This window comes from Podarcis erhardii (assembly GCF_964252035.2).
Source record: "Podarcis erhardii genome assembly, chromosome: 7".
NCBI lineage: Eukaryota > Metazoa > Chordata > Lepidosauria > Squamata > Lacertidae > Podarcis > Podarcis erhardii.
In genome coordinates this window covers 63581233-63682276 of record NC_138511.1, presented here as the reverse complement: position 1 = coordinate 63682276, position 101044 = coordinate 63581233, and the positions used below count along the sequence as shown (strand labels likewise).

The following is a 101044-nucleotide window of genomic DNA, read 5'->3' as shown; positions in this document are numbered from 1 at the left end:
GGAAGTTGTAGGCACCCCACAAAGAATCCTGGGAGCTGTATTCTTTAAGGGTGTTGGGGATTTTAGCTCTGTGGGGGATAAACTATAGTTCCCAGAATCTGGGGGTGCGCACAAAAATGTGCTTTAAATGTATTGTGTGTTATGTGCAGCCATATTCTAGCAACATCTGGAAGACCACAGGCTCCCTAAACCTGCCCCAGGAGTGGAGCTCCTGTTCAGGTTTCAAGATTCAAATTAATTTGGAAGTGGAGCCTTGTCATCCCATTCAGGTTTGGTGGGTGGTGTCAGAGTTTCAGGAGCAGAGAAAGGGAAAAAGAATAACCGTTATTTCCCCCCACCCTCTGGACTTTCCTTGCTTTGCTTAATAGCCCTAGCAGACTTCCAGATTAGTCTTTCTCTTGCAGTCTTTGGCTCAGCTGCCATCCACCCTGTGGACCTCACAGGTGCTTCTTGGGCTGCTTTTGTTTTAATTACAAACTTAACATACTTCTAGGGAGTCTCCAGAACATGTATATGACATTCATTTAATTTAAAGTGACTGTTTTCCATCCAAAACTGATAGACAGTCAACTACCTGAGTCAGCTATTAGAGGGAATATGACTGCAGTGGCTTTATGGGACCTCAATTACTTGCTGGAGAGCAACAGAATGAAAGGATTATTGTCGCTTTTGGGGCTTACCAGAAGCATCTGGTTGGCCACTGGATGAAACAAAATGCTGGACTAGATGGACCTTTGATCTGATCCAGCAATAAGGCACTTCTTCTTTTCTTAAGCTCATCTAAGAAAGCAGTCATGGCCACCCATACAGTAGGATCAGCCAACTAAGGCAGGCCTCTATATCAACCTCTTCTATTCTTAGCATTTAAATGAGACTGCAGGGTTGGACCAGGCTGTTTTGCTGCTTGAGGCAAAACTGCAGCTCCCTTGGCTGCCAAAGGCACCCCCCGCCACGTGGGAATTTGGGGGGGGGGGGTGTGTCAGGTATAAATAGAAGATTCCTGTATTCAAGCAGCAGTCTCTCCCTAACTCATGAACAGTCAACATTTCATCCGGCTGCAGCGGAGGAGGGAAGGGTTGAGAACCAGCAGTTTTTGTTGCCTCCTTTCCTGGAACTTGCTTATCCTAGCTGGTCATTCCAACAACCAGTAACTAAGAACCTGAACATGCAATTGATGGGCACGTCATCTCATGAAGCCATATTTGAATTGGGGACTCCATTCAGAGAAATTTATTGTGGAATTCAATGTTGTGCTATGGTGAATGTGTGGAATTCAATGTCAGGCAGTGCTGGATTAAACCCTGTGGAGGCCCCATGGCAGTCGAAATCTCAAGGTGGGGGGGGGGCAGAGCTCACAAATTATCTCCTAATACATTTTTGATTTTACCAACCAACAATTTTAATAAACCAATTTTATTTCAAGATCAAATCAATCTTATTTTGATCCGTTGTCGCAAGGCCCCTAAAAGGCATGGGGCCCATAGGCCGGTGCCTACTCTGCCTATTTGATAATCTGCCCCTGTAGACATTTTCATGTTATGGTGAATGTCCTACCAGTGCAAGCATTTCAGCTATCCAAATGGAATGGCCCCTCTGCCCCTTCTGCGCATTGTTCTGGGGGTTATCCCAAGCGCCACCGAGCCAATTTCAGGGGGCACAGTGGAAGGCAGCTTTATTGTGTAAGAATAAGCCCTTGTGCAGAGCTTGCGCTGAAGAGACTCATTAGGTGAATCCTGCCCAATGTATCTGCAACAAGCACATATTTAAAAGCATGCAGTAGCATGGCAGCCAAGCTCCTTGTTTCCTTCTGCAAAAAGTCATAGATGCATATCAAGCATTTGTGATAGAAAGGTTAGTGGCCCAACAAAACACCTGTTCAGCCACACCTTCTACAGAATGGCATTGGCTCATGCCCACTTGGCTGTTCCTCATCTAACCTCTTGCCATATGGTTTCCTGCGGCCCTCTCTGTCCATCATTTCCTGTCTGTGGTGGTTGCGGCTGGAACATTGACCTCTTTTCCCACAGCTGTTAAAATCCTTGTTTGTTGCCAGGCAGAGAGAACAACTGGGGAATGACTCAGAGAGACCTGGGTTGATGGAAGTGAAGGGCCATTTAGTCCTGGTTGCAACAGTGGTTGCCAGCCAGATGCCTTTGGGATGCCCACAAGCTGGGCATGAAGCAACAAGCCCCTCTGCCCCCACTGTTTGATCCCACAAGCATCAGAAACGAACTAAACCCGAACCCACAATTCCATTTGGTCCTCGTGCTAACAGTCATTGGTAAAGCTATTTAAGCATGAATTTTGTCTGCAGGGCCACTCCATCTTCTCTGCATAAAAACAAGGTCTATCAGTTTTTGGCTCCTGCTTTACTTGCAATCTTTCCATGGCAGCTGGTAATTAGAAGAAATGGTGCTGAATTTGCTTTTTCTCTCCTCCCTCCCAGTGCTTAATTTTTTTATACTGTTCTCTCTTACACACCCCTTGCTACTCATCAATCCAGATGCAGATCACCAGCAATGTATTCTGGCCTGCAAGATATAAGACAATGCCCCACTCCTTCTTTTCACCTGTTTCTACAAGTGCAGAAATGTTGTACTTGAGGGATACGATATATGGTTGGTGGGCAGAGTTTGTAGAAATGGAGAATCTGTTAAGTTCCAGGTGTTGTTGGACTCCCAACTCCCATCATCCTCAGCCAGTGTGGCTGGTGATTAGTGACGATAGGTGTTGTCCAACAACATTTGGAAGGTAACAGTTTCCCATCCCTGACTTAGTAGATCATTTGTTGTATATAGACCTCTCTTAGTATCACACACAATATATTTATTATTATTATTATTATTATTATTATTATTATTATTATTATTATTATCATTAGCAGCAGCAGCAGTAGTATTTTCCATTTAAATTTCAATGTTCTTTACACTCATATAGTAAAAACCACTAAAGATAGGTTTAAGATCAATAAGCACAACTGTATAAATGTATTGTTGTGAGTTTTTTGGGGGGTTAGTCTGAATGATGCCTGAGTGCTTTCTAATTTCTGGGGTCCTGGATCCAGCAATGGTTAAAACCTAATGGAGGATTCCATCACTGAACTAGCCAGTCAAACCTTAAGTACTGGTTGTTAGTACAGTGGTACCTCGTTTTTCGAATGTAATCCATTCTGGAAGACTGTCTTACTTCCGAAACATTCAAAAACTGAAGCATGCATTTCTGGAAGCATTTACGTCCAGAAAACTTGATACGGAAACTGTGTGGCACGTTCGGCATCTGAAAACATTCGAAAACCGAAGTAGTTACTTCCAGGTTTGTGGCGTTCGAAAGCCGAAATGTTCAACTTCCAAGACGTTTGGAAACTGAGGTACCACTGTATAAAAAAGGAAGTTGCTGTGTGCCAGAGGGCAAATGGGGTTGCTCTCCTCCCTCACCTGACTGATAATGAGAAGCAGTGGCGTAGCGTGGGGGGTGCAGGGGGGGCCGGCGGCACCGGGCGCAACATCTGGGGGGGCGCACGCTCGTACTCGAGTGCTAAAATCCACAGGTTAGGCTGCGCAAATTACTTGCCTTGCCCCAGGTGCTGACAACCCACGCTACGCCACTGATGAGAAGGGCAATAGCCAGTGTGTGTGTGAACTCAGCTAGAAGCAGGAAGCAACTAGAGAAGCAGAGTCATGCTTGATTTCTGCTTGATTCCAAGGCTGTGATGATGGGAGATGCAAGACCTTTTGGAGTGTTAATGCTGTGAGCCCCTGCATCTTAGGCTCAGGTTGTATAAGTGTGTAAATAAACCATATGATAATAACACCACAGTCTCCGCTGTCCCTCATTCCAAGGAAATTAAACCCTGGGTAAGCGCTTGGAACCCCTGGAATCTCACCCCACTCAGAGGTTGGGGTGGCATGTACAGTATATTTTCCCTCCAGACTGCAAGGTCATGGCTCCCTATTTCCATCCTTTAGCCAAGGTTGCTAGACAAGAATACCCATCATCCCTGGCTGAGGCTGATGGGAGTTTATAGTCCAGTGACATCAGGTTCTCCACCCCAGTGCTAGAAATATGAGAACCAAGATTGACATTGTTACCATTTGCATTCATTCACATGATATCCCAAAATCTAAATTTGTAACAGAAATGTTCCTTTGGTTGAACAGCTCAGGCTTTGAAAAGTTTATTTTTCTTACCTTGAGTTGCCAAGAAATGGGGCCGTTGAAGCAGGGTGTAGGCTTTGATCTAACATGTTATTTCAAAATATATATATATATAATTGTCCATGACATGGCACAGGAGAACTCAGTGAAGAAATGCAATATTTTGTAGCAGTGCAGTTGAAAGGTAACACGGAGTCTCACCTGCAAATTTCCGTGCTGTTCAGTGAAAAGGAAAGAAAGTTAGCTCTGAGAGATCTGAACTGAAAGGTCTCTGAAGGATATCACTATTAGATTTCTCCTTTTTACTGCTACGTTTTTGTTTTGTTTTGTTTGCTTAGCAGCAGGTTGGATTCACCAAAGTAATTTAGCTAATGTGAAATATGGAAGCTGGAAGAATTTGATCTTTGCAAAGTTGTATATGAAATGACCTAACGTGCACCTCTTGAACTAAATGTGTGGATCAGAATTTCAGCATGTATGCATCTATGGTATGTATAGAATTTAATCAGTATGGTGTGGTGATCAAAGTGTTGTAGTAGAGCTGAGGAGAGCCAGATACAAATTCCCACTCAGCCATTAATCTCCCTTGGTGACCTTGGGTGTGTCACACTGGCTAACATTCTTTATAGGACCACTGTAAGGATAAAATGGGGAGGGGGCAGGAGATGCATGCTGCCCTGAGTGGAATAAATGTAACATAGTTCCATTTTCTCCATGCACTCAAATTAAGCTGTTCCAGGTTGGGGGGAGGGGGTCACCAGTTTCAGCCTCATATACAAATCTCCAAAGTTAGAAGACTGATGTTCACACAGGCTAATCTATTTGTACAGAAGCTGTTCCAAGCCCTTAATGACTTTCCGTTGTTCAGCTGTTCTGATGAAATGTGAAGGGGGATAACAACAGGAGCGCGCGCACACACACCTCTGCCCTTTTACTCCAAATTCTGCCACTTTTTAGTGATTCATTAATACCACTTGCCTTTTCAAAAGCCAAGCACTAACATTTCCCGGTTCTGGCAGCCAGACTTAGCCAGGCCTTTGGCTGTTGGCCTAGGTACACAATGAGGCTGACACAATCTGCACCCTGTCACACGGCGTATGGCTCATTCCAGCCGGCGATTTATGGCGTGTCAGGGCGCTAGCGCAGGTGGAACTGTTTGGTAGATAGAACATGTGCAGAGGTGTGGAGCCCCCTGGGGTTGTCTCCACAGGAGTCACACAAACCCTTCCTTTTCGAAAGAGGGGTTTCATGGCTAATCCCGAAAGGTTCTGCAAAGGGGGCCTGGGGGTCTTGGAAAGGAGCACAGGTCCCAAGCAAAGGGGAAATGCTAACCCAGACAGAAGCTGAACACATTTCACCGGCTGCTCTTGGTATTCAGTCTTGTTACGATATGCAGTTTCCATTTCACTTTAATGAAGGTCTTACAGGAATGCCACATAGCCTCATGGGTGGAATGAAAGGTGTAGCTGGAAGAGGCCAGGGGGACATAGCTGGCTTTGCCAGGTCTCAAGCTTTGGCCCCCAAACTCTGCTTTCCATTGTTAGGACCTCCAAATGACAAGTTAAATCTGAAGGGCTCTCATTTAGGATGGTCACTTTTGCATTGCCAGAGAAGAGGAAGTGCATCACCAAATTTGCAAATGTTGGCTTATATGTACTGATGCACATTTAAAAATAATTACTATAATTTAAATAGAAATTCAATATCTCTCACCATGGTGGGGATGACATGAGGTGACCAGTCTTCAGTCTTCTATTCAGGTGATAACTAGCAACTTCAAGGCCCCTGGTCTCTCTTCTCATGGTTCTCTCTCTTTAATCAGGACTTGCAACTGGACAGCTGTTCAAACAGAGGATCATCCTCTGTGAATTAGGGCACATGGCTACCCTACCCATTCAGTATGTCTGGATTCCACAGACTGTCAAACCATGTTTGTGTGTTTGTGCAGGAAAAGCGTGACGGATCTCAGGCCCAGGGCAAAATGTGGCCATCCAGACCTCCTGATCTGGCCCAAGTTGTGCTTCTCACCAGGTCACGCTTCAGACTCATGCATAGATCAGAATGTAGATCTGCAGATTAAGCTGCATAATTGATTAATGGATCCACACATGTGTGTGGACTGCACTTACAAGGAGGTCTGAGGGCTACCTCTTCAACATTTTACAGATGATTACTGTAGTTAGTACTTCCTCTGTAGTAATGGGGTTAGGGCAGGGGTAGGCAACCTAAAGTCCGTGGGACAGATGCCGCCCAACTGCCTTCTCAATCCGGCCCGCAGATGGTCCGGGAATCAGCGTGTTTTTACATGAATAGAATGTGTCCTTTTATTTAAAATGCATCTCTGGGTTATTTGTGGGGCATAGGAATTCGTTCATTTTTTCTCTCCAAAATATAGTCCGGCCCACCACATGGTCTGAGGGATGGTGGACGGGCCCATGGCTGAAAAAGGTTGATGACCCCTGGGTTAGGGTTTTAAAATGCTCCCAGGAAACAACTGTATGTCATAATGCGCAGTCGCTTCCTGGGGAATTGCATGTGGGGGAGGGAGGGGCAGGGGAGGGTGCCTGCTCTTTGCCTTGAGAGTCTGTGACAGTGAGAAAGAGCTGAGAACTGTATTGCAACATTCAGAGACATAGAAAATCCAAATCCAATTGACACATAGTTTAGTTTCCATATTATTCTAGGAAGTATGGATCAAGGAGCTTATCTCAGAATTCATAAAGATCAAATCTGTTAAGCATCTTTATTTGGTTGATCTCAAAATTCATGGCTTGGGGCCAGATTTCAACCACAGACTTTACAGCTCATGCTCTATGAAGATGGTTTGTCCCCAGCATCTACTGCTCAAAGAAATGCTGCCCCCAGATGTGGAGGTTTCATGCTCCTGAATCATCCCTTGGGATTCTAGCAGTTATAAAAGACATTTGGAATCAAGCACATCTGATTCTCAGCTGCCTAGGCACCCTTCCTCCTGTTGACCACGTAATACTTTGGTGTTACCACCCATCCACTCCCATCACAGACAAACTTCGTCCTGTTTTGATCTTTATTGTCTCTTTGTAATACTTGGGGAAGATACAAAGGCCTGAATTAGTTGTCTTTTGTGTTGCTCTCAAGGGTGTATTGCTCACCAGGAATGCTGATTACATCCCCAAAGTCGGCTGCTCCCACTCTGCTGCATTCCCTGTCTGGGGAGATCAGAGCCAGCAGGCACGAAAGCAGCAGGCCTTCCATAACCCACAAGCAGTGGCAAAGCTCACGTCCCAACATCATGGCTAGCGAGGGACTCTGCAGAGGCCGCGTGCCTTTCGCCATTTGTTTCTGATAAAGAGCACATGGGATCATTTAGCCACTCGCTGAACGGAGCTCCGGGCACAGCCTCCCTCGTCTGCAATAAAGCTACTTGTTAGAAGAGACATTTAATTTACTTAATGCGTTTGGGTTTTTGTTTTGTTCCTCTGCAGTGGTTGGGCTGCTTTAAACCCACAAATGTAGAATTCCAAAGGATGGGAACAGAGGGGAAAGCTGGCAGATGCAATAACCTGCTTTTGCAAAGCTCCAAAAGATGGATACGGGAGGGAGAGGGAGAAAACGGAGGGAGTTGGCAATGATTTGCAGCCAACCCTTCACTGGGGAGAAGGGTGTAGATAATCCTGTTGGATGCAAGGCAAGGCTAAGAGAAGTATGGAAGAAACCTGACCGAATTTTATAGACCTCTTTACATACTCCTGTTTCTTTTAATACATTCCCTCTTCTGCACTAACCTCCTGCCTTGATATTTGTGGAAAGCTCCGTTTGTGGTAGAAATACAAGCCACAAGGCAAAACTAAGACTTACCGTATTTTTTGCACCATAACACTCACTTTTTTCCTCCTAGAAAGTAAGGGGAAATGTCTGTGCGTGTTATGGAGCAAATGCCTACGGGTCGCGGGGGGGCGTATCTGCTGCAGTCGTGAGCAGAGGATCCATGGTTCCCCTTCCTTCCCTCCTCCGTGGCTCGCTTTGAAACAGCAAAGCGGGAGAAGAGCCGCTGAGTGGGGAGGAGAGAGGGACAGAGAGCCTGCTTCTTTAAAGGAGCAAAGCGGGAGAGGAGAGGAGCCTTCTCCCCTTATACCCCTCTTCTTCATTATTAGCAGCAACCTTCTCCACCCACCCCACGCATGCTCCTTGTCCCTTGAGTGCTTTTCCTTCCCTCCCCACTTAAAACGTGGTTACAAAGCATGGATCCACATGGATCCTCAGGATTTTTGCATTGGGCTACTCCAAACTCACTGTCAGATCACATGTCTGTGGCCACAGCATGAACCACAAAAATCATACATCCACTGTTTCGTTTAGATTTTTTTTTCTTGTTTTCCTCCTCTAAAAACTACGTGCGTGTTATGGTCGGGTGCGTGTTATAGAGCGAAAAATACGGTACACCTTGCATATCACTCATGAAGGACTCGTCCAGATTTCTTTTTGTGCCACATTTCTAGGCACAGGTCTGGGCTTTAAAGCTGTGTGTCTGAGAGTTGGGGGTTTTTTGTGTGCTTTCCCCAGGAAAACCTACATTTTATCACTGAATTGGAGCAAATGACAAATTGTTTTCAGTGGACTGACCGTTGCTCTTTCAGCAGCAAAGTTTGCTGGGAAAGCACCAGGACATGAAACCCACAATTTAAACTGCAGACCTATGCATGGAAAGTGAGGTGGAAAAGGAAGTCTGGATGAGACTGAAGTGGAATAACGCTACATTCCTAGGCTAGGGATGGATCAAAGAGAAATTCAATTTTGTTTGCATTTTCATGAGAAACGACCTAATTCATACTTTCTGAACAAATATATGAACCAAAACTCTGCCATCCCTCAAAATTTGCAGCTCTAGGACAGATTATTTCTTCTTCTTTTTTTGGGGGGGGGGAGGGGATTGCAGGGGCAGGAGAAGCAGAGAACATTCCCCTTGCACAAGCAAAAATACTTGTGCGGAATGATACACTGCTTTGGATATGACTCCATTACTATGAAGAAGAAGAAGAGTTTGGATTTGATATCCCGCTTTATCACTACCCGAAGGAGTCTCAAAGCGGCTAACATTCTCCTTTCCCTTCCTCCCCCACAACAAACACTCTGTGACGTGAGTGAGGCTGAGAGACTTCAGAGAAGTGTGACTGGCCCAAGGTCACCCAGCAGCTGCATGTGGAGGAGCAGAGACGTGAACCCGGTTCACCAGATTACGAGACTACCGCTCTTAACCACTACACCACACTGGCTCTGATTGAATCTGATGATTGAATTAGAACCATAACAAATCTCACCATAGTGAGACTTTGCCCAGATGACCAGTACACCTGCTCTGGTTGCCATCCAGATGCTTACTGTTGGTGGGCAACCTCAAGGGCCCTCCCCCCCTTAGGGTCATTTATATTGAAACCACACTTGGATGGGCAGCCCTTCATATAGAGAACTGTCCTCTGTAAAGAAGGGTGCATGGCCACCCTATGCAAGTGACTTACAACATTCCAATCAAAACTATTGTTGTTGTTGTTGTTGTTGTTTAGTTGTGTCCGACTCTTTGTGACCCCATGGACCAGAGCACGCCAGGCACTCCTGTCTTCCACTGCCTCCCGCAGTTTGGTCAAACTCATGCTGGTAGCTTCGAGAAAACTGTCCAACCATCTCGTCCTCTGTCGTCCCCTTCTCCTTGTGCCCTCCATCTTTCCCAATATCAGGGTCAGGGTCTTTTCCAGGAAGTCTTCTCTTCTCATGAGGTGGCCAAAGTCTTGGAGCCTCAGCTTCAGGATCTGCCCTTCCAGTGAGCACTCAGGGCTGATTTCCTTAAGTATGGAGAGGTTTGATCTTCTTGCAGTCCATGGGACTCTCAAGAGTCTCCTCCAGCACCATAATTCAAAAGCATCAATTCTTTGGCGATCAGCCTTCTTTATGGTCCACCTCTCACTTCCATACATCACTACTGGGGAAACCATAGCTTAAACTATATGGGCCTTTGTTGGCAAGGTGATGTCTCTGCTTTTTAAGATGTTGTCTAGGTTTGTCATTGCTTTTCTCCCAAGAAGCAGGCGTCTTTTAATTTCGTGACCGCTGTCACCATCTGCAGTGATCATGGAGCCCAAAAAGTAAAAACTATTATTATGTATTGCTTTTAAATACCACCTTGTCCTCCAAGGAGCTTAAGGTGGCATTCATGGTTCTCCCCGCCATTTAATCTCCACAACAACCCGGTGAGGTAGTTTAGGCTGAGAGACAGTGACTGGCTTAAGGTCATCCAGGGGCCTTCATGGCTGAGTTGGGATTTGAACCCTGGTTTCCCGGAAGCATGTAAGCAATGGTCCAAAACAATCGAAACAAAGCCCTGCCACCTCCTCCTCCGTTTAGCTGAATTATGCCTCTCTACAGAGCCTTCTAAAAATGGCTAAGAGGACTGTCACAAAAGGTAAGGGGGCCTAGACTCCTTGGAACTCAGGCACTGCCAGGTTTCCTTACAAGAGCCCTGAAAGGTATGCCAGAATTAGTGCTGTCATCACTCAGCAGTAAAGCATCTGCTCTGAAGGCAGAAGGTTCCAGGTTTGATTCCCAGCATTTCAGCACAGGGGTGGAGAAACCCGTCTGAAACGCTGGAGAACTGCTGCCAGTCAGTGTAGATTTAGATGGCCAAAGACTTGTCTGACCCAGCTTCCTATGTTGCTTCCTAGCATTCCTTTATGACACAGAGGGGGCCTGGCAAACAGCAGCTACTTTGAGGCCACCTAGTGAATTTGTGGATGAGGTAGGATTCAGTCCAGGGCTTTCCAGCTCATACTTCGCGACTGTGCTGGATCAGTTTTGCAGAGCCCCTGCTCCTCTAAATCCTGGCCCCAAGCTGTCATTGCTACCAGCCTCTGGCCTCAGCCCCAGCATAGAATTCAGAGGCTGCTGGAGACCCGAGGCTTTAGGGAGATTGTTTCCAGGGCAGCGCTGGGATGAAACCATCTCCCGGAAACTGAAATGCCACAGACGCCAGGCCAGCAAGGGCCAGAACTGCAAAAGGTCCAGAGCACAGGGAGGAGACTGCTGGCACCCACTCTGTTTCCCCCATCCAAGAAAGAACAGGAGCCCTCCCTCCTCTGTTCTGATAAGGCGGGTGGGAAGGCCTCCAAGCCAAGCAACAAGACCAGCCAGCAGGAAGCAGGGCTGGTGATTTAGGAGGTGGCTCCAGAGTGCAGCCAAACAGTTGAAACAGCTTTTATTGCTCCATCCTGCAGGGTTGATGGAGTTGATTTGCTGGAGGGTCTTCAAAAAGCTTCTGCAGCCCAGGTAGTAGTGTGTTTAGCTGCACACCTCAGCTCAGCAAACAAATTCTAGTTGTATCAGGGTCAGCAAGGAGTCCCAATGGTAAAATTAGTTTGACTGCCTTGCTTCAGCTCCAAAAGTTACTAGGACTTTGGTTCCAATATAGAAAATATAATTAGAGCTTTTGCAGCCTTAAAACACACACACATCCTGAGAGTCCTTGAGTGGAGGAGGCACCCCCTCCCCCAGCAAGCCTGTTAGGTTTGGAAAGAGATTCATAACACAAACCACAAATGAAGGCCATTTGATGATGGTATTGCTGTCCACACTGCATCCATCCATCCTATAAGGAGAGCTGGACATCTTTTTGTACTGTCTCATAATGCGCACATCATGGAAAGAGAAGTCTATTTCAAACAATTTGCAACTTACAGATGATAGATAACAACTCCCAATATCCCTGACCATTGGTATGCTGACTATCAATGATGATGATGAGAAATATAGTTTAACAATATCCAGAGAGCTGCAATTTCCCCATCTCAATGGTTTAGGTAAAAGCAGGGTTCAGTTCAGCAGGGTAAAATACTTTTTTAAAGAAAAAGACATGGAAGGAAACGTATTTCCTTCCCATAGCCTCTAAACCACAGCTAGCATGGGGCCCTACAGATGTAATCATCCATACCCATTGGCTGCTCTGGCTGGGGCTGATGGGAGTTGGGGTCCAACAACTTTTGGAAGACCACAGCCTCCCCAGCTCTGCCTCCAGCCTTTCACCTATTTTACTTCAACAAGTGAAACATGGCTTAACATCTTCTACATCACAGTTTCAAAACAGTAAATATACCTCCTTCATTTTACTACCAAATAGGTCAGCACAGGATTGCAGGGTAAAGTTGCTTCCCAAGCTATGTCCAGGGAGTTTTTTTAAGATTATCTTAATTCAAAATACAGTAAGTTAGTTTTGTGATTCACTGTCTTACGAGATACAGCTGCATAGATAACTGTTTTTGAGCTGGCCAACCCTGAAGGCTTCTTAGTGAAAAGCCAGCCAAGTGGGTCACTTCCAGACAGCCTTTTGATTGAGCATTCATTCCATTTTGTTTGTGGGGAGGTCATAAGACATCTCATCAAGCAATTGCTACCCCCACGCCACTTTTGGTGTCACTTCCCTTTCCAAATGCTTTATTAATTTTGCAAAAAAACAGTCGACAAAAACAATCCAAGATCAATACAAATAGCAAAAAGAAAAGAAAAAAATTAAATTCATACATAACAGATTCCATTATGACTTCCGATCACCCCAACGTGTTTCCTGGGTTACGTTGTCAACCGCACACTTTCCATTGTCTCTCATAAATTCTCTCAAACTGTCTTGGTTTTTAAAAATTTCCTACTGCCGTGCAGGGGTCAATCAAAACCTGCCAGAGAATTCAGGTGTTTATAATGCTTTTTTAGGTATACAGTACTCTGTAAATGTCCCCGTTACTGTCCTTACTGTAAAAGGTGTCATGTATTATTATTAGGGAGCACAGGTTTGCTGCACAAGAGACCAAATCCACTGGTATGCCGCTGAATCCCACCTGCAAAACAGTGACAGTCTGCAAGGCCTCGTAGAGGGCACGCCAGTACAGACAAGTTGTTCTATCCTTAACTTAGCTTCATCTTGCTGCACAGATGTTCTAATGGCACCCCCTTGTGTCGCCAATACTTCATAGCAATTAATATTTCAAAATGGGAGTGATACATTTTTTTACTCCAGAATACTCCAGCCAAGGTGTGGGGAGACACTTAATCCTATTGATTTGAAAATGGTAGCACACACCCAGGAGCAAAAAAAGCATTCCAAAGGGGCACCGCTCTTTGGAGAAGAGATGGGGAAATGTGATGCCCTGCAGATTCTGAGGGTCTACAATTCCCATCATCCCAAACCCTGGCTAACCTTGCAGGGGCTGATGGGAGTTGGGAGTCCAACAGCTTCTGGAGGGGCTCAGGTTCCGCAGCCGTGCTCTGGAGCATCTCCACACATCAAAGAATGGTGTGTGGAGATTGTAAAGCTTTCAAGGATGGAAGCAGCCCATCACGCAGCACAGCTACAGGAACTAAACTGTAGAATGAGCAGAATGAAGAGAGGAACCTTCCCCCCACCCAGTACAGATATGCAAGCTGAGCACAGGAGAGCAAGCAAGCAAGCACATAAGCTGCACTGCTAATCTGTTAAAGCAGCATCAGTCCAAAGCCATGCAGTCCTGGAGCCCCTCCCTTTTATAGCGCCTCATTGTCAATTAGCTGCAAAACTCAGACTTCTGTCTCCTTTAGCATTTACAATTATCCTCTCCAAATTAAGCAGATGGGGTGCATTTGGTAACAATTAGCCACCAGCCATCAATGCTTTCAGCCATCAGTACTCATTAAAGAAACATCTTCAGCTACAAGAACTTGGCAAAGGTGTCACCTCTTCATGTTGCTATAACAATATATTGTTGCAATACAAAGAGCAAACCGCACTACAAGTCAACAGGCAGCATTCAACAAAGCCGCTTTTTGTAAATGCTTTGAGGTTTGGCTTTTGTTTTTTTTTAACTATCAAACAATATATAAATTTGATGAAATAAAAATGTGTAGGATACAAGCTAGTTGCTATTCTTCTCTTTAAGTGTGTGTGTGTGTGTGTGTGTGTGTGTGTGTGTGTGTCACCTAGAGGCTAACGGAGGTCAGATTTTGTTGTTTAAATCTACGAAGCCAAAATTAAATTCCTAGACTTGAAAAAAACCTCTATAACTGCACTGGAAGGTCTATTTAACTCAGCCAAACAAAAATCAACAGCTTGGAAATTCAAGCTGGAAAATAAATAATCTAAATTAGAAACACACCCCAGTTTTTGTTTTATATTAATTACTGAGACAGGCTAAGGGTGGGGTGAATTCCATTTCACTTTCAGATCTGGCTTTTGTAAAAATGTATTATGCAAACTGCAATGATTAGAAGGAACACAGCATCAGACTGCTGAAGTCAGGCTCAATCAATCAACTCAGCACCTGCTTTGGAAATTAAATGTTCGTGGGCTGCTTCTGATGTTACATTGTCCTAAAAGGTGACTTATGACCTTTTGTCGCTTAGGGTGGAAAATCCATATAGCTCCCATTCTCTTCAAACAAGTTTAGGTCTATTCTATGGGCAAGTTCTCTTGGGCAAGCCTCATTAAGATAAGTAGAACTCTTGAGGGACTCTAGTTCTCTTCAGCAGGTTTTATTCCTCTCTCATGAGAGAACCTGGAGCTATCCAGTGAAGTGAACATTGGGAATTTCAAGATAGGCAAAATAAATTACTTCTTCACAGTGCAAATGGTTAAACAACCATGGTGATGGCCACCAACTTGGAAGGCTTTAAAAGGAATTAAACCAATTTTGGGGCTATAAGGCTGTCTGTAGCTGCTACTCTTAATGGCTAAATTGCCTCCAGTATCAGAGGGGACCATGAGCACTATTGCACTTGTGCCCCACTTGTGGACTTCCAAGCAGGGGTATCTGGTTGGCCAATGTAAGAATAGGATACTGGAGTAGATATGGCCATGGTATGATCCTGCAAGGCTCTTCTTCTATGAAGATTGTTCCAGAGGATTGTGCCCCACACTGAATCAATCTGGCTGCCCCCCATCGGTGTGCTACTCTTGATGGTTCCCACAATCCACGTCCTGAAGCAATCACTGAATGTCATCTTATGGGATTGGTTTTCTAACACTTTCCCAAAATAATGTTTTGGGAAGCAGACAGAAAATAACCTCAGATATACAACTTTACTGTGTGGGAATGGTTAAAGGCAAGATTGAGAAGATCAGATAATGGATGCAGGGCTCATTGGAAGTCACATTTTATACCCAATCAGTTTGGTTCTAAAAGACACTATGGAAAGCCCTGCTGGGAAGCTGTTGTGGAGATGAAATCGAGAAGGCAAGATCCAGGTACACCACTTTGAGCTCTGTGGAGGAAAAGTGGGATATAAGTGCAGTAATAAATAGATAAGAATCTATTGCACACCTCTGAGCTCTATGGCATAGAGCTCTTCTATTCACACAGCAAATGCTGAGGAGCAACTGCATACCCACAGCTGCTGCATGAAATGTGAGCCAGCTGAGGGAGAGAAGACATCTGCCACACGTTCATTGTGTGATCCTGGGCAAATCACTCTCCCTGGGCTTAGCTGTTTGCTGTGAAACTGGCATAGCAACCACCTTCTCCATGAGGCTGCCGTAAAAGCATTATTCAGCTGGAAAATGTAACCGATTTTAAGCTTCTGTGACCTCATGCTAGAAAACTGAATCTTACAGTGGAGAGAAAGCAGACATTTGGAAACACATATAACTTCTGTTCTGAGCCTTTTGTTCTTAGAAACAAGAAATATTACTTAACTAGGGTGCTCTCCATCCTCCTTTATAGAGAGCAGCAACCTACCTAAAAAACTGTCTGAGGAAGCCTGGGATAGCACTTTGTGACTTTAACACTATCTTCTGTAAGAGGACTGAACATGCACACACAAATAGTGTGCCTATAGCCCAAGAAGATATTTTCTACAGAACAACCTCTTTGCAAGTACCCAAGGCTGCTTAACTTTAGAGGCAGGCTCTCCATGGTGATACCTTTAAATAACCAGAAACATCAAATGGCAGAAATACATAAAGAAATTGAACCCACCCTTACAGACAACTAATGTCCATTGTCTTGATGTGCTTTGGAGGCAGCGGAGAAACACAGAAGATCTGGTCATGACTTAAGAGATCCAGTGTGAGCATGTTATGGCCGCAAGGATGCAAGCTGAGAAACAACCTCAAAAATTACCTGACATTAGAATGCAAGCTTATTCTTATTCTTATCCATCTTGACAGTAACTTCTTGGGATACCAATGAAAACTTTGTTAAGGGGTAAACTAATGTGAATCTGACACTTTTCTAAAATTACTCTGTCCCCTAAATGCCACAGGAAGAAAGCCAAAATGGACGAGTGGTTAGAATGTCTGGCTAGGGCTGGGGAGACACAGGTTCAAATTTCTTAACCTTGAAGCCCACCAGGTTGGCTTTGGACTTGTCCCCAACTCCCTCAGACCAAACAAACACCCAGAGTTTTTATAAGATTAGAATAGGAGCAGACAGGAGAAGAGAAACTCACAGGATGGGCAGGACAAACGTGATAAAGTAAAGAATGAGTCTGCTGCCATGCTCCGCAATCCAATGGCAGGACAGCTAAGAAGATAGTTAACGGTTTATTTAACATAACACCTTTAAAATGTTGCTTTCAAAAGCTTTACAAATGGAACACACGTGAATGACCCCTTATACAACAAAAATGTTTTAATTATATACACCTTATACCCATTCACCCAACAGCCATCACTCAGTGCAGCTCTGTTTTAAAACAAGGTTCAAAGTATCGCCGAAGGAACAGTGTCAAAATGCTTCCTCCAACTGTAGGAATGAATTTTTCAGAAATAGGAATATTGAATTTTCATTGAAATAGACACAAAATTTTAACACTAGGTGGACCAACATTTGATAGATATTTATCACAATGCAAAAAAGGATGGAAGGCTTTCCCTTTACCAGCCCAACAAATGTAGCAAAAGTTAGTCCAAGGTAGAACAGGAGTTCCTCTCTCCTCTCAGAGGCAGCTTTGGGGAGTGGGGTACTAGGCAAATATCATCAACTAGGCAAATATCATCAACATAAATCATTAGGCCATTGACAAAGGCCTCACAGTCCTGGAGATGCAGTACTTCAAGTTCCATTATCGCATGTGTTGGTAAAGCAACTTTGTTCCATACCACCTTCCCCAAGATTGAGTCACTGTCTAGTTACAGCTGATCCTGCAGTGTTTTAAGATGCTGTCCAACCAGTGAGTACACAAACTGTAAAATCCACTGTCCGCATACCTCCACTCAATTTCTCTTAATATTTTGCACTCAGAACTCCTTATACTGCAGACTGTAAATGTCAGTTTGTGCCAAATACATTATGTAATTCCAAATAACAGGTATTACTAATGGGTACATTGTGCCTCTTCAAGAAAGATAGAAGTTTCTATTTTTAACCTAGAAGATCTCTAGAAGATACTCAAACCAATGATGACTTCTGCATTTTAGTGAAGACATGGCAGTTATCCTGCCCGGTGGAAATTTTAGACCTTCATGGCATACACAGATAGGACAGCCAAACATCGCTACTGGCTTAAAACTTGGGCCACATATTTAGTACCTATATGCTTTCTGGCATTCATTTTCCCTATAAAACAATCCTAGAGTATTCTCCCTTGCAAGGATCCATTGCACACAGACCTTAGCATATTGATCTACACATGCAAGATGGGCTATCCGTCTTGACAAACATTCTTTCAAAAAGAATGTATGCTTGACCTTCCACCACTGACCTGGCATATGAACCAGTTGCAACACCTCAGAACCCCTCCTGACTGGATCTTTCAGAATACAAGGTTGCATTTTACTACCCTTTAGTAAATTATATAAATCAAACTACTGGAAGGAAGGAACCTTCAGATTATTATAGTTTAGAAGCTCTTTCTACATTACTTAAATATACAGACCTGCTCTTGGTGGGTTGCAACTTTTGCCTAGCCAGTTATGTACAAGACCAAGAAGACTGAGGAGATACTCAATGCATCCAGACTATACAGATTCTGTCCTGCTAACACAGGAAGCTGTTACAAAGTATCCTTCAAGGTCTGAAATGAACCAGAAAGGATTATGACTATCCCTCCATCTTCTTCTCTGGCAATGGGGAGAGGGAAGATGCTCACCGAGAGTGTGTTCATACTAAGTCCCTACCAATGGAGATGTTTAAATGGAGATTGCTCTTGTTTTGTGATAGATGTTATTTAAATTGGCCAGTTTTCATTATCTGCAAAACTAAGCCATTTTGTTTCACCTGGAACCCCAAACTTCTTTCAAATTATATGCTATGTTCTGTGCTATCAAAAAATGGCTGTCTGCTTTCTGTAGACAAACAAGAGTTCTGGCCCCTATCCCTAACAAGCAGGAAAGAGGGGGCGCGATGTGGATGCTCTTCACATGCTGCAAGACAATCTGCAGCTGGCAGATTGGCACCAATTCTGGCACCAAGGTTCTAGGGGACACAGTTGTGATGTACTGTATATTTGCACAGAGCCAAACATGGAAACTAGAAATGGGTGTCTATGTTTCTGATGAGTATGAAAAGTGTCCTATGAGCCCTACAAGGGCCTGTAATACAAATCTGTGGAATTAAAGCAGAAGAATTCAAACAGTTGCTTCCTAAGAAAATAAAGGAGATCATCTTAATTAACCAGTCAGAGCATCTGAAAGCACAGAGGGCACTATATTCCCATAAATCCCAGGTAGGGCTGGCTTATCCTCTCAGTCCAGTATGGAGGATGCTCTGGGACTCACTCCTCTCCAACAGGAAGATTATCTTCAATCCGTCTGATAAATTTCATCCTTATTTCAGTGACTCCATCTCCTTTTAATGTGTCCTGGACAAATTTGACATCCACGGCCATCTGAACCTGTGATATGGGAGAGAAAAATAAAAATACTTTTGAGATACTTATCTAGGACAGTCCCCCAAATTGCTTAGCCTCTTTCAATCTTGTTGCATGTACAGAGGTTAAGAAGCTCTACCCCATTATTCTACCAAAAGGTTATCCCCGCCCTTTACTAACCTTACCTAAGATTTACAGCAGCAAAAAAACCCACCTCTCTAGCCCAGAAGGCTCTTACATTCCCCAGTTAACCACAATTCTAGCCAATGTTCTGTTAACAAAGATCGCAAAGTACAGGCAAACTCCCACACCCCATAGAACTGAAGTATTAGACTCTTAATCATAGGGCTGTCGGTTGGAGCTCAGTGCTGGGCAAAAAAGATGCCTGCATTGTAAGGAGTTGGGCCAGATGACTCTCATGGTCTCTTCCAACAATACAACTCTTTGATTATAATAATAATAATAATAATAATAATAATAATAATAATAATAATAATAATAATAATAAATTTTATTTATATCCCGCCCTCCCCAGCCGAAGCCGGGCTCACTGTATATTCTATATACAGTGGTACCTTGGGTTACAGACGCTTCAGGTTACAGACTCCACTAACCCAGAAATAGTACCTTGGGTTAAGAACTTTGCTTCAGGATGAGAACAGAAATCGCACGGTGGCAGTGCGGCAGCAGCGGGAGGCCCCATTAGCTAAAGTGGTACCTCAGGTTAAAAACAATTTCAGGTTAAGAATGGACCTCCAGAACAAATTAAGTTCTTAACCCGAGGTACCACTGTGCCATCCTGACCACCCTCTCTTCTGCTTCCAGGCAACTGGAATTTAGTACAGACAACTCCATTAATTTAACTCGGAAAACTATGAATTTGCAGACCAATGGCCACATGTATTCTACATATCTACCAGAAAGAACAGAATATCTTGTTTATTTCATTTATATCCAACCTCAAAGTGACATTCATAATATATTCTTTGTATGAATGAATGAACTGATTTATTTCAGTCACTGACCACAGTGACTATTATTTGTATAATTATATTTTATTATACACACACAATTTATATTCCATGCATTGTCACAGCACCCTGGAACAGGTTGCAATCAATAAATGTCAGTTATAAGTTAAAAACACAATACACAATCCTTCACTCTCACCCTGACTGTTATTATATGGCAGTTCACTACTTTGAGAATCAAAGTTTTTGTTAAAATAAAAGGATAAAGCTGCAAGGATTGCCAGGAAGAACCCAAACATATAACGCTTAATAAAACATTCTGAAACTAGGACAGCACTGGAATGTATTTTGATTTATCAGGTGACGCTGGCATGTGAGTGGCCTTGAACAGCCCTCTATTCCTTCTCATTTGATTATCCTCCATGGTCTATGACACTAGTGATTCTCTCCCCTTTATGGTTCCCAAATAGGTGAATAAATATAGTTGTAAATCTGAATCTGGATTGTAATGAGATACAGACACCAGCCTCCCCCACCAATTTTCTATGCATTCCATCACTGAGAAAGTATGTCTAACCACTGCTGCAATTAGTATCCCCCTTTCCTCACCATTTCCAGGGCTCCTCGCAGCACACCACATAATAGGTTAGAGTAAATGAGAGATGAATGGTTGTCAGGAAGCTCCACAAAGTCCACCAGTGGGTTGTTTTCCAGGATAAGGGAGAATTCATCACCCGCTGGACTCCAGTTTGTGATGCTCGGGGTGATACCCAAGTACATTTTAAATGCCACCTGCCAAACAAGACAAGCACAAAGGACTAGGCTTACACAGCACAATATTTAGCATGAAACTCTTTTATGGATAACTAAAGATCTGGCCAAAGAATCAGAAGCAATTCTGTTACATAACATAATTGATGCAAACCTTTTATTACACATCAGACCAGGCTTCCCCAACCTTGCGCTCTCCAGATGTTTGGGACTATAATTCCATTCAGACCCAGCCAACATGGCTGTGCTAGCTGTGGCTAATGGAAGGTATAGTTCAAAATATCTGAAGGGCACCAGTTTGGGGAAGGCTGCATTAGACAGGTAATGAAAATTAGATCAGAAGCAGTAGAAAGCATTTGCCCACGCCAGATCCAATATATCCTCTCCTAGAAAACAGTGTGGTCCAGCAACATTTGATCCTAGATAGTGTTTTTAGACAGATTTAAGAAAGAAGGCATATGTTGCTGCCATTAAAAGGTACAGCATGATGCCATTATGAAACGTGTTATGTGGCAGGAAAATTGTGTCCTTAGACATCTATATCCCCACAATGGAAACCTTGTAATAGGCTAGTATATTGGAAACAGAGGGGAATAATCAAAGACAGGCATCACCTTAGCTATTACATCTGCAGTTTCTCGGAAGTCATGGCATCTCCCGACATTGGATCGGGCCAGGAAATCTTCAACGAGTCGAACGCCTATGTTGTAGCCCCTGTCAAGGCAGCCAAAGAGCAGCATGCTATAAAACTGACAGTGTAATAGAGTCCAACTTGAGTCTAACATTATAGGGATAGAAAGTAGAAGGGAGAAAGTCTGTTCCCTCCCTTTTCTTCAAAAACTCCAGTGAATTCAGAAAAATAAGATTCATTCTGCCTAGAGATGTAAAAATTCTGGAAATTTTGAAACTGTGGAAAAAACCCTGCCCTCCTCCCCGGGCTTTTTTGGGGAAACAATTATCCAGGGTGAAACAGGAAAGAATGTCTCTCCCCGCCTCTGAATTTTCCCAGCTTTTTTCTGGGTCTTCACATCTCTGATTCTGCCAAGTGGATGTCCCACAGAAAGAGATCATCCAGTACCCCTAGCTACTGATATTTTGTAAAGATTCCACTCTGCCTCCACTGGTTTACTTACATTTTGTCAAGCTGCTTGTTGACATCTTCATCATTCTCATAGTCCTTGCACAGCTGAGTGACCAAAGCGCCATAAGTCAGAGTGAAGAGCTCCGAACTCTAGACAAATTCAAAATGCATTTAATTTAGACCAAGATAGAACAATCTACACATGTTTAGGGACTTGCCACAAAGAACAGTTGGGATTGGCATGGAGAAATGAAATGGGCAAGGAAGCTTCAGCATCATAGGAACACACTAAGCACTGAATTCTGCTAGTGTCTCCACCTTCAAATTTAAAACACATTTGTCTTGGGGGTGGGGGCTACTAACGTGATCAGAAGTTTGACAATCTTCAGCTGCTCATCAAAAACAGTTATTCCATCTTCTGCATTTGTAACGTAACATTCTGCTTAAGAGCTCAAAGGAACAACAAAGCCTCCTTGGTGTTAGGATGGATGTGCAGTAGAGATGTGCATAGCATCAACAAAACAAAGGAAAGAACAAACTATAATGTCTCCCTCACATTTCCCCAAGCATGAAGTAAGTAAAATATACAACCAAATTAAATCCTTTGATTATCGGAATTGTAGTTACACAAATACCTTCCTGTTAAAAACTGAAACCTGTCAGGATTATTAAAAAGTCTGTGAAGTAAGTGTCAGCTATATAAAGTATGGTCTGCTTTAGGTTCTATTAAGGTTTCATTTTATACAGCAAAATGTCTAGTCTCAGATTAAGAAACCTATCACCTACCATGAGATGCATAGATGCGGAAGGTGAAATGAATGGCAAATACCAATACTACAGAATGAAAGCAGCAGGCAAGCAGAAAGGGAGAAAAAAAGAGACAATGTCAGAGTTCAGTGAGACAACACAGATCACACCACGTTCTCACAAGCTCAACACAAAGTCAAAGTGCAGAAGAAAGAGTCAAGTCAAATTTGGAATTAAGGTACGTTAGATGTTATTTAGGATTCAAACATGCTATTTCTACCTAGCAGCAACTGATGAAGCCAGCCGTCAAGACATCTCTCAGAAGGCTAAGAGATGCTGGTTTTGCTTGGTTTTAAAAAGGCAGAAAAGGCCAACCGTCTTACAACCCCAGATTCATCTTTGAAATAAGAAGGGTCTGTTTTAGAAAGTAACAGGACTTGAAAAGTGAAAATCAGAAGACTCAGCCAGTTCATGTATGGGGAAGGAACTTAACAAGCAAAAAAGAGAATTAACAGGTTAGTAAACGCATTGGCAAGGCAGCTGAACAGAACAGTTTATGAAGAATGCCTGGCTGCTACCAATCCAAGGTATAGTCATTAAATTATTTAAATTTTGAGCATTTCCTAGAGTTGTGGAGTTGGAAGGAACTCCAAGGGTCATCTAGTCTAATCTCCTTCAAGGCACCTATCACTAGGTAGTAAAAAGAAGAAATTTAAGTTGGTGCATATATAAATTCACCATTTTGGATCAATTGTTCAATAATAATCTTACAAAAAAAACCCAAGGACATTCACGAAAAACAACTTGGAAGTTTATGGTCCAAGCCGGGTGGATAAAAATCAATGGTTTAAAAATAAATAAATTAAAAATGGATTTTTTAAGATTTAAATCGGATTTTTAAAATAAAATTCTTTTGGAGAAAAAATATATCTAAATATATTTTTCTATTTAACTTACATTATAGTCCAAAGGCTATTAATCAGGAAATAAGGATTTGTTTTAAGTTTTTCATGTGTGCTAAAACTCAGTCTAAGTTTTTTTTTTAAAAAAAAATGTTAAACCACATCAGTTAACAAACATGGATACATATGCTATAATGTTATTGTTCTACTTAAATAAATTGTTGAAATTGTTATTAAGGAAATGATTATTTTTCTCCTTCCAATAAAGTACAGCAGAAAAGTTGTCCAATTATAAACAGTTAAATTATTAAACCTCACAATAATTTCATAATTATCTGTCTATGTATTTCTAATAGTATAACCAAATCAGTAATTTTTGACATAACTGTAAAAACTACTCTGAAAATTTATTATTCAAAAAATGACACCTTCATCTGGTTGTAAATATTAAGCTTATACCAGCAAGATTGAATCACTCTGTAAAAAAAATGATTTAAATCAAGTCTTACTGATTAGTGATTTAAATCGATTTGATATAAATCAAATCCACTCCTGTTCCAAATGTGCAAAAACCTCTTCCAACAGCATTATTAAAAGACTACCTGATAAAAACAGACTGCCTAAGTTGTGAAGCTGGTTGGCCACTGCAATTAACTGGAAAACAGTAAAAAGTTGCAGTTTACACATGCTTCAATGGCACCTGCGTTAATCCTGTCAAGTGTCATAATCCCATTACTGTTGTGGAGGAAAAGCAGCACTTAGGCCCTTAAGTACACCTAAGGCAGTGATGGCCAAACTTGGCCAGCCAGATGTTTGGGGACTATAATTCCCATCATCCCTGACCACTGGTCCTCTAAGCTAGGGATGATGGGAACTGTAGTCCCAAAACAGCTGGAGGGCCAAGTATGGCCATCACTGACCTAAGGTCAAGAGAGGAGTTAATAAAGTAAGCATTGCATCTTAAGCACCAAAGGACAGCAATGGCTACAAATGAAATGTATTAGCATTAAGCTATATTAGCATTAAGCAAATTAAAATAGCTTCTGTATGTGTTTGCCAACTATTCGCAGCTCTACTGGATAATTTTAAAGGGCCACAATCCTGCTACAGTTTTAGAATATTGGATATTCGCAGGGTTAGAGCACGATGAAAAGAAAAAAAAGACCAAAAAAATCCAGCAGTGATCCCCCCCCCCGAACATTCTTTGGAGATTTGTCACAATATCATAATTTAAGGTTTTGTAGCAATATCCCCATTTTTGTTGAACTGCTATCACAGAACCAGGTTAGAAACAGACATAAGAATGAAACGTGAGAAAGGCACCAAGACCAACACACACACACACAAAATTAAAACATTTAGCACATAACACAACATATTTCTATATAATCTAAAGCAGCATTCACCAACATGGCATGCTCCAAATGTTTTAGAATGCAACTCTCATCAGCCCCAGTGAGCATGGCCTGCTTATTAACATGAAGAACATGAGTTTGCAGCACTAGCTCACTACAGCTTAAAAATCAGGTAACAAATCAGCATGATTGCCCATTCACGTAATTTTCAGAGATCCTGCATAAACGTAAGGGCCACTTCACACAATGTAGATAAAGCATCCTTTATTTCCATCAGGGCTGACAGTAAGGGCTCGTCCACACTTCTGCTTGCCCCGTGCCTTAGAAAGCACAGATCCGAGCATTTTTTCTGCTTGTCCCATACTTTATAGCCATGGGTATGAGTGGCTTTGCCTTTGCCCTGCCACAGTCACATGGAAAACCCGTTTAGCGATAAATCAAAGCAAACATCAATCCAGAGAAAACTCTATTGATGTTTGCTCCAAATCAGTGGTAAACAGCAGGTTGTGCTGGGGGGAAGCATTGAAGCAAATGGAAGTGTGGGTGTGCCCTAAGTGTTCTGTTTAAAAGTATGTTTTGAAGAAGACCAAATTTAGCTCTTCAGCAGAGGGATCCTAAAACTGAAGACTAGGAGACTTCACTTTTGGATATTACGTGCCCTCCAGCAACTAGGTAATGTTACCTATTTCAGATTCTACTGACTCCTTATCTAGTACAACCCCCTAAAATTAATTTAATGGACCTGCACATAAAGCAAAGAACAATACAAACACAAACAATTTAATATCCCAAGTGCCTGACAAACCAACAAGATGATGGGATGGGTTACTTGGAGATCTACTCTTTCTCCAAGGAATCCATTACATCTTGTTGGCCAAAATGGAGAATAACTCATGCCACATGGAAAAGCTCCACTGCACATCACTATGAAGATGATCACTGCTACAGAGTAGGATCCAAAATGAGCTCTAATTTATACTTAACCAGTTCCAGTTCAAGCCTTCCTACACCACGTTCTAGAGGCCTATTCAACTCCCATTTCTTTGCTCCCATCTACCTAGTGAGCCATGGTCTGCAGCAGAGGGCACTTAAGAGCAGTTGTGTCACCTGCCCAAGTAATCTTGAAATTCCAAAGAGCAACCAAGATGTTGGCAGGAGCACTAGCCATGCTTGGTGGAACCTGCCCAAGGGGATTTAAGAATGTATCACGACCCATCAACCTCTAGGGATGGACCATTTAAACAGCCCCTCCCATCTATAGAGAGAAAAACACCACCATAGTAAGCCTAAAGCTCTGGCTGAAACTGTGTAAGACAAGACATTTAAAGGAAAGCCCCCCCACTATCTTCCTGCCCAGATGAAAGCACCAGATCCAAAGATCTCCAGCATGAGAATCAGGTGGATTATATGCTGGGACAGCTCAAGAACTGTCATGGCATTCATGAAGTCCAGAGTCACTGAACATCTAGTCTCAGCCCACTTCTGTCAGCTTAGATAGGGAGATGGTTAGTCAGTGGGATGGATGGCAAGCATGAACAGAATCTCTGATCTGTCTCAATTGCTCAAACATTCAAATCCACTGCCAGAAGATTGCCTATGAAATGATGCGGCCTTCAGACTGAAAAAGTGCCCATGACCTACCCATCTTCACAAAAAGTCTAGTAGAGGGAGATGGAATTCTTAGAAATCACTGCAACCCTCCTCCATTAACCCTAAGTGGCTGCTACATTAAAAATCCAGGTGGACAAAGCTAAGAAAGTTCAGCTCCACCAAGCTCATCTACGCACATCTCATTAATACAGATCAGTAACGCAGGGATTCTTGTCTATGGTTAAATGAAGGATAGTTTATGCTTTCTCTGTGTCTTCATAACCATTATCTCAATAATTCTTTCAACAACCCTATAATGTAGGTAGGTCAGTATTATACACACACTCTCCATATTTTTATGTTGTGAACTGCTCTGTAATCTCCAGGTGAAGGGCAGTATATGAATTTAATGAAGAAAAATAATAATACAGTTGGGGAAGTAAAGAAATAGTGGCTTGCCAATGGGTTTATAATCAAGATACTGACTTTACAGGATTAAGGCATAGACAGCCGAGATTAGTAAACTCTTCACTCCATTATCATGGAAATCCTTACACCAACCCTATCAGGTAGGTCAGTAGCATAATTTACCCTATATGGGAAGATGGGAAGATTAAAAAGCACTATTTGTCTGTGACCAGCTCAGTAACCCATGATTGAGGTGAAATTTGAACAGGGGGCTTCTCAGTTCACAAGGTTTGGCACAGCCCCATAGACATAATACTTTACTGCCCTGGAAGATTAAGGACAGACAAAAACACAGCCCACAGTTAAACTATAGAATTCACTCCCACAAGAGGCAGTGACGGCCACCAGTTTGGATGGCTTCAGAAGACAATTATGGAGGATACGGCTATCAATAGCTACTAGCCACTTTTGTATGCTATTTGTATAGTGTGATAATGTACTTTCAAAATGAGGGTGTTTAACAAAAAAAAGCAATCTCCAATTAGTGCATATCCCCAGATGCTTGTAAGCATTTATTAAGAAACCACTACACTGCCCTTGACCTAAAAAATGTCAGAGGCATTTACAACAAAATAAGGCGGTATAAAACATAGTATGAAATAATATTTAAAACATTCATAATGAAAATTACATAATTATCAACTTAAATTTTGAAGTGATTTGATCCATTAGCTCTGAAAAGCCTGATAAAAATGAGACTTTCTTTTTTTTAACCTGGTGTCTGAGTGACATCTAAATGACCAAATTTTGCGGATGATGGGAGGCCCAATCAGGTTGCTGCCATTGCCAGGAGGCTGAGGTTGAGGGCCACCAAGAGACTGTGTACTCTCTGGTCTCCCAGACAGAGGAACATGATGGGAAACGGGGAGACCAGCCTGGCTCCATCCACGGGAGGGCAAAGCTGCAGCTACTCCAACCCTGACTTTCCTCTTCCCTGTTCATACAGGGGTGTCCTTTTTGCATGGTGGTGTTTAAATCGTGAGCCTACAAGCAGGGCCTCCTCCCTTGCAATTCAATCTATTCCTACAGTTCAAATCTGCAGGTGTTATTGTAAGGGAACAACAACAACAATAATAGCAGCTGCCTGTCTTGGGGTAACTGAAGTGAGCAAACCCGCTCTTTCGGGATAGTTTTATTCGGACTTTATCCTCCTTCGTGCCTTCGACAGAGGTAAGCTAATAAAAGGAGGAATGAAGGAACAAACATGGCCCTATTCAGGGTGGAAGGAAAATGCCCGAAGTAGAAGTTAAGCCTCTCCGCTAAGCCTCCGAGCTGTCCATGGCTGAGGCGTCTCCCTCCCGCCCCTCAGGGCTCCCTTCCTCCTCATGAGACCTGCCGCCGCCCCCTCGATTCCCCCCACCGCCATTACCATTTTCTTGCTTTCCGCGCCCCCGCGGCTGCCCTGCCGCGCCATTCTGTCTCCTCCGCTGTCGTCGGTCTCCTCAGCCCGGCGGTTGGCGAAAAAAGGGGTCGCGGCGATCGGTACGACAATCCTCAGAGGGGGAAGGAAACCGCCCGGCCTTGACTTTTAAGTCGACGCCGCTCCTCCCACCCTGGGAACAGAACTACTACCCCCAAGGTGCACCGCGCGGACGCCCTGTTCCCGTTTCTCTCGCGCGGCATGCCGGAAAGCTAGAGGCTTCGCGCAAAACTACTGTATTCTGTATTAGACGGTTGCGTGTGGCAAACGGCGGTTTGATTCCCTACCCAGCATGCTTTGGAGAAGGCCCGGGAGGCGACGCTGTACTACAGCTCCCAGCATGCTCCTGTAGCCGCTTTGCAAAATGCCATAGAGCCGTGTTCGGTTACCAATGTGAAGCGGAGCAGTAGAAAAACGGGACGCGTAGAGCGGCTCCACATTTCGCAGACGTAAGAAAAGATGTAGAGTGAACCATGTTTATTTTCTCGACGGGTCATTTGCGGGTTAAATGGGAGAATCAGTGTTTTTGTTCCTGGGGGCAGAACAAAGGTCACAGTCATAGACATCAATAGAGAAAGATAAGATTTTAGCATCCCTGTGATCGGACAGCAGAGTATCCACCTAGAAATAAAAGGAGGAGGAAATAATTTTCTAGGTAGAGCAAAAATGTGATTTTGGAATAGTTGTTGGGGGTTTTTTAGGAATATTTTTTTTTAAAAAAATTAAATCCTAAAATACTACCATTATTGATAACACCATCACAACATGGTGATGATTTCACCACTCTTAGAAATAACTTCACTGATACAATGTGATACTAATCACATTGATTAGTATTCACTGATACTAACCTGTGACTTAAATATTAAATAAATATGAGTGGGTGGGGACTTAAAGCATTGAGAAGGAAGTGTCCTGCTTATGTTGATTCCCATGCCAAATAAAATACTTAATGCATTCAAGACCAACAACAACCATGAAACAAGGACAGTTTGCTGCCCTTTTCATAATACCCAACACCAGGTGATGACCTCATTCTGTCTAATGTGGAGATGGGAAACCTGTGGCCCTCCAGATATGGCTGGATCACAACTCCCATTACCCCTTGTCTTGTTTGTTTAGTTGTGTTTGACTCCTTGTGACCCCATGAACCAGAGCACTCCAGGCACTTCTGTCTTCCACTGCCTCCCGCAGTTTGGTCAAACTCATGCTGGTAGCTTCGAGAACACTATCCTCTGTCGTCCCCTTCTCCTTGTGCCCTCCATCTTTACCAACATCAGGGTCTTTTCCAGGGAGTCTTCTCTTCTGATGAGGTGGCCAAAGTATTGAAGCCTCAGCTTCAGGATCTGTCCTTCCAGTGAGCACTCAGGGCTGATTTCCTTAAGAATGGATACTGGGAAAACCATGGCTTTAACTATACGGACCTTTGTTGGCAAGGTGATGTCTCTGCTTTTTAAGATGCTGTCTAGGTTTGTCATTGCCTTTCTCCCAAGAAGCAGGCGTCTTTTAATTTCGTAACTGCTGTCACCATCTGCAGTGATCATGGAGCCCAAGAAAGTAAAATCTCTTACTGCCTCCATTTCTTCCCCTTCTATTTACCAGGAGGTGATGGGACCAGTGGCCATGATCTTTGTTTTTTTGATGTTGAGCTTCAGACCTTATTTTGCGCTCTCTTCTTTCACTCTCATTAAAAGGTTCTTTAAATCCTCCTCACTTTATGCCATTAAGGTTGTGTCATCTACATATCTGAGGTTGTTGATATTTCTTCCGGCAATCTTAATTCGGGCTTGGGATTCATCAAGTCCAGCATTTCACATGATGAATTCTGCATATAAGTTAAATAAGCAGGGAGACAATATACAGCCTTGTCATACTCCTTTCCCCATTTTTGAACCAAGCAGTTTTTCCATATCCAGTTCTAACTGTAGCTTCTTGTCCCACATAGAGATTTCTCAGGAGACAGATGAGGTGATCAGGCACTTCCATTTCTTTAAGAACTTGCCATAGTTTGCTGTGGTCGACACATTCAAATGCTTTTGCATAGTCAATGAAGCAGAAGTAGATGTTTTTCTGGAACTCTCTAGCTTTCTCCATAATCCAGCGCATGTTTTCAATTTGGTCTCTGGTTCCTCTGCCCCTTCGGAATCCAGCTTGCACTTCTGGGAGTTCTCGGTCCACATACTGCTTAAGCCTGCCTTGTAGAATTTTAAGCATAACCTTGCTAATGTGTGAAATGAGTGCAACTGTGCAGTAGTTGGAGTAGTTGGCACTGCCCTTCTTTGGGATTGAGATTGTAGTGAAGTTGGGAAATCTTGGTGTGTCGGGTGCTGGTTCACGTGGGAGTGAGGCATTGTGGGAAAGATAAAACTGTGGCTTTCTGGGTGTTACGGCAAAAATCCAGGTGCGGAATTACCCTTGCCACCCGGCTCGTCGGACGGAGTCCGCGGGTCCTAGCGGAGAAATGAGCTCAGCCGGAGACAGGAGCAATAAACGGAGATCCAAAGTTTATTGCGCAACAGGTTCAAAATGGCATTGAACCCCGATAATGGGGCGACATAAACTTTTAAAAGTTCCCTCCAAGTCCCAGAATACAGTGCAGAAGACGTCACGAATGCATCACAGAAAGGTGGGGTTACACAGATCAGCACTTCAGTACAGTGGGTGGGGGGTTTACACAGATCAGCAGTTCAGTAATGTAGGGGTAGCATGGATCAGCAGTTCCGTAACGTAGAAGTAGCATGGATCAGCAGTTCCGTAACGTAGAAGTAGCATGGATCAGCAGTTCCGTAATGTAGGGGTAGCGGAAAGAAAGAAATATGCATAAACGTTTCCTGAGTACAGGTGATGGCAAGACAATGGCGGAGATATGCATCGCCCATCACCTGGCATTGCCCGGAGAAAGGGCTTGACGGAATGATTTGATCAGATTAGGGTCTTCCTGGGTACGTGACCTGCCGCTCAGGGGATTATGGCAGTGAGGCGGCAGCATGGAGTCCAGAGGGGAGAGAGTAGAATGATGTCAAAACGGAGAAAATCGGAGCTTTGGCTGATTTTATATCATTTTCCGGAGGTTTCGGCCGCCTCGCCGGCCAAGTGTATATTGTATATTGGAAACGGAAACAAATGGATACATTGTAACCTGACTTTGACAGTTTTACGAGGTTGCTGGAGGTCGCTGGTTTCGGTTCCATTGTTCTCGCAGCGGGGAGCCGTCATCAGCTCGTCAGGAGGTTAAATGAGGCGTGCAAGAGCTCTCTGGGCTAGCTGCTGCAGGGGAATGCACGCTCTTGATTGGCTGAGGCGCAGCCATTATAGTCAATGGAGGATGTAGTTCGACACGGTCAACCCGTGAATAAAATAGGGCGAAGGAAAAGCATAGAAAAGAAGGGCTTATTTCGCCCGTATATGAAAGGAAGAATATTGTTTCATAAGGTCAAGGGGTAGAGTGTGGTGCAGGGGTATAGTGTGGTGCTTGTGCGACAGTGTGGGGGTTTCAGGAACTGGGCACCGTCGAGGTCATCGCCTCGGGCCCGCTTTCCAGAGGAGGAGGAGGAGGAGAGGAAAGGTACCCCCCCCCCTCCTTCCGTATCAGTCCCCCATTCGGAGATAGATTTGCATTAAAGTTCTGTAAGAACTTGCAAATCCTTTCTCCGCACCCTATACCCCTGTGATTTCGTACTCCCCTTCCCCCAGGTGTCTCATTTGCACATATTCGGGGAAGACGGGGGCGCTGTGAGAACGAGAGTAGGCTCGGAGAGTAAGAGGGGTGGATGGAGCAGGACAGCGGAGAAGAGAGCAGCAAGGAGAGACACAGTGTATAGCACAGCAGAGCACAGAGATGCAAAGGACAATAATAAGGGCAGTAAGCAATATCACCTTAAGCAGCTGCCGGAGCCATCCGAGCTTGGGTAACCATCCCCATAAGTCTATGTCGGACAGTCCTTCATGTCGTATCTCATCCAGCTTTCCTGCCAGTTCGTGAATATTGTTTAGATGTCCGGTGATATTCAGAGTCTGATCAGTCACGTATGTACAGCACTCAGTGCCTATTAGGGCACATGTCCCTCCTTGACTGGACAGGAGAAAGTCCGTCGCAATCCTGGTCTGTAAACTAAGTTGTCTCACCTCTGACAGCTCTGACATCAAAGAATCTGTGATTTGGGTTGCCTCTTGCATGAACTTTAGAAGGATGTCAGTAAGCCGGAGGATGTCCACATGATTAGAGCCGGCCCCATAGGCAGGGAAGAGTGCTCGACCGACAGTCTCCCCATTAGCAGCGACATCGGACAGATCTGACAGCTCCTTCTGTTCTCTCTTATTCCTCTGTCTTCCAGGGGGTAGGTGTGGGACTACCCTTATACCGGGGACAATGTACCCGACAAAGCAGGAACCAGACATATGTGGGCTCACCCAGGTGTATGCGCGATGGCCACATATCCAGAATAGGCCGCTGAGGTAGGATTCCATCCGTCCGGACGCAAAGGCAAGCAACAGCATGGAGTCAGCGGGCTGAGGCTGCCAGGTTGGAGGGTGTCCGATAACGGCAGTCCAAGCAAGGGTGAGATTTGGGAATGTGTGGGATCCGGTCATATCAGTAACGGTGACATGGCCGGTGGGTAAGAGTTCTATGTTGGAGGTGCAGGTGCTGGACCCAATGAAAGTCCCTTCTCCGGTGAAAATGCGACACAGGGGTCCCTTTGTAGGGCCAGTAAGGTAGAGGTATTGGTGGGTCAGGTTCAGGGCAGTCAAGTTCCAAGAAGCGACGTCTCCGGACCGGAACTGTTCAGTGGTCACAGGTACCGGAACAAGGGGAAGACTTTGCTGGAGGTGGCTGGGTGCGTGTGCACATATCCAGCACTCCGGATAAGGTGCTTCTTTAGCCACCTGGCCAAGAAGTTTGATGTAAGAGTTCTGTTCCCAAGAGGATAGGAGATCCTCCCCCGGAAGGGCGGGATCTATGCCGAGCTGGCGAGGTGCCGTGCCGACTGGATGAAGTGGGTCGGTGGTATTGAGGAGTCGCCTGTCCTTGGCTATGCCCCCGCACCTCAGAGGACCAACGTTATCCCAAGTGGGAGAGCGTGAGGGATGCGCCGGATGATACCACCCTTCTAAATACTCTGCCCCTCTCCAGTCGTGGGTGACCCCAAGGTTCCAGAGACAGCAAAATCCTCTCAGGCAAAGTCCTTGTAGTTGGGGTTTTCGGGGTTTTGGGGTCATGAGGAGGCATTGGAATCCGAAAATGAAGTTATCAGAGGGGTTTGTCGAGTCGGTGTAAGATGAAACGGCCCCTCCGTTTTCGACTTCGGTCCAATTTGGGTTCCTCAGGAGTTCGCCGTTGCCATAAAGGAAATGAGTTCCGTTCCTACAGGTGAGGCGGTAGTAGGAATGGTCAAGGGTAACTGCTGCTGACCCAATTCGATGTACATATCTGTCTCGGATGAAAAGTTCCCAGTAATCGTTGTCAGTTAACCGGGGTACCAAGGAATGGCGTAACAATGTCCGGGACTCTGGGAGGCAAAAGTCAAAGTCCCCCATTCGTGCGGGATTTAACTTCCCACCGGTTTCGACTCTATGGTAGTCCATAAAATGGTAATCCGTATTTAATCCGGTGCAATGATCCATGGGTGTAGCTGGAGATCGGGCCAAAGTTCCATAAACGATAGAGATGAAATAGAGGTTCATAATCAAAGTGCGGGAATGGCGAGGCATTGTCAAAGGGGAAGAGTTATCAAAAGCGCGTCGTCAAGAGGACTGTCGAGCTGTCAAAGGAGCTGTCAAAGGCGTGCTGTCAAAGGAGCTGTCAAAGGCGCGCTGTCAAAGGAGCTGTCAAAGGCGCGCTGTCAAAGGAGCTGTCAAAGGCGCGCTGTCAAAGGAGCTGTCAAAGGCGCGCTGTCAAAGGAGCTGTCAAAGGCGCGCTGTCAAAGGAGCTGTCAAAGGCGTTTCAAGCGCAGTTTGATAGTGTTGGGATCTGGGACGATCTCGGATGTCCAATTGGGTGGAACTGTGTCTGGTCCGGTCTGTTGGGCCCGATTTTGGCCCCGATCTGGTCCGGTCTGTTGGGCCCGATTCTGGCCCCGATCTGGTCCGGTCTGTTGGGCCCGATTCTGGCCCCGATCTGGTCCGGTCTGTTGGGCCCGATTCTGGCCCCGATCTGGTCCGGTCTGTTGGGCCCGATTCTGGCCCCGATCTGGTCCGGTCTGTTGGTCGTCGTCGTCGTCGATGTATGAAGTTGGTGGAGTGGGAGGGGTCGAAAAGGTGAAGTCGTCGCCGACGTCTTCCTCCGTCTCCGTGGGGGGTGGCGATGACTTACACCTGGTGTGATGTAACCATGAGTGTTTCTCACCTACTTTCACGGCGGTTGGCGATGTCAGGAGGATTTGGTAGGGGCCTTCCCACGCTGGTTGAAGGGGTGCCTTCTGATAGACCTTGACAAGGATCCAATCGCCTGGTTCGAAGGAGTGGGCTTGGACGTCGATGGGCAGGTTTTGTCCTTCGATGGCCGCGTAGTGGTGGAGACGTTGTAGCTGTGTCTGGAGCTGAATAACATAGTTAGTGAGCTCTGCTTCTCCTAGTTCAAGTTCTGAGAGTGGAAATAAAGTGTTGTAAATGGGAGGAGGTCTCCCAAATAAAAGTTCATATGGAGATAGTTTCAATGGTCCAGTTGGGGCACTCCGTATATTGTGGAGAACTAGTGGAAGTGCGTTTACCCATTTCAGTCCAGTGAGTTTGCATAGCTTTCCTAATTGTGTTTTAACTTCCTGGTTCATGCGCTCTACTTGGCCTGAAGACTGTGGGTGATAAGGTGTATGAAGGTCCCATTTTATTTGTAGGGCTTTGGCCACCAGTTGTACTATTTGAGCTGTGAAATGGGTTCCTCGGTCGCTGTCTAGTCGACGGGGTACCCCAAATCGAGGGATAATGTCCTGTAGGAGGGCCCTGGCCACTACAGAGGCGGTGGGTTTCTTGCAGGGAAATCCCTCTACCCAGGAGGAGAGTTTATCGACTATGATCAAGGCGTGTTTGAAACCCTGACAGTGTGGTAAGTCGATAAAATCTAATTGCAGACTTTCGAAAGGGACGAATGCCCATAGCCTGGCTCCTGGCGGTGCTCTGGGTTGTCGTTTGGGGTTAAAGGAGCTGCAGGTAACACAGTTCTTTGACGCGGTCGTGGCTGCGACTGCAAGTCCGGGAGCGTACCAGGATCTTTTAACATGTTCTATCAGTCTCCCTTTTCCCCAGTGTGTACGTTGATGGAGGACCCTCACTAATTTTGGAACCCAGGCCTTTGGAAGGACAGTTCTGCCATCAGGGAGAACCCAAACGTCATTTTGTTCGATTGCGCCCACAGAGCGCCAGAGAGTCTTTTCTTCTTCGGGGGCTTCTTTGTAAATTTGTGTGGGATCTATGTTGAGCGGGATTTGTAAGGCTTGGAATTCTGACTCGTTGTTAGGGGGGCGGAGTGCGGCTGATTGGGCTGCTCTATCAGCTCGCCTGTTACCCCTCGAGATAGGGTCTTTACCACGGGTGTGAGCCTTACAATGGACCACTGCGATTGCGGTAGGTAGGTGGATAGCAGTCAGTAGTCTCTCTACCAAGGCGGAATGTGAAATTTTAGAACCCGCAGCGGTTAGGAAGCCTCTTTGTAACCATATCTGCCCAGTTGTATGGACTAGTCCGAAATAGTATTTACTGTCGGTGTAGATTGTAGTTCGCTTGCCTTCACTGATTTCACAGGCACGTATGAGTGCTATTAACTCTGCAGCTTGGGCACTGTATTGCGGGTTTATCGGATTAGATTCTACCACTTCAAAGTCCGTGACTACAGCGTATCCTGTTTTCCTTTCCCCTTCCACAACCTTTGAACTACCGTCTGTATAGAGTATTAAGTCTGGGTTCTCTAAGGGTAGGTGATCTAGGTCTTCTCTGGGTTTCTCGGCTTGGCGAACTATGGTCGCGCAGTCATGGTGTGGGGTTCCATCCTCGGGAAGAGGAAGAAGGGTGGCTGGATTGAGGGAGTTAACTCTCTTTATAGTGACGTTTGATGGTGTTAGTAGAAGAGCTTCATACTTATTTAGTCGAGAGTTTGAAAAATGATGACAGCCTCTCAGAGTTAATAGGGTGGAGACGGAGTGGGGCACATGGACGGTGATTTCATGTCCCAGGACTGTTTCCTGAGCCTTTTCAAGGAGGATCGCGGCGGCGGCTATGGCTCTTAGGCAGCTTACTGCCCCTTTTGCGGTGGTGTCTAATTGGAGACTATAGTATGCTACGGGTCTTTCTTGGTCTCGGAAAGGCTGGGTCAATACCCCTGAGGCTACCCCCATTTGCTCATGGATAAACAAGTTAAATGGGATCCTGTAGTCGGGTAAGCCTAGGGCAGGGGCGGACCTCAACTCTCGTTTTAATCGTTCAAAAGATTTGTATGCCTCTTCTTCCCAGACTAGGGTGTCTGGATGATCTTGGCGGGTCATTGCGGATAGTGGTTTTGTTATTTCGCTATAACCCGCGATCCAGGCTCTGCAGAAGCCAGCCATTCCTAAAAATCCTCGAAGTTGTCGTTTAGTTTTTGGAAGGGGAATTTTTGTGACTGCTTCGATCCTATCGGTTGCTAAGCTTCGGGTGCCTACTCCTAGGATATGCCCGAGGTACTTAACTTCTTGTTTGCAGTATTGCAACTTTTTTGGTGATACTTTATGTCCCTTTCTGGCTAATTCCGAAAGGAGATGCTTGGTGTCTTTTTTACATGCTTCCTCACTGGTGGAACAAAGGAGGAGGTCATCTACGTAAAGCAAGAGGGCGGAGCTTGCTGGGAGATGGATATCCTGTAAATCCTGGTGTAAGGTGGCCGAAAATATTGCAGGTGATTCTACATATCCCTGGGGTAATCTTGTCCAAGTTAATTGACTGGGTCCCCAGGTAAAAGCGAAAAGGAATTGGCTAGCTGGGTCCAGAGGAATACTAAAGAAAGCGGAACACAGGTCTGCAGCAGTGTACCATTTGGTTTCTGCTGGAATGGCGTTCAAGAGGGAGTTTGGGTTGCCCACTACTGGATGGCGGGGTATCACGAATTGGTTCACCAGCCTCAAGTCCTGTACAAAACGGTATCGAACTGGGGCGCCCTCTGTCGATGGTTTCTTTACTGGGAGTACCGGAGTATTACATGGGGATGCACAGGGGATCAAGATACCTTTCTCTAGGAAGTCTTCTATCATAGGAGTTAGTCCCTCGATGGCTTCCTTGGGCAATGGATATTGTTTAGTACATGGGAAAGGCAAATCAGTTCTGTAGGTGATTTTTACTGGGGCTGCCGACAATAGGAGACCTACTGAGGTTGACTCAGTGCCCCATAGAGAGGAGGGCAAGTCACTTTCCAGTTCGGGAGGGAGTTCCGGAAATTGTCTGTCAGTTTTTACTTCTTCAATTATCCCTTGGAAAGCGGGAATGGATTCTTCTGGCATGTATAAGTAGATGCCCTCTTCGGAGCATTTGATGGTTGCATTTAATTTACAAAGTAGGTCCCTTCCTAAGAGGTTTACTGGGCTGCTCGTTAAAAGGAAGGTATGTTCAGCCAGTAGGGGTCCGAGGGTGACTTTGGTTGGACGTGATAATGGACAAGTACGGGGTATCCCATCTAGACCCATGACTTTCCTTGTCTCCAAACTTGGTTCCAAGTGGCTATCAGTTAAGGTGGAGTAGGTAGCTCCGGTGTCTAATAGACACTGGTATGGATGGCCGTCTATTTCAATAGTACAAAATGGTTCTTCGGAGGACAACGTTAGAATTGGGCAGATTGTTTGGGTTTGATTGGGATCCCCTTCTAATTGTCAATAATTCTCTTGGTCATCTGGAGGGGGTTGGTTAGGGGGGTGTAGGGGAGGTGTTGTAGCGTTCGTCCACGGGTGTGTGGATGTAGCGATTGCGGGCATTTGGGTCCTTGGTCCCGGTAGGGGTCTTTGGTTTTGAGTAGGGGCATTTGAAGGCGGCGGTTGTTTGTAGGGGGCAGGAGCCGCCTGAGGGTTATAGGCGACGGGCGGTGGGTTCCCATATCTATGGGTTGCGTTAGGATGCGGTGTAGCGTAAACCGTGTTATTAAGGTAGGGGCAAAACCTTCTAATGTGTCCCTCTTCTTGACAATAAAAGCATCCGCTGGTAGTAGGTCCCCAGGGTCTATGGGGATTGGAAGACCCTCCTCCTCGTGTTCCCTTTCCTCGGGCGAAACCCCTGCCCCTGTTAGAGTTTAATTCCATGCTGAGGGCAAGGACTCGTTCAACTTCAGGTTTGGGATCTTTTTTCTTCCTCTCGTCTCGTGAGTTATATATTGATTTAGCGATGGAGAGGATTTCGCTGATGCTCTTTCCATCGTATCCTATTTGCAAGTTTAGGGCTTTCCTAATATCAGGGCAAGCTTGATCTTTAAAGAAGCCTTTCACTATTACTTCGTGCTGCGAGTTCTCTGGATCTATTCCTCCCCAGGTCTTTATGGCGGACACCAATCTCGTATAATAATCAGACGGGTGTTCATTTGCCCCTTGAAGCACGGTCTGGACTTTCGTCCAATTGACGGTGCGTTGTCCGGCGGCCTTAATGCCGTCCAAAATCGCCTTTTTAAACAAATTTAGGCACCATATCCCATTTGTAGTGTTGTAGTCCCATGTTGGTTCGGTGCGGAGGCATTGGGCCGTGAGTGCTTCTAGACCTGCCGGGCGACCTGTCTGGTAATCTGGGAGTTCAATCGCTTCGCCAGCTTTGGTTAAAATGTCCGCTTTCTCGGCTTCATTGAAAAGCGCGTTCAAAAGAACATGAACGTCTGGCCAGGTCGGTTTATGGGTCGAAAATATCGCGCTGACCTGGCGGTGACATTTATCCGGGTCGTCTCTTAATGATGGCATTTGATTCGACCAGGTTACTAAATCCGCCGTGTAGAATGGTTGGTGGGTATATACCATTCGGGGGGGTCCGTCTGGCTGCAACGGCGGGATTGGCAAAGCCCTTAAGGGCATCTGGACGGCTGTAGAGTCCGGTTGCCTGGACGTTCCCGGGGCCCCTTCAGGTCTGTCTAAGGGGTTTGAGCCTTCTAGGGTAGCATTTTGTATTTCTCTGGTTAAAGAATTGATGTTTTCTGAGATGGCGTTCTGTATCTCTCTTGCTCGTGCTAAGGGGCTAGTGTTTTCTGCGGTAGCACTTTGTACCTCCCTGGTTCTTGTTAGGGAGTTTAGGTTTTCTGAGGTGGCATTTTGCATCCCTCTGGTTCGTTGTCTGGTCATTATTTGGTTCGCTCCCCCCCGCGCTCCTTGTTCCCCTGTCTCTTCACTGCTATCGTTACCATCCTGGTCATTGCCCTGACCGTTGCTTGGGGCGGATGGAGCGGTTTGTCTGTAGTAGAAGGGAATGAGCGCTTGTTCCACAGAATCATCTATAGGGTGACCTTCGTAAGGGGGCGGCAGGGACGGCCTTCCATGATTTAAGATAGGCAGTTGGTAGGTCGTAGCTCCCTTTGTAACTTGGAGCAATCCTCTGACTGTTTCAAAGGCGGCTAGGTATTCTAGTTGACGGGGTTTTTCTTCTATCAAATAGTTTCTTAGGTATCTCAGGCGGCCTTCATTAAAAGAGCCACTTGTTGGCCAACGCAACTCGGGCTTCGCGGAGGCTGTTCCGGCCGGCCAGGTTTCCCTACATAGATCTTCTAATTTCTGCCTCGATAGCAAGTTGTGCCCGGGAATAGACTTCCAATAAGAGATGACAAACTCAAGAGGGGAGTCGGGGTCTCTCTGGGATTCAGATGGCTTCCTTGAAGCCATCCTCCCGGGGCGAGCCCGCTCTAGTTTGGAAGCTTGGGTACCCATTTTATCCACGCGTGTCTGGGTAAGGAAAGGAGAAGGGAGGTCGTTAGGGGTTGCTTAGGGGTAAGAGGATTTTCAATAAGGGGTTTTGAGAGCTCTTTCTACCTATTCCTTATTTCTTTCTTTCCTATTTTCAATTCCTGGGGTTCCTTTTCCACTCTGCCGAGTCCCGCCCAATCCTCCCTGGGCTATGCCTCCTGGCAACCTCCTACCTATCGTCAATCTCAGGAAGAGGGGGCCCTACTGAACGCCCGCGTAGTGCGGTGCCAGATCGGGTGGTCCCTTGATAGAGTTTCGAACGGAAAATCCCCCTTGCTTTCGGAAGCGGGCTCACGCACGATTCACGTGTTACGTGGCTCGACCGGTGCGGCTGGGATTGATACAGACAGCAAGACCCCTTCCTGCCCCCTCCGTAAGGGCGCTCGGGAAGTTCGGAAAAGAATTCCAGCCCCTTGCTCTCAACTAGGATGTCCGTTGCGGGGAGTCGGCTATCTTTTCAAGCCGGGTCTCTCCGTCTTATTTTCGGACCCTAATTGGTGCGGCTGGCTGGAGAGTTTGGGAGAAGAAGGAGATAGAGCTCAGAACCCCCCTTTTGGGTCGAGCGGTGGTCCACGTTACCTCTTGCCGAACGGACCAAGAGAAGAAGGGTGAGAGAGATCGATAGAGAAGAGGGCAGAGAATTCAGTTGCCAGGAGATTCCAACCCCCTTATCCACCAGTGCACTGGGTTTCTCTACTATACTCACGAGTCTTCAACGTTGATCCCGGGATCGATGAATATGCCGGCTGGATTCCTTTTGCTCCCCGGCTGAACCCCTGGGGCGTTTGATTACCGCCCGGAAGATGGCCGAGGGTCCTAAGGATCTTCCCAGGCAAATGGCCTGGTGCCGGCTGAAGACTTCGGGGCCCCCGGTCAGCAACACGGGAGAACCGCCTTGCCCCACGTTGGGCGCCAAATGTTACGGCAAAAATCCAGGTGCGGAATTACCCTTGCCACCCGGCTCGTCGGACGGAGTCCGCGGGTCCTAGCGGAGAAATGAGCTCAGCCGGAGACAGGAGCAATAAACGGAGATCCAAAGTTTATTGCGCAACAGGTTCAAAATGGCATTGAACCCCGATAATGGGGCGACATAAACTTTTAAAAGTTCCCTCCAAGTCCCAGAATACAGTGCAGAAGACGTCACGAATGCATCACAGAAAGGTGGGGTTACACAGATCAGCACTTCAGTACAGTGGGTGGGGGGTTTACACAGATCAGCAGTTCAGTAATGTAGGGGTAGCATGGATCAGCAGTTCCGTAACGTAGAAGTAGCATGGATCAGCAGTTCCGTAACGTAGAAGTAGCATGGATCAGCAGTTCCGTAATGTAGGGGTAGCGGAAAGAAAGAAATATGCATAAACGTTTCCTGAGTACAGGTGATGGCAAGACAATGGCGGAGATATGCATCGCCCATCACCTGGCATTGCCCGGAGAAAGGGCTTGACGGAATGATTTGATCAGATTAGGGTCTTCCTGGGTACGTGACCTGCCGCTCAGGGGATTATGGCAGTGAGGCGGCAGCATGGAGTCCAGAGGGGAGAGAGTAGAATGATGTCAAAACGGAGAAAATCGGAGCTTTGGCTGATTTTATATCATTTTCCGGAGGTTTCGGCCGCCTCGCCGGCCAAGTGTATATTGTATATTGGAAACGGAAACAAATGGATACATTGTAACCTGACTTTGACAGTTTTACGAGGTTGCTGGAGGTCGCTGGTTTCGGTTCCATTGTTCTCGCAGCGGGGAGCCGTCATCAGCTCGTCAGGAGGTTAAATGAGGCGTGCAAGAGCTCTCTGGGCTAGCTGCTGCAGGGGAATGCACGCTCTTGATTGGCTGAGGCGCAGCCATTATAGTCAATGGAGGATGTAGTTCGACACGGTCAACCCGTGAATAAAATAGGGCGAAGGAAAAGCATAGAAAAGAAGGGCTTATTTCGCCCGTATATGAAAGGAAGAATATTGTTTCATAAGGTCAAGGGGTAGAGTGTGGTGCAGGGGTATAGTGTGGTGCTTGTGCGACAGTGTGGGGGTTTCAGGAACTGGGCACCGTCGAGGTCATCGCCTCGGGCCCGCTTTCCAGAGGAGGAGGAGGAGGAGAGGAAAGGTACCCCCCCCCCTCCTTCCGTATCATGGGGAATGGGTGTTTGGTCTCTTTAAATGTAAAGCTCCCTGTCTCTAGAGGTGTGAGTCAATTACATCTTGACTCTAGGCAGGATGAGATGTATTCTGATTTGTACACCCTGGTACTTTGCCTGGGGGTGTTTGACCAGTGAAAGGACTCTTGACTACTCTCTGTGTTTTGAACTATTGTTGCTGTGTGAGTATGGTTTTACTTAATTATATTTTACAATGTTTTTATTGTTTTGTCTGTAACCTTCTAAGAAATGTGCAACTTTTTGAGTGGCTTTTTCAATAAACTTGGAAAGGACTTTTTGTCTTTGTGCCTTTGCTCGGGGAAGCTAAACTGGTGCTTACCTTTTGGACACCCACCTGTTTAATTTCTGTCTGCGTCACAGTAAAGTTACTCAGGGCTGGGCAAACCCGGTAAATATCGAAGGGGGGGGGGTCTCCTTCTTGAACCCCATTGGAGGGTGGTCCAGGAGAGGAGGTGGTGGCAGCTCTACTGTTTGGCTTGTGATTTGAACATCTAGCGATCTTTCCCCCTTCCTGGCCAAGTCCTGCCAGTGTCTAGGAGGAAAGGGGGGGGGGAGTGGATAGCCCTGCTTACTACAGGGATGTAAACTAATCTTCTCCAATCCTCTGGCCACTGCTGAGTTTTCCAAACTTGCTGGCATATTGAATGTAGCACCTTAACAGCATCATCTTTGAAAAATTTTAATAATTCAGCTGGAATATCATCACTTCCACTGGCCTTGTTATTAGCAGTGCTTTCTAAGACCCATTTGACTTCACTCTTCAGGATGTCTGGCTCAAGGTCAGCAACCACACTACCTGGGGTCTACAAGTCATCCATATCTTTCTGGTATAATTCCTCTGTGTATTCTTGCCACCTCTTCTTGGTGTCTTCTGCTTCTGTTAGGTCCTTACTCCAGTGGAAACAAGAAATGTGGATCCTATTGCCCTTGCTTACTTTTCCTATCTGTATGATGAGTAGATCATATGGCTTCAATTCCCAACATGGCTCACAAAGTTAAGTCTCAGTCTGATCTAACTTCAGTCCAGAGGTGGGAGCTGTTTTCTGCAAAATCTGCCTTGAAGGGAACATAGTCCTAAAGAAAGCAGGCCTATATTAAACATACTAAGGGCATTGTAACAACATTTTTTTTTGTAGGATTTTTTTTTTCCTGGGTAATCTTGGACCACTAAAAGCCATAATGCATTTCTTTTCTAAATGTCATATTTGTTTATCCCCCCCCTTTAAATTTAATTCTTTTAAAAATAGTTAAGAAAAATATTGTGGGGTTTTTAAGGGCCAAGAAGAAGCAGAATAATGTTTGTAGAGTATGAAAGTCAGTCCTCAGGGAATGTGCAGGCGACCTTGGAACGGACAGCTCACGGAAGAACCCCGACCAAACCTAAGAGGAGGCGTGTAGTGGTGATAGGGGATTCCCTACTGAGGGGAACAGAAGCAGTGATCTGTGGGCCTGACAAGATGTCTCGGGAAGTGTGCTGTCTCCCCGGGGCTAAGATCCAAGATGTAACTGAACGACTGCAAGGAATCATAAAACCCACTGACAAATACCCCTTCCTCTTGGTTCATGTGGGAACCAATGACACTGCAAGCAATAGCCTCCAGAAGATCAAAAGAGACTATGAGCCTCTGGGCAGGAAATTGAAACAATTAAATGCACAAATTGTCATCTCATCTGTCCTCCCAGTTGAACGACGTGGCCCAGGGAGAGAGGGAAAAATAGTGGAAGTGAACAACTGGCTTCGCAAATGGTGTAAACAGGAACGGTTTGGATTCTTAGATCACGGACTGCAGTTTCTTGAAGATGGACTTCTGGCAAGCGATGGGCTGCACCTCACAACGGTTGGGAGGAATGTTTTTGCCAAAAATCTCAGAAACCTCATCAGGAGGGCTTTAAACTGACTAACGTGGGGGAGGGAGACAGTGCTCCTGAAGGTAGGAGTCTATCAATTGATGAAGATGATCATCCAAATGTCATAGACCAAATGGAGCAAACAGCACACAGACCTAGTGGTGGGAGGAAAAAATTCTTAATTAAGAGACACGGGGGAATGATTAATGGACTTCAATGTCTGTACACTAATGCGCAAAGCATGGGTAATAAACAAGATGAGCTTGAGCTCTTGGTACAGCAAACTAAATATGACATAATAGGCATCACTGAAACCTGGTGGGATAAGTCCCACGACTGGAATGTAATAATGGAGGGACACAATCTATTTCAGAGAAACAGACCAGACAAGAAAGGAGGAGGAGTGGCGTTATATGTCAGGGATGTGTATACCTGTGAAGAGATCCAAGATTTAGAACCTCAAAGCCAAAGTGAGAGCATTTGGGTCAAAATTAAAGGAGAGAAGACTAACAGGGACCTCATTGTGGGAGTTTACTATAGATCCCCAAGCCAAACGGAGGACATAGATGATGCCTTCCTGGAACAGATGGCCAAGCATGCAAAAGGAAGGGAGATAGTAGTAATGGGGGACTTCAATTACCCGGATATTTGCTGGATGTCAAACTCAGCCAAGAGCATAAGGTCAAACATATTTCTCACTGGCCTTGCAGACAACTTCGTTGTCCAGAAAGTGGGAGAAGCAACAAGAGGAACAGCCATTTTAGATCTGGTCCTAACCAGTGTTGATGACCTGGTTAGTGGGGTAGAAGTGGAAGGATCATTAGGCGCGAGTGATCATGCTCTTCTGAAGTTTACTATACAGCGGAAAGGAGAACCCTTTTGACTAGTAACCATTGGTAGATCTATTTCTTATTTCTTAATATGTAGTGCTGAGTCAAAAAAATAAATCCCATGAATTTCCCTATCCCGAACCATTCTCCATCACAATGGACGTTAGACTAAGTCCAGTTTTTATTGAGCATTTTTTCTGATTTGTTAAGTTATACAACGTTCATTCAAAATTCATTCTGATTTGATTGTGTGATGGTTAATCATCCCAGTTAATTGTTCATCTCACACTTTCAGTTCTTCTTCATCACTTTTCTAATTGCAACTTTCCTTTAAAAAGGGGAAGGGCGGGATTTATTGCACTAGAACACTGTAATCCACTTTAATTGCACTAACCCGAATCCTTCCTGCAAAAGATGGACAGTCTGAAGGCAACCCTAGAGAGGGGCCTGCTTTGCATAATCACGAGCAAATTTATGACACCTCCTTGCTGCTTTCAAGGAAAGCTATCAAAAGCATTTGATGGGTGACATTTGCCATAGTCTTCTGTGACAGCTGTTTGGCATGACAAGGGCACAACTGTCTCCTATAGATAGGAAAGGCAGAGCTGCCTCTATTAATAAAGTGTGGTGGTGTGAGGTTGCAAATTCATCCCATGGCTTTGATAACCTCAGAGCAAGGCCTCGCACCCAAGGACGCATGTTTCAGAGCAGAGACAGGAGATGGGTGCCAGAGGGGCAGAAGGCTGTGTGTTTACTTCATACCACAGCCGTCCAAAATCTGCATCCAAAACAAGTTTAATTTGGTGAGCCGGTGTGGTGTAGTGGTTAGTGAGTTGGACTGGGGCCTAGGGAGACAAGGGTTCAAATCCCAACTCAGCCATCTAAATGATTCAATCACACTCATCTCCAAATGTGGCTAGGAGAGAACAATGACTGCAGTCCTGGAGAGCTGCTGCCACCAGATTGGTAGATCTGCGGAGCTAGATGGATCAATACGGAGCTGCCCTTCTTCTAAGGCAGCTTCATGGCATGAGGGAGACTGGTTTGGCTCCTTCCCTCTCCTGGTGTTAGCTCAGTTGCTCTTATGCCTGTTTTCCCGCTTTGCTTTGCTTTCCCTTTTCCTTTTGTATCATGCCTACTAGATTGTGAGCCTGCAGACAGGAACCATCTTATCTTTTAAAATTGTAGATGATGAGGATAGTGATTAGAGGAGTTGTTCATAAGACTGTTCAAGTCGAAAGTTGGGTAATTACCCAACTATCCTACTGCCTTTCTGGGTGACAGAAAAGCTGAACAGAAAAACTATCTTGCCAGTCTGCTGGATGAGGGGTCCACCCCAAACGGCACTTCATAGCTGCGCTTTAAGCTGCAATTGGTGCTTATACTGAACGGATACTCTTGACTCCCAAATGTTTAACTTTAGGGATTTCTGTTTATCACTGGACTTAACCCATGTTACTTTAGGGCTTTGCAAATCAACAATGGCTCACCTTTTTCTCTTGTGCAGCCAAGGAATGTTCCCTGGTCTTTGAAGAGTGGCAGAAGGCCCCAATACCACCATTAATATAGCCAAGGGGCCTTGCTGTTACATGGGGGGAAATGTTTCTCTGTAATTTATGGGGCTTTTAAAATAGGTGGGGTTCTTTTTGTGCTTGACGAAAACAGCATAAGGAAGAAGGAATGCCCAATCAATGCATACCCTCCCCTTCCCCTCCAAAATAAATGAGTGGGATTGAAAACATAATGAGAATTTCCAGAGATGGGGGTGATGGGTGAGTTCCTCCTCTGTCAGTTTCCTCTGGGGAAGGGAGAGCTGAAGAGGATAATGGCATAAATGGGGGTGAACACTATAGAGAAAACACAGATGCAACTTGGTTTTTGCTGATGCTGCAAATAGCATTTAAATATATCTATGTATATCAGATTAGTTTGGTTGGGAATGGATTTTGGATTGGTTTTGTTAGTGTAGTTACATTATCCACACATCACAGCAGCAAGCAAGACTTTGAGCCACTCTGGTCTCGTTTCTGTGGTATTTTTAATCATCAGTCCAATACAGAGAACTGTCAAACAGATAAAGAAGTACAGTGGTACCTTGGTTTAAGAGCAGCTTAGTTTATGAACAACTTGGATTAAGAACACTGCAAACCTGGAAGTAGCTGTTTTGGTTTGTGAACTTTGCCTTGGAATAAGAACATGTTTTGCTTCCTGTTGAGCGTGTTCCATTTGTAAATGGAGTCCCCCACTGCTATGAAAAAGTATGTATTGGTTTAAGAACGCTTTGGTTTAAGAATGGACTTCCGGAACGGATTAAGTTCATAAACCAAAATACCACTGTACTTTCTTTCCTACGTTTGCCCTTTGCTGCTATGCTCAGAAGCTGTGAGGTTTAGGAGTTTAAAATATAAACTGCTATTCTCACAAAACTACAAAATGATACATTTTTAAATGACGATCACCACAGGTGATGGGTGAACTGTCCTTTGTTCAAGCAAAGACGGTCTTGGCTTTGTTCTCTCCCAGCTTGTAATGATAGTGCACGAGTGCTGATGGTGGTCCACACAAACCTTGTTGCGTTGTTCCCTGTGAATTATTGATCTGAGCACCAACGATGGAAGAAAAATTCAACTGCCTTCATCCCTCAAAACATACAGTGGTACCTCAGGTTAAGTACTTAATTCGTTCCGGAGGTACGTACTTAACCTGAAACTGTTCTTAACCTGAAGCACCACTTTAGCTAATGGAGCCTCCTGCTGCTGCTGCTGCTGCTGCTGCCCCCGCGCCGCCGGAGCACAATTTCTGTTCTCATCCTGAAGCAAAGTTCTTAACCTGACGCACTATTTCTAGGTTAGCGGAGTCTGTAACCTGAAGCATATGTAACCTGAGGTACCACTGTATATGGGAGCAGGAGAGGCTTTTAGATGTGGATGAGTGGCAGCAACCGAGAGAAGTAATAAAGAGAATTGACTTATTGTAAACATTACAGAATGTGTCCCTTTCAGCTTCTTTTCGTGGACCTATTGACTCTCCTCTGGACATACCTATCGCCAGCCCTGCTTCACACTGTCCTTTATTGCTTTTACATGGCTGGAAGGTGTCCTTGAGCTCTGATAAAGACTTGCTTGGTGGATGGAGGGCAGAGAGGGGTGTGTGTAAAAAGTAGCCTAGTGTACAAAGGTAACTTTTACATCCGTTGCTGGGAATCAGAAGTGGGGGGCCTGTTTGGCCACTATGAGAACAAGATGCTGAACTAGATGGGCCACTGGCAGCAGGGCTCTCCTTACATTTTTCTTGAAAAAAGAAAAAAGAATAAGCTGATGAACATACCACGCACAAATGATAATGCAGTGCTAATTCATATACATATGGCAGGCAGCCCACCTTGAAGTGTTGAGGAGGGATAAGAGTGATGGCTGAGTCAGTAACTGGTTTCCACACCTGCCATTTCTGCACTGCAGCTGGGCTCACCCCACAGCTGAATGGCGTGCCCTGACCCCTCTCTTTTTGGCTCCAGCTGCCTCCATTCCTTTTCTTGTTCTCCCCCATGCAGCCATTTGGAACTTTAGCTGGAAACTATCAGCCTGACGGATAGCTCTTGGGGCTTTTGTTTTCCTTTTTACGCAGGTGGAAGCCTTTCTTTCTCACCTACAGAAAATGCTGACAGTAAAACTGCAGTTTCCATTGTGGGTGAGGAACAGGCCAAAGCACGTTGACTCTGGTTCCTTTTGGCCAAGCTCAGGCTCCAAGGGTCTCGTCAAGTTATGGATATGCCAGAAGTCCTGGCTTCTCATCTAAGCAGCTGCGGGGGGGGGGGGAGGGGGAGGGGGGAGGCAGCTAGATCCCCCCAGCAGACTTCTGGAGCTTTCCATGCGCTACGTGTTGGCCATCCATTACTTCATAGCCATTCCTGCTGTCTGGCACAGAGAAAAGCAGATGGCAATGAACTGTGGCACTGTCAGATCCGATCAGACCCAGCTGGTGTTTTTAGCCAGAGTTCGGGGGTGGGATGGGGTGGATGTGATCTGGATTACATCCCAATCTGCAATGACCATATCTGCGTTGCGTGCAGAAGGTCTCAAGTTCAAACCCTGACATCTCTAGGTAGGGCTGTGAAGGGAGCAGTGCCTGAAACCCAAGAGAACAACTGCCAGTAGACAATGTAGACAATGCCTGTCTCTTTTTCTGCATCCATTTTGTGTTATGCCACTCCATGGCAGCCATTTTGAGACTGGTGCCATGGCACTTTCTCAAAATTCCAAATGTGCCCACTGGCCTAGGAAAGCCAGTGACCCCTGCTGAACAGTCTAACATACTATTTCCATTTCTTCCATATTAGCCAGCTCTGAGCCTTGAACCTGTCTGGATCACTGCTAGATGCAAGGGTCATGACAAAAATAGCCTCCCATTGGCTTCATTGGGGGTAGGGTGAGGAGGTTACTCCATGGACCAGGGGCAGATCCCCTCCTGGACCACATCTAGCCCATGGGCTGGAAGTTCCCCATCCCGGCTCTTACCATTATACTCGGACTCCAATGTTTGGCTGGCAGCAGCTTCCTCCAGCTCCACACCCGTGTAGAAGTGAAGCCAGAACAATAATTGCTTGAGATTGTGATCGCAGCGACTGTTGTAAAAACCAAGCAGTCATTCCAGAGATGTATCCAAATTCAATCCTGTATTTCTGCCAAAATCTATTCATCATAACCAGGGTCACTTTCCAAACTGAGAGTGGAAGCCTGAATGTATAGAAATTATATGTTTAATGTACATGACATAATCCCCCAAGTTGGCAATCAGTTTCAGTTTCCAGAAAAGACTTGGATATTATCCTGCTTGAGCATGAAAGATTATCCTCAAGTCAGTGTTCTTCTGGACTGTGGATTGGCATCTGTGGTGTGGATTGGCATCTGTGGTGTGCTGGAGTTTGTTAGAGATGATAGTACAAAGTTTTCCAGCAGGACAGTCTGACCTGGTGAGAAAAAAGACTTTGTTTACCCCTTGGAGGCAGAGAGATTGGGGGGGGGGGCTCCAAAAGTCCTTTTAATCATGCATTCATCATGATTTACATTCATGTTGGTATTGGAGCAGCTACACATGATTCCACTTTCAGGACATGTATAAAAACCATTCTGAAAATGCTTTTTTAAAGAGCGTTTTAAAAAATACATTGAATTTTCCATAAGGCTCACCATCGCCATCTAGTGTCACATTGTGTCAAATGTTTTATTTGCAGCTGTATAGCTGAGTCCTGTGTGCCTGCAAAAGTGTGGTGGACATACTGCTTTGTTTCCAATCAACGCATCACCTGCAAATTCCTGCTGAAATCCTGTACTTTTTTACACAATAAATGTTCTGGCTTATTTCTGAACCTGCTTTTGTTGCGCTACAGGGTAATTCTTGAGCCTGGAGGAGGTGGCTTCTAGAGCAAGCATCTGTTCTGTGGTGGATTCTTCTCCAAATGTTCACAGGCTGTACATTCAGCCCAGATAAGCAGCCTTGCAATTTAACATGCTCTAGAGCTGGACAGAAATATTACTCCCGATGACCTCTAAATCAGAGTGATTATGCTAGCCAAAATATTTGTGTTTCAGGGATATTAATGAGCATAGCCACACACACAAACATCTTGCAAAATTTAAAATATGCAAGGGGCAGTGATCCGGATGAACTATTTTGCAAGATATTTCTTAGGAGGAGGGGGAATAAAGGGCAGAATGGGCTGTTTAAAAGAAGGACTCTTGACCACTTAAAGGAGTACTAGCTTATTAACTGTATACCCTTGAATTGACCATTTAATAATCTCCATTTTACATAAATTTCATACTCCCAAAGGCTCAGCAAAAATACATTTTTTTTAATATATTGAAGGAAATGTGTGAACGTACAACATTTTCAAACTGCAACTAGAAAGGGGAAAAGGCAAGGAGGGGACATTACAGAGGTATATAAAATTATGCATAGTATGAAGAAAGTAGATACAGAAATGTATTTCTCTCTCATAATGCTAGAACTCCAAGATAACTAATAAGGCTAAACGTTGGAAGATTCAGGACAGATAACAGCATCTTCAGGACTTCTCACAGCATGTAGTTTAACTATGGAATTTGCTCCCACAATATGTAGTGGTAGCCACCACCTTGGATGACTTTGAAAGATTAGAAAAATTCACAGAGGATAAAGCTATCAATGGCTGCTGGCCATGATTGCTATGTTGTGCCTCCACTGTTGGAGGCAGTATTCCTCAGACTGCCAGTTGCTGGAAATCACAAGAAGGGACAGTGCTTTTGTACTTGTGTCAAGCTTATGGGTTTCCCAAAGGCATCTGGTTGGCAACTGTGTGAACGGGGAGGCTGGACTAGATGGGTCTCTGAGGTTCTTTATATTAAACAGAAGAAAATGCCATTTTAAAGTCTGTTTTCAAAGATGAACTTCAGTTTCATTTAATATCCCAAACTTTCGGGGGCCTACAACATTTCACAGACTTTGGCCCAAGATGAAGTGACATAAAGACATAAAGACATAAATGTCCAAAGGTGGTGGTGGTGGGGGGGGGGACAGAAAGAGGCAAATTTAATATGTACAGCACTTTGTAAGAAACAAATTCACCTGGGCAGAGATCCAAGTCAGAAAATATTGTTGCACGCCACCCCAGTCTCTGAGTGGTGGAAGATTCCAGGGGTTCCAAGCACTTACCCAAGGTTCAGTTTCTGTGAATGAGGGATACCAGAGACTGTGGTGTCTTTATGCTATATGGTTTATTTACGCATACAGTGGACACTCGGGTTGTGAACGTGATCCGTGCGGGTTGCACGTTCGCAACCTGCAGCATTCACAACCTGCAGCGGCGCGTGTGCGCATGCGCGGGTTGCAATTCGGTGCTTCTGCACATGCACAAAGTGTGATTTAGCAGTTCTGTGCATGCGTGACCACCAAAACCCAGAAGTACATTCCGGTACTTCCAGGTTTCGGCGGTCCGTAACCTGAAAAAACCCAACCTGAAGCATCTGTAACCCGAGGTATGACTGTATATACAACCTGAGGCTACGCTGGAGGGGCTCACAGCATTAACACCCTAAGAGGGTCTTGATTCTCTCATAGCCACAGCTTTGGATTCAAACAGAAATCAGACATATCTCTCCCTCTCAGGCTTCTGCCTGCAGCCTGCTTCTAACTTCTAGTCCTCTCACACCCCTCAACTCTGGCTTTTGTCCTTCTAACTACTAGCCAGCTGAGGGAGGGGAGCCCACCCATTTTCCCTCTGGCACAGAGCTACTTCCTTTATTACCTTAATGACCTGCACCTAAGCTGAGGCTCCAATACTTTGGCCACCTCATGAGAGGAGAAGACTCCCTGGAAAAGACCCCGTTGTTGGGAAAGATGGAGGGCACAAGAAGAAGGGGACGACAGAGGGCGAGATGGTTGGACAGTGTTCTCAAAGCTACAAACATGAATCTGACCAAACTGTGGGAGGCAGTGGAAGACAGGAGTGCCTGGCGTGCTCTGGTCCATGGGGTCACGAAGAGTCGGACGCGACTAAACGACTAAACAACAACCACAACCTAAGGGCCATTACCAAGAAGATTGCCTGGCTATCCCAACAATTGAATCCTTTTTGGATCCAGGAATTAGAAGGGACTCAGGCATGCAGCCTAACCCCCCACCCCCAAACTCACAACAACGTAGAGGTGGGAATCAAAACTGCCTTCCCCCACTTTGAGATCACATCATGCCAAATTCCTTCTTCTTATGCCAGGAGGCCCCCAACATAGCTGGAACTCTGAAGCAGGAAGTGCTGGGACTTTGTTATTAGATGGAAGATGAATAGATAAAACGCTGAACTCCTCTAAGAGGCTCATACAGCCACAGTTAATGACTTATTTTTCCCCACCCGACTCCACATTTCTCCTGTCAGCAATTCTATGTGAAACTGCACCATGTTAGCAATTCTCATACCAAAAAACACTAGGGGTGTGCACAGGCCCCAGGCTTCACCTTCAAAAAAATTCCTATGTTTGTTATTTGCTCTGTAGTTTGGGTTCTGAGCCATTGTGTCAAAATGAAACCCCATGTTCCCTCTTCACTCTTTATGCGGTTCTAAAAACTCTTATAACGTTTTTCCCCATTTGGCAGAAATAGATGAAATTTGCCAACACAATAACTCCTCCAGAGTGGATTAAGCCTGCCAAATTGCAGACAAATAAGCTCAGAGACTTTTGTGAGGGGAATTAAAGTGATTTACTTTACTCCATGCTCCATATTAGGTCAATGCTTTTATTAGGCCAAGTAAAACACCAAAATCAATGTTAGTTTCACATTTTTGAGGGGAGCAGGGTTTGTTTCTTTCATTTTCTTTTCCTAAAATAATGAAGGGTGGCTGAGAAGCTTGTATATTATATATATATATATATATACAGCTTCCTGCTGGCTGTCTTGACTTTCCACGTACTTTTTTTTAGTGGTGGGAGAGGAGGCATTACAGGTGAAAATATACTTAGTACTGCCTGGGGTTTGATTGTCTGCTAACAGTGATTAGGAGTTCTGGAGTATTTTTTTTTCCTCCCATGCAGAGCTGCAGATTATTATTTTTTTAAGTTAAATTAAACTTTTAACTTAAAAAAAGCCACAAACTCCTCTGCTGCTCTGCTTTAACAAATGAAAATAAATAAATAAAATCACCAGAGCTCTTTAGTGCATCAAAGCCTATTGACCTAAAGCACTGGTTTTTCACCTTTGGGAGGGGTTCACGAGCCCCTCCAAGAATCTGATTAAAGCTTAGAAAAATACAGATACAAAATATTGCATACATTTTATTTTATTACATGGGTTGCACCCAGTTTATGGGTGCCTAATCATGGATCCCCTAGGGTTAAAAACTCCTGAACCAGAGTAAAGGAACATAGGCATAGAAGAGGCACAGAGAGGCGGAACAGAGAAAAGTGAGGAGTACAGAACAACAGCCACATGAGGCTTTGTGTGGGCACAATGTTGACATTGTGGTTTGATTCAGAAAGGGGGAAAATAACTGTGGTTTGCCTTGTTGTCCAGTCCCAATACAGAGTGGTTGCACACACCGCCCCCCAGCAAACACTGGTATCCACTGTGTTTTGTGGAGGCTAAGGACATAGATGTACAGTGGTACCTCAGGTTACATACGCTTCAGGTTACATACGCTTTAGGTTACAGACTCCGCTAACCCAGAAATAGTGCTTCAGGTTAAGAACTTTGCTTCAGGATGAGAACAGAAATCGTGCTCCGGCGGCGCGGCGGCAGCAGGAGGCCCCATTAGCTAAAGTGGTGCTTCAGGTTAAGAACAGTTTCAGGTTAAGAACAGACCTCTGGAACGAATTAAGTACTTAACCAGAGGCACTACTATCATGGGCACTACCCAATAGATCACCCTTCGCCAGGCCTTCCCTCACATTAAGTGCTGACAATTATTATTATTATTATTATTATTATTATTATTATTATTAATTTTATTTTATGGGGGAGGGCAATAAATAAGTCTGTTAGGTACTTCTGGAGCTCTAACCAGGAATCCCATGGCAAGTAAGTCTACCAGGACCCCCTGACAGGCGGGCACCCATCATAGGTTCCTTCACCCAAGACCCTTTCAGTCCTTAAGCCCCACCCACAGAGAAACCAACTACAGTCTGAAATGTGCATCCTCTTGCTCAGAAATTGGCATGTTTTACAGGTTTTGTGTGCACTGACACAAACAAAGGAACCTCTTCCATTTGGTCTAGCTTTTCCCCATCTCATTTTGGATGCAGGAGGCTGGGATTCCTCAGACCAGACCTATGCAGACAAGTGACGCTCAAACTGTTCATTCAAAGTTTCTTTAGTGACATGTAGAAGGGACCAACCAGCATTTATGCAACTGGGAAAGTGCAGGGATATCGAGAAGTTGTTGTGTTTAAAAAAGAATAAGAGAAAAGGGAGATACCGTAAATCACAGTCTGTGTGGGATTCCATGGAATGGAGCCATAAACATTTATTGGAACAAATACGCTCCTAATTAGCCTTGTAGGATAGAGCAGTAGATTTTCCCGAAACACAGTTTTAAAAAATGTTTGGGATTCTACTCAGAATGTCTCAACAAATGAAACTGATTTGTAAAAAATGTTACTAGAAAAAAAAGAGAGAGATTGAACATACTTTTGTAAACCAAGAAAATCTTTAACAAAAATACATTTTTTAAAAAAGAAAAAAGAAAGTTTTGGAGAACAAATTTCAAGTAAGAAAAAAGGGTTGGGCTGTTAAAGGGAAGTTCTATGTCTAGACAAAGCAGATGTGATGGGTATGTTTTGCAGTGGCTCTTGAATGTGAGTTGTGGACCATGCAGCTTCTGGGTAAAATCAAATGCAAGGTCTTTAGGAGGTCTCAGGTGACCTGCCAGGGCTGTTTTAAGGATTAAAGGAATGTACGTATGTTAGGTATAAAAGGTAAAGGTAAAGGTACCCCTGCCCGTACGGGCCAGTCTTGACAGACTCTAGGGTTGTGCGCTCATCTCACTCTAGAGGCCGGGAGCCAGCGCTGTCCGCAGACACTTCCGGGTCACATGGCCAGCGTGATGAAGCTGCATCTGGTGAGCCAGCGCAGCACACGGAACGCCATTTACCTTCCCGCTGGTAAGCGGTCCCTATTTATCTACTTGCACCCGAGGGTGCTTTCGAACTGCTAGGTTGGCAGGCGCTGGGACCGAACGATGGGAGCGCACCCCGCCGCGGGGATTCAAACCGCCGACCATGCAATCGGCAAGTCCTAGGCGCTGAGGTTTTACCCACAGTGCCACCCGCGTCCCTTACATGTTAGGTGAGCTAGCATTAAATGGGGTTTAAACTTGGGTTTATTGTGGACCCCCTCTAGCTGGGGACCTGGCCTGAAACAAGATATCCTTGCTCCATGTGTGATGTAAGTACAGCATCCCTGGGAGATAGCCATCCAGCCTCTGCTTAAATACCTCCAGGGAAGGAGAACCCCCTTTAGCCATTTGTTAACAGCCCCTTACTATCAAGAATATTCCCCTAATGTTTAGCTTCAATCTGCTTCCCTGATGTTTAGGGTTAATGCTTTTAGTCATGGTTCATGCACCTATCATGAAGGCTAAACGTTAATGCTAAGTTCTCCCATGCCAATTGTCCCTGCTTTGGGGAAATTTTCTTCCTGTGCTCCTGCTTTATCACTGAAGCAGGATTTCTTGTGCAGTCATATCCCAGGTGCCAATTTTGGAAACAGAAACTCTTGTTTCTTTCTCTTATCCAGCTGGCTGGCAGAGGGGGTGGTTGTGGACAGGAGTGCGCTGGAGAAAAGCAGAGAGATCCAAGCGCAATTGACTTTGGAGTGTACATTCTTGCGGTGTAATTATCTCATTAGAAGTGGAGCTTGACTCAGTGAGCAGAGAGACAAAGCATCTTTAAATGAAGCCAGGCTGTGTTCCAAAAACCTGTAGGGGGGCAAGAGAGGAGGGAGATGGTGGGAGGGTTTAAAAAACCATAATAATAAAACTTCCTGCAGTGGTCAGGAGGACGTGAGCCAGGGATTGGAGAAGCAATTGACGGGGCTTCCCTGCACGCAGACACGGAGTGCTTGAAGGCTGTCTCTTGTCACACTTCTTCAGAGGAAGGTGCAATAGGTCACAGCGTGGGACTGAAGGAGCTCAGATACACAGGAAAGCTTTCTGAGGCAGGACTGGAATATGAGGAGCTGGGGAGCACTGGCATATCTCTTCTTCTTCTTCCCTGTTTGGGCAGGGGTGAATCCAGTGGTTCTAGGACTTGGCCCCCATGTGAAGGGGAAGGATGTTCCTGCAAGGCACCTCCAGCACCAGCTGCAGCATGGCTCCTGCACCTACACTTTCCTGCTGCCAGAGCTTAGGGGCTGTGACTCGCCTGCTGCCGAATACCAGGTTTCCAACTCACTCCAGAGGGATGCTCCCTCCCTAGCCGAGGCCAAGTGGCCAGTAAAGAGGCTTCAGCAGCTGGAAAACATCATGGAAAATAACACCCAGTGGCTACAGAAGGTAAGACCAGGGGCTTGGATCTGCAAGGGACTGTCATGTCCTCCTAGGCTGTGCATACACCATACATTCAAAGCACATCCCACCACCCTAAGAATCCTGAGAACTGTAGTTTGTTGAGGGTGCTGGGAATTATAGCCCTGCAAGGGGGTAAACTACATTTTCCAGGATCCTTTCTGTGTGCTTTAAATATATTGTGTATATATGGCCTTAGATCAGTGGTTCCCAAACTTTTTTTGGCCATGCCTCACCTAAGTATCTCAAAAATCCTGATTCCCTCCACACACCCCGTGACATATAATTCTTATTATTCAAAAAGTGAACTCCTTTTCATGTAGAGGAAGCCTAAAAGGCCATTAACTGTTAATAACTCATTATGGGGTTTCCGTATAGCCTCCCATCCAGGCACCGACTGGACCTAGATCTACTTTGCTTCAGGAAGGTTGCAGCATCATACCTCCAGTCCCCTTGTGCAGCAGAATCAGGGGAGATCTATATAAGTCATCTGCAGAGATCCACAAAGAACACAGTCAGGTGGGGAGATCTCCTGTACAAGCTCCATTAGCATTAATGAATGCTGCATAAGAGACTGGCATAGCTGAGTGTGGTGTGAACATGCACCTAGAGTGTCACAATGTGACTAAAAGACTGAGTTGTGAATTGGAAAATCTCTTTGAATCTTGCTTTTGCCTTGAACTAGGAATGGGTGAATCCGTCAATTTCAATTTCATTTCGGTTTATCATTTTTTCACTCTTAAGTTCAGTTCTCTACAGTTTATGATTTTTTTAAAAAGGCTGCATGAATATCCACCAGCATTTTAGTATTTCTCCTAATATGCACATCTTTGTGTGCAATTTTGCCAAATATATATGTTTTTTACGAAGCAACTTCCCCTAATATAATGCATTTTTATGCACACTTTACTCTTCAGCCATGGATCAGGACCCACAGGCAGGTCACAAAGCCACACCAGGTGGGTCACAGCAAAGCTGTTGATGCCATGTTGGATTCTAGCTTAGGCTGACCAAAGAAGCGCAATGTGCATGTCTGGGCCAGAACACATTCTTCTCATCAGATGCTTTTTGTCAATTTCCACAAGTCTGCAATGTAGCAAGAGAAAGGCAGAATATCTATCATCTATCTATCTATCGCTATCTTTTTGGCCACCTACATTCTCACGCCTTTCTCCTGCCACACTGTGGGACTAGTTTTCATTTAGTAGTAAAGTTAAGGTAACAATATGTATATTGCTCTGGTTTTCCATTTTAGGGTTAAACAGCATGCATTATTAGCACAATTAAATCTAAATCAAAAGTATAAATGTGAATGCTTCACCTACAAAGCAACCTGCTGATCAAGGTACCGGGGCATACTAGGTATCCCCCCCCTCCAGTCAGTTGGCAACCCTAAACTAAAACAGTGGCGGATGTGACTCAGGAATACGCAGTAAGATGACCACAGTGACTCCTCTGCTTGTAACCTTATCCAACATTTTAACGATTAATCAAGAGCAGGCAGTTTCCCCACAGTGAGTGTGCATGTGCCTCTGTCATTTTCAAATTGCTTTATTGCTGCTCTTGTTCTTAAAATAACAGTGCAACTGGCTTTTCAGCTATGCACGTGCAGAACAGTGGTGGGGAAGAAGAATGACAGATGCAAAAAGGGGGGAGAGGGGGCAATGTACTTTAGGAATGCATTGCATGTACTGCTCTTTTTCCAGCCTAGCATTTTGATATGCATGTGGACATTTTCATGACTCTGTAATTATATAATTTTAAATATACTCTCTTGAAATGTCTCAGTACAGGCCTGGTAACTAGAAAGTGACCGTCCGGTGGCATTAATATCCTTAGATACCCATGTGGCAGTTGCTCTCCCTGCCAGAAAACTATTCTCCTTTGCTTCAGCTGTTTGAGGGCAGCAGGCAGAAGATGCTTTCTTCAGGATGAGAAAAAGGTTTAGGATGAAAGAGTGGTTACACATGAGCATTCCACATGGAGGTATCTACAGTATCAGCTATGGAGACCTGATTGCATGCATTGGGTTGACCCTGAGGTCTACAACCATCATATTTCTTTAAGAAGAGGGCAGGGAAGGGTGAAATGATTGTTGTATGTTCTGTCAGGACTGGCCCACTCATGAGGCAAGGTGAGGCGACTGCTTTGGGCAGCAGGATTCACAGGGGCACCAGATCCAGCCTAAAGGAACGCATTGCCTGCTGCTGCAATGGTATAACCAACGGCTACAGTGTACTCCTTGGAGGCTGGATCTGTTGTGTCATCAGCAGCCCGCACCCCAATGCCATCTCTACAGCAGCCTCTTGGGATATCCTAGGGATTGCATGCACTTAGCGAGAGGTTGATTTGATTCCCCCCTTGTTCCCAAAATAGATCTTTATCCCCCCGCCATGTTCATTCACTCCATATTCCCTGGTGGGGGGAGCATTTTGTGGTTTGCCTTGGGTGCCAAAATGTCTTTAGCCAGCCCTGGATTTTGCTCTGGCAATACCCCACTGGCAAGCGAAAGCTAAGATAGTCTTTGGGACCATTAGCAAATCTGGGTCCAGACAGCTCCCTAACTGCGCCCCCTCCGCAACCTCTGGCGCCAAGCCTGCTCTCTAATTACAAGTTTTTGGTCGGGCAGTCTTGTTTCCAAAGGACTCTACTTCCTGCCCTGTTTTATTTTGTGACACTCAGAACAATCTGTCCGCCCTATAATTCCTGCCCATTAGCCAGCACTGCAGTAACCAGTAGCCTTTAACTATAGAAATGAGAGAGCTTTGGGGGCCTTATTAGACAATGCTCTTAAAAACATTTGAAGGTTCCCGTTCTCTGGAGTTTATTGGAAAAGTCTTCCTCTTCATCAGGAAATCTTCTAGAATCAGTAGGAGGCTAGAGATAAAACAAATGTATTTGGGGGAGATATTCTGGAGCGAATCACGTACCTTGGCCATGTATGTTTCTAAGTTGTGTAGGAGGAACTGCTTTCACTGGAGATTAATTTTGCTACCTTAAAAAAGGAGCATGTTGTCATTTTAACATTCATTTTGACAGGTTTGAATCATAGGTTGCCTTTCTGTATGCTGCTCACCCCTTCTCAGTTCTGGCAATATTACTTTACACCTAACGCAGCAGTGGCTTGACTCCAGCTCCCATCAGCCTCAGCCAGGACAGTCAGGGATGATGGGAGCTGTAGTCTAACAGCATCGGTTGGGTCACAGCTTCTCTTCTGTTAAGAGGTGGGATCTGGATCAGCATTTCCTCAGCCAGTCTAAAACCAAAGCTATGGAAGGCTCCTGACTTTCATTCCACCAGCACTGAATTGGGTCTGGAAGCTAATAGGAAAAAGTGCAGATGAGCCAAAATAGGAAGGCTGCAGTCCATTGGTCTGCAAAGAGCTCCAAAAGGCTCTCCAAACTAAGGGTTTATCCACACATCAGTTCATCCTGTAAGTTATTCTGTCTGTCCCGTGATTTCTGGTCATGGGTCCAAGAGGTTTTAGTTTTGTCCCTCTGTTTTCCCCGGGAAAACCCCCTGTTCACTGCTGGACCAGAACAAATACCATTCCACGGAAACCCATTGATATCTGTTACAATTCAGCAGTAAACAGCAGGTTTTCCTGGGGAAAGCATTGGGGCAAAAAAACTCACTAAGATTTCTGGTCTTGTGCCTAGAAATCACGTGACAAACTAAAGTGTGGATGAGCTCTAATGAGCAACAAAATGGCAAATTACCGTATTTTTCGTCCCATAGGACGCTTGGTCCCATAGGACGTACCTAGTTTTTTTTGTGTGGGGGGGAAATAAAGGGGGAAATTTTTCCTTTATTTCTCCCCCAAAACCAGGTCGGGTCCCCGCTGTCCCCTGAGCTTGTGGGGCTGGCCGATGTCTGCCCGGCGCGAGGGGCGCTCTGCTTCAGAGCTCCCGCAGAGCTCCGTCGTGAATTCCTCACGGTGCTTTTTAGCGAAACGCTCAGAGTCCCAGGTTTTTCCAGTGCAGTCTTTTTAATGTGAGCTATATACAGGTATTTACAAAAACAGTCCATACAGAGTACCTGCTCCTTAAGGCAAATGAATACTCTCCACCACAGCACACCACACCACAGCACAACCACCACAACTACTGTTGAACAGGCTTTCCTTTTTAAAACAGGTGATAGCCAATCACATTAATCACATTCCTGCTGAGTCACTCTGACCCAGCACTTCACAGAGTATTGCATCAGCCTGTAGAAGCCTGCAGACTTACTCAGTATCCTGCGAATCCCAACACTCCCCACGCTGCGGATGTCTGCCCAGCGCAAGGGGCTCTCTGCTTCAGGGTGCCCTGCGCGCCGGGCGGCAGGCTGCTATCCGCCGTGTGGGATGCCCTGCAGGAACTCCTGCAGGGCTCCCCACGCTGCAGATGTCTGCCGGGCGTGCGGGGCGCTCTGCTTCAGGGCGCCCCGCAGCCTAGACAGCCCTGCGGGAACTCCCGCAGGGCTGCCTAGGCTGCGGATGTCTTCCTGAAGCCTGGAGAGTGAGAGGGGTCGGTGCGCACCGACCCCTCTCGTTCTCCAAGCTTCAGCGCAAGCCTGCATTCGCCCCAAAGGACGCACCCAGATTTCCCCTTCATTTTTGGAGGGGGAAAAGTGCGTCCTATGGGGCGAAAAATACGGTATGTTCAGTGTAGGTGTAAAATGATGCTCATATCTCACCCTTTTAGAATATATGGCATACAGTTCTAGTTGCCTCATCTCAAAAGGAGGTAAGGAAGTAGAAAATATAAGCTAAATGATCAGGGAATTAAGAACATATTTTGTATGAGAGAAGGCTAATGTATTTGGGGGTTTTTAATTGCGGGGGGAGACAACTGAGAGGCAACACAATAGAGGTTGACTGAATTATGGAATAGGTTGTGTGAAGAAAGGGAAGAAGAAGAATAATAGGAAGTCCAGTGGGGAGGGGGTGAATCTGGTGGGATGATCATGTTTGTACATGTGTTGGCCAAATCATCTGCATAAACAGAGAGGAAAGAAAAAAATATTATGCAAAGAGCTTCTGAGAACTGAAAGCCAAATATAAATCTCATTGTTTGCAAGGAAACATCTTTTAGTTTTAAAAAAATCAGACAACCATTGTTGAAAATAAGCCATGGGAAACTGTTTTCATGCTGATGATCTGAAACTGCTGTGCAGTCATACACATGTGCTGCTTTTGTTTTGGCAGAGAGGTTTATAGGGTGGTCATGTTGCTGATTATCAGGAACATAGTTTCCAGGTGCCAAAATGTACTTGTAAATATTGGTTAATATTTACACAAACTTGTAAATATTGGTTAATATTTTACACAATGGTTTGAAGAGTGAAGATGTGACATTAATTCTGCACACTTTTCTTATGCAAATAGCAGTAAGTCTGAGTTGGTCCCAGGACTGTGGGGCAAATAAGAAGGGGGAGTTTGACTCCACACTATAGCACCACATTTATAAGCACAGGTCCGGGCCCAAGCGGTTGCTTTTTTGTCTCAGTGAAAACCCACATTTTATTGCTGAATTGGAGCGAACAGCAGTCAGGCTTTCCACAGGACACTTGCCTGCCCTAAGTAATTGCTAGACAAGTTGCTAGACGAAGCTTCAGGTAAATGAAAGAACAGGGGTGAACATCACAAATATAAGCTTAGAAAATTAAGCCCCACATTTTCAGCTATAAGCTAAGGTTGGCATAGATCTTCCATTGGTTTTAGGGAAGAAGAAAGCAACCTAGAAGTTGGTCTGCTTCCATGGTGCAGTCATGGTGCATGTGTGATGGAGTATTAAGTCCTCCTCCTAAGTACAAACTTTTATGATCTCTCTCTCTCCCCCCCCCCCGCCCACTCACTCATAAACAGCTGGAGAACTATATCCAGGATAGTGTGAGAATGGAAACATCTGACAACCACATCAGTGCTGTGCAGAATCACACAGCGGCCATGTTGGAAATTGGCACCAGCCTTCTGAACCAAACGGCTGAGCAGACTCGCAAGCTCACTGATGTAGAGATGCAGGTAAGCTGGGCGGCTATTTAGGGAAGACAGAGCAGAGAACTCTGAACCCCCCTTTTCTCCACTTCAGATCACTTGTGATTATTTTTTCAGGAGCCCTTGTATTTCTTGCCAACGTGGATTCTACAGGCAAGCAGTTGTTACAGACAATTAAATGGGCCATGGAGGTTGGTCCATTAGGGAAAATGGGGCACTGCCCCACCAAGCTCAGTCTGCCTCCAGCCACCCCCCCTCCACACCTCAACACCCCCTTACTCGCAACCAGTACGAGAGGTGACACTGGCTGGCTTCTTCCTCCTCATTGCTGCCTTTGTGAAATTCAGCAAGGTGGATGATGTGGACAAAACCTGAATTAGTTGGCTCCACCTATAATTTGCTCTGGCTCCGCCTACCTTTTGCCTCTCTACTTCCCTCCCTCACTGTTGAGCTGCTTGTTTTCCCTTCTACTCTCACCAACCAGGTTTTCACCCAGACCTCGCGGCTAGAAATCCAAGTACTGGAAAACTCCCTTTCTACCAACAAGCTTGAGAAACAGCTGCTGTTGCAGACTCAGGAGATCAGCAAACTTCAAGAGAGGAACAGGTCAGAGCTGTGCTTGCTTTGTGCAGAACAAATCAAGGCAAAGTAACAGAATCCATGTATGTTTGTGTAATTTTACTCTGGTTGCAGAATTTTTGATGTCTAGCTGTCAGGCCTGGCCATGTCATGTCATGAGACACACTGAGCAACTTGCCTCAGGTGGCAGACTGGGATGGGCAGAAGCCTCTGCTGGACTGCCAGAATGAGCATGCCCCTTTGCCACTCACTGCTTGCCACTCAAGCTCCCATGATCAGCAGCTGCTTGGCAAGATACTGTTGAAACCTTGCAAGACTTATTAGCAGTGTCTGCGGTAAGTATCAGCTGATGACACTGTGAGGTGGGGTAGCAGGAGGGTCCTAGGTCGTCTCAGGTGAGAAAGAGCAGGCAAGTTGATATAGGAACAGGTGGTTCTTCAGCTATCTTGGTACCAAACCCCTGATCATGTATTTTGTATCTTTCGTAGATTGCTAACTACCTTGGGTACACTTTCTAAGACAGAAAGGTGGGGTATGAGTGTTTTAAAGGAAATAATACAATTAATATTGCTGGCCTGTATGTGGAGGATTCCCATTATCCTTTCCCTTCCCTAGCTTCCTAGAGAAGAAGGTCCTGGCTATGGAGGGGAAACGTGAGGAAGAGCTTCAAGGCCTCAGGTCTGAGAAACAGGAAATGCAGAGGTTGCTGTCCAAGCAGGTGGACCTCGTTGGGCATCTGGAACAGCGTCTGGGCGCTGCCCTGGTCAACAACACAGTCCTCCAGAGACAGCAGGCCTCCCTGGCAGAGACTGTGAAGCGCTTGATAGGCTTGGTGTCCCAGTGCAACCGTAAGTAACTGTTTTCCCTGAAGTGATTTTTTCCCCCAGGGCAATCCTGCTCTACTTATTCAGTGCACTTTGGGGCTGGTGTCAAGGGCTGACATCTGGCCCACATCCCAGTAGGGAGCCTGTTGATGTGAGCTCCTGAGACCTGCTGCAGTGAGGAGGAGGCTACCTGAGGGTGTGTGTGTGTTGCCCAAGGGCACAGCTGAATGCTTCTGTCTGCACTCCTAAGATCCCTGGGAATCATCCACTGCAGACAAACATCTACAAGGAGATGGCTTCCTATCTGGTTGGCCACTGTGAAAGCAGGATACTGAATGAAATGGGCCTTTGGCCTGATCCAGCAGGGTTTTTCTTATGTTTTTAACTTTCTGAGTCTATGCCTACAAAAATGCATGCATGGGCATTGCACAGATTGAAGACGGCTATACTGAAAGCACCTCTTTGTCTGGCTCTTGCAGACATTTCTCACGTCCGCCCAGAAGAGCAGAAGACATTCAAGGACTGTGCAGCTGCATACAAATCAGGGTTCACCGCCAGTGGCATCTACACACTGCAGTTCCCCAACACTACGGCCACCGCAAAAGTGAGTGCAGGCATCAGGGCCTAGACACACTAAGAATGGGGGCCCTGTGGCCCATCAGATGTTGCCAGACTCTCAACTCCCATCAGCATCACCAACAGTCAGGGATGATGGAAGTTGTAGTCCAGCAACATCTAGAGGAACATCTAGGAAGTGGGTGGTGGATTGTGTTAAGGGATGCTCTGTTACTCCTTTGCACCTATAGATGGACAGTTCCAGGCAAAGAGTCCCTCTTAGGAAGAATTGTGTGCACACCCCTCTGAATTCCCTAGAATGTAGAAATCCTCCCTCCCTCCTGAAGCTCACTTTCCCACAGCACTTTTCTCCATATATCCTCCCTCTTAAAAAACAACAACACAACAACAACCAACCCCCAGGGCTCTGAAACTGGAAGTGAACCTGCACCTGCGAAACTCACAATCTGTGGGTTCTTTATCCAGCTCTGAATATGAGGTGTTAATGGATGGTGCAGAATTGGAAGAGTTGTTGTCCCTTAGAGCACAGCTGAGGAACCTCAGGCCCAGCTGCAGCTTCTGGACATTTGTGAAGTTTCCCTTCCATTAATGTACTGCACTCCTTGCAGGTCCTCTGCGACATGGAGACCAGTGGAGGCGGCTGGACTGTAATCCAGCACAGGACGGATGGTTCTGTCGACTTTCAGCGCACCTGGAAGGAATATAAACAGGTAAGGAAGCAGGTGGGCAGAGTAGTTTATCTCTTTTAAGGACCAGAGATATACTTGAATATTTTTTTTAAAAAAAAGAGTTTTAAATCTAGCAGAGGCAGGTTCACTTAATTGCTTATGCCTGTGGCAGCTGCTGATACGATCCTGTGCTCTTCCTTATGTCCATGACAAAACCTATTCCAGCACCTATTGCACAGAGAACGAGTCAGACTCCGATGCAGTGAAACCACCACAACTTCTGCAACTACTTTTTTATAGAATCATAGAATCGAGTCCAACCCCCTGCCAAGCAGGAAACACCATCAGAGCACTCCTGACATATGGTTGTCAAGCCTCTGCTTAAAGACCTCCAAAGAAGGAGACTCCACCACACTCCTTGGCAGCAAATTCCACTGTCGAACAGCTCTTACTGTCAGGAAGTTCTTCCTAATGTTTAGGTGGAATCTTTTTTCTTGTAGTTTGGAACCATTGCTCCGTGTCCGCTTCTCTGGAGCAGCAGAAAACAACCTTTCTCCCTCCTCTATGTGACATCCTTTTATATATTTGAACATGGCTATCATATCACCCCTTAACCTCCTCTTCTCCAGGCTAAACATGCCCAGCTCCCTTAGCCGTTCTTCATAAGGCATCGTTTCCAGGCCTTTGACCATTTTGGTTGCCCTCCTCTGGACACGTTCCAGTTTGTCAGTGTCCTTCTTGAACTGTGGTGCCCAGAACTGGACACAGTACTCCAGGTGAGGTCTGACCAGAGCAGAATACAGTGGCACTATTACTTCCCTTGATCTAGATGCAATACTCCTATTGATGCAGCCCAGAATTGCATTGGCTTTTTTAGCTGCCGCGTCACACTGTTGGCTCATGTCAAGTTTGTGGTCAACCAAGACTCCTAGATCCTTTTCACATGTACTGCTCTCAAGCCAGGTGTCACCCATCTTGTATTTGTGCCTCTCATTTTTTTTGCCCAAGTGCAATACTTTACATTTCTCCCTATTAAAATTCATCTTGTTTGTTTTGGCCCAGTTCTCTAATCTGTCAAGGTCGTTTTGAAGTGTGATCCTGTCCTCTGGGGTGTTAGCCACCCCTCCCAGTTTGGTGTCATCTGCAAATTTGATCAGGATGCCCTTGAGTCCATCATCCAAGTCGTTGATAAAGATGTTGAATAAGACCGGGCCCAAGACAGAACCCTGTGGCACCCCACTAGTCACTCTTCTCCAGGATGAAGAGGAACCATTGATGAGCACCCTTTGGGTTCGGTCAGTCAGCCAGTTACAAATCCACTGAGTGGTAGCATAGTCAAGTCCGCATTTTACCAGCTTCTTTACAAGAATATCATGGGGCACCTTGTCAAATGCCTTGCTGAAATCAAGGTAGGCTACATCCACTGCGTGGATGTCAGCTCCAATTGTGCAACTAATTTGTATACCAGATCTGTCTTTTCCCCTTTGAAGTGTCTCCTCCAATTTACTATGCTTATGGCAGCCATCAACATTTCTCATTGTCTTTCAAGTCCTGTCCACTGCTAGCCAGCCAGGGGTGTGTCTGTGTGGGTGTGCTCCAGCATAGTGGGGTAAGTGGTCATAAATCTCAGTGGGACTTGCCTAGGACAGCTTTGTAAATAAATTGGTGTTCAAATGGGCCTTCTTCCATTTCTCTTTGAAACTGTTTGAAGTGTGACTCTACTATTCCCAGTGAGTGGGCAGCAGCAGAGCAAGCCGATGAAGTGCCTGGGGCAGTGTACGTCCAGGGGTGGGGTGAGCCGAGGCAGGATGTTCCGTGGGGCCTCCGAGGAGTCTGCCTGCCTCCTCCCACCCAGCTGTCCTACAGCCAGTGTGCATAAGCCACTGCGTCTCTCCCAGGAAAGAACATGGTTCAGGTGCACTGCAGGCCCCACAGTAGGTGCCGCCCAGCATTTTGTCACCCCCCTTAATGGTGACACCCGGGGCGGCCCGCCCCCCACTGCACCCCCCTTCCTCCGCCCCTGGATGGGTAGTTCAGACAATGTTGGGGCCAGCAGGCAGGGATCGGTAGAGGGGGCTGAAAGCAGAGTTATTTGGATGATGATGAGTAAAATGAAAGTAATATTAAAAATAGGCTAGCCAACACAAAATGACAAATGAAGGTAATAGACAGGACAAAAGCGTAAGAAAAACCCTTTAATGGATAGAAAACCACATTGCCATCCTCAAAATTTGTAAAAAAAAAAAAAAAAAATGGAACAAACAACCCACCCACCCACCCACCAACTCCAGGTCTAAACTATTAAAGTCTAAACTATTAAAATACCAAAAGAATGAGTGGGCCTTTCAAGTTGAAGCAAGTTGTGAAGGAGAAAATAAATTACAGCAAGGTGTAATTGCATAAGGTGAACCGAAGAAAAACCCTTTGTTTGTTGAGAATACTGGTGCAGCAAGACCCTGGTGGGGTAATTACCTTAAGATTTACAATTAGTTCGGGGGGGGGGGAATTGAAGTGATCATTTACTAGCAAGGGTCATTTGCGAGTAGAATGAGAAATGAGCCGATTTTGCACTAGGAAATTCTGAAAGTGAGTGAAATAAAACTTTCCTGCAAGTTCAAACCCTAGTAAGGAGTAGGCTAGTTTCTCACAGAAAATGAGAAGAATAGAACCTGTACGTTTTGCTTCATATCTCAGGTTCTACAAATGCTAGAAACTATTTAAAAAGAAGCAGAGGCAGATTGCAAGTGGTGGCTTCTAACATTAGTAACTACCAAATGGAAACTTCTTGTTTGTTTTGGAGGAACATTTGGTCCTCTGAATCCCTACCTGCAATTTGAAGTGGTACAGTCCTGACACAGGTTCACCACCTTAGTAGAAGCCAACCAGGTTGATTACCAGCTGGGATTTCTCCCCCCCCCCTCCCCGCAATCTCTGCCATACCAGACCAGGCGGGCTCTGTAGCCTCGGCTGAGCCTTTATGTGGTTCATTTGTGAACTGCTTTCCCTAAAATATCTCTAAGCAATTTCAAAGTAAAAGCATGAATAAAAACAGTTAGAAACATTGTCTAAGAGGTGAGACAGTCTTCTGTAACTTCTGTGATGTGCTGTATCAGGACTCTATTAATCTGTGCTTCCTCTGACATTTCTGTGTTTTTCTTGCAGGGCTTTGGGTCCCCACCTGGAGAGCATTGGCTGGGCAATGATTTCATCCACTTACTCACCACACAAACTTCCTACTACCTTCATGTCAAACTCCAGGACTGGGAAAACAATGAGGCCTATGCCTTGTATGACCACTTCCATGTAGGGCCTGAGGAGCATAACTACCGGTGAGGAGCTTATTTCCTTGTGGTGCTAAAATAAGCACCTTATTCAGGCAGGGAACAGGCTCCATGGCTGCTGACTGGCCCTAGTCCATGAAGGTCAGTTGAAATTTCAGGCCTAGCACCACCACTAGTCCTACTCAGGAAGTACTCTGGAAAGGTCCAGCCCTGAATCCTACCAAACTTGCTGGACTCCAATTTAAAAATAAAACACAATTTTAAAAACCTCTTGGTGTTATTTCTTGGCGCTAGAACACCAGATTTTGTGTTTCAGCCCTCCAACCAAATAATGTATACACAAATGTTCATATTAGGGGCAAGTGTATTTTATTCAAAACTGTATTTTTAAAAAAGTTCATATTAGGAGAAATTTGCACTTAAGATGCTGGTGAATTTTCATGTGGACTAAAATACTAATAATCGCAAACTGTTAAGGAACTGTAGAGAACTGAATTAAGATTGGGGGAAATGAGAAACTGAAACTGTCCCGATTCGTCCATCCCTTGTCACATCTAATTTGGCCCTAAAACCACAGTGTAGGACTAAGAAAGAGGTTGGGATAAGGGTTTGGGCACACCTTACTAAATGGTCTGCTCTGGACCAAAAGCATTCAGCTCTGTTAACACTGATTTAGAACTACAGTGGTACCTCGCAAGACGAAAAACGTGTAAGACGAAAGAGTTTTCCGTTTTTTGAGTCGTTCCGCAAGACGAATTTCCCTATGGGCTTGCTTTGCAAGATGAAACGTCTTGCGAGTTCTTGCGAGTTTGTTTCCTTTTTCTTAAAGCCGCTAAGCCGTTAATAGCCGCTAAGCCGCTAAGCCGTTAATAGCCGCTAATAGCCGTGCTTCGCAAGACGAAAAAACCGCAAGATGAAGAGACTCGCGGAACGGATTAATTTCGTCTTGCGAAGCACCACTGTACTGAGAGCTGCTGGTAGCCATGCAAGTGCATGACCTCAGGTAAGAAAGAGAACTTCATGGATTGCAGGAAAACAGGGATACACATAGTGCAGAGATAAACAAAACGAGCAAACCGCTTGCTTATGAGACTGATGGCACAGCCCTACCACATTCAGACTTTTTGAAATAAACATTTCACCTAAGGCCAAGCAAGTATACCTTGTTTCATATTTCAGAGGAGAGGCAACCAACAGAGCATTGTAGCTGACAATGGTACGTTCCCCCTTTTGCCCCTGCAGGCTTTATGTCGGGAGATACAGTGGCACAGCTGGTCGCACGAGCAGCCTTAGTCCCTCAGGGACAGACTTCAGCACCAAGGACGTCGACAATGACCACTGTGCATGCAGGTGTGCACAGATGGCAGGTGGAGGTAATGAGCGGAAGGGGAGGGGAAGTGTGTGCCACACAACTCCTATATTGTGTTGCAAATCCATATGCCTCAGAGCACGGGTGACCAAACTGCTTGGAAGAGTGACTTGAGGGGGGAGTTGCTTCAGGGTTTATGGGCAGAGTACCCCAAGGTTCCCTGTTCTTTCTCTTTTTCCTCCTCCCTCTGTCTCCAGGATGGTGGTTTGACGCTTGTGGACCCTCCAACTTAAATGGCATTTATTACCCGCCCAGCCCTGGCATGAACAGGTACAATGGCATGAAGTGGCACTACTGGAAAGGCCCCAGTCACAGTCTGAAGGTGACCACCATGATGATCCGCCCTGTGGATTTCAGAGAAGAATAAGAGGAGCTCACCATGTGGCTGAGATGGACAGGCTCCAGCAAGATCAACTGAAACTCAAATGCAGCGTTGTGTCTCTCTCCAAACTTGTGCAATCTCAAAGGGGGAACTATGGGTGGGTGTACTTTCTGGGAGCCAAAGAACATCACTGTACTTGATATTGGTGGCCACAGGGGGCACTAACCACAGAAGAAGCACAAGGTATATATCCCAGATGCATCCTTGCCTGTCCTGTGTATATAAGAAACTCCTTTAAAGTCCAGAATCCTGAGGCTGAAAATGGCTTGACTTTTAACAGGAGGCCTGGGGAGGGTGTGTGTAAGAGAAAGCATTTATGGCTTGAAAATATTCAGGTGCTGCAGGAAGAGCTGAGCTAGACTTTCTGGAGTCAGGCAGAAACCTCTTCTGCGCTCTCTGTGGCTCCTGGTTTACACCTCCATGAGCAGGGTAAATTAGGATAATATGTCCATGTGTACTTAATAATTCAGTTTGGAGGACAATGCAATCACTGTTTTGTGTGCCTTTAACGGTAAGTTTGAACCTTTCTTACAAACTTGCCCCATGTATGGCTGGTAGATTTCTCAACCATCCCTTAGTGTTCTATGCAAAATGTTATTGACTCTCGCTGGCAGATGAAGGCAGAAGTTGAAGCGTTTAATTTTTTCTTACTCCACACTTAACTCTGTTGTGAATTGTGTGCTGATGTGTGAGTATGCACACGTATGTAATCTAACAAACAACTAAACAGTGCTAGATTCAAGTGGATTCTGCAACCTAAGAAGCTAAGAACATAAGAAGGGCTTTGCTGCCTGAGACTGAAGGTCCATCAAGTGCACCAGCCTGTTTCATACAGTGGCCACCTCGGGAACCTGGCAGGCAGGGCATGAAGGCAGAAGCCCCCTCCTTTTGCTGTGTTCCAGCATGTGATCCTCTTGGCTATATCGCCTCTGGAGTCATATAGCTATGCTCTTTAGTCATTGATAGCCTTCTCCCTTATGAATCTGTCTTGTCTCCTGTGCCATGAATTTAATTATGTGTTATGCGAAGAAGTTTTTTTGGAAGGTTGCCTCCCCACAATCTATTCTTGCCACATTCTGTCTCATCTCAGAAGCTAAGCAGGCCCAGATAGTGCCCAGATGGGGAGGATCACTTGAGAGTCCTGAGTAATATGGAGATATATTCTCTGTTCACTTTCTTCAAAGCATGCCTAATCTTATAAATATTATGTCCTCTTTTAGAACTTCCCCACCAACAACTATAAGCCCCAAATTCTGCAAACTTTCCTTTTTGGGAAAGAGCCTCCGTTTAGATCACGATAGCTGTCCTTTTCTGCACCAGTTCTCCTCTACAAAGGGGTGATCAGAATTGTGGCCAAACTACCTTACATCAAACCATTGTGATACTCAGCATTTGCTTTTTCCTTCAGCTGCAAAAATAAAATTAAAATGTAAAAATGTGCCTGAGAACTATCATCTGCAATTCAGATGAAATAAGATATTGGTGCTAAGGTTTCACCATTAAATGCTGAATAGCTTGCGGCAATAACTCTTGATTGAGATAGCTACACCCGTTCAGACTTGTAAATGTTTATAAAAAGAAAGCCGTCCAGCTCAGAGACATTAGAAGCTCGAGAGAACTTATGGGTATACAGAATGGCCTCTGGTTGAAGGATAATACATATTCTTTTGTAAACTGTTTATGAGTTTTCTGTTGAGTAAGTGGTATAAAAATTTTGTTAAATGAAATAGGGGGGGAAATATAATTTCTACCCCTCAAAAATTCTCTTGGCACTTCTGTAGCAGAGGAAATATTGCTTAGAAATCTCTGCACCCTCCACATTCCCACAACTACTACCTTTGCTCCCAGGGTCTGGTATGAATTAAAAGAACAAGTCATTGTTAAAGGCAGAAGCTGGTATGTCACACTAAATCGGGGTGGATAATCCCTAGTTTTGAGGACCTGATCAGAACCCAAGCAAATTTTGCTGCCTTGTCCTCCAGACCCAACCAATTTAGCTCACTGATGCAAAACAAATAATGGTTTGAAGTAGACACAGTAGCATTGGGGTGGGGAGAGCCCAGGGTCCCGATAGGGATGCAAATCCCCTTCTTTTGAGTCAAAGTAGTAAGATGGGGAGAAAACCAGAACCTGAACATACTGCCGTCACCTCGTTGGACATGTCACTTTGACAGCCTAGCAGTCCCACCAGCTGCCACTGCCAAAGGCCTATCTAGTCCATCCAGAATGGTGCTAAGGATAAGAGCAGACCAGTGAGAAAAATCACTATACTTCTACTGTACAGTGATTCCATCCCCAAAGATTTCCCTTTGTCCAAAGCCAATTGTTTGGGAAGCAACCACATGTCTGGAATCAAGTTTCAGCTCGATTCAAACTTCAGTGTATTGTAGAAGTTTGTTCCTATCTTAATTTCAATGCTTTTAAAAAAGAGATTTATTAGAGCCAGTAAAGAGGGTGGAGGAATATAATGGAGGCCAATAAAAATGCTATCAGGTTAGAGATTTGGAGATTCCTTTAATCTTCATCTGGCGACTAGCAGGCTTGGAGAAAGTATATACAGTATACAGTGATGGGGTTTGGTTTTTTGTGGTGGAGGAAATTGAGTTTGCATTATGACGATATGGTGTTAGACTGGTCTTAGACTGTATACTCTAGCTTAAAAGAAATATCTCCTAGCTAATCAGTATTTGATCACTAACCTGTTTTTATCTGCAGGTAGATATATTTTGGGTTGCATTTGCCTAGCTTCTACTTCTCTGAGTAGACATGTTGAAATTAGTGGGCATAAGTTAGTCATGCCCATTATTTTCAATGGGTCTATTCTGAGTAGAACTTAGTTGGATACACCCTTTCGTTTGGTTCTGTGGCTTCTTTATGACTGTTGTCATGATTCATTTGGTACGCTGCCTTAATGTCAAATAATCGAGGGCAGATTTAAATAAATAAATAAATAAATAAAGTAGAATAAAATCAAGGTGGTTGTCTTTTCTTTGAAGGTCTATGTGAAGGTGTCTTTTCTGAGGCTCTACGTGCAGGGAAGTGTAAGAATCGTGATGCTGAACCAGAGCAAAGTTCCATCTAGGGGTATAGCCCATCTTTGAGAGGAGCCAGCCAGAGGTCCCTGGGAAGATTACAAGCACAGCGTGGTTGTGATGGAATCTCCTATTGTTTGTTCCCAACATCTGGTACTCATATGTACACTGCCTCCCAATATCCCTCGCTATCTTGGCTAAGAAGTTGTCCATTCCTTCTTAAAAAGCCACTTAATAGGCACCGCAGACTCCTGTGGCAATTAATTGCAAAGAACAAGGTGGGGGGTACTTGCAGCCCTCTCAATGCTGTCAGACTCCAACTCCTATCAGCCCCAGCCAGCAAGGTCAATTGGGTCAAGGATGGTGGGAGTTGTTGTCCAGCCACATCTGGAATAGGTTCCCCACCCTCCATAGAGTAATTATGCACCATGTAGTTAGTTGTCTTCCCTTAACCTAGCATGCTTCTGGACCAGCCTTCCTCAACCTTGAATCCCCAGATGTTGTTGGACTGCAACATCCATCATCCCTGACCCCTTGCCCTGCTAGCTAGAGATGATGGAACTTGCAGCCCAACAACATCTGGGGACCCCATGATTGAGAAAGGCTGTTCTAGACTGTCACTATTTTGGGATGGGATTCAGTCCGGTTGTGCAATTATAGGTGATTGGGAGGCCTTGTAAAACAAGCCCACTCCTCTTAAATATAAGGATTTCTGCAGCAAGGAAAGTCATAGAAAAATGCACTGGAAAGTGTTGAATCTAACCTCCATGGAAACAAACCAGGATACTGTAAGTGCTTTGGAATGGGTCATCTGAAAACTTCCCTAGTGTCTAGCATAAAATCACCATGATTCCATTCCACATCTGGTTTTGATTGAAAAACACTGTTATTGTATTATTATTAATAGGAACGTTATAGTAGTTGTTACAGAATCTAGCTTTAAAAAAACAACAGTCCATCGCCAGTTTCTAGTTTATCTGATCATGGAAATAAATTGGAAAAGGCAAAATATTAAGATTTTGTGGTATGCCTGAGAGTATAGCGGGCCCAAGACATTTTACTGCCTAATACAGAACAGAAGCTGGAACCCCAAGCTCGCCCAAGCTAAGGTGCCTAGCACCACAACTGGCCATGTTATTTATTTTTTTAAAAAATAATTTTTATTAACCGGCCAATCAAATCAAATCAAATCAAATCACATCACATAAATTCCGAATTACAAAGCCAAATTTTAAATTTTGTTGAGGGAACCCATATTTCAAGATCCGAAGGGGGATTCTAATCATCTTCTTGCCACTGCGTTAATGTCCAAATCGGTCCAAACAAAGTTCATAATTCTATCCAGTCTTATCTTGCTGTTTCCACATCACATCTTGTTCATATATTTTCTCTTTTTTCTTTATGATCTCTTCTGATAGTCTCCTTAAGCCGATAAACACCAATAATAATCCTGTGTGAATTTTTCTGTTCCTCCAATCCTCCAATCGAGATGGTTTCCATATATCATTGCCTTCATAGATAACAGCACTCTTTCCATCATTAATTACAGAACTGTCGTTCTTAAGTCCCACTGAGGAGTTTCACCCACAATATAAAAACAGCTCTATTTCTCTATTTCTCCTCTCAGACTTAAGTCCTCCGACAGAACTTCCCAATATGGCGACGGAATTTTTAACTGCGTCATTCCAAAGCCCTTATACATTCCACGCACTTCTTAAAACATGCTTTGGTTCGAAAGTTTATCTCCACACAGCCTTAAATCCACAGCTTAAGTCCTTAAAACGGCATTTCTGACTTGTGAGGGGGGGGATTCTTGTTTAATCACATAAAGGAAAGAAAGGAAAGTTTTTTTTTTCCCTCCCCCATCACTCCCTTTGCCATACCGAGTCTTGGCGTATCTTCTCATGATTTATACTTGTTCCTCCGACTCGTCTTGTTTTATCAGAGATCTCTTCTGTTAGCAGTCTTTACTCCCCCTTCTTCCTTGAGATATGTGCATTTGCTTCATCCAAATTGTTTCTTTTGAAGTTCTTGCAGCTAGTGGCGCAGATCAGAGACGGCGTCCAGGAGCGCCGAAATCCCACAGGAGGGCATTGTGCCTAGTGCCCCCATCCCCACAAATTCGGGGGTGGTATAGGGCACAGCAGGCAAGGGCAGTCCACCACCACAATCCTGGGGGGTAGGGAGGCTATTTACTCCCATCACAGCCTCCAATTTACCTTGTGTGGGTCGGAGAGATGTTATTGTCAGCCATCTTCTGATGCGCCCCTAGTGGTCCCTCAACTGGCCATGTTATTTTGGCACTTGAGGCAGGAAATCCCACAAGCACCTCTTCATTGGAGTAAAAATAAAACAATACTATATTTAAAAACTATTAGCTGCCCTTTACAACACCCAAAATCTGCTGCTTGAGGTGGCTGCCTCACTAATGTGTGTAATGCTGGAGCTAGCCATGCCTCTTGATCTCCATGACTGAAAATAATATGCATACAAGTCTCAACTCTTCCTTTGAAAAAAATGTTCTATGTGACCATTTCACCTGAAAAAGAATCTTGTGTAACACAGAAACTTGCATTCTGTGGCCTCATTTCTGTTATATATGTAAAATATATTTTTTTGTGGAAAAAATACTAATAAGAGCCTGGATATGACCATCAGTTGATCCTATGAAATGAATGATTTCCTCACCCCTGTGAATTTCCCCTCTCAGGCGTTGATTTGCAAATGGATCATTGAGATCAGGTTTCTTGTTTTGTTTTTGAAACTCAGGGCCCCTCCAGACTTGTGGTTTATTGTGGAACATGTCCTGCACATTAACAGCGCATTAGTGGTGCCTTTATTTTGCTTCAGTTTGGTGATGCTTTCCCCAAACAGCTATTGTTGCTGCCTGGAGATGTTATAGTGGAGCAGAAATTAACCTAAATATTTGTCATATAAAAAGTTACAGGACTTCATCAGGAAGTTATTGGACATGCACTGATTGGAAAAGAAGCAGTGGGGCCACCCCTTTGCCTGCCCAAAGAGTATTGAAAGTGGGATCACATGTGACACTACCTGATAGCATCACAAGCCGAAACCGTCACACATGTGCAATGAAAACGACGTCTGGAGGGGCCCTCATTGGATTTCGGCAAACCAGATTTTTAAAAATTGCGGGGGGAAGTACACGGGCGGCATTTTAATGCCAACGATGTCGTGGGACCATCCCACACACATACACACCCCACAACCTTGCAGGCAAGAAGAGCACCGATCCGCTTGGAAGCAGTCCGGGCGATTCCCGGCGAAAGCTGGCCAGGTGCTCGCGCGTTCCCAAGAGCCAGTGCATGAGAAACGCGCGCCCTCCGATGGACAGCCGACAGCGACAGGCTGGAGCAGCAGCCCGCGGCACGGAGGGAGGCTGCAAAAGGAGGGAACGGAGAAGTTTTCCCGTTGCAGCTTGCACCGCTTGGGAACAAGTCCTGCAGCCTCCTGTACGCACCCGGGCCTAGAAAGACGCTTCCTGCAGTTCCGCTTGGTCTTTCAGAGACGTGGGAAGGGGAGGCCCGGATCCAGTGGCGCCCTTCCAAAAGACCGGAGGGGGGCACAGCCAGGGCAGGATAGGAGCAGCCTGCACCCCACCCTCGGGTTGCGTAGGCTGAAGGAAGCCGCCTGAGCCTGATAAGCGTTTTGCAATCTGCCTGCTGAGCAAAACGGCGCGGTCGGAGGATCTGTCCCCAGATACGTCTGCACGCCTAAATTGCGGCTTCCAGGGAGAAAGGGGGCGGAGAGGGCTAGGCGGCGCAGCGGGTGCTTTTACCAGCGCGATCTTGTCCGCCTTTACTTGGAAGAGGGTCCTCCTCGGATTAAGCGGGGTTTACAGGTAAGCGAGTGGGCCAAGGGTTTTTAAGATACCTCCCAACCGAATAATTATTGCTTTAATCCTTAACGAGTGTAATGAAATACCGGTATATCTTACAGCCTTTTCTTTTTGACATATACGGTGATAGTTCGCCACAAGGGACTTGTTGTACAGGGATTTGTTTTGAGCTAAAACAGCCTGTGCATTAGAGGCGACGCTCAGAGCAACCTTTTTTTTTTTAAAATAATTTTTATTGATTTTACAACATAAACAAAAAACAAATAAACATAACACGACTTCCCCGAACCTCCCCTTCACTGCATCCATATTTTAAAATTTTTAGCAATTCTTCATCCCATTTTTATATTTAATTCTCTTTAAAAAAAAAATTCTATTTTATAAATTTCGATTTATAGCTGTAATTCTTTGTATCCAATCCCTTGACATCTTAACATTCCGAAATTTTACAACAATTTTTAAGATAGATTTTAAATTTTTTCCAGTCCTCCTCCACTGTCTCTTTCCTCTGGTCACGGATTCTGCCGGTCATCTCTGCCAGTCCCATAAATTCAGTCACCTTGGTCTGCCATTCTTCCAGAGTAGGTAATTCTTTAGTCTTCCAATACTTCGCCAAAAGGATTCTTGCTGCTGTTGTTGCATACATAAAAAAGGTCCTATCTTTCTTTGGTACCAATTGGCCGACCATGCCTAGGAGAAAAGCCTCCGGTTTCTTTACAAATGTCCACTTAAGGATTTTCTTAATTTCGTTATAGATCATTTCCCAGTAGGCCTTAATCTTTGGGCAGGTCCACCAAAGGTGATAAAAAGTTCCTTCACATTCATTACACTTCCAACAATTGTTATTGGGCAAATGATATATCTTTGCAAGCTTGACTGGGGTCATGTACCACCTATAGATCATTTTCATTATGTTCTCTTTCAGGGCACTGCATGCCGTAAATTTAATACCTGTGGTCCATAACTGCTCCCAGTCAGCAAACATAATATCATGACCAATATCCTGTGCCCACTTAATCATAGCTGAGACGCTCAGAGCAACCTTGATCTAGGGCCAGGGACACAGGGTGGTTTGAAGTTTCCTTAGTCAAGATTTGTCTACTCCTTTTCCGCTGTAGAGTTTGAATGATTCCACTGGAAGTTGCCTTTGTGCAAAAAAGAACAACTCCTTGAACTGTCACGTGATAGGACCATCAAAGATAAAAAAAAAAAATGGAAATGAGGTTTCTCAAATTTTGGCTTTATGCTACCAAAATTTCTCAGTTGCTGCATTACCACTGAGTAACCTTTGCTTGCCAATGAAGAAATTTCTGTGCTGCTGCCATTTGGTAGTATATATTTTTGCAAGACAGGTTTTTCAGCACTGACTCTTATGAAAATGAAATTATCTGAGACAACCATCAAACTATGCGTTGATGTACCTGTTGGCAAAATGCAAACTCCACCGTCCCACTGGTTCTTGCATAAATGAACTTCATTGTGAATGAAACTATTAAAATAGTTTATTACATCTAACACTGATTAGTGTAACCATATGTTTTTAGAAATACAATCAGATGGTTGGTGTTCTTACAGTCCCATGAACAAAATTGTGTAAATTTGTTAACTACTATAAATATCTCAACAAATTACACATGAATTTAAGTAAATTTTTGCATGGATGTCTCAAGTAACAATTATAATATAGGCAAATTTGCAGTTAAAATGCATAAAACTGATGGCTGCTGAAGAACTTTGGTCATGTGACAATAAACCAATAGGTTACTATACCAAAAAAGGATTGGGAACCACTGGCATATAAGATTGCAGCCTTCATCTCTTGAGTTTGGGCAGAGTAGGGTTACTGCTCTCCAGAGAACTTTTTTTACTGCTTTTTCTGGGGGAAATGTGCCATTTTTAGAAATGTCTTGGTTTCAGAGAATGTAATCCGTAAAATATGAGAACAGAGCAAGTCACATTGTATAACTGGAATGACTTCAAGATCAAGATGGTGTGTGGGCACACTCATCTGATAAGTTTTTAAATTAATGAGTTAATACATTTATTGGCACACATCAGGGGTGCTCCAACATGCTCCAACATGGATGGGTGCTCCATGGATGCTTTCAGAGCCACACCCAGAGCACAAGGAAAGTGCTCTCCCCTGTTGCAGATTGGGGGGATGTGTCCAAGGTGAGTACCTTGTACCTGGATTCTGCCAGTGACAGAGGCAAGGGAGCACAGCAGGGATGGGGAACGTGATACCCTCTAGATTTGCCCCACCAAACTCAAGTCTTTCCTTAGCTGTCAGTTTCCTCGTCCTTAGTTTCAGTTTTCCTCTTGTAGAATTCAGCAGGGAGAAGGATGGAGACAAAACAAGACTTAGTTGGCTGCACCTGCCATTGGCTCTGGTGCCACCTACTGTTGGGTTCCCAGCATTCCACCCTACCAGTCCCAGTGGGCACTCACCACCATTTTGTCTTCTCATCCACGATGCCATTCAAGGAAAAGGGGTCCTTCTTTGGAGGGTGTGATTGTTGTCCTTGGTGGTGCTCATACTTGTTTCCTCTCTCCTATACCAAAAGCGATGGCCTTTCTCCACATCATCGTCCTACTGCTGGTGGCTGGGCTGTGCATGGGCCAGGACTTCCCTTTCAGGGACCCCACATTGCCTTGGGAGGAGCGGCTGGACGACCTGGTTAACAGGCTGACATTGGATGAGATGATACTGCAGGTACAAGAAACACTTTTTGACCATTTGACAGAGGTCGCAGGGCAGAACAGGTGTGGAGAGGCCCGGCAAAAGGCATCAAAGCTGCAGGAAGGGAGGAGGGCTGGTTTGGAATTGTAAGGAACATCAGACTCCTGCTGGATGGACCAAGGGACCATTGAGTCCTGCATCTTCTTTCTCATAATGGGCATCAGATGCTTCCGGGAATTTAAGGCAATAGCTCTACCCTCCTGCAGCACACAATGGGACACGGGTGGTGCTGTGATCTAAACCACTGAGCCTAGGGCTTGCCAATCAGAAGGTCGGCAGTTCGAATCCCGCAACGGGGTGAGCTCCTGTTGTTTGGTCCCTGCTTCTGCCCACCTAGCAGTTTGAAAGCACATCAAAGTGCAAGTAGATAAATAGGTACTGCTCCGGCGGGAAGGTAAACGGCGTTTCCGTGCGCTGCTCTGGTTCTCCAGAAGCGGCTTAGTCATGCTGCCCACATGACCCGGAAAAACTGTCTGCGGACAAACGTCAGCTCCCTCGGCCAGTAAAGCGAGATCCCAGAGGCCCAGAGATCCCAGAGGCCCAGAGATCCCAGAGTTGTCCGCGACTGGACCTTAAGGTCAGGGGTACCTTTACCTTGTTACCTGCAGCACACACAATAACTAGGATTTAGTTGTGTACTCTCTTAGAACATGGAGGTTCTTCTTAGATCTCATGGCCAATTGCAATGAAATAGAAAGCCTGGATAGCTCAGCTGGCTAGAGTGTGCTGCTGATAATGCTAAGGTTGCAGGTTCAATCCCTGTATGAGACAGTTGCATATATGGACTAGATGATCCTCATGGTACCTTCCAACTCTACAATCCAACGTGATAGAAATCTATAAAACTATGCATAGTGTGGAGGAAATGGGTAGATAAAAAAGTTTTCCTCCTTCTCTCTTAACACAGACAAAAGGAAGTACTTCTTCACACAACACATAACTATGAAACTCGCTCCCACAAGGTGTAGTGATTAATGGCCAGTGACTTGGATGGCTTTTAAAAAGGGTTACACAAATTCACAGAGAATAGGGCTATCAGTGGCTCCTTAACCATGTTGGAGGCAGTTCGGAATGCTAGTTGCTGGAAACCGCAGGAGGAAAGAGTGCTGTTGCACTCAGGTCCTGCTTGTGGGTTTCCCAGAGGCTCTTCTTATCTTATTGGCCACATCCCCTGGCAGGCAGACCCATTATGTAACTGGTGGGATGTAGTAAGGCATGTAATCCTTAACCCAATGGAATGGGCCCTTCAGCTCCTCTGGACTCCACATTTTTATGGAATGTCCCAGGGTGTGTAGAGAGAGGCCAGGAGGGCCACATTTGGCCCCAGGACCTGAGGTTTCCTACCCTTGCGATGCATCTTTACTTGAGAGTAAGTCTAATTGGATTCAGTTGGACTTACTTCTGAGTAAACATGCATGGGAGTGGGCTGTAAATGTTGCAAGCCTCATTAATTAATTTGGAATAACAACCACCTTATGATTGCCTTAGCATAGTCAGAATAGATTCCCTGCTTCTCTCACAAGTGTGGTTTGAAAGGAGGGAGGAAAATCTATCACTGGTTACTTGGTGTTTAGAAGTATTTAATATGCACTCAGTGGTCTAGTGGCAGTTGCCATCCCAGTGCACAAAGGAATCAGCCCTTTGGGATTCCCTGAGCTGTAAGCTTAATGCCACCTCATTGCAAAACAAAGACCGGGTATGGAAGAGTTCTGAGGGGCTGCCTCATCTGCTGACTGGTGCTCTGGCTTGTTCACCCACAGATGGCAAGAGGAGGGGCAAAGGGCAACAACCCAGCGCCACCCATTAAACGACTGGGCATTGGGCCCTACAGCTGGAACACGGAGTGCCTGCGTGGAGACGTTGGGGCCCCAGGATGGGCAACTGCTTTCCCCCAGGCCCTGGGCTTGGCTGCCTCCTTCAGGTATGGCTGCTGTTGAAAGGTGGGTCTTGGCTGTGGCTTCTCCTAGGTTCCCCTTGATTCCCTTTCAACCTATTCTACTAGTGTCCCATTTTGGCCCCAAAAGAGTTGCTGAGACTCTGTCCTCTGGGAGGGCCTACTAGGGCTTTGCCATGGTCCTGCCTTGTTGAGTGCCAGACAACCATGAGCCACCATTTTACATTTCCCAGTGTGCTTTGTAGGAACTTACCCCATTACAGTGGTGCCCCGCAAGACGAATGCCTCACAAGACGGAAAACTCGCTAGACGAAAGAGTTTTCCGTTTTGGAGGTGCTTCGCAAAACAAATTTCCTATGGGCTTGCTTCGCAAGACGAAAATGTCTTGCGAGTTCCTGCGGGTTCCCCCCCCCCTTTTTCTAAGCCGCTAAGCCGCTTATCCGATAAGCCGATAAGCCGCTAAAAGCCGCTAAACCGCTAATAGCGCTAAGCCGCTAAGCCATCAATGGGCTTGCTTCGCAAAACGAAAAAACCGCTAGACGAAGAGAATCGCGGAACGGATTCTTTTCGTCTTGCGAGGCACCACTGTATACTGATGAAATTAGGCAAGCACCTTTCTGGCATTGTTTCTATCACCTTATAAAAATGTTTTTGTTTTTCCAAGCCTACTCAGATTTCCAAAGCTAACGTGCATTTTAACCTGTTGAAAACCAGATTCAACCCTCTGAAAAAAATATTTTCTAGCCTCACTGAAGTAGTCAATCTATTCCAAGGCCCCTTTAAAAAAAAAATGCTGATGGGAAGCTGATGTGATTTAAATGCCCCTCCATATAGCCAGTGTGGTGTAATTGGACTAGGAAAAGGGATCAAATCTTCACATAGTTCTGAAACTCAGTTGTGAGGACATTTTTGCCTCAAGCATTCAGTCAAACAGGACCTAAAATGTCTCCTGAAGTGCCTCAGCCCAGACATAGGTTTGCTCCACCCCCATCCCAGCCTCTGCCTTCAGCTTCAATAGCAACTTGCTAGATCAAAATGTCCTTTTTGACTTCCTCTCCACTGCTGCTTCTCTTTGCTGACAGCCCTGAACTCATCTACCGTGTGGCCAATGCCACAGCCACTGAGGTCCGTGCCAAACACAACTACTTCATCTCCGTTGGTAACTATGACGACCACACTGGCCTGAGCTGCTTCAGCCCCATGTTAAACATTATGAGGCACCCACTGTGGGGCAGAAACCAGGTATGAATGGTTTAGGAAATGGGGACTCCACAGGTGGGAGGATACAGAGGGATGGGCAGACCTGTTCATTTCAGTTTCTCATTTTCTGCTCTTAAGTTCAATTCTCCACATTTCCACATCAGTTTGTGATTTCCCTTCTAAAAAGTCCTCACGGTAATTCATCAATATTTTAGTGTGGATTTATCCTAATACGAGCATTTTTGCAAAGCAACTTTCCCCAGTACAGTGCCTTTTTTGTATGCTGTTTTCACCAATACAAGCATTTCTATGCACACTTTACACTAGTATGTGCATGTTTGAACACATTTCTTAGCTGGAAAAACTGCACTTCAAAATTCAGGAAAGAACAGATTTCAAAGGATGGTTGTGTTTCAGTTCTTTTCTTGTTTCAGAAAGTGCAAATTAAGTAGGACTGTCTTTAAATGAAAACTGAATCTCATTTATTCCCCATCCATAGTGGTGCCTAAAGTGGGCAATAAGAGCCAAATATGGATTATTGGGGAACACATGATCTGTTTCTGGTCAAAGGTGTTACTCCTATTACCAAGCTTGGAGTATTGGGATGGCTATTTTTTCTTAGATATTTTCATATTCTATTTATTATTTACTTAATTTTGTAAGAATAAAAATGCAGGAATATGAAAAAACATGAGAAAATATGAGAAAAATGCTGCTTGTTTTAAAATATTTTACCAAAATATTCCAATACCATCATGTACAGTGGTACCTCGGGTTAAGTACTTAATTCGTTCCGGAGGTCCGTATTTAACCTGAAACTGTTCTTAACCTGAAGCATCACTTTAGCTAATGGGGCCTCCCGCTGCCGCTGCGCCGCCGGAGTACGATTTCTGTTCTCATCCTGAAGCAAAGTTCTTAACCTGAAGCACTATTTCTGGGTTAGCAGAGTCTGCAACCTGAAGCATATGTAACCTGAAGCGTATGTAACCCGAGGTACCACTGTATATGAAAAATGTAAATCTGACAAGCAAAAGGGTTTTGTAACAGAAATCTCTCGATTCGAATCCGAGATAGTAAACTCTAAAAGAAAAACCCTCTCCAAAGCATACTGACTCCGCCTTGACTGGGAAGTCAAGGAGGAGGTCACTGCAGCCATGGTTAGGTAGTCACAGGACTATGGGTATTCAATAACCATGCCACAGTGGGGAAATTTGTGGAAGAATAATTGGAAATTCACAAACTGTTATACTCTAAAAGAAAACTTCCTAAAAATGCAATACCGATGGTATCTAACACCTTGGGAATTGTCAAAGATGTACAAAAATGTCGCCAGTAATTGCTGGAAGTGTGGAGATAAATAAGGCACTTTCTACCATATGTGGTGGCTATGCAAAAAAATTCAGGCATTTTGGGAGGGTATCTACTTAGAAATACAAAAAATAATAAAGACTTCCTTTAAGAGAAAACCAGAAGCTTACCTCCTGGGGATCACAGATTTGGATATCCCACAAAAAATGAAGAGTACCGTATTTTTCGCCCTATAGGACGCACTTTTTCCCCTCCAAAAATGAAGGGGAAATGTGTGTGCGTTCTATGGGGCGAATGCAGGCTTTCGCTTCAGGAAGCTCTCCGTAAGCCTTGGGAGCCCGCGGGAGTTCCCGTCGGGCTCCCTAGGCTTGCGGATAGCAGCCTGCATCTTGAAGCCTGGGGCGCGTCGCACAGCGTGCCCCGGGCTTCGGTCCCCCGACCTGGTTTGGATCTTGGTGGTGGGGAGAAGCGCGCTTCTCCCTGCCGCCAGCCCCACAAGCTCGGGGGACAGCGGGGAGGTGGAACGCCGCCATCCCACTGTCCCCCGACCTGGTTTGGAGGTTGGCGGTGGGGAGAAGCGCATTTTTCCCTGCCGCCAGCCCCACAAGCTCGGGGGACAGCGGGGAGGTGGAATGTCGCCATCCCACTGTCCCCCGACCTGGTTTGGAGGCTGGCGGCGGGGAGAAGCGCGCTTCTCCCTGCCGCCAGCCCCACAAGCTCGGGTTACAGCGGGGAGGCGGAGCGCCGCCATCCCACTGTTCCCCGACCTCGTTTGGGCTTCAGGCAGATATCTGCAAGGTGTGGGAGTCCGGCAGGAAGTCGCGCTGGTCTCCCAAGGCTTGCGGAGAGCTGCCTGTTCAGGGGGCTGGGGTTGGGGGAAGCTCGGAATTCCCCCGCCCCAGCCCCACGCCTGGGGGGGGAAATAATTTTTTCCCTTTTATTCCCCCCCCCCAAAAAAACTAGGTGTGTCCTATGGGGCGAAAAATACAGTATATTTTTATATGCCACAGTGGCAGCAAGAGTCCTTATCGCTACAAAGTGAAAGAGTGGTGAAATCCCTTCTGTTCATGAATGGATCCAAAAGTTAACGGATTATGCAGAGTTAGATAGTTTATCAGAAAAAATAAAGAACAAACCAAAACAGGAATCATCTCAAAATGGGAAGTCTTTAAAGTTTATTTGAAAAACAATTACAGTAGTTTAAATTCTGCTGCAGCATTTGAATAACTTTAGTAGTAGATTTAAGAAAGATCTGAAACCTTAGATAAATCAATAATTAGTTAATCAGTTAATTTAAGACAAAAACGTGTATGGGCAACAAATAATTAATAATTGAAATAAGGATTGGGCTGGAGGTCGGGTCTATAGTCCAAGGAACACTTTTTGGTTTATTGATTTGTAATTAATATTGTCCTTATCATGGTTTGTTTTGTATTTCTTGTCTTGTTTTTTTTCTTTTTTGGTGTATCAATAATTTTTTTTAAAAAAAAAACAAAATTCATGTACAGTGGTACCTCGGGTTACAAACACCTCGGGTTAAAGACTCCACTAACCTGGAAGTAGTACCTCGGGTTAAGAACTTTACCTCAGGATGAGAACAGAAATCGCGCGGCGGCAACGTGGCAGCAGCGGCAGGCCCCGTTAGCTAAAGTGGTACCTCAGGTTAAGAACGGTTGCAGGTTAAGAACGGACCTCCGGAATGAATTACATTCGTAACCAGAGATACCATTGTACTGCTTAAAATATAGACCAAACTATGTACGGTTCAAAAACAATATAGAAAAAATAAAATACAAACTAAATAGAACATCATAAATCAGTAATACAATACACTAACTGGGTCACACCGCAGGAGAAACTTGTGTAAGTAAAGAGGTCTAAATAAGTGGCTAAGATGTAATGCTGTTGGCATTTATCTAATTTCCAAAGGGAGGGAATGACTGTGGCTCTCTCACCAGAAGTACCAGACAGCAGGTTCCTTTGTGGTGATGAAAGGTGTGGACACCAGGAACTGAGAGGAGGTGGAGGAGGAGGGACGTGTCACAGAGAACGGGCATGACCTAAGTCTCTGTCTGTCTGTCTATTCTTCAGGAGACTTATGGAGAGGATCCATTCTTGACCAGGGAGCTGGGTGTGGCTTTTGTGACAGGGCTGCAGGGTGACCACCCCCGCTATGTCAAGGCCAGCGCTGGCTGCAAGCACTTTTCCGTCCATGGGGGCCCCGAGAACATCCCTGAGCCCCGTTATTCCTTCAATGCCAAGGTCAGTATGACTGGCAGGTTGGGAGCTGGGAGGTGGCAAGGGCTGAATGGAGGAGGGTTCCTTGTCCTGTGTGCTGGCTCATTCCCTCCCTCTCCCTGCTTCCGCCATCATCATTATCATTTATTTGTATGCCGCCTTTCCATAGCAAACTATGCTCAAGGCAGCTCACAACACGAAGAAAGTTACATACAGTGGGCCTGCCACTGATGCACAATTTGTTTTTGCGATTGTGGCCTTAGGCTCATGGCTGAAAAATAAATAAATGGAGTGAGGGGGAAACCTGCTACAGAAAGTGTTTGTAGAGCTCTGCACCTTGTTTTTCAGCCTCTGGGAAGGATGTGTGAGGCTCTGGGACTCTCCCAGGACCCTTGTACAACCTTCCCAAAGGCCGGTGAGTGAGGCAAAGGGCAAGGCCCACTCTGGACAGATAAGGGTTGGTTAATTTGGTGGGTGGGTGGTTCTGGGGGGTTTCCTGCCTTTGCACATGGACCCCGGAACAGAACCCTCACATAAGTGGTAGGCTCACTGTAACTCACTAAGTTACAAGTTATAACAAAATTGAGATAATCAATTGGTTAATGAAAGCATCTCATTAAGAAATATTCAATTCAATTAAGCAACTGCCTTTTAATTCATAATAAGAATCATAGAATTGGAAGGGACCACAAGGGTCATCTAGTCCAACACCCTGCAATGCAGAAATATTTTGCCCAACATGGAACTCAAACCCACGACCCTGAGATTAAGAGCTTCATACTCTTATACAAAAACTTGAATCACGAAAGCAGCATATATATATATATATATATATATATATATATATATATATATACACAAAAATAGGGGGGCCACTACGGGGCGCATTGGAAGATGGCGGACAATACCATCTCTCCGACCCACACGGGATAATTAAGAGGCTGTTATGGGAGTAGGCAGCCTCCCTTGTTGCCCCAAGGAAATGGGGAACACTGCCCTTGCCTGCTGTGCCCATAAATCACCCCCTAATTCAAAAGAAGGGGGTGAGGGCCCTAGGCAGAATGCCCCCGTGTGGACATCGGCTCTCCTGGACGCTGTCTCTGATCGCGCACTAGTTGCAGCAATTTGGAATAATTAATTACAAAAGAAGCAAATGCACATATTTCAAGTGAAGAAGGGGAGTGAAGTCTGCTAATTTAAGTGACCTCTGCGAAAGAAGACGATGGGCTGGAGAAACAGGAATATTTTACGATGAAGATACACCAAAGGCGGGGTATGTTGACAACGGGGCTGAAGGGGGGGGGCTTTTTTACTTTCCTTCTATGTGATTTACAAGAACCCCTCCTCATTAGAACCGTCGGTTGAACTGACCCAAGCAGGATGATTAAGGTCTGTGTGGAGATAAACTTTAACCAAAAGTATGCTTTATGGAGACCGAGAAGCAATAAGAGCTTTTGGGAATGGCGCAGCAATTAATTCGGAGTCGCCATCTTGCCAAAGGATTTATAGCCGGGAAGAAGAACGGATTTGTTTTCAGACTGCATTCCTAGTGAATCTCCTCAGAGGTTTTGAGAAAGGAGGCAGACGCTAAGACTGTTTGATGTATGGAAGTGATGTTATATGGAAAACGTCTGGATATAGCTACTGGATAAAAAAAATAGTATCCTCGCAGGATTACAAACTGTTCTAACCAGCTTGCGGAGACTATCAGAGGTCACAAAGAGAAAGGAAAAATATATGAAAATAACAACAAGAGATGTGGAAAAATAATAAGAAAGGACTGGATAGTACTGTGAACATCATAAGGTTAGATTTGTGGACATTAAAACAGCAGTAAGAAGTAAGAAGTTGATTGGATCCCTTCGGAACTTGAAATATGGGTACCCCCAACAAAAATTTAAAATTCGGCTGTGTAATTTGGAATTTATGTAATTTGGTTTGATTTGATGTGATTGGTCGGTTAATAAACATTATTCTTTAAAAAAAAAGCAGCAAAAATAATGCACCACTGAAATTAAATATTGGCTCCAAAATCTTGAATCCCCTAAACCTCCCTTCCAAACTGTTTCTGCTTTGTGAGTGGGATTCAATCACATACCACATACATTGGGCAAGCCATTGTGGTGTAGTGGTTAGAGCGGTAGACTCGTAATCTGGTGAACCGGGTTCGCGTCTCCACTCCTCCACATGCAGCTGCTGGGTGACCTTGGGCTAGTCACATTTCTTTGAAGTCTCTCAGCCTCACTCACCTCACAGAGTGTTTGTTGTGGGGGAGGAAGGGAAAGGAGATTGTTAGCCGCTTTGAGATTAATTAGGGTAGTGATAAAGCGGGATATCAAATCCAAACTCTTCTTCTTCTACCAGCAAATTTGGGTTGTGCAATAGAAGTTGATTTGGTCTCTTGCACAACAAACAGCAGTGGGGTCTGTTCCCCCACTGCTGCTCCTGAGCCCCATAGCTATCCCCCTCTGCTGGCGGGCAAGGCTATGTGTTACATGCAGATTGCTCTGCACTCCCTAAATTATCCTGCTGCCTTCTGATACAGTAAAGGGTGTTGTTGTGTTGCCAGTGTTCAACTAAGATTCAGCAGCCAGTCTTGTTGACTTCTCTACACAGAATGGGGAGAAAGACACCATCTTGTTCTTTGCTTCAGGCGGCAAAATGTCTCGGGCTGACCGTATTTCTAGGTGTCCTGGAATTTTGCCAACAATGCTTGGGGTGGGGGTGGTGGTATGCCAGGAGGAAATGATATCTGTGCTCTGTACCAGGTGGAGGAGCGTGACTGGCGCATGACCTTCCTGCCTCAGTTTGAGGCCTGCGTACGGGCTGGAACCTTCAGCTTCATGTGCAGCTATAACAGGTATGTCTGGGTTCTCTCCCTAACTTTTGGATGGCAGTGGGACATTAGGCTTCAATCCTGATCCCAATTAACCTGAGAGTGAGCCCCCATTGAATTCAGTAGGATTTGTTAGGCTTGTGGCCCCCAAGGTTTCTCCCAAGTGAATGTGGCTGAAAAAGTTTCCCACCCCTGCACTAAAATTACGTTGTTCGGCATTAGAGCAGGGGGCATTCCAGCTATGCTTGCAACACTTTTGAGCCTGATAGCTTTCTTTCTCGCCTCTGCCAGGATTAATGGAATCCCTGCCTGCGCCAACAAAAACCTGCTAACAGACATCCTGCGTGGAGAATGGGGCTTCCAGGGCTATGTGGTGAGCGATGAGGGAGCTGTGGAGCTGTTATGGCTTGGTCACAACTATACCCACAGCTTGCTGGAGTCTGCCATAGGTGAGCACTACCCAACATTGACGTCCAGCTCTCAGCCCAGAGTGAGCAGCTCCCCATAATGAGGACGGGGTGAGAAATTAGATCCAGTTTGCACTTTAATGAGAACATAACACATTTTGTAGGTCTTGGACCAATAACATGAATCAAAACACAATTATCTTTCAGAACCCACAGTTGTCTTAATTTTGCAACGCAGTTCTCCAATCAAACAGTTGGCATCTGTCTGTCTTGGGAGCCAATGAAGGAGTATTGTGTACAAAAAGGATTATATATGGGGAATGTGTGGATAAAAGTCTATATATTAGTGAAAATAACATACACAGAAATGCATTATATCAGGACGTGGCTTGCAAAATGGTGTACGCTACTCAAAGCTGCATACCAGAATGGGTATATCTTATTAGTAATTAGAAACTTTAGTCTGAATGTAGAGCACAAAGCAATCTATTATGTATTACCGTGATTAATATTTTTGTCCCATTCTTCTGCTTGTAACGCATCCAGAGGTGCTTATGTTTAAAAAAGTTAATGCAATTAAGTTCAGCTGAGGAAAAGTTGTGTCGCTGAACTCTTGGACTATAATGATCCCAATTCTCTACCTCTCCTGCTGCAGCTTCTGTGAATGCCGGATGCAACCTGGAAGTTTCATACGGGATGGTGAACAATTCTTTCACGTTTATAGGCCAGGCTGTTGCCAAAGGCAACATCTCCTTGGAAGTAAGTGGTTCCACCCAAGGGGAACAAGGAGTGGGAAAAGGTGGGTCATTGGATGCAGTTATTAGTGACCATCCAATTGCAGCTCATGCATGCCAAAATGTGAAATCATTCTATTTCCTAAAGAATATCCTACAGATAGACAATGGCGCCTGAGGAGCATATTCCCTGTGTGAACATTTTAGTTATTTAGTTAAGATATTTAAATATTGTGTCTCCAAGTAATTTCCATAAAAGTAATACAAAATGGAAAACAGATTAAAACATCAGAAAATAGAAAAATTAGAACAGCATCCATAGTGCCTCCCCAAAAGACTCTTACCTCTTGCTCCAGCTTGCTGGATGTTTTAGACTAAGCTCCCATCAGCCCCATTCAACCGTCCCTTATTTGGCGGGAAAGTCCCTTATCCCAGCGCTGTGTCCCGCTGCTGTCCCTTATTGATGATGTCCCTTAAATTTCCCGGGTTACAAAGGAAGCAGCTCCTCTCCCTCCTTCCCTGCCAGCCAGGGAGGAGGGAGGCTCCAACTGTGTTTCTTGGCTGTGTTGCTCACCCAATAAGGAGTCTAAGAATAACTAGGGGGTGGAGCTTGCATGCCTTGTGCCGATCAAATCGGCAGCGTTGCCTGGGGACTCGCCTTTGCTCAGCGCTTCCCAGCGGAGAGGTGACGGTGGTTTTCCTTGCTGCATCCCCTTTGCCGGGTTGCTGCACTGTGAGAACCACCGCTTGAGGCTTCGTTTGGCTGCTGGCTGGGCTTTCTGCCTTTGGCTCGGAGGAGCTCAGAAGTTGAACGTACCTGTGTTCGGAAAATCCCTTATTTTGGCTGCTGATCCCTTATTTTTGAGGCTGCTGGTCCCTTATTTTCAAATCTGTAAGTTGACAGCTATGGCCCCAGCCAGCATGGCCAATGGTTAGGGATGATGGGAGTTGTATCCCAAAACACCAGGAGGGCACAAGCTTGGCTGTTCCAGAGAGTAGTATCGGCACCAGCAGGTTCAAATTTTGAGAAACAGGTTTCCTGACAGTACAAGGTGTTCAATAGTGGGACAGTGTGTTAGAAGGGAGTGGACTCTCTGTTATTAATAGGGTTTTTTTTAAAGCAGAAGCTGTATGACTATCTTTTAGGGATGCTGTAACAAGGGTGTTGCTCTAGATGCCCTTTGAGATCCCTACAACATTTTTAGTAGTCTGTGGTTTGAGGCTTTTCCTCCCCTTATACACATTCTGCTTCTGTTCCACTCCTAACTCTGAGACCAATACATAACAAAGAGAAAATGATAGTAAATAATAATGTTAATACAATACATGATATAGCTACTAATATTTCCTCTGTCCCTGATCTCAGTAGTATTTGAAGCAGAGAATATAGCCACACCAAAAAGATAGCTCTAACATACTAATTCACCAATCAGTTTCTTTAATTAACTTGTAAAATACAATCCTAGCAACTGTCTTCGCAGCAGGATTTATTTGTGTATTTTATTAATAGCCTCAATCAAATGTTCCTTTGCAGTAATCTGAAATAAATCCATCTGGTCCATTTACTTACTATATTTGATGTTTTCTAATGGCTTGGTTTTCCTCAGCATTTTGCTTCTCTCCGTGTGTAATTCCAGTAGGCTTAAAACCTTTTGGGATCTTAAGAGCTGTGTATGTTTCTGTAATACTCTACAAGCTCTTCAGCTATATATGACATTGCGGAAGGGGAGGTGAGCGAGGCTTGGCTGACACAGTTTCACGGGACAAGTGGGGAGGTTCCCCACCTTTCCCTAGAAGTCTGTGGGAGTGAAGATCTTTAACCCATCTCCATCCTTCCATTACACTGCTGCTTCACTAGCCAGCTCTGTGTCTCCCCTCCCTCCTACTATCTCCTGCAGACGATCAGGAGCAGTGTCCGCCCACTTTTCCGCACCCGCTTGCGCCTGGGTGAGTTTGACCCGCCAACCATGAACCCCTACAATGCCCTGGGACTGGAGGACGTACAGACGGAGGCCCACCGCCAGCTGGCTCTTGAAGCTGCCATTCAGTCCTTTGTCCTGCTAAAAAACCAGCGCGGGATGCTACCTCTTAAGGCCCCAGATGTGTTGAGGAAGAACTTTGCAGTAAGTGTTCCACCATGGAGTGGTGTGATGGGGAGGGCATCTCGTCCCTTTCTCGTTCTCCATAGAGTTGCATCGCCTCTGGCAACACTGGAACAGGGCAGACTGCAACAGAGAAACTAAATGCAGAACTCAGTATTGAAAGATTAAACCATTGGTTTACTGCATTCTGTGCTTTGCGTGCATTAAAGTTTCTGTTTCAAACCCTGCCATCTCTAGCTGAAGGGTGGAGAGCGACCCTTGTCCCAAGTTCTTGAGGAATTGCTGCCAGTCCTGTGCTCGGTGGACCTGAGTGCAACTGCACTGTCCCCACTTGCGATTTCCATCAATTGGCTGGAATGGCAGTGACCAGTTTCTGTTGTTCACATTAGGCCTCAACCCCAACATGTTGATACACAACAAGTGCCCACTATTTGCAAGTTCCGGAAGCAATTTTTTGTTTCAGCAGACTTTCCCAGCTGGATAAATGGGTGTTTTCCATGAGTGTCTACCTTGTGTAGTTTTAGTTCAGTTTTAAATCCATTTGCACTCTCTCTCTCTCTCTCTCTCTCTCTCTCTCTCTCTTTCTCTCTCTCTCTCTCTCTCTCTCTGTGTGTGTTTAATTATCTTCAATGTACATCACCTTGAAACTGTTGCTTGGAAGGTGATGAATAACTTAATAATGTTGCATGGCCCCTGGTCCTCCCACTCTCTGAATCATCTGAATCCCATTGTGGCCCCTAATTTCTTCTTGGCAGGTGGTTGGGCCCTTTGCCGACAACCCTAGGGTTCTCTTTGGGAACTACGCTCCAGTCCCAGAGCCTCAGTACATCTATACACCCAGGTAAGTCCTGAAGAAACCTCTCCTCCCTCCTGATCCATCCTTGGAAGGCATTCCTGGTAGGATGCTGGACCAGCTGTATCTTCATTTAAATCCAATCTGCACCCTAGAGTTAGCCTTACTTTTTGCATGCAGAGTAGGGCCACCTTTCCCAGAAAGATTCTGCAACAGACAAGAAATTATGATAATTTTCAAAAGGGACTGAAGTCCTTCAGGCTGAGGACATACTGGATGCCAGACCCATAACTGCCCTTTAAGTAGGGCTGTCTCATACATACATCCTTGTTTGATGCAAGATTGGCTCCCTCAGCCAATAAAGCTAGATGAGTGCCTCAACCCCAGAGTCGTCCGCGACTGGGCCTAGTGGTCAGGGGTCCCTTTACCTTTACCAAGGATAGAGTACCGTATTTTTTGCACCATAACACTCACTTTTTTCCTCCTAGAAAGTAAGGGGAAATGTCTGTGCGTGTTATGGAGCGAATGCCTGCGGGTGGCGGGGGGGATCTGCTGCAGTCATGAGCAGAGGATCCATGGTTCCCCTTCCTTCCCTCCTCCGTGGTTACAAAGCATGGATCCACATGGATCCTCAGTATTTTTGCATTGGGCTACTCCAAACTCACTGTCAGATCACATGTCTGTGGCCACAGCGTGAACCACAAAAATCATATATCCACTATTTCGTTTAGAATATTTTTTTTCTTATTTTCCTCCTCTAAAAACTACGTGCGTGTTATGGTCTGGTGCGTGTTATAGAGCGAAAAATACGGTAGTTGCTGTTCCAGAGCTCAGAATGGCATTTCCCATCCCATCCTTGAGGGTCTGACTTGCTTAATTTTGCCAGTAGAACTACATCATGTGCATTTCAGAGTCAGAACCTCTCTCTGGAAATGAAGCTTTGAGCATTCCTACACCCAGCACTCTGCTTTCCCCCTCAGACACCGGGCACTTATTTCCCATTTTCATTCACTTCCCTCTTCTGCCTTTGCTTCAAAACAAAAAAACCCAACCCCTAGTGTCAAGGCCAACTCTTAGAAGCCAAACACTATTAAAAAGAAGCAAATACACTCTCATCAAAGCAGCGAATTGTAGCCACAGGCTTTGGATGTGCATGGTCCAAAAGTCCAAGAAGCCACTGCCACCCCATGATGCCAAACACAGCCCACCACCCTGTATGGTGCCCTGCTGGGTCTCCATAACCCAGCTGGCTTCTGTTGCCTACTCAGGGCAGTAAATACATGGTGAGGTGTATGTGTGTGTGTGTAAGGTTGGATGGGGCTAAGTTCCAGGCAGATCCCACTATGTGGCTGGTTTGGCTTTGCAGTCCATGGGTTATGCAGGCCAAATCCAGATATTTTTTTGCAGGGAACAAATACGTTTCCAGTGTTTGCCCTTAAGAAACTGAGAGCTGTTCTCATCTCCACCTGGTGCAGGAGGGGCCTGGCAACAATTGCGGCGAATGTCACCTTTGCCGCCGGATGTACCTTTCCCACGTGCAGCACCTATATGCCAGCCCAAGTGAAGGCTGCGGTAGAAGCAGCAGACATCGTGGTTGTGTGCCTGGGTACAGGTAAGCCCCACATCTGGTGAAGAAAAAGGGAAAAACAGCACCATGCTTTTCCCTACGGTGCAACGTTCACTTCACATATTAAGTAGTGAGACCCAGGAGACCATCTGCTTGCTGCAGCACTGCAGGCATTGATTCTTTAATTATAATTCTCTGTATCACAGGGTGAGAAATCCATGTGCATTTTTATATACATACAAATGCATCCATGTCCACACACCTTGTGGTTATTTTCCTCTGTGCAGTCAAGTACATAGAAAGCCTCTTCCATGCCTTAGTCAGTAAAGAGACCTCCCCAAGTTCAAGGACTGCATGGATCGCCCTGCTCCTGACCTCACACAACTTCCTTGGCCCAACCTCTGTCGGCATCTGCAAAAGGAAACCTTTTTGCAATGGACCTTTTTGCAAGATGACAACCTGTGCAATTGGAGTTGAATGGCAGGAAAAGCCGTGTGCATAGAGGTCTATGCATGTGCAGGCTTCTCTATCTATGTGTGCACAGTGCACAGACTTGGGTGGGTGGGATTCTGGGGAAACTTCAGCCAGCGGCAGGGCCAGCCTTATGGGTTCACAATCATTGGTTCTCATGGAACTCCCTTGAGGCATTAATCATGACAGCAGGGAGCACAGATGTTATGGTCAGTGGCGATGGGAGCTGTGGTCCACCAGTATGCAGACCTCAAGCCACTCCATCAGTGGAGCCTGGCTTCTCAGTAAGACTGATGGACATCTTCTTCTGCTTTTGGAGAGTGGTACTTTGCCATTTCTCAAACTTTTGGAAAGGAGGTTTGTTTAGGATGAGGACAAGAGGGAAGGGAGTGGGTGGGCTCTGTTTAACATGACTTCTAACTCCCTCTGCCCAGGAATAGATCTAGAGGCAGAAACCAAAGACCGGAAGGACTTAGCCTTGCCTGGCCACCAGCTGGAACTCCTTCAGAATGCTGTGGCCTGGGGTAAGCTTCTTGTTTTTGCCCCGGGGGAGACTACATGAGAAAGGGGGATGCCAAAGGCACTTGGTTGCACCAAGCACTATAGAAGGTGGGGCCTGCAGGTAACCCGCAGCAAGCAGCCAATCCAAACTCTTCTGTGGCTCATGAGCAGTTGTGTTTGGTGGTGGTGGTGGTGGTGGTGGAGGGCTCCCTTGGCAATTGTTTAGATTTACCCTTAGGAAGCTGGCAATGTTGAGTCAGGCATTGGTCCATCTAGCTCAGGGTTGTCCACATCAAGGGAGGTATTTCTTCTGGGATAATCAGTTGGGAGCCACATGCTGGCAGTGGACAGGGTCAAAGGCATCAGAGCCAAATGAGGACAGGGCATGCCCCATTTCCATCTCTCTACCTGCTGCCTTCTTCTCTCCTTCTTCCTTCCCAAGCAGCAGGCTCTGGGGTAGGGAGGAATTGCTCTCACCAGAGGTCTCAACTGATAACTTGCAGAAGTCTTTAGAAAGTAGGCCGTATGTTTCCCGAGGGCTATTGATGCTCACTGCTGGCTGCTCCCAGAGAGCTTCCTGGCTGAATAAGGAATTGAACCTTGGACTTGAAGTTCCACGCTCTCCAGAGTGTTGGGTTATGGCTCATTAAGGAGTGTTTGCATGCATGGCATTGATTTGGCCTGTTTATTAATTGCTTAGGGCTTTGATTTCAGCTGCTGGACGGCCAGTGATTCTGCTGCTGTTCAACGCAGGCCCGCTTGACGTGAGCTGGGCCAAGGCACAGGACAGTGTGGGAGCGATCTTAGCCTGTTTCTACCCAGCTCAGGCTACCGGCCTGGCTCTTGCCAAGGTGTTGGTGGGAGCTAAAGGGGCAAATCCTACTGGTCGACTCCCTGCTACGTGGCCTGCAGGCATGCACCAGGTAAGACTAGGATGCCCAGAAATTTGTAGGTAAGACAATCCCTGCCCCCACAGACTTGCAGTTTAACAGACATGACATACAAGAAAAAAGGGTTGGGGAGGGAGGAGGAGGAAAGCAAGGTCAGGCACCAATTCTTAAAGCAGGAATGGGGGTTTGGCTCCATGGGCTAGATCTATATCAGTATTAGCCATGTATTATGACATCACATGATAGACAGGTGGGTTGTTCCACTCACCTGTCAAAATCCCTTGTGGGGTTCCCACCCTCCCACCAGCCAGCTGGTTTGTGGGTGCTTGGGAACCACAGCACAAGGGGCCTTGCTCAACATTTTGAGAAGCACAGTGCACTGGGATGGCAAAGCACTTTTTTGTCCCGTCCTCTGGAGAAAGGAAAGAAGCCTGCATTTTATAGGCTTTATTTGCCATGCACCTGCTCCCTGAGAAAAATTTAACCCTCACTTGTCAGCCTACAAGTGGGTTTACATTCTGCTGCGTTGGCTGCAGGTGTGTATTCCTTCCTGGCATCCAATGAAATATGGGCATGTTTTAAGGGTGTACGTGAACCTGAGCCTTACAAGCAGGAACTGAGCAGGAAAGCAAATAGCATTGTGGATTTTTGAGGAGATGTTAGCTAAGACCCTTTACAGGAACCATGGGAATTACTGGCAAGCACACTGGTGTCCACAGGTGCCACACTGGCGACCCCTGAGCTAAGATATACTCCTTGCTATTGGTTGTACCTTGTGCATTTCCCACCATGTGCCTCCTCATTCAGACTGGCTTGGTCCATGGGCTTCTTCCCATCCCATTCACTCATTTGTGGCCGTTACCACAGGTTCCACCAATGGAGAATTACACGATGGTTGGACGGACATATCGCTACTATGGGGACGAGGCTCCGCTGTACCCCTTTGGCTATGGGCTCTCGTTTACCACCTACCAATACAGCGACCTGGTGCTAGATGCCGATGTTGTGCCCATTTGTGGTAACCTCAGCATCTCTGCAGTAGTGAAGAATGTGGGCTCCAGGGATGGCGAAGAGGTGAGGCAGTATGTGTGTATTTCCCCACAAACTGGGATAGCAGGGAGAAGAGGGAGGAATTCAACCATTGCCATAGCGCTATGGCAATCATTCCATCAGTGCAAGCTTTTTCAGATGGAAAAATCCCTGCTCCCCTCCGTTTGGAAGAATCCACCCTCTCCTCCTCCTGCTGTTCTGGGGGTTCTCCTGATGTGCCCAAAGGCAATTTTCGGGTGGGGGAGGAAAGCCATACCATGCTAATGTAAGTATTTCTGCTTAATGGGACTAGGTAGTTGAATCCCTCCCAGTTTTAAATATATATATATTCTTGATTTTCATGAGAAAACAATACAACAACAATATAGAAGTTAACAGAAGAGCAAGCAGTTGAAAAGCTTTTGAGGATACCTAAAGCAGAAGACTTTCGAGTCCAAATGACAGAGGATAGAGGCCACTTCAGCCAGTGTTCCACTGTCTCAGGAAGGCAGACAAATGATGAAGACCTTGTATATGCCCTTTAGCGTATTCCAGAAGTCAGCTCCAAGAAGTAGCAGAAAAGTCAAATGGTTTTGCCTTTGGGCAGTTTTATGCTGAAAGTCAATTTTTCTGCAAGTGGAATATGCAAAAGTCTCTGAAGCCATTGCTCAAACGTTTAGCTGACTGCCAGCTTCCAGGTTTTTGCAATTTCTCGGTGAGCAGACAGTAACAGGAAATATATTAATGCGGTATACCCCCATGCATCATTGCCATCTATCCTGCTCAGTATTTTAATGGGGAGCTTGAACCAATGATATCTAGGGCTAAGCATAGAAAAAGACTGTGGAATCTACATCCATTTAAAAAAGCAAGTTTCTAGCCCTTACGGCTGTGAAGATATGCTTGAAGTGTGTGAAATTCCTGGTGTGATCTTGGAAGCCAGGGAGATTTCTGAGCATGAGCCTGAAATTGGTTCCTGTTCGCTGCCCCAAGTGCACTTGCAGCTCCTTACTGAATAGCAGGAGCCAGGAAGCGCCTTCAGCCACTTTGGTTTGATGAGCATGTATTTCAGATCTGGAACTGGTGGGTGAGGTTTTGGGAGAGGGTGTCTTGGTGTCCTTGTCTCTGGGTAGATGGGACATTATCCCCATGCACCTGCCTTTTGTAGTTTGCAGTTCAGGCTCCTTCCAAACAGTGCTGCTGCCTCCACCACCAACACATGCAGGGGTGAAAACTCCTAGAAGAGCCTTGGGGTTTTCTCCTCCTAACAGTTCCTTCCTTCTGCAGGTGGTGCAGCTCTACCTCCGCTGGGGAAGGGCATCCGTGCCAGTGCCACGCTGGCAGCTGGTTGGCTTCCATCGTGTTCCAGTGCCTGTGGGACGTGCTGTGAAAGTACCCTTCCAGTTAGACTTCAGCCAGAGAGCCATCTGGGCTGGGGAGTGGCGCCTGGAGCCTGGCACTTTCACCCTTTTTGTTGGGGGGCAGCAGCCCTTCCAAGAAACCCGGGCCCCTTCTAACATCCTGCAAGCTGATTTTACAGTCTCGGGGAAGGCCAGCCGCACCATCCAATGCTAGTCGTCGGAACTGATGAGGGAGGAGGCCCCTGAAAGGCAAAAGGGCATCTCGCTCTGTCAGGCCATGTATATATGAGATGGGTTTCTGCATTAAGTAAAATGTGCAGGAGGAGGGAGAGACTGTGAGGCCCTATGAACTGTGGGAGAGGGTAATATCCCTCTGGATATACACCAGCCTTGTTTTTGTGGCCTGGGCGGCAAGAACTGTTTTCAGTGGAGCACTGGTGAGGCTGGGGCTGATCTGGAGAAGAAGGTTCTGGGATAACAGAAGGTTGTTCTCTGAAAGGATGATTACAGTTTGCTTTTTAAAGTCATTGATCATGTCTTCAGCTAGCTTTGCTAAAAGTGAATAGGCAATAAAGGGCTCAAATAGCAGCAAGCGGAAGATGCTTGAAAGATCCTTGTTTTGGTCTGATCTCATGTGTCATAGGCATCTGGAGGTGGGGTTTGGGGCACTTACATCATTGGAACTGGTAGGGCAGAAAGCAGGAAAGCCAACAGTTTTTCTTCTTTTCTTCTTTGGCGATCACTCATAGACGAGTAAGGTTGTCTTCCATGAACACGGTCTTAGCGGTGTGTCCGTAAGTGACTGGAGGCCAATTCTGGATCCTCATGTCCTTCCACAGTGGGGACATAGGTTTCTGGGCAGAAGTTGATCATGGTGAGGGTTTGCCAAATGTGCCTTCCTCTTAGCTCATTTCTTCCTTTCGTCTTGAGTTTGAGTGTCTTCCAAAGCTAGTTATAGGCAGAACCAAGTAATTCTAGTTTTGTCCCCATCCTCCTCCTTGCTGAGTTCTGCAAGGGAAACAGACAAAGGAGGAGGAAGCTGACAGGCAGTGCCAACCCTTAAGCTGGGTGCAGGTAAGAAGAGAGGCAGGTGGGGGCTGGCTGTGGGCAGATTGTAGGGCAATGCCCCTTTCACCCTAACTGAGCAGCCTCCATTGAGAGGTGGGCCATGTCTCTGCTTTTAGTCTCCTCAGGGAACTGTCCTCATCCCTCTCTCCTTATCACTTACAGAGAATGCTCAGCATCCTCATCCAGCCACAACCCCCAGGATTCTTTTGTTGAAGCCATGGCAGTTAAAAGTGTAAAAAAGTTACTCCCACATAAATTGACTGTTGCACATATGAGTCTGCCATATAGGATGTCAGGCCACAGGTCTCGCTGGGGAGCATCAATTCTTAATCTCTGTTACCTGATATCCTTTAAACTGGAGGC

General features: G+C 45.4%; 3 protein-coding genes across 5 annotated transcripts; 2 read left to right on the top strand and 1 right to left on the bottom strand.

Moving 5' to 3' along the window:
- Positions 1-16667: 16667 nt before the first annotated feature.
- Positions 16668-28451, bottom strand: TRAPPC3 (trafficking protein particle complex subunit 3). The gene is made up of 5 exons (XM_081871728.1): positions 28202-28451; positions 21823-21920; positions 21304-21403; positions 20528-20710; positions 16668-18971 (listed from the first exon to the last, which is right to left on the bottom strand). Exons 1-5 carry the CDS (start codon positions 28244-28246, stop codon positions 18852-18854), a joined length of 546 nt encoding a protein of 181 aa, XP_081727854.1. The 5' UTR covers positions 28247-28451; the 3' UTR covers positions 16668-18851.
- A 102-nt stretch (positions 28452-28553) lies between these two features.
- On the top strand, positions 28554-71398 carry LOC309347276 (angiopoietin-2-like). Of its 3 annotated transcripts, none has more exons than XM_081871695.1 (10): positions 28554-28701; positions 56712-56980; positions 62844-62999; positions 63457-63578; positions 64167-64399; positions 64855-64979; positions 65560-65661; positions 68782-68948; positions 70143-70273; positions 70467-71398. In XM_081871695.1, exons 2-10 carry the CDS (start codon positions 56951-56953, stop codon positions 70634-70636), a joined length of 1236 nt encoding a protein of 411 aa, XP_081727821.1. In that variant the 5' UTR covers positions 28554-28701; positions 56712-56950; the 3' UTR covers positions 70637-71398. The 3 variants fall into 3 exon arrangements, with proteins under 3 accessions (XP_081727821.1, XP_081727820.1, XP_081727819.1); XM_081871694.1 differs by lacking the exon at positions 28554-28701 and adding an exon at positions 50402-50429; XM_081871693.1 differs by lacking the exon at positions 28554-28701 and having other exon boundaries at positions 56483-56980.
- Positions 71399-77062: 5664 nt separating this feature from the next.
- LOC309347270 (uncharacterized protein) lies at positions 77063-100211 on the top strand. The gene is made up of 15 exons (XM_081871677.1): positions 77063-77545; positions 80107-80255; positions 82043-82203; positions 83259-83418; positions 86776-86946; positions 89691-89782; positions 90050-90207; positions 90821-90924; positions 92798-93022; positions 93757-93842; positions 95270-95406; positions 96267-96356; positions 97048-97256; positions 98091-98297; positions 99540-100211. The coding sequence occupies exons 2-15, from the start codon at positions 80109-80111 to the stop codon at positions 99825-99827; spliced, it is 2235 nt and encodes a 744-aa protein (XP_081727803.1). The 5' UTR covers positions 77063-77545; positions 80107-80108; the 3' UTR covers positions 99828-100211.
- The last annotated feature ends 833 nt before the right edge of the window (positions 100212-101044 follow it).

Bases quoted from the DNA above. Each gene is read 5' to 3' on its own strand.
- TRAPPC3 (XM_081871728.1), bottom strand. From the start codon at position 28,246: ATGGCGCGGCAGGGCAGCCGCGGGGGCGCGGAAAGCAAGAAAATG. The intron at 21,404-21,822 runs GTAAGTAAACCA...CTGCCTTGACAG, and splicing joins AACAAGCAGCTTGACAAAAT to GGGCTACAACATAGGCGTTC. The intron at 18,972-20,527 runs GTGAGGAAAGGG...CCCATATCACAG, and splicing joins TGCGAGGAGCCCTGGAAATG to GTTCAGATGGCCGTGGATGT.
- LOC309347276 (XM_081871693.1), top strand. From the start codon at position 56,657: ATGAGGAGCTGGGGAGCACTGGCATATCTCTTCTTCTTCTTCCCTGTT. The intron at 63,579-64,166 runs GTCAGAGCTGTG...TCCCTTCCCTAG, and splicing joins AAACTTCAAGAGAGGAACAG to CTTCCTAGAGAAGAAGGTCC. The intron at 68,949-70,142 runs GTGAGGAGCTTA...TTGCCCCTGCAG, and splicing joins CCTGAGGAGCATAACTACCG to GCTTTATGTCGGGAGATACA.
- LOC309347270 (XM_081871677.1), top strand. From the start codon at position 80,109: ATGGCCTTTCTCCACATCATCGTCCTACTGCTGGTGGCTGGGCTGTGC. The intron at 82,204-83,258 runs GTATGGCTGCTG...CTTTGCTGACAG, and splicing joins GGCTTGGCTGCCTCCTTCAG to CCCTGAACTCATCTACCGTG. The intron at 95,407-96,266 runs GTAAGCCCCACA...CCCTCTGCCCAG, and splicing joins GGTTGTGTGCCTGGGTACAG to GAATAGATCTAGAGGCAGAA.